General features: G+C 44.3%; 2 protein-coding genes across 2 annotated transcripts in view; both read right to left on the bottom strand.

Annotated features, from left to right (window-relative positions):
* The window catches only part of Ppargc1a (PPARG coactivator 1 alpha), a 621,117-nt gene extending 578,244 nt beyond the window's left edge, over nt 1-42,873 (bottom strand). The window contains exon 1 of the mRNA XM_051174044.1: nt 42,371-42,873. The gene's annotated coding sequence lies outside the window, so the exon portion shown is untranslated. The remainder of the gene's footprint in view (nt 1-42,370) is intronic.
* Nucleotides 42,874-82,877: 40,004 nt separating this feature from the next.
* On the bottom strand, nt 82,878-124,094 carry Dhx15 (DEAH-box helicase 15). Its single transcript, XM_051174094.1, has 14 exons — nt 123,857-124,094; nt 118,138-118,573; nt 114,567-114,760; nt 105,174-105,333; nt 103,859-104,077; nt 100,531-100,698; nt 95,423-95,509; nt 94,524-94,673; nt 94,015-94,123; nt 93,213-93,404; nt 90,387-90,509; nt 87,465-87,655; nt 84,482-84,651; nt 82,878-83,442 (listed from the first exon to the last, which is right to left on the bottom strand). Exons 1-14 carry the CDS (start codon nt 123,925-123,927, stop codon nt 83,325-83,327), a joined length of 2,388 nt encoding a protein of 795 aa, XP_051030051.1. The 5' UTR covers nt 123,928-124,094; the 3' UTR covers nt 82,878-83,324.
* Nucleotides 124,095-144,179: the final 20,085 nt, after the last annotated feature.

Genomic DNA, 144,179 nt, shown 5'->3' with positions numbered 1-144,179 from the left:
GCCTCTGGGGGACTTCTTGGCCTTTTTAAGCCTCTGATGCTAGGAAAGCTGCGAGGACCTTAGTTAATATGCTCTTCACCTTTGGGAAATGATGCATCCATATTCCCATTGTATAGGTCAAACCAGTAAAGCATACACGAGCCAAGCTGCCCGCTAGGAAAGAAGCAAAGCTATGTCACTGAAGTCGACTGTTGGGGGCGGGGGTGTAAGCTCAGAGTCTCGTGTTGTATAAGCTCAGAGTTTCATGACAAGGCAAAGTTTTTCACAAACGATGAATATTTAATAAATATATATTTAATAAATACTGCCACCCTGGCGTGAGCGGGATGGGAAGGAGAGCTGTGACACACTATCTTCTGGACATGACACAGCTCTGGCGTCCGTGAACTCACAGCAGCTGCGGTACCCTGCACAAAATGCTGACACAGACAGGGCAGACGCTCTCCAGGCCTGAGTCCTGACAGAGGAGCTATTGACAGTGGACACACCCTGAGGGAGGGAGAGCCATTCCTGCTGAGGACAAGGTCACCTGTAGGTGTCCATGTCCCATGCATGATGGACCTAGCGGGCCATGAAGGAAGAAAAGACAAGACATGAAGTTGGCAGGGGTTATATTGGATGGGTATGTGGAAAGCAGGAGGAAAATGCCATTGCGTATGATCATATTTTATTTTATGCATCTATGAAATTCTCAAAAATAAGGGGAAAACTTTAGGAAGATGTGGTATGGGAAAGGGAGGTGTGGTAGTTATGCTGAGATGGCCCCCATGGTCTCCGACATAGAAATAGTCTGTCTCCGCTTGCCAGCGCTGTCTGGGAAGGATTGGGTGAGGCCATGTTGGAGGAGAGGTGTCCCTACAGTCCGCTTTGAAATTTGTTGACTCACAATATTCTCAAGCGCACTCTCTGCTTCCTGCTTGCACATCAAGCTGTGAGCTTCCAGCTCACATGCCTGCCCCTTCCCCGAGACAGTGACGGACTCCAGAACCATAGCCCAAAAACCCTCTGTTAGTTTGTCTTGGTCACGGCTTATCACAGCGACAGAAGAGTAACTCATGCGGGGGACTACCTGGAAAGAGGAAAAGGACCAGTGCAGAGATAAAGTGCACGTACTAAAATGCCATAATGAAACTGATTACCCAATGAGCATACTCTAACAAAAATAGGAAAAACATTCTTTTAAAACTTCATATGAAGTTTGCCCCCATGAAGATGCCCAATTTCCATGGGTCAATTAAAAGCATAATTTTAAACTGTTTTCAAATGTATGAAAGAAATGTTGCGTCCATTTTGTCCTTTGAAATTCTGATTTAAAAAAAAGAGAGAGAATTTTTTTTTTTTAGATACAATAGTCTTTACAAGCAGGTCTATGGCCAAAACAGGAAAAAAGGGAGAAAACAAAACAAAACAAAACAAACAACAAAAAAACAAACTACAGTCTAGAAGCGGTACTTGAACACGCAAAGCATGAGAAAGGAAGACTTGCCAGGACTCGGAATAAGACCCCTGATTGGTTCTTGACAAAGCAACAGAGGAAGAATGGAGAAAACTGAGCCCTTCCCAGAAGGTAAATTATATCAGTGAGTTTAAGGATGCTTTGGCTGAGTAAGTCGCAAAAGTAGACCAAGGGTGGCACCAATCCCCGCTATTGATGCCTATGAACTCCTCCCCCAGAAGAACATGCCTGCCCTGACCTTTGTGGGTCGAGCCTAAGCCTCGTTCTCGCCCTTCCACTGTAAGGTTTCATCCCAAAGCTGGCAGCAGCATCCAAACAAACTTGGATCTGTCGTCGCTGGAGATCTCATTTGGTTGTTTAGTTGTAGGTAAGGGAGAAGGTTTTCAAATGGGGGCGGGGCGGGGGTCTGTGTTAGTCGTTTTTCTGTCGCTGTGATAAAACAGCATCATCAAGGCAACTTATAGGAGAAAGGCCTTCTGACATCACAGGGCTAGAGTCCGCAGTGGCAACAGGTCGGCCTAGTGGGCGGAGAAGAAAGTTAAGGAAGAGCTCACCTCTCAAACCACAAGCACAAAGCCGAAAGAGACTGAGCACTGGGACTAGCACCGGGGTTTGGAACCTGACAGCCGGCCCCCAGTGGCATATTTCTTCCAGCACTTCTTAGACCTCCCCCGACACCACCGTCACAGACCAAGTACATGAGCATTTCTCAGGTACACAGGACATTTGTCATTGAAAACACCAAAGGGTCTCCTGTATCTCAGGAGTCTCAAACCCTCTTACGTAGCCAAGAGTAACTGAGTTTATAATCCTCCTGCCTCTAGCTCCCCAGTACTAGGGTTAGAGGTGTATACACACCTGAGAAATTACCAGATTTTCTTAATCAGATTTCTCATTGTCCCTTTGCCTATCGGGGAAATAATGTCACTCACTTGGGTTTTGGTAGGAGCTTTCCTGAAGAAACTAGAAGACCATTGTTTAAATCTGTTGTTTGGGTGACTGCCTACCCAACACCATCAGATCTGCCCCATAGCTGCAGTGTGCTCTGTCTGGAGCACAGATGCCATCATCGGGTGATTTTTGTCTACGGGGGACACCGAGCCATGACGGGAACATTGGAACCAGACAGGAGGGGTTACAAGTATTCAGTGGGAATGCATAGAAGAGCCCCCTGGGACAAGGAGTCATCGGACCCCAAAAGTCAAAAGTGTCCTGGGCCAGTGCTGACAAAATTACCAAGAATGACCCCGCCCCTTCCCTTCTCACGCCCTACTGTCTTCCATGTCTTCCTCTTCCGTGCTCCATTTATTTCCCGCCACCCATCTCGTTCCGCTGTCTAGCCTATCATTTTGCCTTGGATTGCCACATTTGAAGCATGGCCCATGCCAAAACCGTTTGATTCATGTCAACATGATCCTACAAGGACAGTTGTCTATCTTTTACTCTCACAAAGCAAAACCAGAGGTCTTAGATAGAAGTATTTAGTAAAAGCCACCAAGTTCCAAAGTTGAAACTGGGTTTATGCTCCATCCCAAGGCCAAGTGTTCCTTGGCAGTGAAGGGTGTCCATGGATATCATTTGGTCTCCCTGCAAAGAGGTAGCACACGTGTCCTGAAACAAATTCAAAAATATTTATAAACAGTTAAGTTATGCCAGTCATCTGCTGCCCTGTCTTTGCTAGGATGGTTGTGAGTCATACCCATTCAGAAAGTGAAGGAAATAGAGTTGTGTCTCCCTCGTCATTAGGCATACAAATGCCTTATTCCAACAGCCCGGGGCCATGGTATAGTCAATCCCCAGTTTTATGAAGACAAGGACCTAATGTCACCAGCCACTGACCTCTATAAGTGATGAAAGTACCCAAGACAAGGACAGAGACAGATGTCACACTGCTGCTTCGCTGGACAAAATGCCTGCACAATTTCACTGAAGTCCACATCTCATTAGCCTGAGACTGTGCTGAAGTCCAGCCTCCTCACGCTCAGTATCCGCCCTCAGGAACGTGGGGCAAGGCAGTAAATACCACCAGGTACCCGAAGAACACGATGTTAGTGGGGTATGTACATGTTTATCACTGCCATGACAGTGATACACGCCTTCCTATGTCACATACGTTCTTATGTGCACACACACACAGTTTCCAATATTTCCAAAAGTCTGTCTTCCCAAACCCAAAGATACAAAGACAAATTGATATCCCACCCTCTACATGGCCTAATGAGGGAGAGAAGACCCATCAACGTAAATCACTTCTCCAAAAGGCCAACAGAGATGGAAGGTGAGGATGCCTATGCACATACAATAAGGAACAAACAGAAACAGCCCTGCCCAGGGAAGACTAGGGAAAGAACATTGATGCTGAGATGTGGAAAATAAAGAATTTCCCTACGGAAAAAAGAAAAAATCAGGCCAGATGGCAGGAGGGATGAAGTCACAGAGAAGGAGCATCCAGGCATGCTTGGGGACAGGAAGAGTCCATACCCATGTCACCTGAGAAGAGCTTTCTTATAGTAGAGGGTATTTAGAAACCCAATGAGGACAATGGCAGTGCCAGAACTGAGGAGGGTCTTAGATGCCATGTGCAGGGGTCTATCAGAGTCACAGAGCCAGCCCCTGAGGAGCTTTCCAGGTACACAAAACAACCCTTCCCCTTCCTATGTGAAACTCACCTGGGTGGTTTGTAGCTCGCATTTCGGAGTGTTTGCTACAAGTCACAGACTCAGTGTTCCTCCTACAGTTCTTCACGTGATATTATGGGCCATAAAGGGGCGAGGGAGTCTTACAACATGGGCAATGACAGTTCTGAGGAGACACCTGCTTGCCATGCAGATGCGAAGACCCGAATTCAGACCACAGAACTCACACAAACACCGAATAGTGGCACACCTGTGGCTCCAGCCTCAGAAAACGGAGACAGGGGACCCCTAGTGCAAGCTGACTGATGTGGTTAGCCATGTCAGTGAGCTCTGAAGTAAAAGCAATCAAGGGCGATTTCCCATATCGACCTCATGTTTCCACATGTGCTCGCACACGTGCGTCCATACATACACAGAAAGAAAAAAAAAATGGGCAAAGTGGTAAGTCGCAAAACCAGGTGTTGATGGGAGACCTGGTGTGGAGAGAGCCCCATAGTTAGGGAACCAGGTAGAGGGGGCAAGAATCTGTTAAAGGCAGGAATCTAACCTGAGGGAGACAGCCTGGGATTAAAGGAGGAAAAAAGGCCAACACCCTGGGTCTTTAAGATACAAAATCAACTGCCCTTCACAACTGTTACAATAGGGATGAGGGACAAGTTCTAGATCAAGAGACTGCTGTCTGTGACCAGGGCAGATAAAGACTTGCTGATAAAAGGTTGTCACTCTAAACTTGGCAAACTCGAGGACATTCCAATGGAAAGGAAGGGAAAAATCAAGTTTAGAACATGCATCTACAAAGGCAGTATAGATGCATGTGTAGTGAGCAAGCTGCCTTAGAGGGTCTGGGACAAAGAATATAGGAGAACCAGGCGGGAAAATATCCAGAGATATTGTCAAGAAAGACAGGGTTGGCCAGCCATGGGGGGTACTTCTTTGTCACGCCTGTAATTAACACCGCTTTTCTCCTCACTTCTGGAGTAGTCATCACCTGTTTCCTCCACGGGAATAAGTTACACAGCTGTGTCTCCAGAAACTAGGACGTGGCCCCCAGCACTGAGCAGGGGCCAATAAACGGAAAGTAAATGAAGAAACAAAGAAAGGTCAAGGAAGGGAAGGATGTCAAAATAGAGGAGTTGTTTTTAAAGAATCAGGAGAGAGAAGGAAGATTGAAAATAGGTCATTAAATGTGAAAATTGGGTCACCAGTGAGCTTAGCCAGGGTCACTGCAGTATGCTAGTGGGAAAGCCATGTCGCTGAGGCATTGAAGAACGCGGAGGCAGGAGGCTGGATCAAGAGACCAGAAGATTAATTTGGGAGAAGAGATATGGAAGCAACCTGAGATCAAATTGTAGATTTTAGCAAATCAGCCAGAAAATGAACGTTAAGCCATAAGTGAAGTACCAGAATAGGCTGAAAGTTTTCGAGAAATCAAAAAGTTGAACTTTTTTTTTGGGGGGGGCGGTAATGAGATCTGATTTTCAGGAACAAATGTTTGGGTATATAGAAGAAAAATTGACACTGTCCTCAAATGATGGAACCCTAGTTCTCTCTTAAGAAGATGGAGGTGATTGCACCTCTTTTTGGGCGGCTCTAATGAGAATCCAAAGGTGGCCAATCAGAGAGGCAGAGCTGGAAAGCATGCTGTTCCGTGGTATCGGCTGGCACCATCACCCTTTCTCAAAACACAAAGCCTCCCAGAGGAGAGCGTGGCAGTGAACGTTTCTCTGAGAGAGACAGCACAGTATTTTCTGTTTGCTGGTTTGTTGTTTGTCTGTTTGTTTGTTTTCCCTGCTGCTTGGAACGATGAATCTTATTTTATACTCAGGGTGCTGCGGTCTTGAGATTCTGTGACTCTTCCGCACAATTCTTATCTATAATCGTGAATTGTGATGCATCTCTAATTGTGGGTTATGACTCAGTGGTATGGTACTTGCTACACACACACACACACACACACACACACACACACACACACTGTTCTTGTCTCTCTAGTGCAAGCAAGATGGTTATTTTGACAGCTACTACACCCTGCTCATGTTGCTGTTCAGTACCCCCCCCCACACGGCACAGTATCTCCGCCATCTTCCACAATACGGTTCTCTAAAGACACACAGAGCACCCATATGGCATATGCCATCTCATCTCTCCAGCGGCTTCCGGCCCTGGGACTCGCAATTTTGACCTATCAAATAAGGAAATTTTACAGCAACCCTAAACTCGTTCCCTGTCTGTTTAAATTACTTCCCCGTGAAGAGAAGTCCCGCCAACTCGAATGCCTTGGAGATGGGAACTGGAGAGAGAGAAATCTGCTTTTGTTAGCAGACTCCATAATTGCATGGAGATATGTCCACCTGGGTAATAACTAATGGGATTTTTTTAACTTTTTATATAAATATTTCAGTTTCTTAGCTTGCTAGATTGACTTTTCCCTCAATATTAATTGCCTCCATAGTCTTCATCTGTGACAACATTTCTAACCAGTGTCTCTGCACATTTTTATTTCTTTCTCAGGAGCCTGCCCCTGGATGACTTCATTTCAAAACTCTAATACCATGAATAAATATTAACTTACTTTGCTCAGGGGGGACAAGTGACTCTCTGGAGGGTGACTGCCAAGCCTGCAGCCATTTGCTTCTGCATACAGTGGGCCACTGGGTTTTAGTTTGGCCTCTAAGTTCCATAAACTAGAAAGATCAATGTCTCTAACGTCATCATTTAGCATTATCTGCTGAATGTTCGTGAGCCCCCCACCTCCCACGCCCCTTCCTCGAGGCTGTGGGGTTAGCCGTTGAGTTCTCCTGCTCCAAGAAACACTTGTCAGGCTTTTACATCCCAATATGCCCGTTCACAGATCCCAGACCTACTTGGTGACGGATCCTAAACATGGCCATCATTTATCCCCTTTTGTTCCCTGTTCTATTTACCTGCTTGTTTGCTTCACTATTTTTGAGTCAGGATCTCACTCTGCTGCCCTGGCTCGCCAGCAGCTCACGGCAATCCTTCTGCCTCGTCCTCCCAAGTGTTGGAATTACAGGTTTACATAAGCTATACTCTCTCTCTCTCTCTCTCTCTCTCTCTCTCTCTCTCTCTCTCTCTCTCTCTCATTTTTGTTTTCGTTTCCTATCCTTGCAGTAAGAGCTTGGGCTTCCTGGTCTACCTCTCCCCTCACGGGGAAGCTAAGCTGGGATACTAGCCTGAGGCTATGGCTACAGCAGCGTTTGCATCCTTGCAGACTGCACTCGGGTCTCATGGTCTGTCTCTCTACAGATGTAAGTTCTCTTAGCCCTGTGCTCTTCCTCTGACAGAACCTGGTCTGCTGCGTGCGGCACAAGTGAACACACTGAACTACCTCCTGCGCCTCCGCCTCCCTTTTATAGCTGAGCCGCTCCTGAGCGCATATTCTGGTCTGGCCCCCGACACCGCTGCAGAAACTCAAGAAGCTTGAAGTGTCCTCAGCCTGGCAGGGGCCCAGGGCCAGATGGCGCACTCCTGCTCATCATAAAGCCTTGGTTCACAAATGGCTCCAAGCTCACTGGCCTCCAGAATAGCTGCTTTTCCCCATCCTCCAAAGCCGTGGGCGGAAGGACAACTTGTTGATCGCCGCCTCTCTTGCCATCGCTGTCACCACTTTGTGACCTCTGAACGGCACAAAATCTTCACTTGTGTCCCCCCTGATCTCTTGAAGGCTACCGATGAGAATGACTTCCTCTCCTGGGTGAAAAGAAGCTTTGAGAGACACAAAAAACAACAGGCGAAGGCAGGAGCTCTGCGGCGAACCCGCCACCTCTCCGATGGGACTTTTCTCAGCGTGGTGGTGACAAGCCCCCTCAGGAAAGCTGGAACTGTTAATTGCCAGGCTGGCATCATGGGGTTTGGCTGGCGGATTGGCTTTCGGTCCAATGTGGCTTTTATGCTGAGCTGATGGAGCATGCCACACATGGCCCTCGGTGTTACAGCACTCTGGGGTGACTGGAGAGCACAGGGACTTCATAATGGAATATAGGATTTCTCACCTCTCGAGCACTGGCTCGGAAGCGAGAGCGGATACCTTCTGGTAGATTCGATGTAAGTCTCCAGGCTGTGTCGGCTGCACAAATGTCATTTGCATGACCAACATGTGAAGTGCATGCCCCCTGAGGTCACGCCATGAGGCTGGGGGGGAAAGAATCATTGGCCCTTCTCCACCTGTCCCGTGACCTAGGGGGAATGGTTCCGTCAACATTAAATAGGACAGGAATGCAATATTCCTTTTGTTGCATTACGATTACACCTACAGTTCAACTCCTGGCTCTTCATTTTTGTGCACTCCTGAAAGACTGGTGGAAACACATTACCAGTTACCAGCTAAAACCTTTAGGGTAACCCTTAACTCACCTGCCTCGTGGGCAAACTGGTTCTGTCCATGAGAGCTGCCTTACATTCCGTTTGCAAATGTTAACGTTCTGGAGAATTCCCCCCCCCCCCCAGCACTGGATCTCCTTCCACAGTTTGGGTCCTTTTAGTGCAAAACGCCTGAGTTATTTCCAGACAGGCAAGGAACGAGGCAAGCTTCTCATTAATGTCACCACCTCCCAACCCAGATGCTTTAACTCTCCATTTGACTAATAGAGACTTTAGGGCTCCGAGAGGGTACAACCTGGCCTCAGGCTGTGTAGCAAGATGGCAAAAGCAAAACTTGAGCCTGAGCCCTAAGATCCCCAAACCTTGCTTTCCATTGTGTTAAAACCTGCTCCTGGGTCCCAGGATGATTTAAAATATATAATTAAGTAAAATTAGTAGACAGGAGAACGAACGAACGAATGAGTAAATAAATAAATAAGCGTGTTTTGTTCTCAGCCCTCGACTGTACTGTCTGTGTCCAGACCCTGGTAAGTCCTCACAGCCTGATCGATCACCAGAGAGTGAGGTGCTTGCCTTGGATTCTAGCTGTAAAGTCACCAGAATTTCAACAAGCAACAACGCGCTTCAATGCAGTGTTTAAAACTGACATACAGGGCCGAGGAAATGGCTTACCCACTGAACATGCTTGCTGTGTGAACGTGAAGACCAGGGTTTGAATCCCCCAGGACTCACAACAAAAGCTGGGTGCTGTGATCCTAGCACTGAGGAGATGGAGACGGGTGGATTCCTGCCGCTCACCAGGCAGCCAACGTAGCCAAATTGGTTAGCTCCAGATACAGTGAGTGGAAGAGCCTGTCCCAAGAACTAAGGAGTAGAGCAAGGCACCCATTGCTGACTTCTTACTTTTACCTTCACACACACATGAGCTTACACACGTCTATACACATATGTGCATACACATATGTGTATGCACACACACACAAAAAAAAATCTGATATCGGTGGCTAGAGACATAGCCCGGTAGCATAGCACTGATCTATCATTAAAGAGTCAGAGGGAGAGATGCTCAGTGGTTAAGAGTGCTTGGTCCTATTGCAGAGGACACAGCTTTGTTTTCCAAGGCCAACCAATTCAGCAACTCACAAGCATCTGTAACACCATTCCCAGGGTATATCACATTCACTCTTCTGACCTCTGTGGACATCAGGATGCACATGGCGCATAGACATACATGTAGACAAAACACACATATACATAAAATAAATCTTGTTTTTTTTTTTAAGTGAGGAAGAAAGAGAAGGAAAGAGCAAGACAAAAGACAGAGTGGGCAAAAACATCTTTCCGCTGTCCTGGGCTCCAGGTGGCTGAATGAGGTTCTGCTCTGAGATATGCAGCTCTCAGGGGTGAGTAGAGGTGGCAGACAACTTGACATCCATCAGACACCTCAAAGCACAGGCCCCTGGCAGGTTAGGAACATCTGTCTGGCCTGCCCTGGGAAGAACCCAGAGGAGTGTCCAGGGACACGTGAGGATATTGTTTGTCATGAGAGACGATGCCTGTCCTCATTCGAATCGGAGCTGCAAGCCCGAAAGCCACTAAATGATGGAGTGCTACTTCCTGATCTAGTCTCGGGGGCCTCTGGTCCACCCCATGTTCTAGGAGAATGTTGTCCCCTGGAAGCCTAGAGGCCACAACTCTAGGGAGATGGACAGGACTAAAAGCCCCCAGGGCTACTTTGGCTGCCATGAAAAGACAGGAGCTCTTAGGAAATGGGACTAATAGCTGTAGTCTTGAAGGAAGGACATGAGTTGGCTATGGGCTAAGGGGACATGGGCTGGTGTCTAAGCTTCCAAAGTAAAATGGTGACTCAGGACAAAAAGAAAGGTGTGTGGGATGAAACAATCCCAAGGACTTTGAAGAGTAGTTAATGAGACAGAGACGGCCAAGGGCAGGTTGTAACTGAAGAGGGGTTGACCCAGGGACCTCATAGCAGTGATGCTCAGTCTTCTGGCGGTACAGTTGGAGGGGAACACGCAAGCAGGCAGGTAATAGAGAAGTGGGAGGCAACCACTTGGGGCGGAGGCTAACAGATGCGGTAGGGAAGGAATAAGTGAATAGCACAAGCCAGCAACCTCTTCCTCGATGTGGAGAAAGGGAGGGTGACCCTTGGGTCTTGTAACAGGATGGACGGAGTTAGCGAGAGCAAGGGGGTCGTGAGATTCAGGGCAGAGGGAGGGCTTGTCATTTCAGTCTTGGTGACAAATACGATACTGGAGAAGAGGACACACATCTGCTGTGACACCGGCACCACCAGCTGAAAACAATCCCCCAAACCGCAGTCTCTGTCAGCCGCCCCCCCCCCCAGTGTCTTACTCACAGAAACCAAGTTTATTCCCAGTAATACCGCTACAGTTGTTTATTCTTCACCCTCGCGCTTTAGAATTACCATAGCGGTGAAATTTATATTCAATAGCGTTATTACAATTTTCAGCTACTAATGAAATTATTGTTTCTGTCTGGGATGTGTTTGGGAGCCATAATGATAAACATTTCCTTTCAAAAATGCCACTGCAATGTTTATGTCCTCAAAACCTGCCATAGATGACAAATTGCGGAGTGCCCCTAAGCGGTTAGACTCTCTTCTTGGGAGCACTGGGATTCTCACTTCTAGCATGGTGGGAATTAGATCTTGGAGTAGATAGGATTTGCAATACCAAAGGCTGACATTTATAATCCAGGGCTGTATGGTCTCCAGATATTTTTGACACTATAGCTCATCAGCAAAAATAATAATAATAATAATAATAATAAGTTTTGTACATACTCCTAAAGCATGCTGCTCTTAAATTTATAATATAATGTAATGTAATTTATAATGTAATTTAACTATGATTATTTTCTACTGAGCTAATGAATGTATTATGCATATTGTGAGCCAAACACCAAAAAGAACTTGAGGAGATATAAAATAGACTCACACAGCCGGGCTGCTTCCATCCCTTTCCCCGCGGTCAGGGACTCCCTACAGTGTGGAGAGCCCTGGCCAAGAACAGTGTCTCCTCTCATTCTCCATCTTTCTCATCCTGAGAGGAGAGCCGATGTTAATATTGGGTTCCCAAGCCCCAGGGCTAAACACGGCACTCTGAGAAAAGGCTTGGAGGAGAGGGGGGAGCACCATTTTCATCTGTTTTAAATTTGAGGGTTTTGAGTGAGAAACTCAGTTGAGCACAGGGCTTTGTAGTTAATAAGATCAGGTCTAAAAAAACCACATCTCTCCAGAGCAGTGAGGGCTCCTAAGGCATGCTGGGAAGAAGTCGCCTCGCATACTTTGCTGTACTTTACTCCTGTCAGGTCCGAGGCAGTCCCAATGTCTCCTAACAATGCACACCTGGTAGGCTGACACTTACACCCAAGGGCCCCACGGCCACCACCTGGTTCCAACAGCAACTGCTTTTACATTAAAACTATTTTTTTCAGAGAAATTTTTAAAAGTCTATGCCAGCATTAGGTCCCCTCTAACGAACACACACAGGAACCCTGAAGTGATATGGAAGGACTTCTATCATAACTATTCTTATCCCTGGATATTAAAGGTGCACCACCCAGCTCGTAAGATGACCGGTAGACAGTTACACGCACGGTCAGGCCTGGGGCTTGAGTTTCCCTTGCTACCTTCCCTTCCTGTGACCCCTCTGCAAGTTCATCACCTTGGATTCTCTTCTCAAGAGGGAATTTTCCCGTAAGAGAAGCTATCCCCAGCCTCTCTGAACTGCCTCCTCTTTATCCATCCTATCTTGGAGAAGATATCTGCTCCTGTGGTCGATGGAGATACTTCGGCCTACGAAGACCCAAGAGAGGTCTCCCTCCTTCCTCAGAGGTCCTATAGCAGGGTCGTCCATGCTATTCACTTAACACTGAGTCCTGAGAGCCCTGTACCATATCCTGAGCTGTTATTTCAGTTTGATGGTGGGGACATTGGATTCACTCTGAGGTTGACCAGAAGTACCTGCAGAACAGAACCTCTTAAACAATTTCCTGCACACAGTGGCTATCAGAGGACATTTGTTGAATTCGACTACTCTTCCAAGCTCCTTGCTAACTTCTTCCTTTAGCTCCTTTATCCTTGGACTGAGGCTATACCAAGAGAGGAGGGAAATAGACTGTAGGAGACGCTCAATACTGCGTCTTTAAACCAAGTTATAACCTCTGGCCCTAAACACATCCACATACACCCCACCTCAATGTCCTTCCTTATTGGGCAATATTCATGTTTTTATTTAGTTGTCCACATTTAAAACCTAGCAGACCCACAAAACAAACAAACACATGGGTAAACGTGGGACAGTCACTTAGGCTGAACAGGTCAAACCTACAGGGCAATGATTAACTAAGGAAACCTCTCTCCTCCCTAGACTCGGAGTCATTTTAGTTTACAGTGCCCCCATATTGCCAAGAAATTTAGAGCTAAGATTAGAGCTACTGTAGACTCCATGTTCCCTTGAACAGCCATCACGCGCAGGCTAGAGACAACGCGGGATGGTGGCGTGGAAGGCTGCCTGCATGCTCCAGTCGCCCCTCAGCCAGACTCCTGCGGTCCTGGGAGAGCCGCACCTCAGTAGGGGGGTGTTCAAGTTTCCTGGCCCACTTCCCCTACCCTGCCGCTCCTCTCCCTGCTTTGATTTATTTCTGCTATAATTACCTAATTGCGTCTGTGTCCTTTCCCTTCCTTTTCCAATTTGTATTCCCCGGCCCTGTCCCTGCCGTGGGATCCTGCTGGTAGGACATCTGAACCAGACCTTACCTCATTCTCAGAGTCTAGGCTACCGCAGCCTTGCTTCCGAAGCAAGTCAATGAGGAGCAGGGACAGGAGCATGGGCGAGGCCGTGAGCAGGGCCACTCCCGGGGCCAAACTCATTCTTCCGGCTGTCTAGACCTGGCAGAATGAGGCAAGCTCAGTGTCGGGCCCACGGAGGCACAGAAGGTAGGAGGAAAGGCCATTGCCCAGAACGTGCAACTTTCTGGCCCGGTCGAAGGCCAGCCTCACATCTGTCATCCCCACTGACCAGGCCATTTGCCAAGAGAGGGAAGGGAAATACAGAGGGGAGGGGGCGGCGAACGGGGGGGGGGAGGAAAGTGACAAGGAGAGGGGGAAGGGAGGGAGGGGAGAGGAAGCAGAGAGGGCTAGAGAAACCCTGAGCTGTACGGGCTCCTCCTCCTCTCGGCACTGCTGGTTCTTGGCCACGAGCACACAGCACTACCTGATTTCAGCAAAGCAGGGAATGTGAAGAGCAATTTGCCCTTAAAATTCAGCAGCACAAGAATGAAAAGGAAATGCTGCTCCGAGTTGTGACATTTAAGTGGTCATGCATTTTTCAACATATCGGCTATGCAAAGATGTTTATATTCATCTCTCTCTCAGTCGTGTTTCATTTAAATGGGGTGAAAAAATTGTCTTCAGAAAGTTTAATTAAATAAAATAGAAACATGGAATCAAAGTTAACTGCAAAAAAAAAGGCTTTCTTTACAGGTGTTTTTAAAAGGGGGTTAGAAATATAAAGTGCGTAAATAAAAAGGGAAGAAAATAAAAGCTGACAAGTAAACTAAATAAATATTGTTATCTCGACTGCTTGCTGTTTCAACTCCAAGTGTATTTTATCTTGTATTATATTTAAAAAAAATCCAGAAGGAAAAATGTCAGGAGATGACAAAGTAAAAGGTTCATGGATGCTGAGTTAATCTAAAACCTTTAGCAATAAAAAAAAAATCATTTAAAGATGCAGTTTCTTTTTTAAAAAAAACTGTATGGCTGCATGGATAGATTTAATTCATTATTTTGCAAGCATGCACATGAAGTTCACAAAGGTCTCATAGCAGACCCAGCCAGATACTGGCCCATCTATCTAGGCCCTGTGCTCATACATGCCAGTTTTAATATGCACCGTAATGACAGCAACAATAATGACCTTAACTTGGGTAATCCATTTGTTGACAGCAGGTGATAATTCGGCCTTCCTGATAGTAATCTGTTTTTTTGGCAAATGGAGAGAGGGCTATTTGCCATGTACATTTATTTTTATGGGGATGACATGTTTTATAAAGCTGGATACGGCACAGTACAGGTGTGAAATTAATTGTCCAAGTTGCAAAATATGTTCGTGATGGTATGTTAAATCTGCGGTGCACAGTGGCCCTGACATGATTCAACACTCACTTCCATTAAGTAACCACAAGCCTGTCTCTCCAGTTAGGCTGTTGCTTCGTGCGCGTGGGTAGCTTAGGGGCTCCCTTCCGCTGCTAGTTTACGATCCGAGCTCTTTCATTTTCCACATTCAACTCTTAGGGCCACCAAGAGAAACCACCTGACTTTTAAATAATATATTCCCCCTTTTAAATCTCTGCCTCCTGCCATTTCCTAGGAGTCCCATTTCCTGTCACCATAATTACAATAATTTGTATGTAGTTCCTGGGATCACATTCCTAATTGAGTCCTAAATTGGTTAGCCTCATGGAGTTATTAATATGCTTCTTTAACCTGCACAAAATACCTATTTTCTCTGACTGAGCAGTCTCCATTGTTCCATGCATGCTCTACCTCCCTCCCTTCCGTTTTGATGCCACTGTTTCAGTTAAATCATGTTGCTGTTGCTGTTTTTAGACGCATCAGGGCTGGGCAGAGAGACCCATGAGAGCCAACACTCAGTGGCTGTAGGTGCTGTTACCCATCAGCACTGGGAAAGGACTCCTGGTCACTCTGGCGCTAGGGGAGGAGTGTGATGAAGCATCAAAGCAATACCACCAAGCTTACACATGACCTGCTGACCAAGCCACAGTCCAGGCTGGCCTAGAACTTTCTAGAACTGTTCTGGCATGGTCTGTCCTCACGCCTGAGGCCCTGAGTACTGGGATTGCAGATGTGGGATCACGATGTCCACCCTGGGAAAAACGTGTTTTTAAGTGATCGTCACAGCCGGACTTCTGTTTTAGAAACACTGGTTTTAGGCAGTCCAAATTAATAGTCTATAGAATTTGCCCAAGCCAAAAATAAACAAATGCAAACATATAAACTTAAGTTATAGCAAAGGGGGGGAATGGGATTTGAAGCCGGGCAGTGGTGGCACATGACTTTAATCCCAGCACTTAGGAGGCAGAGGCAGGCTAATCTTTGTGAGTTCAAGGCCAGCCTGCTCTACAAAGCGAGTTCCAGGACATCCAGGGCTACACTGAGAAATCCTGTCTCAGGAAAAAAAAAAAATGGAATTTGAGAATGTTTCACCTTCAGGGAAGTTCCTACTCAACTGGAAGGTTAAACTAGTTCAATAAAACAGAACAGCCTGACTGTGGACCAGAACCATGAGCTAGCTTCCTATCTTACCTGGAAATGGTGACGTGAGTGTGTATCTTACGAGCAACTACATCTATCATCTATCTGCCTGGAAGAAAGGAGAACACAGGATGGCTCTTCTGACAAGCTTGCCCCAAACTTGCCAGTGCAGCCAAGCTTCACCCTGCAAGGCCTGAGGTCAGCTCAGGGGATCTTCCACTGAAATTGGGATGCTGAAAAGTCAGGCCTACCCCAAACACGAAGGCACGTTCAATCGCTGCATCAGCCAGAATCGAGACCCTGTGGCCAGTGGCGTCCACAGGTGTGACCCCTGAGTAAGATCTCAAGACTGATTGTCTTGCTCTATTGAAGGCATATAATCCCTCCCTGACTGCTCTTTCACTCAAGGGATTTCTAAAGCGTGTGTCCGGGAGGCTGAGTTGAGACAAAAGTCAATACCCTGACAATTCCTCTTTGTCTCTTCTGATAACACAACACAGGCTCCTTTCAAAGTCCCAGTAATGAGGTTAATCATAATTATACAATAATAATGATTTTACGTGCGGAGGATGGAATGCTTTAGCTCGGGTTTGGGTGTAAAGCATTTCAGGGATCGAGAACACACGATCCTTAACACACTTGAAGTTCCAGGGTCTGAAGGGCAGGAGAGATGTGTGAAAAGAATCTGAAGAATCTCCCCCATTAAGCACTTCTACATTTATTGGGCAAATGCATGCATTCTGAGAATCTCCAGAACATCTCTGGGAAGCGGGTGTTCATTCAAAGCCACTGAAACCCTGATGGGAGAGCATGTCTTTCCCAACAGGCCTCTAATGGCCAACAGCACCTTGCTCAGGAACCCAGGATGCACCAAATCCAGAATGAGCCAGTGGACAATAGTCTTTCTCCAGATCCTCACCGCGGGCGTTGCTTTTGTTTCCCGTATTTATTGTCTTTATATAGTAGCTAACCACACAGACATGTGATAACATCACGTTGTAGTTTGATTGGCATTTCCCTAATATTTAGTGACTGGGCCTCCTTTCAAACCTGTCAGCCACTTCTGTGTCTCTTTTGGTGACAGGTGCATTCAGATCTTTGTCCTACAGTTTTTAAGTTAGGGCTCGGAGCGGTGGGTTTCATCATGGCCCTCTTCGTTTGTGCATCCTTAGACTTCTCCATTTGTTGCCTTCCCGGCTCCCCTCATCAGCAATCCTCTCCCTCAGCTCCCTTTCTCCCCTGGTTAGTCTCCACCCTGCCTCTTCCCATCATAGCAATCCCGGTACTCTTCCTGTTTCACACCTCCCTAAAGATCTCCTGCCTCCTTAGAGCTGAAGACCTGGCTCAGTGGCTAAGGGGACACACTGCTCTCCACAGGAACCAGCTTTGATTCTCAGCACCCGTGCAGAGCAGCTCACAGAGCAGGCCTGTAACTCCAGCTGCAGGGGGATCTGACTCCAGCGCGCTCATAAACCACACATAAGTCCACATAAGTCAAAGTAATAAAGTAACTCTTTTTTAAAAATCTTCTCCACTCCCCTTATGGTCTCTCTTCTAGTTTCATGTTGTACAAATACACACACACATACACACACGCATACATACACATACACACATATATACACACATACATATACATACACATACATACACACACACATGCACATACATACATACACACACACATACACATATACACACACATATACACACATACACACACCACTATTTAGATATTACATATCACAGAAAACATATGGTATTTGTTTTCCTGAGTCTGCCCATTTGGAAACTCTTCACGTATTTTAAGCCATCGAGGAAAGGAAGAGGCAGACTCTGTGCAATGACAACTTGGACAGCACTGACGCAGGTCTGGATCTCACAGTGGAGAATGTGGGGAGCTGAACCTTCTAGAGAACTGTCTCACATCCTTGCCTTTTCTTGCAAAAAGTCTGCAAACTGCAGACACACACGTGTACACACATATGTGTATACACACACGCGCACACACACACACATGAATACACACTCTCTCCTTTCCACTAATGCTCTTTTTTACCCTGCCAGCCTCTCTTATCTGACTTTCCATCTCACCACTGTGCTCCCTTAAAAGACATTCCACAACTCTCCACAGGCACCAGCAGAGCCTTCTCCAAGGACTAGAAATGTTCTCTGTCCTCGCTGTCCTGCATGACGGCTAGGCTTTGGAGAAACCAGACGACGGTTTTTCACCAGACAATAGTGCATATCCAACATCACCTACCCAGTTCTGCTGACATCCTGTCCAACCAGAGGGCCCCAGCCTCCCGCCATTAATGAGGATGAGGCCTGGGACTGCAAAGGCTGACCGCAAAGCACTAAAATGCCCTCGTCAAAACTGGGCCAAGTGCAGTCTGTGGGGCCTCTGGTAGAGGGTCAGTATTTATCCCTAGTGCAGGAATGGACTTTGGGAGCCCATTCCCTATGGAGGGATGCTCCTCAGCCTAGACACATGGGGGAGGGCCTGGACCCTGCTCCAAACGATGTGACAACCTTTGATGATCTGCCATGGAAGGCCTCACCCTTTCTATGGAGCAGAGGGAGATGGGATGGGGGTTGGTGGGGGAGCATGGGAGGATGAGAGGGAGAAGGAACTGGGATTGATATGTAAAATAAGATTGTTTCTAATTTAAATCAAAAAAGGAAAATAAGAAACTGGGCCATGTAAAGAAGAGACAGGCGATGGAATTGGAGCCTACAAGGAGAGGACTCTGATTCTGAGTTGGGGAGAGGAGAGTACGGGATTAGGACATGCCCACAGCCCTTGTGCAGACCTGAGCCAGGTGAGACAGAACAGAAATGGGCTCTAAGAACTGCCTGGCCTCATGTCACAGAAGACAAAGCTTCACTTTTTTCCTGACCATGAATTGCAAAGTATGTCAGAGTCCTCTCGAGGTATTGGCTATGCTATCCAGTCTTCCAAACTAAAACACAAAACAAAACAAAAAAACAAATCAAAGAATAAAGATCAGGTCCCTGGGTTCTCCTGTGTCCCTGGCTTACTCTTCCCTCTCATATACTCAATCTATTCCTGCACATTTAGGTCCCCTCAATATTAGAAAGAAACATTGGCTTGAAACAGTCCCAAGAGACATTCTTTTCTACAGGACAATGTCAGGCAATGCCTTACGTCTTCCAGAAACATTGTCCTGGGCTGAGCCCTTCCAACTGGCCAGCTGGTCTGCTCCCTAACGCACAAAACAGCTGTCTGCTTTCGTAAACATCCAAAATATCCATGTGCTAAAAACTCTGCAGAGTAGGGACTGAAGAGATGGCTCAGTGGTTAAGAGCACTGAGTGCTCTTCCAGAGGACCTGGGTTCAATTCTCAGCAGCTCACAACTGTCTGTGACTCCAGTTCCAGGGGACTCAACACCCATGGCAAAACACCAACACACCTAAAATAAAAACTAACAAATTTTAAAAAAAACAAAAAAAGCTCTGTAGAGTACCTAGACCTATCTCCATCCTCATCAGCCATGGAATCCCAACTCGGAGCAGAGAACCCTTAGTATCTGCCATGCTAAATCCCCCTGCCTCTCCCTCAAACAAGGATGGCTTTCTTCCATAAGTTGGTAGGCCATTCTCAGTCAGTTCACAATAACCTAACTGCCTGTGCCATCAGGGTCAGTATACCTTGGGGCTGGAGGTTTTGTCTGCTGTCCGATGCCTGTGGGACTGACTTCAGATCCCTTTGGTCTTCTTACCAAGCATACCCATGACCCCGGCATGCTGGCAAGCAGAGACAGCTTTGCAAATGCTTTTTGGTTGAAATACGTGTCTCAGCTTTTTCTCCCGTTGTTGTGATTTGGCTCACCATCCCAGGTTACCAGGAAGTCAGCTGGCGGCGGCAGGCCCTTGAGGGGGCCGGTCAGCACACATCAGCAGTTCACAAGCAGAAAGCTGTAAATGCCCAGCTTGTTTCCTCCATTTCTACAGCCCAGGGTCCCAGTCAGGAAATGGTGTCACACACAGTGAGTGGTCCTTCCAACCTCTATTAATGCAATCAAGGTAATCCCACTGGCATGCCCAGAGGTACGGAGCTGACAGATAGCAGCAGCCACCACCGTTAGCAATTCCTGCTTTAATCCCCACCACGGCCACCTGGCACCTGTCTTGCACGAAAGCCTCCAGCTGACCTCATTCTTGTCCTTCTCTGTTAAGACGCCAGACTGATCTTCAGAAAGCATCAATCAGCCCTTGTCCTTCTTCTGCAAAAACGTTCTCAGTGTTTTCAAATGTCACTGAAATCAGCTCTAAATTCCTGATGTGGCCTGCAGTCCAGCAGGACCTGGGCTGTGTGACCCCTGACCTTTTCTCTGGCCACACCCTCTCTGTTCCCCAGACACAGTTTGCTGAGTGAACAGTACTTCCCCTAGGGCCTGCCCTGAGTGAAGGCTCAACCAAGGCCTCCCCAGGAAGCCTTCCCCCCGTGATAACTTTCAACCTGGACACTTCACGGCTCATGTGTGACCCATCCTTGTCACAGGTTACCATCCATTCCGTTCCGTCATGTGGCCGGTTTTCGTTCTCAGAGAGCATCGTGTGTTGATGTCACTCTGTCCGGTGAAGCTAGAGCTGACTATTTTTGCTCTTGCTCCATGCCCAGGTCCTCAAATTGTGCCTGCCAAGCCTCAGGTGCTCCCAAAGGATTATTTGGAAGAACAGCCCCCTAGTTTATGCTCTAAAGAATGGGTATTTTTGAGACACTTTTGTTCATAAGACATCCCCCCATTTCTAAGCCCAGAGTACTAATTTCTACCTTGATATTACTTTTCCCCCAAATAACAGGAATAATAGCCACCATTTGGCTTTGAAATACCATTCTATATTAAATACTTAGACAATCTGCATTTATTATAGGTCAACCAAAAAAGAACTGGATATTACCTGTCTCCTATAATTGGATTGTATTTTCTGAAGAATCATGTTATTCTAAAATTTTGCCTTCTAATTTTCTTTGGTATTATATGTTTTTATTCCTTGCAAATAAATGGGCAAATTGTTCCATTTTTTGCATGCAGAAATCGGAGGGGGGGAATATTAAAATCTTAATCAGACTACAAACCTCCCAAAAATGACCTGACTTGTATATATTTGGGCAGGAGGCTTCTGAAGAAAGCAATAACTGCATGTTCTTGGAAACTACTGGCCTGGTTGTGGTGGCACACACTTTTAATCCTAGTACTCTGGGAGACAGAGGCAGGTGGATCTCTGCCAGCCTGGTCTACAGAGTTACAGATTTAGTTCCAGGACAGCTAGAGCTGCACAGAGAAACCCTGTCTCAAAAAAAAAAAAATAGGAACAAAAAGAAAAGAAAAAAAAAAAAAGAATGGAAACCGCACTATTGAAACTTAACTCACCATCAACATAGTCTCTGGGAATAACTTTAGAATGGGCTGGCTAGACCAAGTAGACTAATGTTTCCCAAAATAGCCTCTTGTATACCTAAGCAACATCATTTAATATATCATCCCTCTGTCTCTTTTGTTCTTAATGTCTTATTATGTATATGAATTACACATAATAATGGTCATTATGACATTTTCACATATGTACACAATGTATTCTATCATATTCCCTCCCTTCGTCCTGCCACTCCCATTAACCTTCGTCTTCCTTACAGATAGTTCCTCTTCTGTTTTCACTCACCTCGTGTGTGTGTGTGTGTGTGTGTGTGTGTGTGAACCCAACTAGGTTCCTTTAGGGTTGTTGGCAGTCATGTGAAAGTTTGCTTCTAGGAGAACATGCACCTTACTGGTGGCTATACCACTGAAGAAAATGTCTCACTGTCCCCCACCAACGGGAAGGGAGGGACCTCAAGGGCTCTTTCTCTCTCCCCCCCACCCGGATCTTACATTCTTTCTGACCCTTCTATAATGCTCTCCAAGCCTTGGGGTATTGGGGATGGTGCAGATGTCCCATTTATATCTGAGCATTGAGCAGTCATTCACTCTCCATCATTTGACCCATCTTCTGTCTCTCAGTATAGCAATGACTACCCCCTGTGTTTTCTCCCTCCGTGCCAAACGCGTCCCTAAGCCCACCATGAGTGTGGCGTCACATCACTCCTAGTATTGGGAAGTAGATGCTGCAGGTCCATTTCACAGAAAACAGGGTTGGTGATGTGCAGAGAAAACTGTCATATTTAGTCACATGCCCTCGGAATTTTCCTGTGGGAGGATTTCACATTGGGAAGGCTACAACGTTAAAGCAATGCAGACCCCTTCTATGATATGAGCCTGCTTGGGAAGACAGAAATGTTTCCAAGAGTCTTTCCCTGGTAAAACTGAAGGCATGACACTCTCTAGCAAAAATGATGGCAGCATTAATAACAGCCTTGTAGAATTTATCACTACAAGTAACCTTTCTCTCTCGCCTTGATTTTATAAACACTGCATATTAAATCTGGGCCAGGTGCCTACAGTCATCTTGGAAGAAAGTATTTCATCATCGGAGTATCTGGCCATTTGAAGAAAATAGCTTGTCCCAAGTTCCTACCTTGACCAGTGTTTTTATGGCCCAGTGAAATGCGATGACCTGCCTCTTCCTGCCTCATGAATGACCACCCACGGATACCACTTCTGTTATGAATGATTTTCTCAGAAACCAAAAACTTTCTAAGAAAACACTGATTTCTTCTCTGAACTCTTCCGAGTCTGCTTAATGGCAGGAAGCACCAAGCATTTGGTGGGAGCCGCAGACGGAGTAGAAGTCGGGGATGACAAGGGAACCCAAGCCCTTGAGTCTGCCTTCCTAATCACATAACTTCCTGATTTTCACCGTTTTACCCATTCCAAGCACAGACCATAAACTTTCATGTTAGCATAAAAATGAACGGTATTTCTATATTTCTCTTATATCTTATTGACCAGAATTTAATTAATCCTCAAATAAGGATATTAAAGTTTTCTTAAACATTCAGGGCTTTTCCTGTCTTCTACTGTAGTTACCCTAAGTCCTGTGGCTATTTCTTTCTGAACGACTGAGTAGGTTTTTAAACCCTGGCTGATATTTAAAACATACAGGATCCTAATGACACTTTCAAGGTCATTCCCTTCTACACATGTATACAGATCAGTGACTAATTTTTTTTATTTTATCTTGCCTACAATATGACCACTACATTCCATGCCATGGGATCACCAAAAATGGACTGTGTCATATAGTATATTGTACATGTTCACACTACTGGCCCACAGTGCCCAACGATTTGACTAATCATTATTCTGGATATTTCTATGGGTGGTGCTTAAATTGGATGATCAACATTGAAATGAGTGGATCTGAGCAAAGCAGACTACCTTCTCTGAGATAGGTAAACCCCATCCAGTCTGATGAAGGCTGAATGACAGTTCCTTGTAATTTAAGCTGTGGCTCTTCCCTGCATCTCAAGTCTGACAACCTACCCTGCACATTTAGAACTTACCAGGTCTCTCAAATTGGGATGAGCCAATTAATTACTAACAGATCTAGAAAAAGATGATAGATAGATAGATAGATAGATAGATAGGATAGAAAGATGGATGGATAAATAGATACATAGATACATAGATGATAGACGATAGATAGATAGATAGATAGATAGATAGATGATAGATAGATAGATAATGATGATAGATAGATAGATAGATAGATAGATGATAGATAGATGATAGATAGATAGATAGATAGATAGATAGATAGATAGATAGATAGATGATGATAGATAGAAGATAGATAGATAGATAGATAGATAGATAGATAGATAGATAGTGAGATAGATAGACAGATGAGAGAGATCTTGTTTCTCTACAACAGCACAGACTGATTCAAACAATTCTAACATCATTGTCATTTGCAAGGTGTCCCATTTCTTTAGCTAACAGAACCTGGGCCAATTGCACAGCACATCTGGGAAGTTCCACTCTGTCAACCTTCTATCCTTGTGTACTGGTTAGAACCCTGCTGCGAATGAGTGGATACCAAAATCTCTTCACATCAGTGTTGATGTTATGCTTAAAAGCATAGAACCTGCATTGGCTGCTCTTCTTTACATTATAAATCTTGAGATCATCACATCTCTAGCAGACCATGTCCTCAGGGTTGCTAATTTTACTTCCTTTTCCATAAGCAGAAAAAAAAATGCAGGCTTTGTTCAAGGTGGTCACTGAGTATCAGGAGATCTGCTGTTCCATGACTTAGAAGACATGAAGGCAAAGGTCCTATCTTCAAAGAGCTCAGAGTCTAGAAAAGCAGATGAAAATTGTGGCAAAAAAAAAAAATAGAGAAACACTTAACACTGATCATTTCATTTCACAAAGGGCATTTCAGCCTCATCGCTAGAAAAACAATGTTTTATGTTTTATGTGTGTGCTCATTCATGTTTGTGTATGTGATTTCAGACACATGCACACCCTGGCATATGTATGAAGGTCAGAAGAAAACCTCAAGTATTAATCCTCATCTTCTAGGTTAGTTAACTATTAGGTATACCAGGACAGCTGGCCCAATAGCTTCTGGGAACTACTGTCTCTGTTCCCATCTCCCTATAGAAGAGCAGAGATTACAAACATATGCTACCATGTCCAGTTTTCTAGTTAGTTAGTTAGTTAGTTATTAAGTTTTGCCTGCATGTAGGTCTGTGTGAGGACACCAGATCCACTGGAACTGGAGTTACAGACAGTTGTGAACTACCATATGGGTGCTGGGAATTGAACCCAGGTCCTTTGGAATAGCAGCCAGGGGACTCTTAACCACTGAGCCATCACTCCAACCCCACCATGTCAAGTTTTATGTTGGTGCCCACTGAGCCAACTCCTCAACGCAGTGAAGTTGAAAATAGCTGATAGAGATCTCTATACTAACAGCATTACTTTAGTTAAGTTCATACTGAAGTCTTTAGAATGTGCTGGGATGTGAAGATATGATATGCACAGGAAAAAATTAATGTGTGCCTAATCCAACATGGCCAGTGTCCTTATAACAAGGGAAACTTGGGGAGAAATGTATAAAAGGGAGTATTCGATGAGACACCGGGCAAAGGTGGCCATCTTCAGGGAAAGGAGAGAACCCTTCCGGGAAGAATCCAAACAGCCAACATCTCAGACCTCTAGCATCCAGTCTCCAGCAAAGTAAATACTAATGGTTTAGGGAACCCAGTTTCTGGCCCCAGAAAACTAATAAGAGTTTGTGTGTGAGAAACATGTTGGGCAACAGTAGACAATGACAAAAATGAGAGAGCCACCGTCAACACAGCGTCACCCTGACTGGATGACGGCCATGACTAAAAGCGGAAATGTGCGGGACACGAGTCAGTTAGGGTTAGGGACTCAGGAAGTTATGAAGTAGCTACTCACTTTGCCACTTACATCTTTAAAGATGATCCCCAAGACAAAGTCCCCATCAAGAATTAGAGAGCCTTCCTCTCCCCAAATCTGAGCCTGAAGCTTGCTCTGTGATTTGCTCTGACCAATAGGATGAACTAGAGGCAATCTCCCACGAGCTCCAATCCAAGCCTCCTGAGACCTTCCTCTTCTTAGAACCCTGTGCTCACTGACCCTGGGTAAGTTAGAGCTGGCTTCTGAATGGTGGATCCTGGACTCAGCTCGGTGAGCCCCACTCACATCAGTAGCCATCTGACTGCTGACTGCAGACACAAGCGAACCAAGAAAATACAGCAGAAGAACCACCCAGCTGACCTCAACCCACACTCTTGATTCACATAATTGTACACTTACACATGGATGCTGTTTTGGACTAAAGTCTTAGGGTGACTTCTAGTATACTGTGAAAAGTAACAGCACTGTAGAATGACTATCGTTGCCTTCTACCTAAATCAGTAATTCAAGAGCAAAGCAATCTGGATGGAAATTCTCTCTTCAACAGACTGTGTTACAACTATCAGTGAGACCGTTGAGTGTCTCGCTGGTTACATAACCCTGAAACACACACAGAAGAGAAGGCTTATCTGAAAGACAAATCTGGAAGACAGTGAGGTTGCTGATTTCCGTGCATGGAGAGGTTCCCATAAACGAGGACGGATAAAATGAGGGGAAATCGGTTCACAGTGAGACCTTGGGATCATCAGCACTTCAGATCAGACAAAGCAAGAAAGTTAAGAAAGGAGAGGAGACATGAAGACAGACAGAGAAGTACTACAGAAAACAGCAGACTATTCTTGTCAGAGTCGAATCATTAATATGTCGAACCCAGCATGGTACCTCTTTTCTTTAATCCCAGCACTATAGAGGCAGAAGCAGGCAGAGCTCTGTAAGTTCTAGGCCAGCCCAGGCTACACAGTGAGACTCTGTCTAAAAAATTAGGGGGGGGGTGGATAAAAGTCCATCATTTGTGGACAAGGAGATGGCTCAAAAGAGATTGTCATCAAAGCCTGATAACCTGATTTGGATCCCTGGATCCTACTTTTTTTTTTTTTTTTGATCCTACATTTTTTTAAAACAAAAACACACCCAGTGTCTGTGTATCTGTCCCTCTAGCTCTCTTACAGTGAGAGGGGATGAGGGCACTGTGCGGCCAGCTGTCCTGGACACACAGTACAGCAACAAACAAAAAGACTCAGCCTCCAACTAAAGTGGAAGACAGAGAACTAACTTCTGAAAGTTGCCCCCTGACCTCCACAAGCATGCTATGGCATGTGCATAACTCCCCTTTCAATCTCTCTCTCCCTCTCTCTCTTACACACACACACACACACACACACACACACACACACACACACACACACCACATCACACAAATACTTAAGAAGAAAAGAATTCCAGCATTTATAAATGAGGACATCTTTGGCAGAAGACCAGCAAAGTTTTGAAGGCCAAATTCGTCTTAGATGTCATTAATCAGTGAATTAAGGGAAGGACTGAAAATCATAAGTGAATATAATTCTCTTGCTGGGTCTAGAAAAATTCACCACTTGGCCTTGCACATTACCTGTCCCTTGCTCCAAGAACCCATGAGCTACAGAACACAATCAACCTTAGGCATACAGATAGGTGTCATTAAAACTTATGATCACCAGTATAAGCCGAACCTTTCATTCCGCGCAGTAAAGGGAAGCAGGAGGAAGACAATCCTTGACTGAATGTGAAAGGCTCACAGAGGACTATCTTTAAAAAAGATTTGGGTGCAGTTTTTCTGACCTTTATTGAATCATGAAGTCATAAGTGATGGATCAAAGTGTAGAAGATGGAAAGAGATTATTAATGTTCACAGCCTTGGTGGGAGGAAAGATAAAGTGTTGATTTTGAGACAAGAGGCCAGAAAAATTTACATCGGATGACCAGGAATCCTCATCTGGGAAGGAGCCCAAGGATGGTCAAGGAAGTTAAGGGTAACAGACAGTGTTTGGAGTCACAGATAAGATGGTGAATGGTCCTGAGGTTGAGGACAATATAATTTCAGTATCACTCTTTGGAATAACTGGTGTTTATCCAACCCCATGGCTTGCACGATGGAGTAAACAAGCCAGTTAATTGGACCGATGGAGGACTGGGATTTTGTGGATAGATGTAGAAGGGTAAGAGGTTGTGGTCTTTGAGGTTTGGATAAGATAGAAGTTTTAGTGATGGATCGAGATTGTTCGCTCTTTAAAGGGGAGTAGGAGCAGGAGGATGGTTGATTTCGATTCAAAAGAAGGAAGAACAGTTCAGAAATTAGAGCGTTTATAAATAAGTTTAAGGACTGTGCGCCTGTCATCAGGTGTGGTTATCCTGGAGCCTGAGGTTCCAGAAGCAGAGGCATCCCCAAGGGTGATGCTACAGGACGCTGTGTGCAGCTGGGCTGCGTGAGCACAGAGTGAAGTGTTACACCTGTGAAGCCATGTCACCAGACAGTCCTCCACCGAGATGGTGGTGGAAGCTGGAGCGATGATGTATTAAAGACAGTCAAGCAGCCCAGCCCCTGGGAATCGGGGGACACTGGGGGGGTCTGAGCAAACAGCTGGGAAGAAAGTAAGGTGTGATTACATACATACATGCATACATACATACATACATACTTACATACACACAGCCAGTCATGATGCTTTTTGTCCTGGGACCTGGTTTCACAGTTCCTCTAGGCCTAGAGGGTGTGGATAAATGAACAGGCCCCGTCCCCCTCAGCCTCTGCATTTCCCTAAGGAAAAACCAGATTGTAGCAAACACAAGAGGGGATGAATGAAGCCCGTGAAGAATAGACAGGATCCAACAAGACTGTGACTGTCAAACTGAGGGGGGGGGGAACAGCCCGCAAAGCAACCGAGGAGACCATCCCTCTGCCATGTGGGCACGTTTTTTACCTCATTTTCATAGAAACGGTTATGGTTTGTCATGGTGGGGCCCAGTCTGCAGACGGAAGTTTCTTGCTTGTACAAATAAAGCCTGTCTGAAGGTCAGAGAGAAGGAGCCAGACACAGCCACACCTTACCTCCTTAGCATCTCAGCAGACAAGAGAGTGAGTCCCTGTCTCTGCTTGCTCATATCCTCTCTCTGCCCAGCCGTCTCTTCCCTGTCTCTCTGTCCAGACCTCCAGGCCTCTATGGTTAGCTAGTGGCAAGCTCCATTCTCTGACCTTCAGACAGGCTTTATTTGTACAAGCAAGACACCACCACACATTCCACACCAGAAACACGATGCATGGTGCAATGTCAGTCTTAGAATTTCCTGGGAATAACTGGAGCCCAGACTGACTTCTTGTCTCAGTGAATAGAAAGATATTTTTCTGTATGTCTCGGGAGAACCCAAGCCGCTAGGTGTGCGCAGCTACCGGGAGAAAAGAGCGTACCTAGCACCTGCCAGAGGACAAGGGTCTAACTCCTCGCCCCAGGTTTGGATCCCATGTCACACACACATTCTGTTCCAGTAGCCAAGGGTTTGCAGACCCTGTGGTGAAGGAAGGCCTTTTCTGCTATCAATGTGACCCTGGTTTAATTTTGAGTTTTCAATAGATAGAGACTATTTCGGGGAAAGAAGATGCATTCTATAACAGCCACCATTGGCTACCCTGGAACACAGCCCTCACTGGTCATGGCAAGACAGAGAGCATAAAGTCTTGAAATTTTGTCTGCTCTTTATCCAAGAATGTCTACTACTGTGCATTGTCCTAAAGAAAGAATATGCACCGTCTTGTATCAGTCCGTGACACTGTATATAGTACAGGAAGATTAAGAGAATGGCACTATAATTACGCAATAGAATATCCAACAGTCATGCAATATGACACAGAGGGGTTTGAAGCAGCATATGAAAACCAAGCTAAAATCAGGTTATAAAAACACTTACAGGAAAACCGGGGTTGATAAGATGGCTTAGTAGGTAAAGGTGCTTGCCACCAAGCCGGATGACCTGAGTTCAATTCCCAGGACCTACATAATGAAAGTAGAAAACCAACTCCCACAAGTTGCCCTCCAACTGCTATATGTACCCCACAGAATGCGCGCGTGCGCGCGCGCACACACACACACACACACACACACACACAATAAATAATTTTAAAAGCTAGAAAGGTAAATATCAAAATGTGATCTCTGATTCTCTCTAAGTGTTTAGATTAAGGATGGTTTTGGCTTTCCTCTTTTTTCTCAAATTTTCTAAGAAAAAATCCAAAATCAAAAAGATTATCATGGAAGGTGTACATCTTATAACAAGAAAAATGTTTTTAATCATTTTAATAGCTATGATTTCCATATCCTAGTTTTCAACAACAGTACCCTAGGAAATAAAGTGTAAATATATTTTCAGTTAGCCAGCAAAATATAGAGACAATATCCCCTATAAATTAGAATGCAGATCAATAGAAAATGTCCTCTTAATTCCAAGAAAAAGACTCCCCTCTTCAAAAAAAAAAAAAATGTCCTTATGGGAGGTGCATAAAATAATGTTCCTAACCCTCTACCTTCTTTTTAATTCATGATTGGATGACTAACAAGATGACTATGTCTCTAAGTTGCTATATTGAGTTCAAGATTACTTCTCTCATGAATGATCAGTAAGGGTACTAGTTAGCGCCTATGCCATACCTTTCATTGTGTTTCAAGTGATATATGATGTCAAAGCAGAGACACACTAAAACACACACACACACACACACACACACACACACACACACACACACACCAATACAAAAAGTTCAAGACATTTAAAAATCAATTGAGGAAAAAATCTATAGCTATTTTTATTCTAAATGCAAATGATATAAAAGAGCTAGGGGAAAAAAAGCCTCACGTTAAAAGGGCTTCATATTTAAACAACAGGGTTTTTCATTTTGGATTTTTGAGACGGGGGTCTCATCCAGAAGCCCTGGTTGGCCTGGAACCGGCTATTAGACCAGGTGAAGACCTTCGAACTTGTGATCATCCTTCTGCCTGGCAGCTCCTGGGATTACAAGTTTGATCCATCACACCTGGCTAGCCACCTTCTTAAATGCGGTCTATTCCTACAAGAGAAAGCACTTCCCCAAAATTCTCTGGGAAGGGAATATTTGAATCTCACACTACAGAACAATCTCTAATTACTTTATTTAAACAACTGATGCTTGGGGAAGACTCGTTAGCCTGGGATGACCTCAGTGAAAGCTTTGGGAAGGGATGCTCAGAGGGCTCTTCTTAACACTGTTGGTTAATGAGGGCCGTGAAGGAATGTACTGCAGTTAGGCGTGACTCCCAGCACCATGGTAAACAAGCGCTCTACAGAACTTCTTAATAAGTAGCCAATGGGGTTCTTTAACATCTATTTCATTCCTGGATCTGTGTTCACGGTTAATGGTCCCTCTTTTCATAGGCAAACTCTTCTATCATGAGAAAGACTACAAGAGAGCCCTTTACGGTTCACATTCCCCAAAACTGCCTTCATATTTCATTATACTGGTGTAGGGAAAGAAAAACAAGGCCAACTCCTTTGAAAAATAAAGAAACATTTATTTAAAATGCATGTCAATAATGAGCTAAACCGTTGTTTCTTAGCAACTCGTTCTTCGGGACCAGATTAATCAGGGGAAATGATTTTTAAATTATTTTTAATGCAACTGTTACTATCAGGGTCAGAAAAATCAATTAGCAATGGAGTCTTACTTCTTAAATCCATAAGGCTTTGACAAGTATTGAAGAGATGGTTCCATTCCCATTTGTGATGTTCTGGTCTCTTTTCTTCAAAGCCCTGTAACCCTTTTAGGTTGACATCATGCAAAGCAAGGCGTCAAGGATTTCATTAGCACGGCTACACAGGCCTCAGAGTGTGTCCCCGACTTCTTACACTATTTCACTCTCTAGGCTGGGGTGACTAATTTTAATCTCAAAAAAAAAAAAAAAAAAAGTTTAGCCATCCATTGAAGTGCTATAAAACCTCAAAATAAAACTTTACATTGACTTACTAATTAAACTGTTCTTTTGACATTGTCAACCAAGCAGATATCAGTGATCTTAAGTTTCCCCCCAAGTTGGAAAGCTTGTTTGCTTGTTGGCTGGTGTGAGATAGGACAATGTGGAAAACTACTGTCCCCAGTCAGGCTCCCAAGACCCCAACGGCCCTGGCCCCTTCATTTCGGTAAGCAGGAGCTCAGCAAGGGAAACTGCTGGTAAGTCAAGTCCCCAAGAAGCCCTTGGGTTCACAGAGACTAGTGCCTCCCTGCCCACTTCACGCAGTTTAAGAGTTCATGGTGACCAGATGAGAAGAATTAGATGGTAGGGACTTACATAGGTAGATATATGATAGCCAGATGACAGATAGGTAGATACATATACATGAATAGATGATAGACAAATACATATGCATATGTTACATCTGGATAGATGTGCCTACATGCTTTATATATAGATAGATTAATGCAGATAGCATCCATCTGCCCATGAGCCTACCTCACACATACATACTATCAAAGTGTGTGTGTGTGTGTGTGTCCTACGAAATTATATGTCCTTGTGAGCAGACATAGCACAAGCACAAGGATACATTGTATCAAATGACAAAGATTATCCAAACAACCTCCACTCTAAGCTGCAACCCTCTTGTGCTTTCTTCTGCCGAGAATGTTCCTTCTTTCCCTGTTTGCACACCTGTTCCCTCTGCCTGTATCCTCTGTTCCTCAGAGCCCAGGGCATGACCTGAAACTGCAGTTCCTCCAACAGGAAGGCGGGTCCTCCTCCACATGGCCACAGAGACAACAACCCTTTCTTGGAGCCTCAGTCGCTTCCGGGTTACTCTGAACGCGGGTGAGGCTATCCATGTTGTAGGCCTTTTTCCTTCATCTTTGATGCCCCTCTGCCCATTTACCCATCCGATCACCTAGCTGATGGTAGCCCGCATTAGAGTTCAAACTTGGACTTTGAAAGCAGGAAGTGGTGTAGATACAAATCACACTCGCTGTGTGATCCTGGTCTCTTGCCTCTCTGTTTCTCAGCTACTTTATTTACAATGTATAACACTGATGACAGAAGCCACCCCCATAGGGCTGTTTCAAAGGGTTAATCGTGGAAATAGCTTTAATGGGTTCTCGGTGTTACAGTAAAAATTCAATGTATGGATCTTACTGTGACAGGCCAAGATAATTTCCTGAGAAGATACTGTGTCCCAGACTCTCCCCTAGTAGGCACCCCATAGAAAGTCTAGCAGCTGAGAAGTCATATCTTAGTCAGGCCCTGTACACTCCACAACACAAGCCTCCCAGGTCCACAGTCTCTCCGAACCCTGGCTAAGGATGAGTGCTGTCTCTTCTGCTCTGCCCCCCATGCAGTGGGGGAACCGCCTCCTCCCAGCATTCACCTCACAAGCCCTCCGACTTCACAGGGAGCATCTTCTCCAGCGTCTGCTCATCCCAACTCCCGTCATTAGATACATTCTTGTGTGTTTATAATGCACCACTGATTTGTTTCAGACTAAATCGTGGGATCTAAAAATAAAGAGATGGTGAACATATTTCTTTGCATATTAACTCTAAAGAAATGGATTAATCTTTTAGAAATAATCAAAAATGAATGATCCAATCAGTGTGCAGCAGTTACCAAAGAGCGTAGAAACGTAATCCCCCGATGATTCTCACCTACCCCCGAACACTTTCTGGGTGTATTAAGCATATACTTTTTCATTTTAAAAATTAAGAGGTTTAAGTGAGCCTATGGTAACCCAACCATGCTCTTCCCTGGAGACACGTTAATGGAAACAGAATTCATTTGTTCTCCAAGTCAGACTCCCATTTTCAAAAAAGAAAAAAAAAAAAAAGACATTACAGAATTGACTTCATCTTCCAAGCAATGGAACACGGAGAGATAAAGTGACACACCTAATGACGGAAAAGTTGTTTTCTGGTATCTGAGCCTCGTGTCCAACACAATCATGCTGTCTGCTGTAGGCTGGGCACGTGAGGTACCGGGAACATAGGGACACTCCTCAGTAAAGCATGCAGTGGCCGGGAAAGAAATTGGGATCAAAGGAGAAGAGGTTACAGGGAGAGAACAGAGACTAAGAAAACCAAATGGAAATACGCCCCACCTGTTTGATAGGTCATGTGAAACGCTCTTCCTTCTGCCTGTGTTCTTACATGCCCATCGTCACTGTGATCACCTCCTCCCCGGCTGGAAACTGGCAATGCCCCCAGTCACCAGCCAGCCCTTGTACAGTGATACGTCACCAAAGCTTGGTGACATAACTCAGCGCTTTCCCGTGATTCAGAAAGGGTTACAAGCAAAAGGAAGTATATATTCAGGGTGCACCATGAACTAACAAGGCAAGGCAGTCATTCCACGCCATTTCATCTCAGAAGAGGGGAGCGCCGCAGCCAACTGGGTGGGAACAATTACCAAATTGTCAACGGAATTCAATAAACGTTGTTTTTTAAAAAAAAAAAAACTAATTATTTGTTACAATAACCAGCTACTCCTGCCACTTTGTATTTGGAGGTTTGTAAACTACTTTCATTTGAAATGTAATTGATTCCATTTTTATCATTTGTTCAAGTTTATGTGGTTGTTCCCCTCCTAAGAGATGATAACATCTATTTTCAGCAAATTATACATTATAATTCCTCATTCAAAAGCTGTAACGGAAAACAAAATGCTAATTTATGCTGTAAACGAAACTACGGAATCATAATCACTCATTGTTAACATTAGGGACACACAGCTACTGGAAATAATAAATTGGAATGAAACGCGGTTAAGGTTGCTGCTGTCCCTCCTTGCTTTCTCCGGCCACTTTGATTTCTAAGACTATTTCCCCCTGAGAGACTTCTTGGGTGTCTTGTCTTCTTCCGGTAGAGAGCAGACATTCCCTTTACCCCTGGCTATTACCTGCAGCTCGATTTCAAATGCACACGAAGCAATCAGAAGCGCGCTCTACAGAGGGAAACGTGTTAGAGCTGCACACCTCCACATTTCATTAAGTCCCTCTGCTACATCTCCCTACACATCAGCCATTTCTTCCTCCACAACAGCAAGTTCCTTCTGTATTAGGGTCCCCCTGCAGCCCCTTGTGGCCAAGGGGAGCCTTCCTTCCCTGCAAGTTCCCCTTCTGCTTAAGTGAATACACCAAGGAAATGAATAAATGCACACAAGCCCAGCTACTTTCCATAAATCAGGTCGATTCTTCTTGAAAAAAAAAGTGGGGGGGGGGCAGTGACAGATCTGGCACTGTATTTCAGAAAAGCACCAGACTTTAAGTATCTTTGGGAGAAATATCAGGTAATGGCATTTTCCTCTTCTCTTCCTTTCTAAAACATAATAGTCCAGAATAAAAAAACAAATAAATAAAAGATTTAAATACAAGTATTATATCAAAAATGTGAATTCTTTGAAGGAACCAAAAAGTCACACTGCCTCGGAGAGTGAGTCACGTTACTGCTGCCCTTTGATTTAATGCCATCTGCTGCACACATTTACGCCTTTGCCGGCAAGGTGTGACCATCGATTTCCTATGGTCTCTCTGGAAGGAAGTTCTGCTTCCTTGATGATGACTACAAAGGGGAAGTGACCCCACTCTCGTCCCAATGCAAACCGGCACTTCTACATTTCCACTAGGGCCCTCTTGGTACACTGCCTCGCTGCTGACAGCAATGTCTTCCTGCTCCTTCCCACAACCGCACCGTGGAAGAACGTGACAAAAAAGCCCAGTCACGAAAAGGCATTGGCTATGATGGACAGAACGGCTACGTGTCCGTCCGATTCCTTACAGAAGACTCCTATAAAAAACACGAGGGAGATGAGAAACGCAAGTCACGGTCTGAATTGAAACATAAATAATACTGCAAGCCCAAACTGACATGAGCTCCTGTGTAAAGGGAACTTGAATACATGCATAAATGTGTGTGTGTGTGTGTGTGTGTGTGAGTGAGCGAGACAGAGAGAAAGAGAGAGAGAGTATCTGAGTAATTGTAGCATTATCCCTTTCATTTGAAAAGCTGATCCATCCAAGGACTCCTCCGTCTATCTGGCTGGATCAACTATCGAATCAAAGAATGTGAGAAACTCAAGTACCTAGCAAGGCCCATCACCAAGGGGGGGAAGCATCAGTGGTTATGGTTGGCCCCACCAAAACAGGCAACTTCACCCAAGGGAATTCTATCTGGTGATATGAAAGAAGGAAAAGGAAGGCTGGAGAGACAGACCAATCAGGAAACTCAGAGACAAAGAGCTGCTCGAGCACTATCCCCAGCATTCACATAATTAATAAATAAATAAATAAATAAATAAATCCAAAACCTGGGAGGCAGAGACAGGAAGGTCATTGGTGCTCTCGGCCAGGCAGTATAGCTGAATTGGTGGGCCCCAAGTTCAGTGAGCGACCCTGCCTCAAAAGACTCAGATGATTACAGCTTGGGAAAAGACTTGTCGTCAACCTCTGGCCTCCCCACACGCACACACACACACACACACACACTCACACACACACTCACACACACACTCACACACACACACACTCACACATACACACACTCACACACACTCACACACACAGACACACACTCACAGACACACACTTACACACACTCACACACATACACATACACACACTCACACACAGACACACACTTACACACACACACATACACACACTCACAGACACTCACACTCACAGACACTCACACACATACACACACACTCACACACTTACACACACACAGACACACACCCACACACACATACACACACTCACACACACTCACACATACACACACTCACACACAGACACACACACATACACACACACTCACACACTTATACATACACACTCACACACACAGACACACACCCACACACACTTACACATACACACACACTTACACATACACACACATACACACACTCACACACACTCACACATACACACACTCACACACAGACACACACACATACACACACTCACACACTTACACACTCACACACACACAGACACACACACCCACACACACTTACACATACACACTCACACACACTTACACATACACACACTCACACACACACTTACACACACACACTCACACACATACACACTCACACATACACACACATACACACACTCACACACAGACACACACTCACACACTTACACATACACACTCACACACACACTTACACATACACACACATACACACTCACACACTTACATTACACATACACACTCACACACACTCACACACACTTACACATGCACACACACACTTACACATACACACAGACACACACACACATACACACACTCACACACTTACATTACACATACACACACTCACACACACACTCACACACACACTTACACATGCACACACACTTACACATACACACAGACACACACACATACACACACTCACACACTTACATTACACATACACACACTCTCACACACTCACACACACTCACACACACTCACACACACACACACTTACACATACACACAGACACACACACACATACACACACTCACACACACACTTACACACACACACACACGAACATGTACATATACTATACACAAACACAAAGTGAAAAGGAAAAGAGACAGAGAAGTCAGACGATTTGGGCAAGCAAAGGAGATGTCCACTGTTTGTAAAGGCAACTAAATGACATCGTCAGAGACGTGGCTAGAAATGGATGTGTAGCCTCACAGCGTCTGCATGATGTAGAGAAGACTGAACAAAGTGTGGAGAACAAGAGAAGGTTGACCTCAGGCTGCCTAATCAGCCCCCACCCCACCCCAGCTTGTCCCTAACTAGCACTTAACTCTGTCTGGTTTGCACTCTCTGTACAATGGAAATAGCAAGACAAGGCCCTACTTCCGTGTTGTTATGGAGACTAAAAGAGTCACGTACATGTAAAGTGTTGGGAACAGCATGAAAAAGATAGTAGCCACCATCAATATCCCTTGATCCCAGGTTTATAGAAATTTACAGAAGGTGCAGAATATTTTCAAGCCACTACCCGAAGAAAGCTCCCCTTACAGGAAGACCCACAACAAACCTAAGTCATGACAAGTCATTCTTTCCATTAATGTGTGCTGTGGCATGTGCGTGTGAGCCTCTCGTGTGGATGAGTGTGCACGTGTGTACATGAGACCACCTCGGGTACCACTGTCCATCTCCTTTGAGACACTGGTCTGCAGTCCACCAACCATGATGGGCTGCAGTCTAGTGAGTGCCAGGCCTCCCCAGCACGTCACCGTGACTGGATTTTCACGTGGGTGCTGGAGAGGAAAGTAGATTCCTCCACTTGCAAGTCTTGGTTCAACCTTATCGATCTAAACACTGTTTAGAGTTTTGGAATCGCCGGGAAGAAAACAGACATGCATTTGGTTCTACCTAGTGCTCCCTGCTTTGACTAACCCTAAACCTGGAAACATCAAGCTTCCCCTACTCCTCCTACCAAAAGGCAGACAGGAGGAGTGCTCAGCAACTTACCTACACCCTGTAATGAATCTGCATTAACACTTCTACCCTGCTAGACAAGATAGAGTACAAACAGCCACACGCCCTGAGTAGCAAAAGTATGGAGCCGAATTCATCAGGAAGACTGCCTGCTCTGCAGAGATACGGCACGGCTGTTCTTCCGTGGAGGCCATTTTATAGAGTTTGATGATGCAGGAGGCAAAGGAGAGTTAAAATGCATAGTCACACCAGATAGTGACGTCTCTTTCACAAAGTGGATGGCGTGAAATGACCAGGTAACCAAAGGACTGGCCAAACAGGTGAGGGAAGTCAGATGTCTGGCCTCTGGGACACCCAAGCAGTCAGCTAATTGGCTCCATTTTTCACTTTCAGGTGATTGATTCTGTATCGTACAGACCAGGCCGGCTTCGATCTGGGCTTGCATAGTGACAACTAATAAGGTGACCTAGGTCCAAAAAGCAAGCAGGTAATAGCCACTGCAGAAGACTGGGGCTGGGCGGCTGGAGAGCTTAACCAACTGCAGGGGAGAAGTCCAGGCTGAAAGGCTGGACATGGAAAGAGAAAGCTCCCAGTGCTGGGAGCTTGCTTTCCTGCCATCCCTAGGCGCGAAACTGTAAATTAAAGAACGGGCTGCCGTCTGCTGAGCTGAGCCAAAGCAGAGCCATCTCACAGATCCACTCTAATTGGGGGTTTCACTCTAACTGAAGCAGACTCCACCTCAGCAGATGCTCCCCCCCCACACACCATTCCTGCCCACACACACTTGTGGTTTGTTCTGCACACTGGGAAGTCCGTGCAAAAAAAAAAAAAAAAAAAAAAAACCCTCCAGCTTGGCCTCCCAAAAACAGGATGGAATCTCCCAGCTTTCAAATGGTAACAGATGTAGTTTGGGCTCTAATACACATTAGACTCTTTCTCTCAAGAAGTGTGGTGTGTGTGTGTGTGTGTGTGTGTGTGTGTGTGTGTCACCACCACCCCAGCTACAATAAGTGTCATAGAATAACTAAAATCCTTCCCTTTGTCGATGATCTGGAGCTGGAGTATTTTTAATGTCTGTTTATTTGCTTGTTTTTGTTTTAGAAGTGAATAAATGACTCGCTCCAGCTTCCCAGCTCTATATATCGACAGCCTCCATGTTCATCCTATTTTTCACTCTTGTTTATAATGAGCGGTGTCATAATCATGTTTCTCGTGAAAACGAAAGAAATCAAACCGCCTCGTGATTCCAGGAAAGGGGGTTCTTAGTAGACATGACTGCCTGCTATCGATGTGGTAAAAAGGTTCCTTTTACATGGTATTAAGATGTTGAGAGCACATCATATTGATCTAGAAATAAAAAGCTTGATTTTTTTTAGTACAGCCAACCCTTACCTTCATAAGCACTTTATAACACCAAGAAGAGGCATTATTTTTAATTGAGGTAAACAAATTATACCTGAAGAACGTTGCTATTTTTAGGGAATGAAGGGTTTGTGAGCTTTTTTTTTTTTTTTTTTTTTGGCAGCAATTCAGGTAAAATCATGAATAAGTCTCACTCTTTCAAATTTGGCCCAGGCCTCTCCCCATGTCGGCTCTGCCTGAATCCTGTGATAGGATTTGAAACTATTGCCTTGGTTTTCTCCTTGTTCTTGGCAGGAGCAGTTGAGAGCAGTTTCCATAGTCGTTTGCCCATGCCCAGATGCTGAAAGGACAAACTGGAGACCAGGCAAGGCCTAATGCATGGGCGGTACAGTCAGTCTCCTCCCGGGAAAATGGTGATGGTGCCTGAGCTGGGAAGGGCAAGTCCTGGTAACTCACTGTGCTCGCCAGGACTTCCCACCGGACAATATGGTGGTGGCTGCCCTTCCCCTAATGAAACATGCCTTTTCTTGCTTCTGCACTTTATCTTAAAGTTCGTACTGTACCACTGGAGGAGGACATCTGCTTTCCCTGCTCGCCCGGCGTCCAATTCCTCTGCATTCAGGGTAGCTCGCTCTCCGAGAGCTAATCACCTGCCATGGCAGCCCCAGCTGCTTTATCAGAAATTCTTTACATTTTCTTAGCAACATGCGTGGCCCTGTCTAGGGGAGATGCTTTTCTTAATCAAGTTAAACTAACTTTATCCAGAAAGACAATACGTGGCCTCTACAACGACCCCTCTGCAACCACCCATGACCTGTCCCCTACGAACCTGCCCCACACTCCCGCCGTCCCTGCCGCCCACCACTTCGGGTTTCCAAGGAGTTCGCACGTGATTGCCTATCGTGAGAAATAGGGGCCCTGCCCTCCGCTTTCCTACGCTCTCCGACTCGCTTGCTATCTCCTTAAAGATGCTGCGAAGCCTCCTCCTCGCGTGGCTCTAGAGCGGTGTAGCCGTGTGCCTGGCGACACCCACAGGGTCTCCCTTCTCTCTTCCTCCCGAGGAATAGCAAACAGCCCAGTTTTTGCTCCCTGCGTTGCTGGTCTGAGCCACTGGCCCGGAAACTTAGCCTAAAGCATTCAGGTCCAGGAATGCGAGGCGCGGCGCTGCCGAGGAATCCCCCGCAGCCCCCAGGGCTGGAGGCAGGTGTGCGCTTCAAGCCTTAGGTCCGCGCCTCGGTCCTTAAGGGCGAGCTGGGGTTGGTTTGTGACTCATCGACAGGCACACGCGCGTCACACACACACGCGCGCGCGCGCGAACACACACACACACACACACACACACACACACACACACACACGCCAGGCGCGCGCACTGGAGTTGGCCAAACCCGAGGGGGTCGGCGACTCTCCCCGAGCTGCCTCGGGCAGGCGTAGAGAGAGCAAGCTTTGCGGGGCGGGGTGGCTAGGAGAAAAAGCCTCTGGAAGCTAGCAACCTGCAGCCAGGGCGCCCCCTTGATCCTATTCCGGGTCTCTCCAGGGTCCCCAACTCCACCGCCAGCGCGACCACCTCGGCAGCTCCTGCAAGTTTTCGGCTAGCTGCCGGGCCTGCCTTCTCCCGCCGCCCTGCGCCCCGCGACCGGCCGGCTGATCTGGGGGTGGCCCGGCGCCCCATCGCGGCGACGGCCGGCGGGCCGGCGGGAGCTCGGGGCCCCGCTCCGGAGCGATGAGGCGGCGGGAGCCTTTCGGATCTCCCAAGCGGCTTATGTATTATTCAGTCCCACGGCCGCGGCGGGATCCGGGATCCGGAGAGCCCTCGCCGGGGAGGCGAGGTCTCCACCTGGCCACTACTACTTCAGCTATTTGTGTCTGGGAGACGTGGGGGGGGGGGGGTGAAGGGGGCAGCGGAGCACATTTTTCGGTTTTTGGTTTGGGGGCTTTGGCTTTCTATTGATTTATTTATTTTTAATTTTTTTTACCCCCCCCCATCCGCGAGCTCGCCGGAGCGCGCTGAGATCTGGGCCCCGGAGGGAGCGCGCCAGCGCGGGCAAGCGCTGCGAGCAGCCCCGAAAGCGGCTGGAGGCCGGCGGACCGGCTCAGGGACAGAGACGCCGCCGCCGCAGCCCGGAGAGTCGTGCCGGACCGAGCAGTCCCCTTCGGCACCCTCGGGCTCGCGGGCCCGCGCCCTCGGGTGCGCGCTCCACGGGGCCCAGGAACTCCCCGAGCCCTGGCCGGCCCACCGAGTTGGTGCTGCCTTCGTCGCTGCTCTTCTACCTAGCTTCTGGCCCCAACTTTCCCAAGCACGCGCGCGCGCACACACACACAGACAGACAGACAGACACACACACACACACACACACACACACACACACACACACACGCCTCCTCTCCCTGGACCCCAGCTCCACTTCCCGGTGTAGTTTGGAGATGACAGATGCCTGTAGACTTTCACCAAACAAGCAGTGGGGGCAGCAGACTACAACAGTTATTTAATTAAAAGGCATTTTTTTTTTCCTCCCTCTAATTCTCGCTCTGGCTCCCGGAATAGCTTGGGCACCCCTCTCAGACCCTGAACACATGCCTGTCTCTCTCCAGGTAATCAGTGGCCGGCGGACACCGGTCTCCTTCCACGCCCCCACTTCCCTCGTCCTCCTCCAGCTTCCAGGGGCCCCCTAGCCACACCGATCCACACACCTACAGGCCGGCAGCAGGGAGCGGGCAGGACACGATGCAGCCGGACTGCATTGCACAGTCATCAAAGTTAAGTGTGTGTTTGTGGGGTGCTCGTGCGCGCCCGGGGAGGTACGGGGTCGGGAGGGGTAGAGCCTCCACTCTGCTTACCACCCCCCTCCCATCCCCGCGGGTCAGGGGACGCATCCACTTGAGATTGCAGCCATTTTAGGGAAAGAGGTGGCTCCGGGCCCGGAGGGAGTGGAGGGAGGGAGGGACAACACGTCGCAGGGGGTCTCACAGCTAGGCAGCCCCAGGGCTCAACTGGAGGGCGAGCGGCGGGCGCACAGGGGCGCGGCGCCCGCGGCTACTTGGTGAAGGTTGCGCTCGAGTTCCCTGCTTTTGCCTGGAGTTGTTCGGGGTAACGCGCCAGCTCCTGTCTCTTTCTCGGGTTCCCGTTGGGCTGGGAGGTTTGGGGATAGATAGGTGTCCGTGGCAGAATGGGCACCGGAGGGACGCGACAGCCCCTGGAGCTGGCGCTATGTGTGGGGGGTATAGAGAAGGAGGGACACCTCTGTCGCCGGTTGGCGCTGACCCAGACAGTGCGACCCACTTGGCCCCCCATCCTCCCCACCCCCCTCCCGAGCCTCTGTCTACCCGCCTGGTGCCAAGTGAGTGGGGGGGGGGGGTACAGGGAGATGCCGCCCGGCACTGAGCCACCCCTTACCTGGTTGGAAGGGGTTTCCCAGGAGGAGCCGTAGTTGTAAAAGAAGGAGGAGAGGAAGGTGTCTTCCGACAGCCCGCAGCCCGCCATGCTCTGGATGCAAATAAAACGAGGAAAGAAAAAAAAAAGGACACACACACACAAAAGCAACCAAAAATGTTTCCAAATCAAACGAAATCAATAAGGCAGCTGAAATTCTCTCGCAAATAAAGAAAAGGAGGGGGGAAGGGAATGGCCGAGGGGACGGGAACTCTCGCACTGCTCCCTCTCCGGCTGAGCAGGGATGCTCGGGCTGCCGCCTTCGCCGCCGTTGCTGCCGCCTTCTCAAGACCGTACCTAGAGAGGTTCGTCCTGACTCCGGCAGCCGCCGCCGACGCCGACGCCGCCGCCGCCGCCTGTGCCGGCTGCGTGTATGCGCGCGTGTGTGTGTGTGCGTGTGCGTGTGTGCGGTGTGTGCGCGCAGAGAGAGAGACCGCAGGGGAGGCGAGAGGGCGAGAGAATGAGCCAGCCGGGATGCAGGGCGCAGAGGCAGAGCGGGCGGGCGGGCGGGCGGGCGTGTGCGCGCGCCAGACTGGGTGCGTGCGTGCGTGTGTGAGTGCGTGTGTGTGTGCGTGTGTGTGTGAGTGTATGTGTGAGTGTGTGCGCGCGCGCTCGCGTGTGCGCGCGCGCCTGGGTGTGCGTCTGTTTGGGGAGCTCACCGGAGAGCCGGGGCCATCACGTGGGCTCCCCGACTCCGCCGGCTGCCGGGGACAGCCTGTACTACAGCCCTGGCCACTAAATCAGCCCGCGCCACCAGACCTTTGCAGCCCCTGCCACCGGTCGGACCTCCAGGTCCTCCCCTCCTGGCTGTGTGAGTCCCGGGACAGCAGGGGGCGCAGGTGCTGCGGCGGGCAGGTGGGTGGATGAGGAGGGGGCGCCCCAAGCCAATCCAGAGGAGAGGATGCCTAGGAGATACACAGCACTCCGTTACAACTCGAGCCTTCCCCGAGCCTTCTTCCTACTCCGCTGAAAGATCTTTTGAATTTTAATTCCTAAAATTGCCTTTCCGGGCAGGGATCCTTCTTCCAGCAACAAAAATATTGTGTTCACACAGTTGCTACGTCTCGATTTTCTTCCTGTCCGGTGCCACTAGACCTCCCCAGCTTTAGCGGCGCGCGCGCGCGCACGAGCGCGCGCCCGCATAAACACAGACAGACAGACAGGCAGGCAGGCACAGACAGACAGACAGACACAGACAGACACACACACACACACACACACACACACACACACACACACACACACACACACGCTGGTGGCTGCCTCCTCAACCATTCCAAATGCAAACCCACTTACTTCGCCGGTTGCTGTAGTAGGCGAAGTAAATGCTACATCAAACTGGGCTAGGCTGAGAAGACTGGAAAGTGGATTTAGGGGACAATACTGCCCCAGCAGGAAGAAAGGCTCTGGTCTGGTGTTGTGTTTATTTAACAGTTCAAAACGAAAAACGATTTTGTAGCTTCTGCACTAAGAGGCAAGCCCCTTGAGTCACAATTCTTTAAAGAACGATATCCTCTTAAGCCCATTATATGTCATAAAATGTAAAAGGATACAATTTCCTCCCCTCCCCTAGCCAAGGTATTTCAAGACCAAACCTTTGGGTCTCAATAATTGAGCAGCTGAATGTTTTTTCCCCATTGCAAGATATTCTTTCCTTACTTCTCCTGACTCTTTATATAGATATTTATAGAAAGTAAAATTCCAATAAAAAAAAAGGGCATATCTGTGTTCTTCCGAGGACTTGATTCCTCCCAGGGAAACTTGCAACAACCTCTTAGCAGTTCATATTGCTTTCTTTCTGATTCTCCTCTTTCTGAAACCAATTGTGTTTTTCTGAGAGTTCGCACTTCCTCTTCTAAATTCCCCACTTGAGGTCCAACTCCTCTGTGGAATAAACATTTCCACAGCAACCCAGTGATGTCACAATCCTTGGGCTCATGATTGCAGTAGGGGAATAAATGCAAGAAGAGAGGATGGCTCCAAGACAACTCCCTTTCTTCCCCCCCCCCTTTTTTTTTAACAGAATGACTCTCTATTTTCTGGGTTTACACTACATTTCTGGCTAAATGCCTGTTTTCTTCCTTCTTCTCCTCCTCCTTCTTCTTTTGAGATTGACTTATTATGAGATTGACTGTCTATATCTAATGACCTTTAAAAAAAAAATAGGTCAACATCTTGTCTTCCGGGTCCATGAAGAATGACATTTCAAATCACTTGTTCCTAGATGTACTGACCATTTAGACTTTTAATAAGAAGGAGAAGGATTGTTCTTTAAAAACAAACAAAAAGAGATATTGGAAAGAACATTAAGAGGTGAGATTTAATGTAGTTACTTCAGAACCAAGTAATGCTAACTGACGGAGCTTCAAAATGCAGTTATATTTTTTTAAGTTATTAGACCCGCAGGAATTGTATTCAGTTATCCATGACTGATCTCACCAGTGTTGACTAGAGAGCTTTCTCCTCTGCTGGTCCTTCTCTTGTCCTCTGGGTATTCTGGCTTCGATGAAGAAGGGACTCTTCTTCCTGCCCCCATTTCAAACTCTATGATGAGGTGACGCCCTACACACATTAAATACAAAGGGCCTAGAGAATATAGCCGGGCACAAAGCCTGGGGTTAATATTGGGCCATACTTCCTATTCCCTTTCCAGGCCAATGGAAACTAGCTACTTCAGTCTCTGCTGCCAGGTCCCCTGCTTGTTGAATGGATGGGTGCATACATCACCACAAAAGCTCTGGAAGGGTTTATCTCCATTCCCAGATGGAGAGATGGGTTCAGAGATGTCCTGGGTTATGCAACAAGGAATGAAACGCAAGACTTGTCAGCTCAGTTGTTGCCCCCACTCGGGGGCCCTTGGCAATTTCACACATGTGCACTCACAAATGGAGATGGTAAGCCCAGCCTTACCATTGCCTCCAGTTGGTAACAGGTGAACATTTGTCCTGGGCCCTGTTTGACAGCTATTGTGGTGGGGGGAGGGTGCTTGGCTTTCACTTTATAATGCAGATCCTTACTCTGTATCCCCCAAGAGGACCTGGAACTCCCTATGTAGACTGGGCAACTCACAGAAATCCTCCTGCCTCAGGCCCGAGTGCTGCAATTACATATGTGTTCACCACACCTGGATTTAATTCTGTTCTGTAGATGAGTGTAACGAGTCTCAGTGGGAAACTTTTGCCTTCCACTCCTACCTATACAACTGGGCCTTGAAAGAAGACTTCTCAATACTTCTCTTTCTCTGAAAGTCGATCTCTCCCATTACCAAACACATAGGGTACACATACACCAATCTACCAAACAGGCCCAGGGCCTGCAGAGGCATCGGCAGAGAAGACAAGAAATTCCCTGGCAACCTTTGGCTCCTCTGAAATCTCTAGCGCTGGACCCAAAAGAAGGCCACCAGAGTCAAGTTCTGGTAAACTACCTCCATTCTCCAGCCTGTATGGCCCTCTCCTGGGGCAGCCTTGCCACCCCCGAAGAATTCCACCTTCCTCCATAGGTTTGCTCAACAGGCCCAAGCACCTTAATGCAGAGGTTGGTTGCTACTTCTCAGCAACATGAAAACAAACCACCCCCACCTCCAGCCCCTGGGGAGCAGAACAGATGGAGCCAGGCCCCTTGGGAAGCCCTGGGAGCAGCAAACTCATTGAGAAACGATAGTTCCAGTCACCTTGCCAGCCCCTGGCTGTGCAGGAGGCAGATGTCTGAAGATGGAAACCCACAACAGCGAGCGTCTGGTTTCCGGGGCCCATGGTGGCCCAGTCTTTCAGTGTGCATTCCTTTATCACACTGCCAAGTCACAACTTGTCACGATAACAAATGCATGACGCACTGACTCGCTGTGGTCCCGCTAATGAACCCGGCACCCTTATTCAGACGTTTCCCCTCAGACGTAAGTTTAGCAGTAATCTCACTTGGGAAATAATAGTCCCGATGATGTCTGGGTGCTTTCCTTGTTTATAAATGAGCTGCATTAACACTCTCATGCTGCCAGGGTGTCATTTAGTGACCGGCTGCCGTGCTCTGCAAATGCAAGAGGCCAAATTCTTATGGATATGGATGTAAAGGGGGAGAGGGTTAATTTTTGACCAAATCTGCAGAGGGGAAGCTGATGTTGTGAACAGAGGAAGTGGGTTCCACTCAGTCACCGTCCCTTATTGTAATCAAGTCTGCTGGATTGTCTTCTCCTCTTCCTCTTCCTCTTCCTCCTCCTCCCTTCTCCCTCCTCCTCCTCCTCCCTTTAAAGCAGCCAGAACACAACTTTAAGTAGCGCAGCTGGGTCTGAATCAAAGAGTCCTAGCTTGCGATGGCAACTCCTGACAAAATGAAAGCCAATGTTGTCTCCTTATCGCCAGGAAGTTCAAAGTGTCAACAAAAGTCTGGACTACTGACTGCTTGTTTGGAGGGGGAGGGGCTGCCATTGCCCAATTTTGTTTCTAACGGTTTAAGTACAGCTATGGTCTCGCCAAATTGTAATGACTCCGGGGAAAGATTCAAACTAAGGCATAGTAAGGTGTGGAAATGGGCAGGACAGAAGGGTGAGTGTAACAAAGGAGGAAGACGCTCTTTACGGGACACAGGACAAAGGAAGCAGGATTTAACCCTGAGAGAAAGCAGAGCAGAAATAAACTCAAAAGCACCTTGGCAGTAATGGCATTTATTAAATTCTTGTGGTGTGTGCCTTGGCAAATAGACACCAGTAAACTACCCAACTTATCCAGGTACAAATATTTTTTGACTCCTTTTGGAATAAAATCCCCACGGCGAGGCATTTAAGAGAGTGGAAAGTGTTTGTGGTGATTAAGGGTAAGTTGAGAGATCAGGAGTAGTCAAAGCCACCACCACCACCGAGTACCGGAGGAGACTGTACAGGAAGAGGAAGAGAGGCCAGGAGAAATACACTGTCACAGGTTCCCTCCCCGCCTCTCATCTCCAAAACCACAAGCTAAAATAAGCCTCTTCGCGAAAGCGTACCCATCGCGTCATCAGCCACATAGAAACACGCTGGTGTACTACAGCAGGCAATCTGGGCTTCCTAAGAGAGAAACAGGCATGCTGCTGATTGGGGGAAGTAAAGGAAACTGGTACAGAAACAGTAGCTATACCGTAGCTGAAGGCCCGGAGCCTTCAGTCCCATTTGGACCCACTAGGGGCAGTGTGGTACGCGTCTCACCGGGAGAGGTGGCTAGGGCACTGCTGCCCAGTTCCGTGGTGGAAAGCTACTGCCAGGTGTCCTTACCTCCCTGGCACATCCTGCCTGTGGCAAGGACAGTAGTGGGGTCTGGCAGCAGAAAGAATGTCCTCAGCGCATCAGCTGCAGCTGCTAGTTTTGAGGGCATGTAACAACATCTGGCCCCAAGCATTAAGTTATGTTTCCTTACAAGCCTGATGAATTGGGAGGGGTCACATCTCCATGATCAGGGCTAATGACCTCCCTTCGTGGGTATGCTGGGAATCAAATCCAATGCCAGGAGAGCAGAGGGGGCTGGAGCTCCTCTAGGCTGCATTAGTTACTCGCAAGAGAACAGATATCTGCCAGAGTTTAAGGAAGTTGATCCAGCCCAACCCGAGGCTGGACAGTCCCCTGGACTTTCCAGGTGCATAAGTCAAAAACAATTTTTTTTCTAAGTCAACTTAAGGCCATATAATCCATAGAATTAAGCAATTTGGCCAATATCACATATTTAGAGAGAGTGATGCAATCAATGTTCAAACCCACATAATCTAGCTTCCGTGTCGGCCAGAATCCAAGTTCTTAACCACTGAGTCTATGGTGGCAATTTGCATACAAGACAGCCAAGAGCCACACCTCACTTCTTGTGGTCTAACCCTCACTTGAAGCCTCTTCCCTCTCAAAAGTAATTACCTCTTAGCTTTATCTGAGCTGTTCCTTCTATCACATCATCAAACTTGTAGCTAAATCTTAATCCCCTGGAGGAGGGCTAGTGTATAGGCTTAAACATAGAGAACTAAGTAGACCTTTGGTTCTTCTTTTTGTATATATAATCATTTTTATTTAAATTTGAAACAAGCTTGTTTTACATGTCAAGCCCAGTTCCCGCACCTTCCTGTCCTCCCCTGTTCCCCCCACCAACTCCCATCCCATCCCCTTTCTGCTCTCCAGGGAGGGTGAGGCCTTCCATGGGGATCTTCAAAGTCTGTCATATCATTTGGAGCAGGGCCCAGGCCCTCCCCCATGTGTCTAGGCTGAGAGAGCATCCCTCTGTGTGGAACACAAAATCCATTGTATACTAGGAATAAATACTGACCCACTACCAGAGGCCCCATAGACTGCCCAGTCCTCCTAACATCCATGTTCATGGGGTCTGGGTGGGTCCTATGCTGGTTTCCCAGCTCTCAAACTGGAGTTCATGAGCTCGCCCTCGTTCAGGTCAGCAGTATCTGTGGGTTTCTCCAGCCTGGTCATGGCCCCTTTGCTCATCACTCCTCCCTCTCTGCAACTGGATTCCAGGAGTTTGGCTCAGTGTTTAGCTGCTTCTGCTTCCATCAGCTAGGGGATGAAGGCTCTAGGATGGCATATAAGGTATTCATAAGTATCATTATTGGGGAAGGACATTTAAGGTAGCCTCTCCACCATTGCTTAGATTATTAGTTGTGGTCATCCTCATAGATCTCTGGACATTTCCCTAGTGCCAGATTTCTCTTTAAACCTATAATGGCTGCCTCTATTATGGTATGTCAGTATGTCTTTTCTTGCTCTCCTCTATTCTTTCCCTGACTCAATCTTCCTGCTCCTCTCCCCTTCTCTTTCTCCTGACTCTCTCTCCCCTCCCCCCATGCTCCCAATTTTCTGGGAAGATCTTGTCCCTTTCCCCTCCTCCAGGGAACCATGTATGTCTCTCTTAGGGTTCTCCTTGTTTCCTAGCTTTTCTGGTGGTGTGGATTGTAGGGTGGCGATCCTTTGCTCTATGTCTAGAAACCATATATGAGTGTTTGTCAAGGGATATTTATGGACAGTTTGTGTATTAATCAGGACGCTTTGCTACAAGTGATTAAAAAAAAACAACACCAAAGCTACAGCAATGAATATGCAAGTAAATAAACAGCAAAGTTGGCTCTCCTAGCTGAAGAAGCTAGGGACTATGCTGTTCCCAGACGAGACACTGGTCTATACCAATTTCAGCTAGTGTTGACAACACAATTTCTCAACATTTTTTATTTTTTTATTTTATATTTATTTATTTTGCATTTGGCAGGCAAGCACCAACAATGCCTGGTTCACCTCCTCTTTTCCATCAGTGGTCCCCAACGGTACCTTTCTCTTCCCTCCATCCTCCTTCCCCTCTTCTCTCCTCCTTACTTATTCAGGCACAAACCCTGAAGCTTCAAGTGTTTTTCAATGGTATACATCTCTACACAGTCTCGGACTGGCCAGGCTGTGTCCCATTGGGGTATATGAGTAGGGTCACCAAATCAAATGACTGAGCCTGGAGAAGATGTGGGATCCCCCAGAAGAAAACTAGGAGAGACATGTTCGTCTCAATCCATCAGAAAGATGAATAGATACATACAGGCAAAAAATGGCAGCAACTGAGCTACGGCAAGAGGTCACGGGAGCTACTGAGATGCCTCAGCAGACAGGTACGCTTGTGACCAAGCCCAGTGGCATGAGTTTCATCCTGAGAACACACACGGTGGCATGCCCCTGTAATCTCAGCTCTGGCGAGGTAAAGATAGGAGGTAACCCTGCGGCTTACTAATCAACCAGCCTACACAAAGTAGTGGATTTCAGGCCAACAAGAGACTTTGTCTCAAACAAGGTAGACAGCTCATGAGGAATGATATTAGCGGTTGCCTACACACACACACACACACACACACACACACACACACTTGAATGCAAGCATGCGCTTCTACACACATGTGCACCCTTAAACACAAAGAGCAGCCATCCACAGGATATCCATTATTCATTCACACAGTGCTTGAGATTACCACAGGCATACGACCCCTTTCCTGACTTTAAGAAGCTCAGGCTATGTTTAGAGAAAAGTATCACTGCATGTGCAAACAAAAGAATTGTGTAATAATGAAGAATGGAGCTACGACTTGAGTATAAATTAGCAGGCAACAGATTCGCTTTGAATACATTAAGCAGGAAGTCTTGGAGAAGCTGTGCAATTTCTGAAAGGACCAGATAAATGGATGGGACAAATAAAAAAAAAAAATGTTTCGAGAGACAAAATCTGTGTGACGCAGGATCGGACAGCAGCACCTCTACCATCCTCTGCCCTGGAAGGGAGGGAACCCGACCATTTTGTCTACCAGAAGCTTAGCTCTTTCTGAACTCAGCAGCCTATGTCTTCTGCCTGTGTCTCTACAGACAGTAGGTTTTCTTGGAGGTACCTTGATGCCATAATTGGATTTGACTCTTAACTAACACATCCCAGAGTCACCTTTTTGACACATCCTATGGTCCTCTGAGAAAGGAGTTTCAGCTGAAGGCATGCCCTGATCTGGTTAGCCTGTGTCTGTGTATGTAACTGTGTCTGTGGGGAGTTGCCTTGATGTAGGAAGGTCTTGCTCCCTGGACAGCTAGTCTTGAGTTATGTAAGAAGGCTAATTAAGCATGGGCCTATGAGCCAGCCAGCTAGCAACTAGCATCCAGGTAGCAACCAGCATCATACATGGCTCCTCCTGTACCTTAGTTGTGAGTGAATTCTCTCAATGGAGATGGTGCTGGATGGACTGATAAGCTGTCCTACCTTAGGGCCCTGGCCTTGACTTCCTTCAGTGATGGTCTATGATTTGAGAGTATAAGATGAAATAAACCCTTTCCTCCCCTTAAGCTGCTATTGATAGTGGTATTTGTCACGGCAACAGAATGCAACTAAAATGCTTAGTCACATAATCTACCCTGCAAAGGCATCTGGGAAGTGGAATTTTATCTTCCTGGCCTCTGTGTGCCTTGGAGTTAAGTGGGAGAGTGCGGAGTGGGGAGGGGTATATTAATTTGCACTGTGTTATTGTAGAGCATCCACTGACGGGAAGAGGATGGTGGGGCCCAACATCCAATCCTCTGTCACACTGATAGCCTGACTTCCTGCCAACATTGGCTATGTGAGAGGACCTAGCTGACAGAGGCATGGCATGGTCATAGAAGCCACCCTGAGCCAAACCTGGAAGTCCTAGAGGCGGTATGAAGAGACCAAGTTGTAGGGGAGTCTTGCCTCCTCAATATCTATATCCAAGGTCCCCCCCACTACTCAGCCACAGAGAGCAGAGCAGGGCCCCTTTCCCTCTCACCCTGGACTTGCAAGGGTAGCAAGTCCTTCCCGTGCGTACTTGCCTTCTGCTTTTGCATCCTCACGATGCGAAGAGAGCCATCTTCCCCAGGCACACATGGAGCCACAGCGTCCCTTCAAAAACTTTCATTGATCTTTGGGTCGAATTTTTTTATCTGATAAATGACACCAATTCCTTCCGTTTGGCTACCTGTGCCCTGCCTCAGAACAGCTATGGTTTCCCATAATCCTACACAGCCCTAAAGAAATGCAAGGCCCTAGGATAGGATCCCGGCCACCTGCCTATCCAATCTCAACAACTCTTCCCCGTTCCCCGTATCTCCCAAGCCCCGGGCGGCCTGAGGACAGCCAGCCAGTAAATGAAATTCTCCGTGACGATGTCCTCCTACGGTACAACTCCATACCTGTATTTGCTCTGTCAGAAGCATCCTTCCCACCCTGCCCCGACAGCCTGGCAAGCCCCTCCGCAGGCTCCAGCTCTGAAGCCATCGTCACGGGGACAGACCTTCATACCGGCCCCGAGGCCATCCCTCGTCTCGTCTCCCCTTTCTGCAAGCTGAGCCCCACACCTTGGGCTGCTGTGTTTAGCTCAGGACCTGCTCAATACAAGTTGACTGGAAAAGACTGTATAACCCTTTAAAAGGAACACGAAGGGGGGGAAAGCAATCCCCTGCACAGAGAGCAGCAATAAAGAAAATGGGCTCTACCACCACCTCGGGAGCTCAATTAATGCGCTTTCCTCCTCGTGAGTCCTTGCTTCAAACAAACAGAACCTGACAGGCAGAATTAAATCATTTATCTTTCTAGTTCTCCGCGTTGGGCTCTAGCACTAGTGTAAAAGCCGTGATATTTCATGAGAAAGTGGTAAAAACAAGAGCTCAGGCCTGGGACCCTGCCTTTCATCTTGCTGTGTGGTCTATAAATACTGACAATGCGGGATAAAGTGTTTCCAATGCAACTGTTAACCCCGGGCAGAATTAAATACCAAGTTACCATGGATGATGGTGGTGGTGTGTGTGTGTGTGTGTGCGCGCGCGCGTGTGCGTGCAAATACTGGCCGGAAGAGGCCAACCTGCAGTGTCAGCCCTCAGGAGAGGGCCACCTGTTCAAAGACAAGGAGGCACAAGGTTCTGGAATCACCAAGTAGGCTAAGCTCACTGCCCAGCAAGCTCCAGGAGCCTCCCGTCTCTGCTTCAACACTAGAACTGCAAGTGTGCGCCACTACTCCCCGCTTTCGTCTCCACAGGGTCTGGGGCTGGAACTCGGGCCCTTGTGCTTGCAAGGCAAGCACTTTACCAGTGAACTATCTCCCCAGTTCTCATATGTGATCTCTGAGTCTCTCCTAAGTACCCAATGAAATGTGTTCGTGCGTATGCGTATGCTTGTATATGTGTCTATGTACGTGTGTGTGCATCTGTGTGTATGTGTCCATATGTGTTCATCGATCTGTGTGTGCGTGTGTATACACATGTATACACGGAGTATGTTAACCAATTCTACTTTTCTTCTGTGGATTACAACTCCAAGAGCCCTAGCAACAACAACACCAGAAACACAACAAACTTCTGCCAACTGTTCTGACCCACTCCCCTCTTACACGGTTTAATGCCTTTCCTGCACGGTGACCTATGGGTTTCCAGGCTTGAGCCACCAAGCAAACAGCCCATTGGCTCCCATCCCTGTATAGATGAAGCCTTCTCCTGTTTTGCTTTCTGAGCCAAACATGGTTTGTTTGCATTCCATCCCTGTGTATGAATAATTGGAGCCGGAGGGTTTACCTGTGCTCCCTGTCACTAGACCTTTAAATCAGGGCCCCCTGAACTGCTCTGGAACAGACAGATCACAGAGGCTTCTGGTTTGGAAGCCCGCAGTATTTGCTTTTCTTTAAATAACAAAAATATCCTATTTACTGCACACTATTTGGAAAGGGATAACAGGGATATAGCCACTCTACAGATAATCCTGTTTGGGTCTATGGATTCAAACATCTTTCTTTTTTTCAGTCAAACCTTTGTCTGGAAGGTTTGCACACATATCTACAATGACCAGTCCAGTTGTTGCAACTCAACTTTGGTGACATCTTGAGACTGAGACCTCAGAGAGATGATGTCAGGATCACCCAGAGAGAAGGCAGGCAGCGGGGAAATCCTAGGATGGGATGGAGATTTGTCTCTGCGGAAAGAGCGAGGGAGATACCACAGGCAGGTGACAGGAACCAGGCTCTAGTGGACACACATATGCCAAGGGATCTCCCAGAGTCAGATGGTGGTGTGGCTGGGCTGGTATGAGGCTTCTGAGGCTTCATTTTCTAGAAAGTTCCTGGTGTCGCTTGCCCTGCCTTGGCCTGAACCTGAATCACACAGGAGAGGCTGTGAGTCACTGACTCAGAAGCTGTGCTCTCCCAACCAAGTTACCCGGTGCTCCTCATCTGGGGACTTCATTGTGCTGTGATGATTGTAACTGTGACACAGGTCTGCCCCTCGAACTGTGACACAAGTCTGCCCCGCGGGTTAGGTTGAGCTGTGTCTGTGAGGGGTCTAGCGTAGCATGTGCCACATCACAAAGGCACTCAATGAGTGTGTGACTTCATGCAATATGGTTCCAACGTCTCCCATACTGAGGAACGTCCACCACGACAGGATGGAGGCCAGAGCATCCTCCTGGCTCCCTGGAAATGGCAGCTTGCTCAGTTCACTGTTTTATTGTTTCCAAAATTTAGACTATGCCCTGTCTTTTTTTTTTCTCATTAAATAGTCATTCACATTAATGAAAAAGAAAGACAGCACAGTTGTTAGACGGGTAAAGGCACAGGAGACAAGGGGCTAGCATGGTGGTGTGCACGTTTGAGAAGCAGAAGCAGAAGCAGCAGCAGCAGGGAGCATCCCACGGTCCAGGCCAGTCTGTCTCTCAAAGAAAAGAAATGGAGAACAGGAAAGAAAAAGCAAGCAAAAAAATTGATCTTATTTTTGCTATATTTATGTTTATTTTCTATGTGTATGTGCACGCCACGGCTCATATGTGGGAGTCAGAGGACAACTTACAGACATGGGTTCTTGCTACCACGTGGGCTCCTGGGTTGGTAGCAATCACATTTGCCAAATGAGCCATCTTGCTGAACCAGATAAAACATTTCTGCATGGAGAAAAAGCACCAAATATGCCAAATATATACACATATACTTCTACTTTGATACATATACTTCTACTGCACACAGTATTTTGTAATTTTTTTCATTGCCTCTGGCTGCATCCCAGCAATAGTAGCAGTTGGAATGACCACCACAGTAGTTGGTCTTACCAGGCTCTTACAATGTGCCAATGCGCCTTCACAGTCAATGGAATGCCTCTGACACAAAGACATCCTCGTCTTACAAATGAGAAAAGCGACACACAGAAACTAAGACATGGAGGGGGTCTAAAGCTGGGAAGCACTCAGCTTGGGGTACCACTCTCTCTTAAGCTCCATGTTCTGTGTCCTTTCCTTTTTGTTTTTATTTTTTGGCACATTTATATTTATTTTTGTGAGTGTGTATGCGTAGGCTTTCATCCCCATACCCTGCCTTCTACTTGCAGCAGTGTGAACACCCAACCATACTCTTCCACACATCTGAGTGGTACATAATATTCTTGCCTGCTATTTTATAAATAAGAAAAGCATGGCTTCACTATGCAAAGTCATCGGCAGAGAGTAGGAGGGAAATGATCACAGCCTGTCTAGGAACCCAGGTGCTGTCACGCAAGAATGCTTGCTTATAAACAGCACCAAGCACCTACTGTGCACAGGACACCTGTTGGTCTCAGTGAAGCCCGGAAGGCAGACATAGTTCTCTTGTTGTAGAACTTGGGGCTCAACTGATGGGAGGTGCCATCCTGTAAATATGTTTCTAATATTGGTTAATGAATAAAGTACTGTTGGCCAATAGGAAGGCAAGATAGGCGGAACTAGGAGAGGTGGAGGATTCTGGGGAAATGTGACCTCAGGAAGAGAGGACAACGGTAATATAAGACCATATAGAAATACATATATTACAGTGTCTCTCTCTGTTATTTGGGGCTGACGTGGCTGTGGGACCAGGCTGCTGGGAAAGTGCTTGTAACACTCAATGGGTTGAGAGACACACAAATAAGGAGAGCAACAAACAAGGTATTTGAGATGTAGATACAAGCTAGAGAAGTCCTTGAGACATGATGGATGCGAGAGAAACATCTCAAAAGAGGGTGGATGGGGGTAAGCTCCAAGGGCTATGCAAATGTCAGGGAGGAAGGAGGTGGCGACACAGTAATCTAGAGACACATTTATTTAGATCACCACATAAAGCAAGCACTTCACATAGCCGCTCCAGGGAATGGTGATCAGAAGCACAGCCTGCGAAAGACAGGGCAGAGAGCAAGCAGCCAGGACCCGGGGTCAGAGGCTGGTGTGGTGACCCATGACTGTGTCACGTGACTCCACGCTGGCAGCCTTTAACGGGATCGGCGACCTCCTACGCAAGATGGGCTGTGACACCTGCCAGCAGGACATGAAATCAACACAGGAGGCGCCCAACCCACTGAGGACTGTTGTGAACACGGAGTGCTAGGTTTACACACGTTTGAGCGTGTCCCCCAGTGAACCGTGTAACGGAGGTCTGGCCTCGAGGTGGCAGCGTAAGATGTGATGGGATCTTTAGGAAAGATCTAATGAAAAGTGGTTAGGTGATTGCAGGTATGCCCTCTGAAGGGGCTGATGGAACTCAAGGACTCAGGAGACCTTGGTTAGATAATGCGTGAATGTGAGCTTGAATGTAACTCCGCCGTAGAGCCTCCAAACACGTGCCCACAGGCCCTGAAAATACTTTTTTAAAGTAAACCAGGCTGAGTTTTGACTCTCTGGCATCTTGTCGCGTGTGATCATTTACTCCCACTCATGTCCCCACCATTGAGGACATCGCCACAAAGCTCTGACCTAAGCACAGCAGAAGCCAGCATAAAACCTCCAGAACTAGGAGCTCAACACACATGTTTTCTTCGTAAAATGTCCAGCCTTGGATATTTTATTATAGATACAGAAAACTGTCCACTGTACTTACGTGCTGTCATTTAGAGGGTCAAATTTTAGACACTAAGACACCAGACTTAATCAGTAATAGAATAGGAAGATTGCTGAGACCTCACAACAGCATCGAATCATATTTAAGATCAACTATTTGCTAAGCTTCCCCGCACTGAAGCAGCTTGGAAAATTCAAGTTAAGTTCCTTCCGTTTGTCATTTAATCTGTTTACCATGGTGAACTGATAGTCCTAGCGCCTATGACGGGCCACCTTTGATCTTCTGAGTTCTCTGGTGGCATCACTGTTGAGGAAGAGGCCTTGGGGAAATTTTCTAAGTCTTCACCTTTGCGGCAATAAATAAAACTAAGAGTGGCCCAGAGTCCATGGCAGGCACTGAGCTAAGCAAGCACTTTTTCTCATGACAGACGACGGACCTTCATCCCCCACATCTGTTCTACAGCTGTGGAAGTTGTCTGGGAGATCACACTGCATGGGAGCAGCCAGCTCTGGGCTGGGTCCCTTCTGTGACTCAGGCCCTGTCCTCACACTGGCACATAAAAGCCTTTGTGCTGCAGTAGCTGCCCTCGCTGTTTCTCCCTGGTAAGCTGTGACCTTGTCTTCGGAACTGTTTGCATCACTTCCTCGGTGGAACGCCCAGGCTCCACATCTTCTCCCTCCATCCCGTTGATCATCGTTACACTCGTGGAGTTACCCCGCTAGGTCCACATGTCCAGCAGAGTTCAGAGGTCCAGATGCCAGATGCTGCGTCTGGGAGTGAACCCCACCCCACTTCAGGTAACATGGGTTTGGGAGCAAACACCGTCTCTCTTAATCTGAGTGACTTAGAACCAAGAATTTAGCTCCTTCCCATCTCAGCTTCCCAGGCTGTAAAATGGTAATCATAGGCCTGACTATATCACAGGATGGCTGCAACGATGAAACAAATCATGTGACCAAAGGCCTAGGGTAAGTGTCCCATGGTGTGTGCGTGAGGAACGGGCTTTCTCCCCAGGCTGTGTGAAATCCTGCACTCGGCAGAGGAGACAATGCACAAACATCATGGCCATTCTTATTCAGAAAGCAAGGCTGAGTCACTGGTCCAAAGTTCCCAGCTGGTTCAGAGGCTGTGACTGAGGCCTCTGAGCATGCGCAATGAGCTCTGCAGCAGCCATGGGATCTTCCCCACAGGCAAAGAGGGGGAAGCTAAGTAGAAGCTACAGCAGTGCGGGGGTGTTGTCCTGGGGACCATGAGTGCTGCCCGCCATGTTGAAGGTTTGGTCCTAGCCTAATCCCGTCTGAATGTCTATGGAAGGTATGGAACCTTTGGAGGGCATCATACAAGGTCTTGCCGTTACTGGGACATGTGATTTAAATCGATGTGGGAGTCTCATTTCCCAAGGGGCCTCCCATCCTATGCTAGGTCCATGATTGCTTGTGAGTGTTCTATGGGGGTGTTCCCTGTGTCTTCAGAGGAGAATTAATCTAGCCAGACCGTCTCCAGCCTCCTTCCTCTACCATGTCGAGCCAAACCAACCTGATATATTTTGCCCTCTTGGATTTAAGAGCCTTGCAGACACAAGGATCTTTTTAGCTTTTAACATATTTAATAATTTATTATTTATCTGGTATTTTTGTAAATGCATTCCTCAGATCATGCCTGTGCTTCTGCAGTTTCCAATTTGCACCAATCTGACATCATTTATCTTAGGATCCCTTGATGCTCTGTAGGGTGGGCTTCCTCTTAACACTTCCTTAGAGCCCTAATGAACTTCCACGCTTCAGTTACTTGGGGAGATGGCAGGCACACACCACACACACACACACACACACACACACACACACACCCTTTTGCATTTTTCTGCTCACAGGCATACAAATCATACGTGCCACTAATACAGTGTTGATTTCTCCCTAGGTTGCTTTTTTAAAAGATGTTTGCCCTTCAGCCTGCTATTAGCCAGTTTCTTCCTACTTTGAAAAACTCACTTTTTTAAATTTCATCATACAGTATTTCCTGGGGGATCTTACCGTTTATTAAGAAGTCAAAACCAATTTTGGAGCAATCATATATACCAAATAGTCTCATGAATCTTTTGTATTCCCCACAGTTCCAGCGCATAGGTGGGCACCCTGCAGAAACATCAGATCCTCATTGGCTAATCCGTGTGGCCAAAAGGTAGCTTCCTGTGAGGCAGACTGAAACGCTGCTTAAGCACAGGAGTGTAAAATCAGGCCATGGGGGTTTCAGCTCCCGGCAGCCTCTCCTCATGTTAGCAGTGTGACCTTAAGCAACTGACTCAAATGCTCTGTGTTTTAACTCCTGCTTCAAAAGGAGAATTCCTTTCTCCCATCTGGGAGCGTGGATTAAGTATCTGAAGCACGTAAACCTGGCGAAGCAAGTTCTCCATAACCAGCAACCTTTGTTCTGGGGATGTAGCTCGGTTGTAGAGCCCTTTGTCTAGCATGTACGAGGCTCTGGGTTCAAAACCCAGCATAATAATAAGAACTCGGGTTCTTTGAGTAGTTTTTGGAAGGAATCTAAATATGAGATATGCCCTTGACATACAAAAGCAGTTCTCCTATTCCCTCACAGCTAAGAACTACACACGAAGGTAATAAAATCTTGGCTCTAGCCAAGCGTACGGCATCCAGGCGTACGGAAATGACCCACCCATCCATCCCAATGCCATCATGTCACTTTTGTGTGACCTCAAGGTCACTATCCGTAAAATGGGGGTTGAGTCAACAATCCCTACCCTCAAATCCATCGCCTTCGTGGAAAAAAATAAATAAATAAAAGATCTTGCCCTTTTAGTCTAAGATAACAGTCTATACACCTGTTGGGAACAAGCAATCGAGCTCGCTCGGGTGGCAGCGGCAAAAGTGCCCACTAGGGGGCGCATGCGCTCTTGCCAGGCCCCGTGCTGGGGAGGGAGGGAGACGTGGGAGCCTTTGGGGCCCATCCGTGTGCACCACCACAGTGGCTCCACTCAGCTCAAGGCCGGATTTTCTACATACTAAACCTAGTAAATCTGAGGCTATCGGGATTAGTTAACTCACCCAGGATCTCGGAGCCAAGAGGAGCAATGGTGATGGAAAGTGAGCCTCTCCTGCTCCGCCAAGGACCCAGGAAAGAGCAGCCCAGGGCTTTTGCCTGCAAGAAGGGAAGTAGTGTGGGCACCCCAAACAGGCACGGGTGTGGGCCCGTTATCCGGTGTAACCCTGAGTACATGGACGTTAGAGGAGCTCTGTGAAAAGCGTCTCGGGTCTTAGAAGTTGGTGAGGTGTGGCAGTGGTAACCCTCACCAAAACACAAAGTATACAGTCCTGAGAAGCCTGTGTGTGTGCGCAACCGCACTGTAGCTGCCCCGCTGGGTACCCTGATAAGACACATGAGAGGTGTAAATGGTCGGAATGAGGACCCGTGGCTTGGCAAAGTAAGGAATATGCTTGAGTGTGGCTGTGGATCAGTGTGTATTTGAATGACGGCTGGGCTTTGCTGTCTCCGGAACACAGGAAAAAGAACCCAACCAAGACGATCCTGGAAAATCTGGGTTGTAAAACAAACTCGGACCCAGAATCATAAAGTCTTTAAGGCAAGAAGACTCATTTCAGTGCTGGGGAGGTGGGGGGGTGGGGAGGTGGGGGGTGGGGAGGGGCTCTTGAAATGAACCCTGAAAACAAACACATCGCGACAAGGTGTGTCACATGATAGGCACACAAGCTACGTTTGGTGACCTTTTGATCTTGGAAATATGCTCAGAGCCAGATCTCAGCTTGGGTCACAAGGTTTTGCTATGGTCATGGACATCAAGGTTTTACTATGCATGCACGGAATGATGTAGAATGTGTGCGCGGTCCACACGCCGCAGCCACTCCCGAAGGCTCATCTTCGGTTCTGCAGAGGCCATGGGACAAGCAGGGAGCCAGCGCTGGCCCACAGCGGCTGCAGCAGCTGCAAGGCATGACCTTATCTCCAGGAGCCCCCTTGCCAGCCCAGGAGCCCCCATCAGCACAGGAGCCTGCAGATTACACGACCTCGCCTCACGATGACCCTTCTCTCAGGAGGTGGGGTCTGACTCCTCTTAGGAATCCCAGCTGGTGGCAATAGCTAGCATAACTAAGAAAGGACAATCATGGGGCTGTCAGAGGCTAGCTCATGAGAAGTGTTGCAGCTTCTTTCCATCTCCAAGAACCCCGAGTCTCAGAACCCAGCCTGTGAGAAGGATCAAGGAGCCAGGTGAGGCCACAAGCCGCAGGGGCTGGGCTGTAGTGGGTACCACTAAGCAGCCATCTCCCCCAGTCTTCTTGGAAGTAGCCTGCCCAGCCAGGCCATCGAGCCACACCCCACCTCACCAACCCAGCCCCAGCGCTCACTCATTTTTCTCTGTTTTTGTTTTACTTGGTTTGGGGCTTTGAGACGGAGTTTCGCTCTAGCCCTGGCTAGCCTGGAACTCGCTATGTAGCCCAAGGTGGCCTCAGACTTGCAGTGATCCTCCTGCCTCTAGCACCCAAGGGCTAAGATTACGGTCTGTGGCACCACACCGGGTTGAAATGGTTGTTTTACGCTGCTGTATCTGAAGTGATTTATTAAACATCAGAGATAACTTCAGTGTTTAGCTGTGCTGTTACTATGTGGAAGACACCAAGGTACATCTCCCCAGTCTGCCCCCCATCCCAGTTTTGAGGTCGGGGTCTCTCACATCTTAGGCTGCTTTCAAACTTACTGTGTGGTCGAGCGTGACCTTGAAATCCTGATGCAGCGCCGAGCCTGGTGCTCAAACAGTGCTGTCTCCAGCGCAATCTTTAGTCCCACCTTCATTGAGAATGACGACTCAAGTCAACGGTGGAGACAGTGGGAATGTACTCGAGGGCCCTAGAGGGATGGCTCAGCGGTGTAGAGGGCTTGCTGCTCTTACAGAGGACCTGAGTTCAGTTCCCAGCACCCACTGCTTCTAACTCCGGCTCCAGGGGGATCTGCCACCCTCCTCTGGCCTCTGTGGGCACTGCGTGTACATACGCAGACATACACCCATACATTTGAAATAAAAATAACTCATAAAACATTTAAAGCCACACAAGGACGTAGTTAAGAAAGTCCTCTGGAATAACCAGGTTCTTGTTTGTGAATTATCAGTTTTTTTGAGTAGGGATCATGTTAGCTATTTCCATAAAATTGTGGAGATTGAAATAATGTGTGTTTGTAACAGTGGCTAATACCCCTTCAACCCTGAAAAGTGGTAACCACAAAGAGTAAGAGAAGGATGCTGAAAGAAGGGAACTGGGAGAGGAGAGGAACAGGGCGCAGGGGACATCAGATGGGTAGGAATGCAGGTCCCGCATGCACTGAAATGTCTGGGGGTCCAAAGGCTTGGTTAAGGAGGAAATAAAGACGGCCAAGTCTAGCCGGCCTTTAGCATCGAATACCTTGGCAGAAGCTAAGGTACCGAGGCTCCCAGGTGGAGGTGGACAGGTAGGGTTGGACCTGCTGGGCAGCACTGACGAGGGAAGCCAACAACAAATGAGCATGTGTGAAGGTTCAGGGAGGGACGCTCCAGAATCCAGCATCCCGGCTCAGAGAACCCACAAGGAGAGCAGGAAAGACCCGCCTCGAGCCTCACATACAGGCCACGGAGGCCTCCAACAGGCACTGATGTTCTCGTGAGTGAGACGGGCATGGGAACGTGTCTGTGGGGCTGTGACAGGTTTCCTTGTCTTCAGTGTGAAGGGTCCACTCATCACTATCAGTCACTACTATGTGCCCAGTGCTCTGGGAGGCATCTCGTACTTCCTCCTCCACCGTTGACCCTAGCCTCACCTGGTGCACCCCATTGGCCCATTTCACGGGTGGGAAAGCAGTACTGAGTCAAGAGAGAATCATTCAAGTCCAAGATGTGGGACAGACCTGAACCCCACTTTGCTCAACACACTGCCATGCCACCGATGTCACAGCCAGCGACTCAGTCCCTAGTCACGTCAACCTCCTCCCCGGGCGAAAGGCACCTCCCTAGCCTCTCTTGCAGCTACACACAGGCATGTGGCCAAGGCTACACCAATCAGGAAACGCAGGCTTTGATCTTGCAGAAACGGGTGTCTGAGGGCGGTAGTGCCACACAGACAACTGGGAAGTGTGTCTCTGGTTAAATCAGGATTCGAACAAGAAAGGAAACTCCCAGCTCAGAGGCTGCGCAGCAATGATACTGGTGGCATTTTCACACTCAGACCAAATCCACGCTTTCAAATGCGCCTCCTGCACATGGGGTCCCACCTCCCCGGGACCCTACGTACAGACGTTTCCAACACACACCTCCTCCCCACATCCACTAGACTGGGGTCCATTTCCACTATGCACCTCCCACAATGCTGACCCATTCGAGGACTCCCAGAGGGAACTTCAATATCAGCGGTGGAATGAACACTGAAGCCCGTGCAATGCTGGGTCCTGAGCTTAGAGAATGCCAATTAGCGGTAAAGGGGGTGTCCAAAACGACCTGGGTACCCCGGGAAGCGAGAAGGCAATCGGCCTCCGTGTGCGAGTCTGAGGGCGAGAAAGACCAGTCACTGAAGTCTACAGTGTGAATCCGGCGGCTAGAGAGCCAGGAAATGTGTTCTTCCGGCAGCACAAACTCTCTTTTTCAGGAAAGCTTTCAGCTGAGAATCAGCTTCCGTTCAGTCATATGAACCGAACATCAAATCTACTGCGGCACAGCCTCCAGTTGTTGGACCTACCTGGGTCCTGTGGTCTGGCCAAATTCACGCATGAAACTCACCTTGTAAGACTCTGCCCGCCATGCCGCCTGCGAAAAGAGGGACTGGTCAAAAGCAGAGGTGAAGATCCCTGGGGACACGGAGACACTGACCTTCTCTCGGGAGAATGCTAGCGGCTCTGCAGTGTTTAGGAAACCATGCGCAGGGTCCAGAGGACTCTTTGTGTTCCACAGTGTCTGTTTTGAGAGGCTTTTGGTCGGTTTGAAGTCGTTTACTTTTGAGAAATGTGAGAAGACTTTTTTTTTTTTTTTTTTTTTTTTTTTAACAGACCCAGAATGGAGCCATCGCAGCCGAAGGGCAGCACAGTAAAGCTGGCCACTTGGCCATTGTCCCACCACCCAGATCTGAAAACGATGCAGGGGTCTTCTTCACAAAGGCTGGAGAAAGCTGGGGCAGGAGCCTGGGATTTTCCAAACCACACAGAAAATGTGAGCTTGGGGTGCGCATCAGGAGCTGATAGCTTGAAAGCTCACACTCAGCTGAGGGAACAGCACACGCAAACCCTGTCTCGAAGACACCGCTGGCTGCCTTCGATTGTTCTTGCTGGTTTTACTAACTCTGAGGGGAAAGTCAGGGGAGTGGAGTTTACCCTAGATGTGTAAAGACTGAGCTCAGCGGGCTTATGTAAGGAATTAGCTCAGCATCCTCAGGATACGGATCCAGAAAAAAGGGAGGTGGAGGAGGACCTGATGGGAAGTGATGACTTGGAGCCCAAGTGGGTGGCGGGACGGAAACCTCAGCACTGACCTCTTGAGGGAGCCCAGGCTTCAAGTCCCAACTCACACCTCTGCAGTGGCTGGGTACCGCCAGTGATGGGAATGTAGCCCAGGACCTCTGATAAGGAAGCAACTAGGCCACACCCCTGCATGTCATTCAGTGGCTCCCACCTTGCAGCTCTGACCTGGGATGCAGTATGTAGACCAAGCTGGCCCCGAACTCTCAGGTGCATCTGCTGGAATTAAAGGTGTGCACCACCATGCTCAGCTATTACTGTATTTTTTAATCATTGTTTTCCTCTACCTCGGTGAATGAGTTGCCCGTAAAGGGGTGCACTTCATACTCAGAACTGACTTTCCTCCATAGCCTTTGTGGGGCAAGAATGAGCTGCCAGGCACTGGACAGACGGGCAATCATCTGGCCTACAAGGAACCTCTGTCTAGAGCTGCGTTTGCCACGTGACCATGGTAAGGCGGTTCCTTACTAACCCTGCACGCTCATCTACTGGAACACATATGCCATCTCTCATATTGTCGCTTCCTGCCCTCTCGTAAAGGCACGCCCCTGGCTGACAGGAAAAACAAGGCAGCCGACTCTTCCCCGCTTCCCCTTCCTCTGCACACACAATGCGGTAGTTCTCTCAACGGAGCAGCTCATTTATCACACCTGGGCCACTCGATGACACCAGTTCTGGAAACACGTGGGACAAGACGGGGGACACCCGTCACCGGGAAGCACTGTTCCGTTTCTTGGCTTCCGCACTCGCTTTGCATATTATGACCCCTGTTTAAAAGCAAACGTGAGAAGAAGTCCACATTCCTATAAAAACCGAGTGAACGTCCTGGCTTAGCTGGAGAGGTATAAGTTGTTTACAAGAACATGCTGTAGGCTTGGGCACAGGCCAAGAAAAACCATGAAAGTGTTGGAGGTTGAAGTAAGATTCTCAGATCAGTTCCTCGAGTGTGTTCTGGCTCCTCTTAGAGACCACAGTCATGCAGTACTTGAGGGTGTGGCTTACACACGGCACACCGAGATGCCCAAGAGGCGCTTGGGCCATCGGGGAGCCTGGTGCGCATTTTCGGGAGGCCCTTGTTTTCAGGAGCAGCCACTGACCAGCACACCCTTCCAGTCTATTCCAATGAATGCCCGGCTGCTTGTTTCACCCAGATCCAGGCCTGCCCTGCCATCTCCAGATACGTGTATGCTTTAGGTCACATCATTAACCAGCTAGCTTCTACGGTGTGCAGTGTTTCCTGGGCTTTACTATAGCAAATGTTTACTGAGTGGGTCCCTTGGGCAAGACGGTGTTCCTAGTGCACCACTGACTGACTGTAGGCGCTGTGGCCTGACCGTGGCCTCTCACCAAATCCTCGTGTTGATGGTGTCAGAAGGCATAGAGCCTGCGCTTCGTGACCCAGGTGGAGCTCTCGCACACTCAAGAGGAGCAGTGCCCAAAGAGACTAGAAAACTTGCTTAGCCTTTCTATCGCTTGAAGTCACAGCATCTCAACAAGATGCCATCTGTGAACTAGAGAACAGCCCCCACCAGAGTCTACCAGTGCCTTGATCTTGGGCATCCTTTCTACCTCTGGAACTGTGAGAAATACACTGCCGTTTATAGACTCCCCAAGTTGTGGAATGTCATTAGAGAAGCCTCATGGGTCTACGACACAGCACGGATCTGTGGTGTACTGCAGTTTCCTTCCCGGTGAGCAAACAGGCACTGTGAGACACCTGGAAGCCAATAGAGGGCTTCACTAACCAGGGTTCCAGCCTGTTGGGGACACTGGGTAACTCAGCTGAAGGAATCCTACTCCATGTACTTCCTCCCACACTGGCTGGAGGAGGCTGTTCCAGGGACCGTCAGGTTCAGGCAACCATGACTGTCCAGGAAAAGCCTAGAGCAGAGATTGCATTACCAGGTCTAAAAGGTCAGGAGGTCAGCAGTCAGCTGCCAGACTTTGCACTGAGCCCGGACAGCCGGGATTTCTATCCCAACCACACCTGTCAGGACCGTAGCAAAAGCCTGGAAAGCCAGAGTTCCCCAGAGAACAGATGTCCAGGGGCTGGCAGCAGTTACCATCGAGACTGGTTTTGGTGTACACTGGCAAGGTGCTGAATTAGGATCCAACCTAACAGGCATCATGGCTCAGGGAAGCCCAGGTGAGCCCAGCAGGGACCGCTCACTGCTCCTCTGCTCTTGGCCTGGCACGGCAGCTTAAATCCCTGTAATTGTGGTTTTAAACACCTGCTGGCCGCAGTCCAGCCACTCATTTCCGTCATATGTTGTGTCAAATCTACGTGAACTCGGATGTCTTGCTGACAACCTGCAGAGTTTGAAGAATCCCACAACTGAAGCAGCGTCCTCGTTTTAGCGGGAGATCTTGGGAAAAGCTATAGGAACTATGCTGAGACACTGGTGAAGTGGAAATGTCGCGTAGGAAGCCCTTAAGTGAGAGGGTACTTAGGAAGCGAGCTCCTTCCTTCCTTCCCTATTTCAACAATGACTTAATGGCCCCCACTCTGGTAGGGAAATGTGAGCTCTGCTAAACCCCAGCTCTCACACAGAAATAAAAATAGAAGCTTCTGGGGCTGGCAAGATGGCTCAGCACATAAAGGCACTTGCCACCAAGCCTGGTGACCCGAATTCAGGCCAGCAACCCACATGGCAGAAGGAAGGGAAGCTCTTCCATAGGTTATCCTGACTCACACACGCACGCGCACACACACACACACACACACACACACACACACGACGTTAAAAAGGTAAGTGTAAAAGGGACACTGTTGTAGTGAAGTCAGGTTATAGTGAACGACACACAACAAAGGTAAAGATAAGCTGAGTCTCGTCGTGGGGCGTGATCTGAAGCGGACCTCTGCGCAGGCGCACTCCAGGCTTGAGGAAGGAGCGAGGGTAGGAAGGAGGCAACATGGCTGTGTGAAGTTGGCATTTCCGGGAGGGGAACCAGAAGGGCTGCACAGTGGCCAGGAGCTTCCACACAAGTGTCGCCTCCTGTTGCTGGGACAGCGCACAAGCTTACTGCAGGTCCTGGCAGGCTGTCAGCACACCCGCATCCCCCCACGAAGCGAGCTTCCAGACCTCAGTTCCCCTGCCCTCTCTGGCACAGGGCTCCAGGCATGCCTCCCTCCTCACACTCTGCCCGTGCATCTCTTCCATCACTGTGACCCTTCTGCTCCCTCCACCAGGGACGCTTGTGATTACTTTGGGTCCAGCTGAGCATCCAGACTAATGTATCACATTTGAAGATCCTGAGTCACGCCTGCACAGTCCCTTTTGGAAGGGATGGTAACCAACTCAAGAACTCAGGGATTTCGGTGCTGGCAATTTAGAGCCCTCCATCATTCATCTACCATTGAGTTCACTGCAGCCTCTGACCGGTCAGAATGCTAGGACCTCAGTCCCCACACCCTGTAAGTGGTATTTGTACACTGTGTGGAAATGTATTTCTGTGAATGCTGTAATAAAAGGCTGAATGGCCAACAGGTGGGCAGGACGAATAGACCGGACTTCCAGGCAGAGAGAGGAAATAGGAGGAGATAATCTAGGTGAGCAAGAGAAGCCAAGGAGAGCAACATGGAGGGGGTCAGACGTACAAGGTTAAAGAGCCACGGAGCAAAACAGATTAATATAAACAGGTTAATTTAAACTGTAAGAGCTAGTATGACAAGCCTAAACTACGGCCCAGCTTTCATAATTAATAAGTCTCTGGGTCATTACTGAGAGCCGGCTGGTGGGAGAAAAAAGGGCTTGTTACACCTTGCTGGCCTGGTCGGAAGACTACACACACGCACACACAACCACACACACAACCACACACACAACCACACACACACACACACACACACAGAAGAAACTGTAAGCCAAGTCTTCAGCACTGACAGACCTAAACATTCCTGTCTTTCCAGCTGGAAAACAAGCTATGATGCACTTCCGAGGCAACACACCGATGCCATGGTCAGAGGCTACTGTTGGGGTAACACAGCAGGAATGTACCCTCCCACAACTGACTTGTGCCCAGTTCCCACTTTCCATGCTAAGACAGACACCAGAAGGCAAGCTGTGGACCAAACATGCCAGGACCAAGCTGGAAAGGCCACAGAACACCAGCTGATATGGAAAAAGGTTTTCACAAAGGGATCTGTGCTACAGGCCTAACTTTGTGGCTCCTGTCTGTCAGCTCACAAGACAAGCAGTTTGAGTGTAACGTCATTTCAGATGGATGGGAAGCCGTTGAAGTCCTATACGGTATGGGAAGCCGTTGAAGTCCTATACGGTATGAAGCTTAGCTACTGTCATTGAGGCGCCAACTTTGGCCAAACACATGCTCGATGTAAATGCTTCTAAATCAGAACACGGGCCTTGCACATTAACGCTATTATTTTACCACCCCGTTTGTGACTAATAATAAGGTATCTCTTAGGCCGTACAACTGGGCAACAACCAATCAGTATATCCATCCTTACCATGAAAGATAGACAGCATCATCATTAGCCAGATGTGCAAAAGGATACGCAAACAGACTCTCAGATCTGAACTGGCTTCACCTGGGCACATGGAGCCATGGCCTGTGCTAGGTACTGCCATCTGATGCCTACCTTACCAAGACTGCAGACCGGCACTCGGACGCCAGCGGGCGGAACCGCATGGAGAGAAGATCTTTGCTCAGCTGAGTGTAACCAGCTAGCAGCCACGTAGCAGGGAAACGCAGACCAGAAGCAGCTGGAGCCCTGGCTGTGCAGGCTCTCAGGCAGCTGTGTTAGTTCATGCTTACGCTCTCTCCAAGGAGGGCCAGGTCTTTCCTGTTAGCCATTAAGAAGCCCCTGGTGTCACTTGGAAGCTGAAATTTAAAGACATTTTGGAAAGATGTCCAGGAAATCCAGATTCGAGAAAAGGAAAGACTTCAGTATAGACATGAGAACCCAGGCAAACCATCTCAAACCTCGCCACTCAAACAGACGTTGGCCCAGGATACAGATAAGGGACAGACTGCTTGCCTAGCATGTTCAAAGCCCCATGTTCGATACCCAAGCACAGCACCAAAAGCAAAGCAAAGGAGAGAGAACAAGAGCAAGATGGGAGATTCGGGGCGTTCCTTCCTGCTCTTACTTATTTAGAGCAAGCCACTCAAACTTACTGAACCCTGATGGGTCTAGGGGTTATGCTCCTAAATACTTCCCTGCGTAATACAAACCTGAGAACTACACACCCACTCAAAAGTACAGGTCTACAAGCTGTCAAGGGATCTCCCCAGCGGGTCCATCATTTGAGTGAGTAACTTCACACCATGGTTCTCAGCTTTTAGGCATGCCAAGCTTTGGCCACAAACTTCTCAAGTGAGAACCAGTTTGAACCGCACTGTGAAGTAGCTCCTAAAACACTAACAAATCTCTTACTTCCCACTCATACACAGAAATTCGTCAAGGTAAATACAGATAAATAATGAATGGAGGACTCATAGTCCATAATAAATGATACCCCATAACAGTTTTGAATGCTGCTCTCATATATACGTGTGTGTGTGTGTGTGTGTGTATTCAGAGCTATAGTAACAAAAATAGCTTGGTACTGACATGAAAACAGACTGTGGAACAGGCCCAGAACTAGAACCAACAAAGCCGTGTATGGCCATCTAACTCCTGACAACGGCAACAAAATACAAGCAGAAAAACGTCAGCCTGGTCAACAGGGAGAGCTGGCAAAACTGACTATCCACCTGCAGGAAACAAACACAGCAGAGACAGGTAGACCTGTGTTCAAGGCCAGCCTGGTCTACATACTAAGATCCAGAATAGCCTGGGCTATGTAGAGCCCCTATCTCAAAAAACCAAATAAACTAACGAAAACTCCACAATGGACAGCTTCACCCTCACCATACACCTCTTTGTAAGACCTGTGTGGAAAATGCGGCCCTCGCGGCCCACTAAGTTACAAGGTCACAACAAACAGCCCTCAGATCTCCACTGTTCCCACCAGCTCAGCCATTTGATGCTCACCTTCACCTTGGGTCAGCCGGCAGTTCCGCTCTCTGGTGCCTTTTCCGAAACACTGCCGTTGTGGAGGATATGGATCGTCCTTCTAGGCGTCTGTCTAGGTAAGTTCTCAGGTCAGTCTGCTTAGGGAGAACTAGTCTTTACACCAGAATACCTGGAGAAGAGCAAAGCCTACCAGAGGGGGCTTCACACAACATCCATCACACAATAATCCTCACAGTACCAGGCTAGAAATGAATTCATAACTGGATTCGGTGTCAGTACACATAGGTGGATTCAGCCAGAAAACCCAACGGAACAGTTCTGAGTAATTCTGCCCACTATGAGCACCCAGCCCAAGGCTGCCCAGCACGCTCTTTTCAACCCTGGCCTGGACTAGTTTTTGACAGGTTTCTTTTATATGCACACACCTGAACAAAAGACAAGCACATCATTTCTTAGCTCAAAAGCTGTTCTGTGAATGGCAGGAGGGAAAGGTGACCATTTCAAAAATATTCCTCAAAAAATATCTGGTGTGTATCTCCCCTGCTTCTCCAGTGGGGCCAAGTCTGGATTCGATGCCTGGCAGTAATCCATGCCCTGGGCTGTAGGCGCTGGCTCAAGCGCAACCAAGCCTACCACACCCTCCCCAGCTGGCCCTCGGCCCAGTGATTCAGCCCTTCTTCAGTGGAGACTGAAATGGGCTCTTCTGATCGGAAAGCCTGACCACTGGGTGTCAGTCACCGGGGGAAGGACAATAAAGAGGTGGCTATCACCCCACTTAACCATGCCCACAGATCTCGCGTGAGTTTGCCAAAGGACTGAAAATCTATCTGCCCAAATATGTCAGGGGAAGCTTTCTAAACTTTCACTCATCTGGACACATCAATATTTATCTGTCCTAATCTGTACACATAATTCATTAGACAGCAGAATGCTGTGACCCCAATCCTGTCTTGTGATTTAAAGATGAAGAATGGCCAGTGACTGTCACCAACTTAGAAGACGACCTGAAAAGGCTCGCCGCGCCTTAACACCCGAAGTGCAGGGTGGCGCTGGCTGGTGACTGAAACTCCAACAGTAAGGGTGGGACGGGGTATCCTTGACATCTTCCAGCAGGCAGGCAGAGACAAGAGGAAGGGGAGAAGGTGTAAAAACGCAGTGCAAAAATGCGGTGCAACGGCACAGGCTTACAACTCTGACGCCTGTCTACGCTGGTGGGGGCAGCCACGGGGCAGCATGGTGTACAGATCAAGTTGGTAGTATTGTAAACCCTAGGGTGCTCCCAAGAGCTGTGACTGAGCACCTACCGCACAGGCTGGCCCTCAGAGTTCTCTTGTCTTGTCTGGGCTATGATCAACAGCAAGTGCTAAGTGTTTAGCAGAGCATCCACACCACACTTCGTGTTCAAACACAAGGGAAACAACCAAACTGGAAACTTATTATCTCCCGGAGACCAGACTTTCCCTTAAGATAATCACTATACGGTTATGGTATTACCTACCTGAAAATTAAAGAAAAATACATGAATTTTGTCTCAAGTTGTAAAGAACCAAGATGTTATGGCCTTATCAGAAGCTAATCTCGTAATTAGAAAGTGATAATGTACAATTACCAAAGGCTTATACTGCCACCAGTTAAATCATTAAAATGGTACCATACTTTACATCTTTTACCTTCAGAGGATCAGGTTGACCTTTAACCCAGAGAGACACAGGCTTCTGCTGGGATTAAAGACTTGCACAAGCACACCCAGCTCAAGAACAATTTTTACGGGCTGGAGAGATTAGCTCAACAGCAATGAGCACTTGCTGGGTCTTGTAGAGGACCTGAGTTCGATTCCCAACACCCACATAGTGGTTCCCTGTATCTCTAGTTCCAGGGGATTCAATGCCCTCTTCCAGCCTCTTCAGGTACCAAGCATGCACTCCGATGCACATGGAAGTAAAATACACATAATATATACATATATATATTATATACATTACATACGCATACATATACATACATATATACATACATATATACACACACACACACACACGCGCGCGCGCGCGCACACACACACACACACACACACACACATATATATATTGGGGAGATCATATAGGATTTAAAAGTAAAAAGGTTCCAGGAATGTGCTATGTACAGAGAGGCTCTCTCCTTTGGAATGAAGAGAAAAATAACAATCTGAATGACCTTGAGTGAACACAACTTTTATCTCTAGGACTTGCTTTTTAAGAGGAAAACGAAGGTTTGAAGTCAATGACTCTTGAGCAATTCTAGGGCAGTTAATCTTAATTGCAAAGGCATTCCCCACTAATGTGGCCCTTCCACTCCACAAAAAGAAAACACACATATCTTCTTCAAAGTCAGGGAGACAGTCTTGTGTTGTATGTCTACAGAAGTTAAAGCCTTCTCTTTTTAAACAGCAGAAAGGTGGACTCAGGGGATAAAACTCACCACCAGTAAACCCATTTTTAACCTAGTAGAAAGACTGAGTTTAGAAACCATGCAAAATTTAGCACAAATGGCTGCAGCCCTTTCTGAGTATCTCAGAAAATGCCTAGGGGCGTTGACTATTTATTGTTTATACCACAGAAGCAATAAGACTGGAAATGTAAGTATGATATGCTTAGAAACTGAATCTTCAATCACTAGGGCATGTCTTCAAGAAGTAACAGATTAAAAACCCTACAGCCTCTTAATTGTGAATTGTCTGGCTGTTTTAACAGTATTAGGAATCATATCAGAGTAAAGCACCGACTGTATTTTCACATCCCCAACTTTTACAGTCACTGCATTTCCCAACAATTCTAAGTTTAAGTTTCCCAGAAATGGATACAATGAGACATTTTCCAAGAAACTTCTCATGTACAGTGGAACTTATGGGGGAATTAAATCTTAAATAAAAATGCTCTAACTGTAGCACTCACACATCTGGCTGTGCGTCCCAAGGGCTTATGTGAAGAGAACCCAGGCAATTAAACTGCCTTCGCTCAAATGGTGTCAGAAGGCAACCACCGTATTTACCACCCACTGTTAAGTTATGACAACACCATTTCGGAGCCTATCATCCTATTTCCTTTAACCCCCACCAGAAAGCCTAGCCTTTCCTCCATAAATGTCACAAACGCTTCAGTGTGCCAGCGGTGACGATGCTGCAGCCGGAAACCGGGCGGTTCCTCGGGCAACAAAGGAACTCGAGTGACGAAGGGGATTTTCCTAAAGAACAGCCAGCCACAAAGCAGTTAACCACAAAAAGAAACGGGACAGACCTGGATTCTACAGGAACCCCGGCGCCTTTGAGATTTCAGAGCACTAGTGGTCAGAAATAAGTCGGCAATGAGCATAGGCCTGGCCCCTCTCCCGATTACTAAGTAGATAAAATCTGGCCAGAGACACACGCCACAGCTCCCTCCCTCCAGAAAAGCTGTTTTAGCTAGCTAGTTAGTTAGTTTCTAACAGGAAGTGAAGCAGGCTAAGTACCTCACGCGTGACTTGGGCTATGTATTTAACCCTCTTGCCCTTTTGGAAGCGGGGACTGGGGTGGGGATGTGGAATGCTACTAAATGCTGTATCTCAGAAGGCTCGTGTCTTCTGTCTGTGCAGGGTCTAATCCAAACCCTGTCAGGAGTTTCTTTTTGGGCATGCGTGCGCGCACACGCACCACACACACACACACACACACACACACACACACACACTTGGGCTCACTGGAACAAAACCTATGACAAGCGTTATCATAAACACTACAAGAGTCAATAAAAGACATGTGGCTTCTCCATGTGAGTGGCGGTCCTCACACTCATTGGAAGCCTCCAGTCACAAGGTGATACATCTACTGTAGAAAGCTTCACTAAGAACTGGGGCTTACTGTGACTCTGACACAACACAAAACCGCTTCCAAGCCTAGGCTTCACTCACGCACACTGCACAAGTATTGCATCTGTAGCTCTATCTGCAATGGTGAAGGAAACTGTCAGGGTAACCCTCCCCTGCCCATAGATGTTGGTCAGATGCCCCCAGTAGCCAGTCCTTCCCCTTGTACATGAGGAAACAGTTCTAGAAAGTCCCAAGACCATCCATGGGTGAGATCACTGTCAAAAGAGCTTGGGGCGAATTTCAACCTAACTCTGTCTATTTGGGATGTTTGATCTCTTCAGATTACCGCCCTCAGTGTTCAGCAGCCCAATTTCTAGCTTATAGGATGAAAGTGGATGTAGAAGGCAGAGTTACATCATCGCAAAAGGAAAAGAGAACCAGTCACAAAACAAAGTTACAGCAGTGTTACGAGCATGTTTTCCCGCCTATCTGGTCCCAGGGCTGAATCAGCCCCAAATAACACAGAGACATGGTATTAGATATAAAGCTGTTAGCCTGCCTCTAGTGTTTCTTATTGGCTAGCTCTCTCTGAAATAATAACCCATTTCTATTAATCTAAGTGTTTCCATGTGCTTTTCTTACCAGAGAGAGGATCCGGAGTTCTACCCTGTTGGTCCTGCATCTTGAAACTCCTCCTACCTCCTCCTTGTCTCCTAGTCCCGCCTATCTTGCTTTCCTATTGGTCAACAGTGCTTTACTCATTAACCAATAAGAGAAACATATTTACAGAATGACATCTCCCAGTTTCATTTAATAGACCTACGGGAGGGGGGGGTACCCCCAGAGGGCATTGGGGAAAAGCAAATAAATTAGAATAACAATTTTTAAAAAGCCACAATGAAGATCTGCCAGATAGTAGTGTGGGTTCAAGCTCTCCAGCAAAGACAACCTGATCCTGATCTCTAAGACCCACACAGTAGAACTGTGCCACTGGAATGGATGCACACACAAAATGAATTTTTTAACGCTATGTAGCCCCTATCTGTATGTGTTCATCCTAAACATAAATTTAAAAGAAGTAAAACGTTTGCTGAAAAGTTATGGCACACTGCGTTCGGCGCTACACTAGGGACATACTTGAAATATGGCTCTCACGGGCACGGCTCCCGGTTTCAACGCAAGCCAGTTTGGTGTGAGCAAGCAGACGTTAAGTTCACCATGCAAGGTTTCTAACCAACAACTTGGGAGTAAGCATGCTCAGATGCACAAAACACTGCTCTACCAGCACCACCAAGAGTGTCCGTACTGAAACCTACTACGGTAAAGAGGGCAGCCACTGGCTTTACACAGCCCACCGTGGGGCTGGAAAGATAGCTCATCTGTTAAGAGCACAGGCTGCTCTTCCTGAGGACCTACGCTCGGTTCCCAGCACGTAAGTGGTAGCTCGAAACCATCCCTGACTCTTGAGAGTAGCAGACGCAGTGCACAGGTGCAAACACCCTGAAAAACTTGAAATCTCACAACAAAAGCCCTGCTTCACCCAACCTTCTCAGTGAAGGGCCCAGGGCCTGTTCTTGCATGCTCACGTCCTGTGTCTACTATGGCAGAGTGGAAAAGCAGACTGGGGAGATGGGCAAGTGGGGGCAAGCTATGATCCCAGTAGCACAGAGTACTGACAAATTAGGGACCAGCTGCGGTTACTAGCCAAGCCTCCAGAACTGCCCCCACACTAGACCCACCTGCTCTATCTGGGGCTACAGGGCAAAATTACAGCAAGCACCACAACCCAGAAGCCGGCAGCTCAAGACCTGGTACTCTGTAACTCAGGTCAACAGCGCCAAGTTGTACAGAACAGGCACGGTTGAGCACTGATGATCTTAGTTCACTTCTTCCAAATCAGGTAAAAAAAAAAAAGTCATCTGCCGTGGGCGATGTGAGCACTCGTTGTGATCTGAAATGCTGAGTCCTGGCAACAATCATCACGACTTGATTGCTTTCCTACTATGCTACTTTCTCTACAACCTGCAATCCTGTACGCTGACAAAATCTGCTACTCAAGAGCAACCTGTACTGTACTCTACCAAAACATACCCACCTGCCAGCACATCTCTGTTTAGAAGACAACCGTGTGGGAAGTTGGATTCCAAAGACTAACCCCTCCCCATCAAACTAACTTTTACCAAATCCACTAGAGACACTGGTACAGCAGCCAGCTTTTTTGTAGAAACTCCCAATACACTAAGAAAATAAAATTGCTCTAGGAAGGTACAGGTGACCCATTTAAAGCTTAGTGAGTACCTTCAAAGTCAGCTCCTTATAGGTGTTAAAAAAAAAAAAAAAGGGAAAAAATTGAATTGTAAACCAGTCTCAAGTACAGTTTCATAAGAATATAATTAAGTTTAGGAACTAAGTTACATAAAACACCAAAATATAATTTTAAGGATTTTATTTTGTCCAAGTAATCTTCAGTGTGTGTGTTTAGATTATACATGGAAAAGAATACTAAAAGTAACTGTATCCTCACTAACAAGAATTAAACGTTAAAAAAACCTAACCATTCTCTAAAAGTAACTGCGCAAAAATGAATGTGTTTCTAAGAATGTGTTTTTTCTAAAGCACTGGTCAGTTGTCCCCCGGATGAAATACAAGATTCCTTGTTAAGGCACTAAACAGTGAGATCCAAAGACCTAAGAGATTTTCTGGTGTCTTGCCTTGGCAACAATTGTGCAATCTAAACTGACATGCTGCTAATAGTAAGCGTTATACTACCATTCACTGGCATTCCCTAAAGCAGCCGTGTCTTAATTCACTATGCTCTTCTCGGATTTGGGTGAACCAAAATTTCTCCTTTAAGATGCCCAATTCTTTCTGCAGGCAGCGAACCCACGACTCGAGTATCACCAATACTAACCCGAATGAATCCACAAGAGACACACAAAATCTATGTACTGTACGTAGAAGCCACGCACGTCAGAGCACAATGAATGCATCATTAAACTCTAAACTCAGCTCACGTGGGGCGGCCTTCGCATCCTGGGCTGCACAGCTCACTCACAGGTATGCACGCTTCCTCCCTGGCACGGTCAGAGAGGCCACTGTAGGCTCTCTCTCAGCCTTCCGTCTGTATCTGCCATGATCTCAGTGTGGCCGTACAAGACCATCAGGGTTGGTCTCGGCTCTACTTCTCCCAAGTGTGATTTCAACAGAGTGCTTTCCAGAAACTTCAGTAATTTTTTTTTTTTTTTTTTTTTTTTTTTTTTTATCCTCAGAAAAGTGTTAGCATCTTGGTCTCAATGCTAACTCTTCTAGCTCTTTTAAAGCCTACTGGGAGCCAGAGATGGATAGTAGTTAAGAACCCATACTGTTTTTGCAGAGGACATGAGTTTGGTTCCCAGCACCCTTGATGGGTGGTTTAAAACCGACCATAAAGCCAGCCCTAGGGAACCTGAAACACATACACATACCCAAACATATATATACAATTTTCAACATTTAAAGTTTGCAGGTTTTAAGAAACCTCTTATCTTACAAACCCAACAGGTCAGATAATTGATGACAGTATGCAAGGAATACTAGCAAATCGAAAAATGAGCTATCACACTGGATAAGGTCAGGCATGGGCCCAAACTTACATGCTGGACTTCACAGAGATCAAATCATAAACATGTGCATGTTTAGAAAAGCATGAGCTCCCTGCTGGATGTTAAAATGACTGTCTAAACATACCTCATGAGGGTCACCAATATACATGGCCATCTCTGTCTGACCCCACTGGCTACCTAAAAACCAAATACATTGCCATTACTTCAAACCTAAATTGGCTGGCTAGCTAAAAAACAAATATTCAAGTCCAAAGCCCTTCTAATTCACAGCCTTAACCATGGTAGTTGGCACCGTGATGGGCATTTGCTAAAATGTTTTCCTTTTTGTTTTCACACACTCAAATTTGGGAAAAACGTGTAATTATGAAATGTGACAAACCTGTAGCAATAGAGTAACATCTGAAAATAGCAGTTTTCAAAGTTACACATGACTTATTTTATAACCCAACAACCTAAATTTAAGTCAAGAGGAATGAAGACGACGTGTACACATTGACCCATGAATACTTAGAAACCCAAACAGACCCGACTTCCAACTAGTAAATATATAAATATGGTATGTAGCAATAACACTGATACACACATTTTGAGTTTTTATAAGACATAAAACAGTGTAGCTCCACTTATGATCCTATCAAAGTGCAAAACTAAAAACAGAAAAGTACAATGGTTGATGGGCATGATGGGATCAGAGACAACAATTTGGATGGGTAATGAGAAATTGCTGTGTGTTATATAATCAATACTGTGTATTTCCTTAACTTTATCAAACTATGAAGGGCAGTTTCCTGTATTTAAATTATATTTCAATAAAGCAGAACTTTAAAAACCATGTTAGCCAGAACGCTACTAATCGTCTAGGAACGTAAAACATATTAACAATTCCTTCCGTAGGGGAGACCTTATGAAAAGAGGTGGCTGACCTCAATGGCTCATATGTAATATTTAACTTACTCTGCTGTTTACTAACTTCACTTTAATACTTGTCTTTTTTTTTTAACGTTTTTTATTTTATACTTTTTCACAATCCAATCTTGGTACCCTCCCTCCTCCCCTCCTCTGCCCCCATGCAGTGTTCTGCCTGCATATATGCCTGCTTGCCAGAAGGGGGCACCAGATGTCATTACACATAGTTGTGAGCCACCTTGTGGTTGCTGGGGATTGAACTCCGGACCTCTAAAGGAACAGCCATTGTTCTTAGCCTCTGAGCCACCTCTCCAGCCCACCTGTCTAATCTCCACTGATCCTGCCTTGGGTATCCATTTCTTAACAAGCTCCTTGTATTTGGCATCACATTATATTAAGATGGCCCGTACAATACCAGCCTATTAGAGACAACGCCTCCCGGAGCTAACAATGAGACAGAGCTCTTACCAAAGGAATTCCACTACTCAGTAAAGTGCCTGCCAATCAACAATAAAGACCTGAGTTCATATGCTCAAAGTCACATAAAACAGACCATTGTGGCACTCATCTTTGCCACGTAAGGGCGAAGAAAGAAGATGGGCTGACAAATGGATATCCACAGCTCACTGACCAGAAAGTCCAGGCAATCAGTGGACTCCCCAGCGAGACCGTTTCAAAACATAAGGCAGACAGTAGAGGACGATCTGACACTGGCATCTGGCCAATACATTCACATTTTCCTCATTCCCCTTTCCTCTCTCTCACAAATCTAAAGACTTTCGGTCTGGTATGAAACTTGATTCAGTCCACAATACTCCACCAACATCGTGATAACACCTATTAATTCTAAGTAAGATTTTTTTTTTATTTAAATTTGAAGCAAGCTTGTTTTACATGCCAATCCCAGTTCTCACCCTCCCCTGCTCCCTGTCCCCCTCCCAATCCCCACCCCATCCTTTTTCTGCTCTCCAGGGAGGGTGAGGCCTTCCATGGGGATCTTCAAGTCTGTCATATCATTTGAGGCAGGGCTTAGGCCCTCCCCCATGTGTCTAGGCTGAGAGAGTATCCCTCTATGTGGAATGGGCTCCTAAAGTCCATTCATATACTAGGGATGAATACTGATCCAGTACCAGAGGCCCCATGACTGCTTCGACCCTCCTGACACCCATGTTCAGGTGATCTGGGTCAGTCCTATGCTGGTTTCCCAGCTTTCATACTGGGATCCATGAGTTCCCCCTTGGTCAGGTCAGCTGTCTCTTGTGGGTTTCTCCAGCCTGGTCTTGACACCTTTGCTCATCACTCCTCCCTCTCTGAAAATGGCTTCCAGGAGTTCCCCTCAGTGTTTAGCTGTGGGTGTCTGCTTCTGCTTCCATCAGCTACTAGATGAAGGCTCTAGGATGGCATATAAGGTAGTCATCAATCTCATTATCAGGAAGGGCATTTAAGGTAGCCTCTCCACTATTGCTTAGATTGTTAGTTGTGGTCATCCTTGTAGATCTCTGGCATTTCCCTAGCGCCAGATTTCTCCTAGAACCTATAATGGCCTCCTTTATTATGGTATCTCTTTTCTTGCTCTTCTCTCCTCTTCCCCTGACTCAATCCCTTCTCTTTCTAACTTCTTCTCCCCTCACTCACAATTTGCTCAGGAGATCTTGTCCCTTTCTTCTGGGGACCATGTGTGTCTCTCTTAGGGGCCTCTTTGTTTCCTAGCTTTTGTGGTGGTGTGGAATGTAGGCTGGTGATCCTTTGCTCTGTCTAAAATCCATGAGTGAGTACATACCGTGTTTCCTTTTGTGACTGGGTTACCTCACTCAGGATGGTTTCTTCTAGTTCCATCCATTTGACTGTGAATTTCAAGATCCCCCCCCCCTTTTTTTTTCTTTTTCTGCTAAGTAGTACTCCATTGTGTAAATGTACATTTTCTCCATCAGTTGAGGGGCATTTAGGTTGCTTCCAGGTTCTGGCTATTGCAAATAATGCTGCTGTGAACATAGTTTAACAGATGCCTTGTTGTATGAATGTGCATCTTTTGGGTATATGCCTAAGAGTGGAATTACTGGATCTTGAGGTAGACCGATTCCCAATTTCCTGAGGAACTGCCATACTGATTCCCAAAGGGGGCTGTAGGAGTTTGCACTCCTACCAGCAGTGGAGGAGTGTTCCCCTTTCTCCACATGTTCTCAAGCATAAACTGTCATTGGTGTTTTTGATTTTAGCCATTCTGACAGGAGTAAGATGATGTCTCAGAGTTGTTCTGATATTATTTCCCTGATGACTAAGGATGTTGAGCACTTTAAGTGTTTTTCAGCCATTTTAGATTCCTCTATTGAGAATTCTCTATTTAGTTCTGTATCCCACTTTTTTAATTAGATTATTTGGTGTTTTGGTGACTAGTTAAGAGAATTCTTTGTATATTTTGAAAATTGGCCCTCTGTCAGGATATGGGGTTGGTAAATATCTTTTCCCAGTCTGTGGGCTACAGTTTTGTCTTGCTGACTGTGCCCTTTGCCTTACAGAAGCTTCTCAGTTTCAGGATGTCCCATTTGTTAATTGTTAATCTCAGTGCCTGTGCTACTAGTGTTCAGGAAGTGGTCTCCTGTACCAATTTGTTCAAGTGTACCTCCCACTTTCTTTCTAAGAGGTTCAGTGTGGCTGGATTTATGTTGAGGTCTTTATTCCATTTGGACTTAAGTTTTGTGTGTGGCGACAGATATGGATCTATCAAGTCAGAATTTTGAAGAGAGAAAAAAAAGTTATTTGAAAACAAAGTGTAGGTCACTTGCCTAACACCCAGGTTTAAGCTTACCTTATCAAATAAAAATGAGACCAGCAAGGAATTCTTTTGCTAGGATGAATTCAAATGCCCTGAGACAATTCACAGTAGGCAAAACTCAAGTTTCCATAACTGCAATTAATGCTTGTCTTACTGGTGACAAGGCTAAATACTTAGCCTTGTGCAATGGCTGCCTGTGGAGCGTCATACTCATAGGTCTTAATTCCCAAGTTTGTGGGGGAACCACCAGCAGCAGCAACAATTATCTGAAAAAGCGACTCCCTTTCCAGTTCCTCTAATATGTATTATATGCAAAACATAATCAACAAGTCTCTATTGAGCTTGCTGGTTTCACATTTCATATGATTGAATGTTATTCTACACTAGTGAAATGTCTTACCAGGCAGACACTTGCCAACAAAGCTAACAATCTGAGATCAGTCCCCAGGATCCACATGATACAAAAGCTGATAATCATGAGCACAGAAGCCAGAATCAAAAGGGATTCTAACCAGCTCCTCTATGAAGTGAGTGAGTCAGTCTGAAAATTCTAGTGATGTAGGTACACCTGAGTACCTCCTTTTAGGTTCTGCTAGAAATGCTGGGTTAAGAGTTTCTAATACTGTTCTGTTGTTCTCTTAAGAAATGACTGCAAGGAGGTAACTCTTACTACCTTACTGTTGAGGCCAATGAGCCACTTTTCTCTCATGTGGTCTCTAGACACCCTGAGTCACGGGGAATAATTTGTAAGAGGCACACTAGAAAGTATCAAATCACCTGAAACTGGCACACCAACACAACACCACTACACATTTGTCTTCCACACATAACACAGTGGGGCAGAGGCAGGACCACTGTGGTTTCTGAGGCCAGCCCGGGCTACACAATGAGTTCCAGCCAGGAATCCACAGTGAGACCCTGTCTCAAACCAAAACAAAACGAGAAAAGGACATCCAGTCGTAATAGTAACAGTAATATTTACACTCTGTAAGTGAAAAAATTTATTGTGGTACTTTTGACTGACCACATCAAACATCTCATTTTTTGTTTCTAAAAGTCTGTCTGCGCCTGATAATAGGAGGTCTGCTTTAACACACTATACAAGCTGCAGTACAGAAAGCTGCCAACATTAGTATTTAGTAAACTAATGGTGATCCACAACATTGTTCCTTTTTATCCAATACAAATAAACATGTGTTAGGAGTTGGAGTGCTTACACTGTCCATTTGAGTATAATAAGATGGGACAAAAATGCATTAAACAAGGAAATAAATGAGCAGCCTTATGAAATGAACTTTAAGAAGAATGAGAAGAAAGCCATTCTTCCATTATTCTGTCTCTGGGGATCCAATTTCAAAAACTATTACACACTGTCCCCCATTAGACCACACAGCGATTAACCTGACAAAGCGCTACACTATGCGCCTGAGAACCTGGCTTAATGACTACCGCACCTAAGGAACGCTCCTTTCCAAAATGCTAAACATGTGGTAACAGTGTAATTACTGAAAAGAAAAGCCCCAACCCTTGGGAAAGCAGCTGCTATACTTAGAGACTAGAATAAAAGATACCAAAAGACTTGGGCCAAGATTAGTATAAATAGACTTTATTGAAGTCAGTGCCTCTGTACGGAGACAGAAGATTGTGTCTACATAAGCACAAGTTGTAACATTTCACAACTTCTAAAAGGAATGTCAACAATTACAACGATCATGCATACCATGGTCGATAATCACATTTTAGAAGCATTTTCAACCATTTCTAAAGAAATGCTTGTAACATTGTTATATATAGAACTACTTTCAATAAACTGCAAAACATTGATCGACTTTTCCAGTATGAGCTACAGTGTCAACACAAAAGGGAGCCATAAATGTTTAATTTATGAAATCAGAATGGAATATTTACTGTAAAGAAAAATTAAAAAGCTTTCAAATAAAGGCCATTATTGAACCAACATGAAGAGCACAACTTGAACTTGACTTCATTCATCTTTTAAAGCTGTCCTCTGAATAACTTCAGTTCTAAGCATTGAATTCAGTACTGTGAATATTCCTTGGATTGAAGCTTGGCAATAATGCGGTCCAACTGTCTCTTTGCCTCACACTGTGGGAAATTGCTCATGTCATAATATTGAGGGGCAATTTTCACCAACCTGTCCAGAAGGGGGGAGGGAAAAGTTGTGAAATCAAGACTTCAAGTGAGTACAAGAGTTGCTAATAAGTTAGGAATTAATTGTATAACTGCTGAATAAAGGCTTATGTTCATAAACAAGTCAAGGGTAAGAATATAAACTCACATTATTATAAACTTTTAGAAACGTCAGCTTAGTAAAAATACAAATTTTCTGTTGAATTTATCAACTTGAAAAAGTATCAGAATTTTCAAAATATTTATTTATTTATATAGTTGCATACTATGAAAATAATACAAAGCTCTGAAATGTTTCATTGGGACACACTACTTTGACCCATATTTTAAGTTTTAGAAATGTGACATGTTCCACAAACTATTTTGATAGTCAAAGACTTCATCTTCTCATTCTCAATGTTTTAAAAAGAACAATAAAGACTGACTATACATTTCCCCCTCAACAAAACACAAAACCTAGAAAATACTAATTTTCTACATATTTTAAGTGAGCACACATAACACAAATGGCTTCCAGTCAACTCTGGGCTGACATCACCATAACTTATAAAATGCTGAGTGGATGGGAGGGTGGGGGAGGAATCACAAGGTGACATTTTGCTAAAAAATGAAGTCAGTTGTATTATAACTTTTAGAAGCTAGTACACTAAGATACAACTTGATGTAATTTTTATCTTCGCATAAGTCCAAAAATGCCAACATTTAATAAATAACTAAGGCCAAATAAAATACTTAAAATAGTAAAACAAGACAAACATCTATAACCAGAGACTATACAAAATGGCACCAGAATCACGCCCACGTCTCTGCCCACACCAAAAATCCCTTCCCTCTCAGCCCCCCAAAAGACTAAAACCCCATCATACTATGTACAAATCCGTCATATTACGTAGATCCCAGAAGTCTACGTAGGAATGTACACACCTAGCTGAGAGAACCAAGCTATGCAATAAGCAGAGAAGGCTGTATCTACTCCCAATCAGAGTCACATTCAATCCACAGCAAAGTCCTGAAACTGAAATTGGAAACCAAAGCATGCTCACCATTCGGGCTTGATGTCTGTACACGTCCGGATGTAATTCTTTGTCGTCAGCACAAACTCATTATAGAGCACCCATTCGGGCTTGTGGTCAAGCACAGTGGAGGGATGCAACTGGACCACCTGGTTATCTTTCACAGTTAGGTAATGCCCTGTTCGTTCTAAATGCGCAACCTGAAAGCAAAACAGTAACCGTAACAGTGCTTCTAGTGAGACAGTTACAAAACAGTGTGATACTTAAAGAAAATAGGTAGACTCAGGCTTTTTTTTTTTTTTTTTAAAGGTTTTGCACACACATGCAGGTTCTGTCGGCATGCCTGTGTTATCACATGTGTGGCTGCTTAAGGTCAGAAGAGGATGCTGGATCCCCTTGGAACTGGAGTAACAGACTGCTTTTAGCTGTTACGCTGTTACGTGTGTACTAAGACTTGAACTGGGTCCTCAGTACTCTTAACCACTAAGCCATCTTCCTTTATTCAAAGGTCATTTACAAAAAGGTGTTTTGTAAAGCAAAGACAAGTCCCACACAAGTCAATGTTCAGTACTCCTAAGTCTTACTAACACAGGCATATCCATTTATGGCTGTTACCATGTCGCCAGGGCAAGAACTAGGAGGCCCTGACAGATCTGATGAGCACACACAGCCTATTATCTACTACATGTCCCTTCCTATCTCAGACATATCTGGACAGGGCTCTTTAACATCACAACCAGCTAAGAGTAGGCAAGTATCACCATTCATAACTAAGGTGAAGAAACCCAAGTGAACAGAAAACAGCAAACTCAAAGGAAACAACAAGAAAAAAAGCATGGAAACAGAGGTCACATAATTATTCCCCATATTTCTTTTGCTAATAATATACTTATACTGGTGCCATGTTAACGTCTACCAAATAACAGATGTCAAGAATGTTTGCCTTTCCAATTCTATGTCAATCATTAATGGCATTCAGTAAATATTTATACTGAATACATACTACTATGTGCCAGGTAACCTTTGTTGGTGCTTCCTAGAATAGGAGCTGAAATACTACAGTTCCTTTTTTCCATAGATGATAGACTAGATAGACTGATAGACTAATTGAAAGAGACAGATACACACACACACACACACACACACACACACACACACACACACACACGAGTACTTTGTCTCCATGTATGCCTTTATGCCAGAAGAGGGCATCAAATCCATCTATAGATGGTTATGAACCACCATATGGTTGCTGAGAATTGAACTTAGGACCTCTGGAAGAGCAAACCATTGCTCTTCTGAGCCATCTCTCCAGCCTGATACTATAGTTCTAAAGCACAGCTTTGTGTGTGTGTGTGTGTGTGTGTGTGTGTGTGTGTGTGTGTGTGTGTGTGGAGAGAGGGAGGGGGGAGAGAGAAAGAGAAAAGCAAATTTAAGAAATATAAAAGAAAAGCTAGTTATAAATTAAGTATTGAGAATATAATTATGTCTGGAGAAAAAGCATTAATTCTTGACTGTATTATATACTGCAATAAGCATTCTTCCAAGCTAGAAACCACACACATGTGCAATCCTAGCACCTGGATGGTAAAGGCAAAGGGTCCACTAGTGTTCAATATCACCCTTTTGTAAGACCCTTTCTAACAAAATCACAAGCCTACTTTTCTTGACACTTTGGATAGATACTTCACAGAATCTCCTTTGGTCTTAGATCACAAAACCAAATGCATCTTGATTACTTCTAGCTACTGAACAGATGGCTTTGAGGCCACTTCACTTAGTTTAAGAAATATTCAAAAAAAAAAAAAAAAAAAAAAAAAAAAAAAAAAGAAACCAAACATGTGCTAGATCAATGTATTTTGAACTTACAAGTATCATTTTGATTTACCTGACCCTTAAAATAAAATTTCAGGAGCTGGAGAGGTGGCTTAGCAGTGAAGAGTACTGGCTACTCTTCCAAACGACTTGGGTCTAATTCGCAGCACCCACATGGCGGTCCACAACTCACTAAGCTAACGATCTGATACCTTCATCTGCACCAGGCGTGCAGGTGGTCCAGACACACATGCAGATAAAACACCCATACATAATAAAACTAAATGTTACAAAGTGTTCAGGATATTCATCTGGGTTATTTTTTTTAATCCCACTTCCAAAAACTTTTAAAATACAGTATATGAGAAGGAAAAATTACAAATGGCTTAAATCAAAAGATACTTGGATTTTGCAGTGTCCAAGTTTGTTATAAATAACAATGGACACTGTGTAGAAATACAAAATAAACGTAGTTATTTAGTTGGGGAGACACAGGGGCTGGTGAGATGACTAGAAAACTAGCTTCCAGAGGACCTGAGCTCGATTCCCAGCACCTACATGATATGCATATATTTAAATACACATATACATGTATGTATACATATATACAGGTACATATATATATAAAACATTAAATGTGGATACTTATGGATTCATGCATTTAATGATTTAATTTTGATGGTCATATGATAATACATTTCCAAGACTTTGAGAAACCTTAAAACATTCATCCAAAGTCAAGGGTTGAAACTCTTATTTATACATGAAAATGGCCAACATATCCATTTGTTATAACAAAGACTCAAGTAACAAAAGCAAATATTTCTAAAATTATATCCAGACAAATAACTTGTAACTTTGCTAGCTTATTAGTATTCAAGGAACTAACTTATTACTCATTAAACACAATTCTACACACACTAACTCCTTCAATGAAACTAGATAACATTTAGAAACTTTTTTTTTCTTCTTCTTTCTTTGAGACAGGGTTTCTCCTAGAACTCGTTTTGTAGACCAGGCTGTCCTCAAATTCAGAGTCTCTGCCTCCCAAGTGCTAGGATTAAAGGCATGAGTCACCAATGCCTGGCTTAGAACCAATTTGTATACATATTCTTCAATTCAAACCAAACTAGTAAGCTTAGTAAAAAGCAAATAATACATGAATGCTTAATTATGGAATCTTGATCTAGCTACTTACCTGCATAAAATACCCAGTAACCAACGCTTTCCTTATATTAATATAATAGTCCCTGCTTGTAAAATCAGTACTTCGACGAGGCAAATTAAATCTGTCCATAATTCTTGATAGCTGCTGGCGTACATTGTCTGCAGACATCAGGGACCGGTAGTTAATGAAGTTGTCATAACACCACTGAACAGATTCATGATCTAAAAATTGAGGGGAAAGAAAAAGAGAGAACCATGAATCATCCACACAGCAGAAAATTCTGGAATGCAACTACATATACATATACATATACATATACATATACATACATACATACATACATACATACATACATATATATATATATATATGGCTACAGGGCTAGAGAGATAGCTAAGTGGTTAAGAGTGTGGACTGCCTTAACAGAGGACAAGATGTTGGTTCCTAGTATCCACATTGGGACACCTTTAGCTCCAGCTCCAGGGGATCTGAAGCCTCTGATCTCCTAGGGTACTTGCATCCACAGACAGAGACAGACAGACAGACAGACAGACAATACTTAATAAGAAAAAAGCATTAAACAACCTAAGAGAAAAAATTCTATATATCATTTTCTCTAAATAAGTTGGGTATTACCAACTTTTCTTAAAAACAAACAATAAGCCTAATTAAAATGAATTCAAAGAAACAGTATTAAGGTTTCTGAGTAATAGATGGCAAAGCGACTTTGAATCAATGGTTCTTAGCAAATTGAATTATTTACCTATTAACAACCACCTGGCTGTTTCCAACAAGGGATTATTAGACACTGGTAGACTCAGAGAACTTGGTAAAATGCCAGGTTTTGCTCATTTTCAAAGAAATCACAACCTTAACTAAAGAAAACCAAATACAACATTAAGTAATGAAGTGAACTTCAAACAACTAGCATGATGTCTTCTAACTGTGCCTGAACTGAGATGCTAAGCTGACTGTGACACACATGGCACAGCAATTTACAAGCAAGCTTTTGTCATGTGTCCTCCAAGGCCTATGAATAAGTATGTCAAGTATGAATAATTTAGCCACATGTATGATTAAGAAAAATAAGGTATTTCTGTACTAATGATTTCTTGAAAAACTTTCAACCAACCCAGTATTAATCATCTCAAAGCTCAAAAGGTAGTAACTGTATAAAAGGAAAAGGATCCTTTCGGAGTGAGACCTGCTTTTAATGGCAGTCATGAAAGAATCACCATCTGATTCACAGATCCTTTGACATTGATAAATAAGACGAAAAGGGTTGTAAAGTGGGAAAAGTGTGAAGGAAAACAAGCACTAAAAACTTCCTCAGCTACTATGACATCTGTGGTATATTGTTTTGTCCTTGGTGCTGGAATTCAAGCAACTATAATGTGCAACTCTGTCTTCAACACAAATAAGCAGACAGGTTCTTTATTATAGAACACATTGCCATTGCAGAATAAAGAGTAAGCAAGAGAATGAAATACAACTTCATATTAAAAGTATGACCAAAAGTTGGGCAATGAACATCTCTAAATTAAGCTATTGTTGATTTGCACACCCTAAGAATGTTGTAGCTCCCACCTCCCCCAAGTTTCTCATTTAGAAGTCAAACATCAAAGACTAACAGGACCTGGGTTGTAGAGGTGCTCACTAAGGGAGTCAAAGACTAACAGGACCTGGGTGTGGTTAAACAGGCCTGCTGTCTCGGTACTCACTAAGGGAGTGTTACCTAAATTCAATACTACTTACGAGCCAACTCACCAACCAGATAAGTTTGTTAAGATAAGTGTCACCATGTTTCTAAATTGATAATAACTAATGAGACAATGCAAATCTAAAAGTAATGCTGCCTACTTCTTATAATGTTAAGAGCTATTCTCATACTCAAAGGCAAGCCAACTATATATTAGATTGAAGCCTCCCACACACAAAGGTGTTACAACATTTAATTGTCTGTAGATACTGTACAGATATTAAAATGTTATTAACAAGACACCTTAAGATTTCCCATATTATCCATAGTCCACAATGAAAAATACCTTGGCTAGTATTTAAAGCACAATTTAAGTCCAATGAACTCAATGTTTTAATTAACAAAATAAAAATCTGAGACTCAATAAACAGGGTATGAAATAAACAAGTAGTGGTACGGTGATCTGGAAAAACATTTTCAAGTTTGTATTTTAAAAGGCAGCAGTCACTGAATAAAGGTTAGCTATCCTACTTTTGAAAATGTCTGTTATCAAATATATGTGCTGCAATACAAAGACACAGAGTATTAAAACAGGCCTGAATAACAACTGAGGCTTACCACTCCTTTTCTGGTAGCTACTTAGTGGGCAGGTTTTTTATTTGTTTGTTTGGTTGGTTTGGTTTCTGAGACAGAGTTTCTCTGTGTGGCCCAGGTTGTCCTCAACTCTTAAAGAACCACCTGTCTCTGCCTCCCGAAAGCTGGGATGAAAGGCTTATGCCAACCAATAGCCTAATGCTTTCCAGTTTCAGTGAGAAACAATACAGATGAGCTTTCCCCTTCACGTTTACAGTCCACTTACAGTTTGACTGAAAACAGTAACTCAAACCTATTGTCCATTCAATTTGTTGGTTTTATTATGAAACTGCTAGTAATTATTGTGTAATAAAAAATTATAGAAAGATATACAATACATAGAAATAAAACACAAAACATAACAATTTTTCTGTTAGCACTCAATTTATACAGGTCCCAGTTTCATTACTGTATTTCTCAACTTTTCTGTGATTGCTCATCTTTCCCTTTTATTAGGTAATCAATTTTAGAAAAGATTGGCAACTCTATTTCAAATGCTAGTCAGGAGTTTTTCTAACAGACCTACCTCTGGGTTTCTAATGTAAAGTTGTCACAGATAATAAATTAGAGAGAGATGAAGCACCTAGACAAAAGGGTGCCTTCAATCTCATCTTACTTACTTTGTTTAAAAGCATGGTAGACATTCAGCAGTGTCAGATGATCTCCATCTATGTGGGCAAATCTCATCTTGGCCTCATCTGCAGCTTTCTTGGCCTCCGTGGGGCGAACAAAACACTGTGGGACTAAACAAGGTTGGTATGGGCCCAACACAAACGCCCATATCGATGAGTCACGCATTCACAGATAGAGGAACAAGGCCTAGCTAGGTCAGTTCACAGAGCATAGGGCAGGGCAGGATGGCCTCCAACTGCATCTTGGACTGTTTACTACCTTGATTTGGTACATCACCTAACCACATCTGTAAGACAAGAGGGTTTCAAAGCTACAGAGTACCTGATTATTTTATCTAGATCTAAAAGTAGGCATCAAAACAGCTATTCTGAAGGCCATCAGTTACTTCAAAGCTCAACTTATTTCAAAAACCAGTGCTGATAGCTCTACCAATAACCAGAAATATGGTGTCAATAGCCTTTTAGTTAACTAATTTTTCAAAAGGCCATCCATTCAACCCACTGAGCGGCTGTAGATAGGACGCTGTGCGTGCCCACCGAATGACTGAAACAACTTTGCACTCTACTGCCACATTTCTATCAGAATTGTTTTCCTAAATCTGTGGCTATTACCAACTGGTGGGTATCACTATTAGCACCGGTGAGCAAAGCATATGTAAACATAAAAAGAGGGAAAAAAGAAAAGATTCAAGAAATCTTGGGTTTGATAGCATTAGTGGTGGAAGGTTAAACCACCTTAAGAATTTTCAAGGCTGGGATAAATAATTTAACGTAGCAGCATTTTTATTTTTAAAAAAAATCAGTAAATAGCCCCAAGTTAAAAAAAAAATGAAGTCAAACCCTCAATATAAAAGTAAATTCAATATTAAAGAGTTGACAATTGTCTGAAACAGTCAATACTTCAAGGGTCATCAAAATATTGAACTACAGTAGTTGTTTAGCACCTCAAGATTAATTCACAAGCTTTTAAGTTGTTAAAAGTATGCACTACATTTTTTGAAATACAAGCTTCCTTAATTCACTTTAGCAATTCCATAGTTATAAAAAGCAGTATCAAAATAAATTAACAAGCTTGGGACTTTTCAACATATTTTGAAGCTTTTATAACCTTACCAATAAAAATGAGTTATCAGACCAGATAGACGATAATGGGAATAATCAACAATGAGATCAAATACAGTATCAAATTACTCTTTCCCATACCGTTTTCCCCTTTAAAGATGCCAAGTAGCCAAATAAAGACATCAATGCAATCATGCTTAATATAATTGAAGCAAGGTAACTCCTAAGTACAGAAGCATCTCACAGCTCTAAACACTAACATGAAATAGCCACCAGAGTTGAATGGGGAAACGCAGAGCCCCATAAGCCTCTGGTTTCTAACTCAGAACCTCAAACCGACTGACAAAGCTTCACAAGCTCTAACTGCTTTTTAGCATGACTTCTCCCTCACGGAAATTTTAACACTATCCAGACATGGCCTGTTTAAAAACCACTGTACCATCAACCTCTTGATACTCAAAAGACAACCACCAGTAAACTATTACCCTTAATTCCTACTTCACATAAACACTAAGGTCTAGCTGACTGAGTTCACTCTCACAATGACCAACTAATATTCTAAATAAAACAGGACTGTTTACTATGCCTGATATGAGAACCTACAGAAAAGAAAAAAATACTGTCAGATAATAGACAAGCACACTAGTAATTCTTGTCCCAACTTTCCTCTAAAACCTAAACTCACGGGAGATATACAACTGGGAGAATATAACGAAACCTAAGCAAGGCAGACAACAGCCTACCACCACCTCTGTAAGTGAGACAATTTATTTAAAGCATTGGTACTGCCCTGCCCATCTGCTCTGAGTCTGATCAGTCATAACTCTGCAAGAAAACATTTAGCTACTTCTTAAATAAAAGTCACACCTTTAGAATTTACCATACATCTGAACTACACCATAACTTTATATTTAGAAAGCTTAATTATTCTTTAATTCCATAGGTTTTGAATTTATGGCATTAAGAGTAATCAGGGCCAATAAACCACTCTACAATTAGAAGTCAGGTCTCTCCAGTACTAATACTAGTAGTATACAGTGTTTTGATTATTAGTATTTTTATTTTCTATTTTTAGCTTTTAAAGAAAAATCATTTTTTTCAATATTTCTTCTCCTTTCTGGAAATCTAATTTCCAAATCAGATTAAGTTTCATTGACACTAAGAAATAGCACTATTTTCTCAATGTAGTATCTACTTTTTTTTAAAATTATCAAGCGTATCAAGAAGTTGTATTTCTTTAACCAAGTGTTTTTCTGCCATTGTAGGAGTATCAAAATCAGATTTTGATTTTTAAGCCCCAAATTATACATTACTACTTCTATGTGATACTAAATCAGAAACTCATATTTGTCACCAAGTACACATACATATTAAGGAAAGGCTCAATTTAAATGTAACACAGGCTCACTGAACTAACCAAGTTTTTGTACTTTCAAGAAACCTTTAAAATAGCACTAAAGAATCTACAGAAAACTGCAGTTACAATTGCATTCAAATGTATTCTTATTGCAATTTCTATTTGTACTCAATAGAGCCAATGTTTTATTATATTTTGAACAAAAACTTTTACTTTTGTAACGATTTTTATAAAGCTATTTACAAGGTATTTTAGGAAACAAACTAAAGTTCCTTAAAACCAGCTATGAAATCTACTAGCATGCTGAATAATGGTGCTAATCATAGTAAAAGCAGCAAAGGGCTAGTGCACCCAAACCCCGAAGAGCTGGGTGTTGGCCCATCCCCCCCTATTACCTGACAACATAGCAGTAATAGACAGAACCTCATTAGAACAGTTGTAGTCACAACTTGCAATAACCATTTTAGCGAGCTGTGGGTCTAGAGGGAACTCTGCCATCATGGATCCCAATTCAGTCAGGTCTCCATCATCATTTAAAGCAGCCAAATAATTCAAAAGTTCTAGGGCTCTCATCAGAGTTTCGGGAGCTAAGGGAAAAGGCAATTTATTAGACAAGTTGTCTTAAGTAAGCAAAAATATGACAAAGTGCAAACTATTATAAGCGATCTCATTTTTCACTCTATATTAAACCCAATTCAGAACTCATATTGTCAAATTCAGTAATATAGATATAGCAAACAACATGATACTAAAATGACTTTTAAGCCAGATATGGAGACAAATACCTGCAACTCCTGCATTTAGAAGCCAGGAGAAATCAGTTGAAGGATGTCTTTAGTAAGACTGAGGCCAGCAGAAAATTACTTTTTCATAAGCAATTAGAAATATTACTGTTTTTACATTTGCATGCCCCAGCAGTAATTCTGCTAACCTAATTCCCAGACTAACATCTAGAGGGGCTTATCCAGTCACATGACTGCCACCTTTTTAAAAGTTCTAATACTGTTCCGTAAGCCCAATCTTAATGCACGATGGAAGCAAAAAGTAAACTGTATTTTATTTGTATGTATGTGTGTGTGTGTGTGTGTACACACACACACACACATACACAAAAATATGCTCTACAGGATACAGAAAAACATCTGGTTAATAGAACTGATAAAGGTCCTTTTTTTTTTTTTTTGTTTAAAGACATACCTGGTGGGTCCATAAAATCAAAATGTACCAAATCATCAATACCAAGCTTCTTCAATTGCAATACAACTGATCCTAAATTAGAGCGTAAAATCTCAGGATAGGTATTATCCTAATAAAAGAAAAATAGGTGTTATTGTAATAATTTAATACCCTTGGTCCCTGCCTACTTAACCTCTTGCTTTGGCATTAAGCTTGTATCTAACTATCTCATGGGGAAAAACTACTTGAGAATTATAATAAATAAATAAATAAATAAATAAATAAATAAATAAATAATAAAACAGGCCGCTCCTTACAATTCCTTCTATGTGTTTATTTTAGAACTAGCTACTTAAATTGGAAATGGTAAAATTAAAGCAGATATATCATGAAGTTATACCATCAACTCATTTGGGGTAAAGATAAGGAGCTTAGGCTCTAAAATTGTTAGCAGAAATAAAGTTCCTCTCCTTCAACTAGAACATTACATTTATTCTTCTAAACACACAAGGTATGGCACTACTCCTTACCTGCATCTCTGTTTTATAAGCTTTCTCTGTGTAAAGCCGGAAGCATTTCCCAGGTCTGGTACGTCCAGCTCGACCGGCTCTTTGCTGAGCTGAGGCTTTACTAATTGCTGTCACCAAAAGAGACTCAACTCTGATTCTAGGATTATATACCTATTGGAATGGGAACAATTAATGATTCTTCAGGAAAAGACAAAGCTGAACCCAATACAATCACTCACAGGCCACAATTAATGCCAAAATAAAAGTTCTGCTGACCATGATGTGTTCCCACAATGAAAACTGCTCATCTCATGACCTACCTTTCTTTCAGGCATTATGGCTACCATTCCAAAAGACTGAAGCTAAAACATCTCTAACGTACAGATGGCAAGCATCTGTTTCCCTTAACTTAAACTTAGCCATATTCTTTAATCAAGAATTTTGCCTGTTCCCTACCCCAAGAAAGGACACATAGCAATTTAACATCTGTTGTTAAGAATGGGCAGTAAGTAACTTAGTTAAGTTACATGCATTCACTTTAATGAGAAAGTTTTCTGTTAATAATATGCCTACCAATAACATTATGTTAACTTATTTAAAATATATGACAAAATACAGAACACTTTAACAACTATTGACTGACAAGTGGTAGTATTCTTCGTCTTTACCACCACTGTCCTCCTTCCGTGAGAGCGAGCCTAAGCAGCCTTCTACTGGGACATGATGGGGACAGAGGTGTCCTACATTTATTATTGACCACACTTTTAATTCCCAAAAGCCAGACAGAAGGGTAATGTTAGAAATTTGATACTGAATTCCAAAATGTGGGAAGTAATCCTAAATATCATTTTAACCACAAGATGAGCAATCATTTAGCACCCCAACCTCACACTGTATGGAGTAAGCTCCAGGGCAGTTACCTTTTGCTTTGCAAATCCAGGGTCAATCACAAACACCACACCATCTATTGTCAAAGAGGTCTCTGCAATGTTAGTTGATACAACCACCTATTTAGGAAGCAAGCAAAATTACCATGACTTAAAGCTAAGACAAGTATTCCTTTTCAATGACTAAGACCTTTAAAGAGAAACTAAAAGTGCAATTTCAGCTTATCCCACAAAGCAATTTTATCAACAACTCGATTATCAATCACATTAATTATCCAAATAGAAATGTATCATCAAAAGGAAATAAAAAATAAGCAGTTTAACACATAGATTTTTTTTTTTAAATGGGATAGGAAAGTTACAATGCCATAAAATAACCGACATGTTCTCACAATGAAATGTGAAAGTTTTACAAAATAAGAGTGTGTTGTCTACTTCATACAAAGCACTGCTTGGTAATTCTAAAAAAATTCTAACAGTAAATAGTTACTCATGCATTCACATGCTCTTAAGAGAGTCTTTTCCCATGTTTGCGTGTTTTTCCTAGATTTTACAATGTCTTCAGAGATTAGTTCCAGTTTGTTCATTCATCTCAGTACTTGACTAGTACTTGAACCACGTTTAGTCAAAGAGAAAAAAAGAGAGCAACTGGTTTACTTGAGAAATGGTGTTAAATTTTTTCTACAAAAACAAAAGTGGATGTTTCCTGCTGATTACCGTAATATTGGCATTTGAAGACATGTATGCAAGTAGCTGATACACATACATCAAAGTATGTTCCTATAGGCTTATAATTTGGAAGATGAGATGAGATTATAGATATAGAAGGTACAAATGACAAAGAAATGACTTGAGATTAAAAGGGAATTATCTTCTACCTGAAGATAAAATAGCTTTATACCATAGGACTTGAAAGTTAACACAAAATTTCTCAGAAGAGTGGAGCCAGCCACAAAAAAGGTCAGCTTAGGTATGGGTTTTCTTTTCTGAGACCGGTTTCTCTTTGTAGCTTTGGAGGCTATCCTGGAACTCGCTTTGCAGACCAAGCTGGCCTAGACCTCAGAGATCCACCTGCCTCTGTCAAAATATTAATATCCCTAAGTGTGAAATTGCTTTTAGAACTCTACATATTAGACTAGTACACAGAGTTGTGGGGAACAAAATTAGAGATCTAATGTTTTAAATGCCACATAAACTACCAAAAATCAAATGTACTCTTGACTTCATCAAAAGATCATAGTTCTCAATACATTTGAGACAATCCCAAGAAAAAAAGTTATTTTGTGTTATATTAAGTGTATTTCACTGAGCCGGATGTTGGTGTGACATGCCTTTAATCCCAGCACTCGGGAGACAGGAGGAGGCAGATCTCTGTGAGTTTGAGGCCAGGGCAGGTTCCAAAGCTACTCAGAGAAACTGTCTCGGAAAAGACAAAAAACAAACAAACAAAAAAAAAAAACTAAAAAAAAAAAAAAAAAAAAGGTGCCTTTCACATTATAAAATACAATGTGCAAATTTTTCTTGATGTGATCAATTCTAAGAATTCTAGGTATTAAAATATCTATATTAGAAAATATAGCACTGTTTATCACCTGATAGTCAACATTCAAGTAGCATATGCCCTCTGGATATGATGAATCAACAGACGAAGGCAGATGAAGGTTCACATTATGAGCAAAAGGGAACTGGGTGTGGGACTGTCACCATGCTGCTGGACTGCGATGGCTGGAAGGAAAATGGCCCTCAGGCTCAGAGTAGAGTGGCACAGTCAGGAGGTGTGGCCCACTCGAAAGGGTGTGGCTTTGGTGGACGAAGTGCATCACTCGAGGGTGGGCTTTGAGGTCTCAGAAGCTCAAGCCTTCCGCTACCTCCCCAACACATGTCTGCCTGTGTGCTACTATTCTGTAGGCCATGTTAATCCACTAAACCTCTGAATTGTAAACCAGCCCCAACTAAATATATTTCTATATAAAAGTGGCTGAAATAACTAAGAATCTAAGACATGTGCATTATATTTTTTTCCTAAAATTTCCATTATTTAAAGTTTACTATGTCCACAAGTAAATAACACAGGAAAGCAAGACTGTGGAGATGGATGGGTTCCTTGCTTCGATTATATTGCATTTGGCTCACTTCTTGCAATATGCAGAAAATTGAATCTGCCCTTTCCTGTTAGAGCTCATCACATTGGCTGAAAAGATATTTGGGGGGAGAGCTGGGCAGTGGTAGTGTATTTGTTAAATCCCAGCATTCAGGAGGCAGAGGCAGATCTGTGAGTTCAAGGTCAACCAGTCTGTTCTACAGAACTAGTTCCAAGAAACCAAAGGCTACAAAAAACCCTGTCTTGAAACACACACACACACACACACACACACACACACACATTTTCTCTGTGGAAAAAAAAAACAAAAACAAAAAAACGTATATATACACATGACCCTCCAAGTGTTTAAGAAAAAGAGGAGTTATGGTAACCCAGTAAATTTCATGTCACTACTTGTTAAGTGTCTGCTGCTAGGCAAAAACCAAATCACATAATGTGTTCACTGAGTCCTTCAAGTCTGGAGGCTTTTCATTTGTTAGTCACTGAGGTCTCTACCAGCAAAGGAAAGCATTTAAAAACCATGAGAGGTAGCTTTAGAAACAAAAATTCACAACAATTATTAGAGTTAAAAGATTTCTTCTGTAGACTTGACCACTAAATCTGAAAATGCCAGATGCAGCTAAATAACACAACACATACAAGCATTGAATGACTGAATTAAATAAATGAATGAATGAATGAATGTGAGATATAGCTTATAGGGCTGGTCTACACCCCCCCCAGGTAAGGTAAATAGTAAATCTGATGTAGATTAATAGTTGACCATCCAATTAGGCACTAGTCAACAAACAAACTGATGTTGAATCAGCATGGGACCACTGGGACTATAACTTTGTGATAAGTGTTCAAACCTAGACCTGAAAGGTATTAAAAGCTCAGGACTAAGAAACTATATTAGGTAAATTACCCACAATACAGAGTAAGTCCTCAGCTGGCACCAGCACTAAAATTTTTAAGTTACCCCCAACAACTAGCCTCTAAATTAGTTCACTAACGCTCTTCAAATAGAACCCAGGTTGCTTGGACTTCCCTGCTTGAATACTGTTTGGTCACTATAGTCTATTTAAATTAAGCTAATTTGCATTTTAAGCCACCAGAACATGAGGGGTGTTCCACTCCAATTCAAAGTCATTTATTAGCTAGTGCAGTTCACTATCTTCAAACAATGGATCAATAACCATCCCTTCAAAACCATGGAATCATCTCAAGGGCCACCCTTTTTACTTGAACAATCCGTATTTTGAGGCTCTGTAATCAGTAAGCTACAGGTTAAGCAACGGAAAAGAACAGAGCTAATTAACAAGCTTGATATTCCAACACAAAGAGATACAAGCAGACTAGCTACGGAGATCTCTCTCCTTAACCCTGCTACATTTTGAGCTTAGTGACATGCTTCTATCAGTATTTTAAAACTATAGGCATCAAAATACAAATATTCTCACCACAAATTAGTCTTTTGGCTCTTCCCGGACAGCATACTAGCTAACTACCACAGAAATGCTTTATCATGTCCTAGGGAATGCATTAGCATCTTCTAACAAGAGAACTTCAACCCAATGAAGCATGTTAGGTCAGAAATTAGCAGAACTATTTTTCAACAATGCAGTCTATTTTCAAGACCATTAATGCCCAAACCTTGCTGAACTGTAGTGGCACACGCCTTTAATCCCAGCATTCGGGAGGCAGGGGCAAGTGCCCCTCTGTGACTTTGAAGCCAACTTGGTCTACAGACTGAGTTCCAGGACAACCAGGGCAATTACAAAGAGAAACCCTGTCTCCAAACAGCCACTCCCCTTCTACCTCACCCCACCCCACCCCCAAAAAAGTATCTTAACATCTTAGCTTATTCTGAAACTCGTACTGAGCACAGTGCCTTAGAGGAGTACACTTGTTCCTTCCTATACGTAGGCCAATTACATGTCCCTCTACCAAACGAATATTAATCCGGTTCCTGCCTTCAAAGAATCTATTATTTATTCAGTGTGATTAATGCTTGCAAGTCTGTGTCAACATGTAACACTTATTAACTTAAAATTCCATTTTCTTACAAGAAGTTCTAGGAAGGGGCCAAAGCACTGAAATGAAAAAGTATTAGTGTATTAGTGTTGTACATCTAACAGGACAACAATAGTACTTGGCCATCACCCCCTCTTTCCTGTTAAGTACTCTTCCATCTGCTAAGAACACACTGCCTCTGAGAGAAAGCAATTTGTTTTCTTTGTGTAACAGCCCTGGCTATACTGGACTCATTTGGGAGACTAGGCTGGTCTCCATCCGACAGAGATCCACCTGCCTGTTTTCTGAGTTGGGATACTAAAGGTGTGCACTACCACCACCCTCATTTCACAGAAACATCCCCGTACCCCTAACACATGTTAAATGGAGATTATTTTATTGTGTGCAATCACTCATCCATAACTTAGTGTGTGATGGTTGTTTTTCTTCTGGAGAGAGGGTCTCACTATGTAGACTAAGCAAGACTGGCCTTTTCCTGGACGTTTTATTCATAATCCAGGCTGATTTTAAATTCATTATCCTGCCTCCTCTGCAAGAGGATTACACACACCATGACACCCAACCAATGGGTATGTTCTTCTGTGTGCTGTGAGTACACGTTTTTCCTATTGGTTGATGAGTAAATGCTGGGTAAGCCCAGGAAGTATAGGCGGGGCCAGCAGACTAGGAATTCTGGGAAGGGAGAGGCAGCGAACAGTTGCCAGACAGACGCCATGTAGCTAGCTGGGAGGTAAGACACTGCCCGAGCACTCTCCAGTAAGATAAGGACATGTGGGAATACACAGATTAATAGTTATGTGTTAATAATTAAGAGAGAGACACAAGCCTGAGCCATCTACCAAGCATTTTATAATTAACATAAGCCTTTGTTTGTTTGTTTGTTTTGGACTGAAGGGCAGAGGAACCAACCGGGCTGGACAGAAACTTCTGTCACCACTCAACTTAATCATCTTTAGTTGTTCTTATGTGGTATCTCCTAACTTTTATATCATCAAAGACTATAAGGAATATTTAATATTACCTTTCTTCCAATTGCTCCATTTTGTTTTTTTGGAGGTGGTGGCTCAAAAATGCGTTGCTGCTGCTGGGGTGGAAGTGTAGAGTACAATGGAATGATTTTAATATCTCCAACTTCAGGGCCCAAGTCATCAACCTCACGCTTTATTCTCTTACAGGCCTCATCAATTTCCTACAAAACGAAACCACAGAGGGTGAAAACAAAATTGTGGAATATAAAGTATTCATAACCCTTATTGCATGTATTTCATTTGACAGGTCAATAATCCGCCTTCATTTTCACACTGATATTCCAAGCCTATCATTTAATGGATAATCTATTTTAAATTTGGTAACCAAAATAAAGAAATTTCAGGGTGATTTTGAAACAACCAACAAAATTTTGACCTCTGCATTGAGCCAAATATATAACTTGTATTTGCATTCCATGCCCCTTTTCTTGGAGACTCAGATGTCCTAATTAATTCTCAACAAATTGTATCAAAATTGAAATTTCTCACCCAGGAACATTTAACTGCACTCATAACCTTTTCAATTTTCACAATCTAAAAGAAACTGATGTGTTAGATATTTAAAATAAGCCAATTAGGCTTTAATGTCACATATCACTAATGTAATTATATGAAGAAATGCTTCACCATACCTAATGAGAACAAGCACCTTTACAGTATCATCATAGATATTTCAAAAGAGGACTGATGCGCAAATGCCTTAGAGCTGCTTCAGAATTCTCCTCACCAGGGCAAGCTAGTGCACTTGTATTCAGACAGAGATAAATGCATTTGGGAGTGGAACACTAACTCTGGAGTGGCAAGTGGCTTACAAAAGTTTCCCTGAAGCAATTAAAGTTGGAAGTATTAATTTATTAAACAGTCTGTCATGTATTTAACAAAGCAGTCAGCTATTCTAACTAATAAACTGTTATTTAAAGAATATCATTAATAGAAAAAAGAAATTTCAAGTAAACTGGGCTTGTATCAAACTAGGCTTCCCGAAAATGGTTTTAAACCAACTTGTAATTGTTTCTAAATTAAAGAATATAAAATTTGGGGCTAGCTTAGAGGCTAAGGACACCACTGGCTGTTTATCCAAAGGACTTTAATTTGGTCCTGAGCACCCATATATAGGTTCACAACTATGTAACTCCCTGTGTATTTGGGGGCTCTGTTCTGGCCTCCTGAGCACAATACACAACACATACAGGCAAACATGCATACACACAAAGTTAAAATAGATCTTAAAAATATACAATCTTTAGAGATAATAAACCAAAATCTGCCTACTACAAAATACCAATTTTCTTAAATTATCTTAAGGTTGTTTGACACAAAAAAAATTACTATTAAAAATTCATTATTTCAAGCCAATCGGTGGTGGTGCACACCTTTAATCCCAGCACTAGGGAGGCAGAAACATGTGGATCTCTGTTGGTTGGTCTACAAAGTGAGTCCCAGGACAGCCCAGGCTACACAGAGAAACCCTGTACCTGGAAAAAACAAAACAAAACAAAAAAAAAAAAAAACAAAAAACAAACAAACAAAAAGAATCCAATGTTTCTTGAAACTACCTTAAGTTTCTAGAAAATGAAAAAGTAACTTCTATTTAAACAAACAAACAAAAAAACAAACAAACAAACAAACAAAAAAAAAAAAAAAAAAACCAAAAGAACAAAACAGGCTTTTAAATACTCTATCTAGATCAGAATAGATCAGAATGACCCCTGCTTGCATGTAAATATGGAATAAGGCCCCTATCAATGTGGAAGACTTTAAATAAATTATACTCTCAATATTTCAGATTTGTTAATGTCAGCATCTCCTAACGTCTACCCTTCATCTATTAAAAGACATGGCTAAACTCAATAAATGAAACCTGTGTAATACATACCAGCCAAAAGTCTTCAAAATATCAAGAGTTTCAAAGCTACAATTTCACTTCCTTTCAAAACCCCTGAAAACAAACAAGGCTTACTGCTTCCCTTTCCCCAGGAATGAAATAAAGTGCACTAAGCTGGCTCAGAGAAAGATCCTTCTAGTTCCCCCCATTCTGGTTCTTTCCACCAGAAACTTCCAATCCTATTCAACATGCCTAATTGCGGGAGCAGATTTAAGCCGAGAGGAAGTGAGAAACTGTGGACACAATTTTACACTTTCTCAAGGGGGCAAAGTGAGCACGCCAACAGCAACAACCGCTGTTTAGGCACCACTTGAAAGGCAGTAAGTCTTATCTTGCAGAGGCTTTATGGAAATTTAACTGCGTAAAAAGCCTGAGTAGAAGAGTAGAACCAAAAGGGGGAAACTTAACCCAGAAAGCTGCACTTTCAACACAACTTGGCTCACAAAAGAACTAGGGGTGACTCTCTCTCTCCAGGGAAAGAATTTACAATCCCCTTCCCCCAGGACATTTGGCCACATCTACATATGTCTTTGCTGGCTACCCCTCATGAAGTATTGCTGCATAGATCTAATAAGGAAAGGCTAAGATGCTGATAAATGTCCTACAATGCACAGGCATCTGACAACACAAATTTTCTAACTCATATAAATAGTATTTTGGACGAAAAGCCATACTCTACAAGGAAACCATGTCCAAAGACATAAATCATACAGACAATTCCAGGATTAAAAATGATCAAACTTTACAACTCTCAACTGAAAGGCATTTGCTAAAATATCATCTGGCTAATAGTTCTATAAGAGCTGGACACAATAAAAACATTTGGTGCAGTGTAAGAATAGAGCAATTTTCCACAAGGCTGTTTAGGTGCCCTTGTGCATCACAGCAGGGATCTTTTGGAACTATAAGCACTCCTGTGAAATGACCTCAGAAGCTTGCAAGGCAATGTAGACTCTTGTATTTCCTCCTCTAACTTCACTTACTTCAAAAAACACTGAACAGAAACAAGAACTTACTTTAACAAATTCTCTTCCTCCAGACCAGAAATCTATTGATCATACTTGAGAAAGACATTCTAAGAACAGGACTCAGACCTTCAGTTGTAAAAGGCACACAAACATTTATAGGAATACAACTACCTACCATTTCAAATTGTATACTTTTCTTCAATAAGCACCCTTTTAAATACAAGTATATATATATATATACGCATATATATATACGTATACACACACACACACACACACACACACACACACACACACACACACATATATATATATATATAGGTGGTTACACACTGTATACACTCAATTACGATGAAGGAAAAATTTGAATGACTAAGGTGAGAAAAACATGCCCAGTCTTTGTCATATAACTTTAGAGTTGCTGGCTAATAAAACTTCTGAATGAAAACTACATAAAGCAAATGATACCTCTTGGCCAGTCAAAAAAAGGAGAAGGTCTCCCTCTTCCTCTTCACACATATGTATCTGGATCACAGTTCGAATTGCTGCTTCAAGATAATCTCTCTCTGGTTCTGGAGTATAAAAAATCTCAACAGGGTGTGTCCGGCCAGGGATAGTTAAGAGAGGACAGTTATCAAAGTAAATCTGGAATTTCCCAGCGTCTAGGGTAGCACTCATGACTATAACCTGCAGGAAGAAAACAGCAAATGACTTCTGAAGTTTTATCTTTAAAGGTTCTTACATAATCTCAAAGGGAAAAATCATTACTGTCCTAATTAAGCATATTATCAGCTATAAAGACAGCCACCTTAATGCTGGGTGCAACATAAGCAGGCTCATCTACGAAGTCTGTGAAGTTGAGGCCAACCTGGTCTACATAGTCAATGCCAGACAGCCAACAATACATAGTAAGACCCTGTTTATACCTCCCTACCCAAACCCCCAAAAAAGACATTAAGATAAAGAAAAACATTTAAAATAGAATAGAGGCCAGTGTAGTGGCACACATCTTAAATCCTAACACTCAAGACATAGAAGCAGGTAGATCACTGAGTGGGTTCAAGGACAGCCAGGGGTTATATAGTGAAACTTTGCTTTTAAAAACAAAAATAAGCTAAGCAGTAGAGGTGTATGCCTTTACTCCCAGGACTTGGGAGGCAGAGGCAGGCAGATCTCTGTGAGTTCAAGGCCAGTCTGGTCTACATATAAAGCAAGTTCTAGGACAACACAGGGAAACAAAGCAAAGCTGTCTCTCAAAACCAACAACAAAAACGATGGGTGGATGGATGGATGGATGGATGGATGGATGGATGGATGGATGGATGATAAAATACAGAAAGGAATAAACTGTAGCTATTTATATTTTAACATATAAGACTATCTGATAAGTAAACGGTATCTTCTCATAAGTCCTATGTAAGGAGGGAGACACACCCAAAACCCAGTAAGACCAGATAGAATTTTGCTTATTTCTCCTACATTATCTTTAATGAGCACAGCCTATTTTGAAAACCTAAAGTATATGAGGGTCTTCAGGCTGGCTGGCCACCAAGGCCCAGGGATCGTCCCATAGCCCCCTTTGACCTGGGGATAATAAGAAGACATCCTAACACTCAACATGAAGACTCCTAGTGTCTGGCAGGCCCTGTAGTTACTCCCACCCTGCTCTGGTAGGGAATCCTATACCTTTGGCCTCTGCTGGCAACTGCAATTGTGTGCACCTCCTACATGCATGCAGGCACACATACACATACCAAAAAAATAAAATAAAACACTTCTTCACCTTTAAATCTGATCTCTGTCTTACAACTTCCTTCAAAACACCCATGAGAATATCTGTAGCCAATGTTCTTTCATGAGCCTCATCAAGAATTATCACACCATAACGTTCCAGGAGGGGATCGTTCATAGCTTCTCGCAGTAGCATACCATCAGTCATATACCTATAATGATAAAGACAACATTGGTCAAGATTCAGCTATGTGATTTCAAGTAAACAACTGCAAAAATTAAACTTCAAGAATAGTTAAGAGTACATGAAACTTAATTATCATAAAATCTTACCAAATACTGTAATATACTGAGAAACATGATACAACTGATTGTAGCATGCAATGATCCACACAAATGCTAAAACCTGTCACTTAAGTTGAAGAAAAAAATTTCCATACAAGTCAATAAACAAACCATTTTAAAAAATGAAACCCTAGTGTTAACAATAGCTGACAGCACAGACGTTTACTGCAACCCCATTCCACCAATGAAATGATCTAAAGGACAAAATGGGTTCATTCATAATTAAGCATTAAGAATGCTGACCCTTAAATGTAAACTAGAAAGCAAATGACATCAGACTGAATGGCAAATCAAAAACAAGAAGCCAGGCTTAAAACTGGCTTCAGAGGAGGCAGTTAACATGGACTCAAGGGTGGTTTGTAGAACCCTGATTGCATCGGTCAGCCATCTCCTGTCCATCCCACTCTGGCCAGCGCTGTCACGAATATATAACAACTATCCTTCCGTTTGGCACCTGAACAAAAACACAGTGTGCCTTTAAATGCTAAAGTCACGGCTCATGGTTAGTTAAGTAAAAGCCATTATTTTATTTAGAAATTTAAATGGCATAACAAAATCTGACACCCTCATCTAAGACTTCACTTTGGCTCTCTCTGTCCTATGTCTAGACACACCTAACCTTCCATGAACTAACTTGACTTCAGCTCATACCATCTTACTGAAGCAGTAAATTCAGCAATGACACCATACAAAATAGTGAACCCCTCTCTTTATATCATCTAAGAGTAATTCTAAATGTATTAAAATATTCGGCAAAGAAAGCTGGTTCCAGACAGTCTCCAAAGCCACTGAGAAACCCTTTCTCAAAAAACCAAAACCAAAAAAATTAAATATTCAGCAAAGTAGCACACATTTACTACATACATGTGAGTCAAATTTCATACAAGGACTTGTTATGTAGCACTGGCTGGCCTGGGCCTCTTGAGTGCTGGCAAGAGTCAGCATACCTGGTCCCTGTTTATATAGTTTGTGTTTCTTTAATGTTCTTTTAAAAATAAACCACCACCAGTTGAGGAATCAACTCCGTAAGAGAAAAATCACTGTCAAAGGATGTCATAACAACATAGCACAGCACCTAATGAGCCACAATGGTTCCTAGACACCCTGACATCACACGGGTTCCTAGACACCCTGACATTTTTCATCTTTTGAAGGCATTTGGCAATTGCGGCTTTCAGACTACTGACATGAACTAGGCCATTCAGTGACCAAGTAACTGTGGTTAATTAAGTACCTTAGCTGCAATAAAATTCCTGTTTCAACTTTTAGGGGAAAATTAAAGAACTAGATCTTGTTTCAACAATCTTTGCTCAAATACCTACTTAAATACCTCAGTGCTGCTTCTACATCTTTCTGGACTGTCAGCTGCTAGTCTTTAAATAGAAAACCCTGCATTTCTGAAAACAGTTTACTTATTTGATTAAGTCTGTTATTTCCAAAAATTCACAGTATATTTGAAATTACAATATACAAAACTAGATCAGTATCAAATATTCAGGAAATGACAACCTCTAAACTACCAATTCCAAGACTTCAACTGATACTAAAATGTACCTCAATTTGTAAGAAAGTTACAAAACTGGCATATTAAGTTTCTAACTTGTACAGGCTTCCAAATTATTTAAACTAAATTATTTAAATTAAAATCAAAACCAAGTAAAATAAGTCAGTGCCAAGGAATACTACTAACCTGGCTCAAGTAGTTTCCTACTAATATATACAAACAGCATAAGAGAATGACCACGAAATAATTACCCTGAACTAAGGAATGCCAATGAAATCAACTTCTGTGTGTTTCTGGAAACTTTACAGTGAGGGGGAAGACCCGCTCTTCTGTCTGTGGGTACCACTACGCCACAGGTTCAGGTCTGGGGTTAGAAACCGACTGAGCTTTGCTTTACTCCTTCACCCAGACAGAAGTACCTCACTTCTGACCACCATATACACTTCATGGCGTCCCCATCCCTTCTTAAAAGGTAAGCCACAGCAGGCTGTCTGGTATGTGGTCACAGCAAAGACAAAGAATACACCCAAATCAATATGCCTACTTAAATAAGCCTGTGGAAAGCAATTTCTTTAAAGTTATAAAGAATCAACATTTCTGACAGGCATCATCTTTTGAATACGGTAACCTTGGAAGATTGGTTTTAGAACACTAAGCAGATACCAAAATCTATGTGGATTTTGAAGTCTTCTACAAATTAGCCTAGTATTTATATATAACCTCTGAATGTTTTCTTTTATTTTCTAGATGTGTAACACATAACAGAATGCAAATGTTACATAAAGTTGTATTCTTTAAGAAATGACAGCAAGTGTACAACTTTAACACGGATAGTGATTTTTTTTTTTCCTTCTGGACTATTTTCTATTTTCACAAATGCAAAACTGCATCAATTCCATTTACTATTATATTCCTTACCATACCACCTTTAGCTATAGAATTTCTAGATGACAACAGTAACACAGAGAAAAAAACAAAAATGGCTTCAACAACAGAAAATAGTTCCAGAATAGACTGTCCCCAAACAGAGATAATTCAACTTTAAGATTATCTGTATTAAAAACAGACTTCTGATGTGCTAACTCAAGCACTTACACCATTAAATATAAACTTCAAACAAACAGCCAATATGAATAAACAATACAAAAAGGTTAAGACTGTTGTCTAATATTAAGATCTCTTTACAGACAGCCTACTTATAACCCTGGATATGTTATAGGCATTCCAACAAGCTGAGTTTGGATAGGTAATAATCTCAATGTCTGCATATATATATTCACAGCCAACAAATTAAACAACTACTTCTGTTATGAACAGGTCACCCAAAATGATTTTAAAATTATGAAAATCTCCTAAATAACTTAAGCTATGGAAGCATGTTTAACATTACTAATAATTTAAGATAGCTCAGGATATCAACAAATATTTCTTGATAATTTTCACACACTCAAAATCAATCTGAAATGGCTAAGTACAACAGTACATCATGTACTGGCTACAGCAGTAGTTTTCAATCTTCCTTATGCTACAATCCTTTACTGTAGCCATAAAATTATTTTTGAGGCTATTTCATAACTTTAACTTTGCTACTGTTATGGAGATTACTAGTTGAGAATCACTGGGCTACATTGAGAACTACTAGATGTATAAAAAAGAAATTTGTTTTAAATACTTTAATGTTCTAATAAAGCAAACAAAGCAATAACATGGAAATATCAAACCCCCTTTCTGATACATATTCATTCTTAGCTGAAATACTTAGCCTAGACACCTCAACAGACTGAATACACAGCTTTGCTATGGAACATAGACTTAGTATATTTAGTCTTTTTCAGAATTAAGACACCTACAAGAAAAACCCTAATGTTAACAACTGAAAACAAAACAATCAAACCGTTTTTAAATATGCTCCCAATTCCTACAACTCAATTCTTTTAGCCCAAAAGAGCATGAGAGAAAGCTGCAGTTGTTGTAACTTCTATGCAGTATTTTCTAAAACATTGGTAATGTGTAAACAAAGTGATCCTTTCTACAATCAAGCTTTAAAAATATATAAATAATAGTAGAAATATAATTAGAAAATCAAATTAGTTTACACTGATAAAAGTCAATAGTATTCTATTTTCAGGGGGCAAAAAGCATTTCCCTTGTAACCAAGGACCTGTGTTCAGTATAATGATTAGAAAAACCAATCTCAAACCTCCACAAGTGTGAAGCACAAGTTTCCTAAACATACACACATACACACACACACACACACACACACACACACACACACACACACCTTTAAAATAAAATAAAGAATTTGCTGGGCAATGCTGGTTCACAGCGTTAATCCCAGCATTTGGGAGGCAGAGGCAAGTAGATCTCTGTGAGCTCAAGTCTACAAAACTAGTCTCAGGACACTCAGGGCTACACAGAAATGCTGTCTCAGGGAAAAAAAAAAAAAAAAGATGCTTAAAGTGCTTAAAGAGTCAACTAACCATTTATTCTCCAAGGCCACTATAATAAACCATTTAGCCTAAATATTACTCAGTCTACTACTATAAGTTACTTTTAAATTGTACAACTGTGGCCTTCAAATAGCAAACCTGTTGTTACCTCTTACCTCATGCCCTAAAGCTATTTGCCTACTTTCACTCTATAACAGCACATTTTAATTCATGTTAAGTTCCCTCAACTGTAATTCAATTATTGTGCTATATAGAACTTTACTATGTTGTGTTCTTAAGCCCCATTTTAATTAGTTTAGCTGGTATCTTAGTTACTTTTCTATTATTGCTGAGGCAACACCAAGTCAAGGCAACTTCTTTCTTCAGTTTTTTGGAGAAGGCCGGTTTTCAGTTTCAGAGTCTGAATCTGGCCATTATGGCAGGGAGTATGGGAGCAAAGCTCAAGGCACTGGAGCAGTAACTCAGAGCTTACATATTACAGAGAGCTGGAGGGAGATGACAAACTGTGACCTACCCCTAGTGACACACGCTTCCTCAAAGCAGGCCATGCCTTCTCCACAAACAAAGCTACACGTCCTTAGGAGTCCTTCCCAAACAGTACAGCTGGAACCAAAGACTCCCATATTTGAGTCCATCAAGGCTATTCTCTCTCAAACCACACTTAGTAAGACTCAACTCATCAAGACAGTAATTATCGTCTACACTACCATCAGCAGCAATGGCAGGCCATGTTGACCTCACACTGCTAATCTGGGTGTCAATAATTACTTGGGGTTGTACACAGACCAATACTCTTAGAATAATTCTTGAGGCTTCTTCATCTTCTCAAGCTCTATCCTGAAAACTTGCAACTAATTATCACACTTTAAATATCAGGGTTAGTACCAACCCGAGACCCTAGGACAGAGGAAGTTATCATCTTGGCTCTCAAATTCCCCAATCTGCTAGGTCACTATGCCCAGCTGGCCTGCACTCCAGACTCTCAATTCTTCAGTACTAAATTTGCCACTAAGAGCTCATAAGCCAATGAGTGGGAGCCTTAAATATTTTGTACCAAGATCCTTACTGACAAGGGTTTGTATTTTGCTTGGTAGGACCTTTTGGTTTCTTTCATCTTCTCGCCTACTTTGAGATTAAAACAGGTATACAAATTTTATCATCTAGATTGTATAAAATACTTGTGCTAAAAATGTATTTCTTCAAACTTTACATGGGGCCATAATGAAACCCAAAATGGCATTCATTTCTCCCTCTCACACATTCCAACCTCATCCTCTTGACTTTCACCTCTCCTTGGCTTCCTGGTGCCTTACCCTCAAATTATACACTAGAAAAAATTCTCAGTAGACTATCAGAATAATCAATTAAAAAAAAAAAAAACAAAAAAACTCATGCCCTCCAAAAATTATACTTTGTTTTATATCCTGTCTCCAGACTGAATCTCCTTTAAAATTCCAAAACCAGTTACTCAAGTAACCAAAACATATTCAGATCTCTCGAACATCTCCTACTTGAGCAACATAATCCTTAAGGAAGTCAGGGGATTTTAGTGAAATCTGCCTTCTTTCCTAATTTTGCTAAATATTCATCAAGATCCTTTACAGTTACAAGTTTCAGTTTCCTTTACTGGCTACTCCACCTCCCCAGACTAAGTGGAGAAGGCAAGGAGAACTCACAAAAGTTCCATGTAAGGCAAGTATAGGAAACAGAAACATAAATCCTATCCTGAAGATGATATGGCTCAACTAGGCAAAAACAAATTAAAAATGCTATCCAAGATCTTATACTGTGTTCATAATAACCTAGTTCTTTAATATCTTAAAAGCAATCTGGCATAAATATATATATATATACACAAATCTGTTCAATGCATTACTATTTTTAATTATAAAGTAACTGTAGTATTTTCCAGAGCAAAAAAGTTAAGTGTTCCACATGGTAGTACATGCCTTTAAACCAACACTCAGGAAGCAGAGGCAGGCAGAACTCAGTTCTAGGCCATCCTGACATATATAGCTACCAGACACCCTGCCAGTGACAGCACAGCAAGATGGCTCAGCAGGTAAGCACTTCTACACCTGGCAATAGGAGTCTGGTCTGCTGGAGTCCATGGCAGAGAGAACCACAGATGCTGTTATATACTCACACATGCGCCATGATGGAGCGTGCTCAAATAAATCTACACACAAACTTTATAGATTTAAAGATTTAAAAATAACCTTTCCCTTAAGGGAACAAAAGGAAAAAGATTCTCTCCCTAGTCCTAAAACCTTCTATTAGCTTCAACTGGGTCTTAGACTTTAAACAGTAATCTTCCTAACTGAGATACAGTTCACTGGAAAAGCACTTCCCTAGTGAGCACAAGAGCCTGGGTTAGACTCCACACCAACATGAAAACAACCCAATATCTCATCTAAATGAAATCCTCAAGTTACCCTTCCATATAAACACCAGGTTCTGCTTCAGATATATGAAACCTTGTTTTTTGCATTTGCTTCTCATAGACACAGACCAGAGTAATGTCTTACTATTATTACACTAACATATAAAGTACTGTTAAGTAGCTAAATTGTTAAGTATTTCTTGGTAAATCCTGGGTTCCCTCAATTTCAAGCTTCTTCTAATTATGTAGCTGAAAAAAAAAAAAAAGACTTTTCTCACCTTACCTACCTTAGCCACAAAGTCAACTCCAAAATATTTCTCTAAAGAAAAGTGTATCAAACTGTTCCCTTTCACAAGTTATCTGCGCCCTGCAAATAACATAAACTTCCTCTCTCTGTTACATTTCATACTATAAAGCTCTTCAACACTGCAAAGGCATTAAGTCTTCTTCCACACGTCATCAGGATGAGTAACACTCTCACTGGCAATCATCCCTAACCCACTAGTTTTCACAGACTGGACTGTTTATTTAGCTCCCTTGAAGCTATGTCCAGTTTTACGGTCTTTGGTTTTTTTGTTTTTTTTTTATAATTTCCATCCCAAGACAACAGAGAAATATGTTTGAGGTCCCAAGACACCTAACAATCATCTAACTAAATACAAAAACCTTGTCCTGGTAGCCATTTAAGCCTATGACAACTAACTTGTCCTAGATCAAATACTCTAGATCAAATAGCAGTGTCCTAGATAGATAGAACTTAATGCACCTGAAAATTTTAAAATATCATGGGTAATATATAGGACCGATTTTAAATATAAATATAGGACCGATTTTAAAATAAAGCCTCAATCTGTCTAAATTCTGAGACATTCAAGAACAATCTTTTTTCCCCCTTTTCTTTTCTGAGACAGGGTTTCTCTGTGCAGTCCTAGCTGTCTTGAAACTTGCTCTGTAGTCCTGGCTGGCCTCAAACTCAGAGATCTGCCTACCTCTGCCTCCCAAGTGCTGGCATTAAAGGTATATGTCACCATCACGACCTCACCGCTAAATCTTCAAAAGTCAGTCTTCTTTACTATTCTTTTGTATGAAAAGTTCACTTGACTATTTGATGAATATGTGAGGACTTTAATCTCTAGATAGGAAAATAGCTGCAGTGTGAGGAGCTGCCCTATGCAAGCACTCTTCCTACTCAGTCACTTATGCAGCTGACCTCCAGTTTACTGAAGCACTAGCTATTTCTAACATATAGTTTTCAGTGAGTTAACACACTGTTATAGCAAACATATCTAGGTACTGTCACAACAATGCTCAGTGAAGTAGCCCTGTCAATTAAAACTACCACTAGCAATATTCCCATTAAATAATAGTTACAATTACAATTCTTCTTTCCTTGAAGGTAATGAAAAAAATATAGCCATTTCCAAGATGGTTAACAATACCAAGTTGCTTTAACTACTGAACAGATTGTAAAACACCAATAAGCTCATCTTATTGGAATAAGTTTTTCTAAAGCTCAATTACAATTCCTGGGATAATAAGATAATATGATGATACCAAAAAGTGCTTTGACTTTGAACTATTGCTCCTGTCTATTACTCTCAACTGACACAGTCTTTCACAAAGACTCATCTTCTGAAAGTCTACCCTTCCTCTACTTTCCACCACACACTATCAATATGGCTTCTAACTTCCTCAAATTCCAAACTGTCTTTTCCCCTTAGCTGTATATAATCAAATATTGGAAAAAATATTTCTTTTAGAGTTAAGGAAAATCTGTCAATAAATTATGAAGTTCTAATGAAATGAAACACATCCAAGAACTAGAAAAAAAATAAAATATTAGTTAAAAAAATAACTGGATATTCTAAATAAAAAATCTTTTAAGTTATATATTTTAAGGAACATACTAAATATTTAATAACAATATGTAATGTTTAAGATCTGATTTTAGTAAGAGTGAAAATTCTCAAATATGGATGAAACAAAAGACTAAATAAAGATGGTGAATATACAGAACCTCATATTCTACTTGTGCACATTTGAAATTTTATACACTATACAATTTTCCCTAATACAATCAAATAAGTTTCATTTATCTCATTACAAGGTATATTCACTCCACAGGTTCCTGTCATTGACCAATGACCATATGTTCCAAGTTATGTTTGCAATGCAACTGACAACCATACCATAACCAAGTTATTTCTGAAACTAGATAACTATCCTGTAAATGCAGATAAACAACAGCAACAGGAGAGAGTATGATTTGTTGGACAATACATATCACTACTTATGCAGAACACAACTATAAGACACAGAAAACAACTAGGCAAGTCTAAGTTATAAGGCTCAGTATGATTATGAGCATACCAGCTATGAGGAAGCAGGATGTTGTTAAGGAGGTATCAGAAACACATTACCAAGTTTCCCTTACCAAAAATAAATCATATCCCACCCATATCATTTGCTCTAAAAGTAACTTTTTTTCTAAAGACATTTTTAGTCTTTATCATATTTAACTGAATAATCTACTAAAACCTCTCATTTTATGCTATCAGTAACATTTCAGATGTAGCACCATGTAACTAAAATCTGACCTTTGAAACAGAACATCTACTGAAATTGATTTAAAAACCTAACGAATCATTTGCCAGTCTACTTCATACTATTCTAAAACTGGTAACTCCATTATTAAGCTCTCTAACTAGTGGTAGAAAACTACAATTAGAGAAGCATCCATTTTAGAGACAGAGTACTTACTTAAGAATGGTTTTTGCACTACTGCAGTCTTCAAATCGAATGGAGTATCCAACTTCCTGGCCTAACATTACATCCATCTCATCAGCGACTCTCTGAGCCACACTCATTGCAGCCACTCTTCTGGGCTGTGTACAGGCAACTCCTCTTTTGGGTCCAGGCAATGATCGCATATACTCCACACACCACTGTGGTATCTATGGAATAATTTCACATTTACATTTTTATACTTTGCCTGAATGCAAACTATATGCATCATCAAGTACTTTATTTCATTCTAATAATTTAAAACAAAATCCAATTATGCAAACAAGCTACTTATGACACAGGTAAAATAACATATGCTCTCTAAACCATAAGGGTTCGTAAGTAACACTGATGTAATATAATTATACTTCTGAGTGGGCAAAGGGCCACTCAGACTCTACTCAATATACTCAACAGTACAGCTGGACCACCACTATTTTTCAAACAATGGAAAAACACACCCAATTTAAATTGTGCCCTTTAAAAGATTCTAAGTCTCAAAAGCAAAATAACATAGTTCTGAAAATTACATTTTTAATTACAAAGCAATCCATCAAAAGATCAACGTAACACTCTCCCTCATCCTCCAGGAATGGTACACACAATGTCAGTACCAGCTTTGAAGTTATTAAAATCGACCCCTTCACGTACAACAGGACTGAGAGCAGCAGCCAAGGAAAAGGGGGAAAAGAATGCTCCAAGCTCCAGTAGTCATCATTGTGGTGAGCTTACATTATGTAGACAACGGGTTCTCTCGTTGTTTGGTTCTCTAGTTATTTAACTGGGAAGAATTGGACAATGCAGATAGATGTTCACCACTTCAGTAACAAAGAACCTTCGCCACAAACTACCTGCATCTGTCTCCACCAAAGCTTCTGAAACCGCCACAGGTTCTAATGCTACAGAATGCAGAAGGTTTGGATCTAAGATTTTCTTGTTTTGTTTTTTTTTTTTTTTTTGGTTTTGTTTTTGGGGGGAGGGGTGGAGACAGGGTTTCTATGTGTATGTCTATTCTTTGGAGCCTATCCTAGAACTCGCTCGTACAACAGGCTGCCTCTGCCTGGCAAGCAGGGGAACTAAAGGTGTGCTCACCACCGCCCATCAGTATTTTCATGACTGCCATATGATGAAAAAATGTTAGTTGGCATACTGTTATATAATTTCGATACTTTAGTCATTAGGCTAACTACTGTACAAGAATAACTCAAGGGGAGGCAATCATGCTGTTTCTCCAAAGAAAACAGTATGTACCTTTTAAGGGCTTAAATAAAGAAAACTACAAACTGAAATAACACAACTCCCTAGTTCTGTAAACCAGCAGACCCATGGTTGGGTGCTTTTCTAGGAAAGCTTTATTCATGTACCTTCATTTCACCAACCCTCCTCCAAAAGTAAAATGTGACCAAGCAACATGAAATTCAAAGCACTGACTAGCAGATCAAAGAACAATCCTTAATTCTTAAAAATGTTCTGATTAAAAAAAAAAATCCAATAAAACGAATGACTGAACCTCATTTTAGAAATAAGAGTTTGGTTGATTTGGCAGATCTTAATCTATTAGGAGTTCTTTGTACTCTTAATTGATAACAGTAATAAACTTACTCATGAATTCTTAATAAAAAATCATCTTCTATAAACCTGCATTTTTTTCTACAAAACATAATTTTTCAAACAGCTGTTCTAGTAGGATACATATTTTCACATTCCCAATCATAATGTCTGTCCTGAGACAGCACTTGGTTGTTTGTATATGCATAATGCAACTTCAAGGCAGAGCTATAAAAAAAAAAAAAAAACTTAAAATGGATAAAGTATGAAAAATACATAGTGCTTGATTGTCCAAAAGTGCTAATTTAACAAACACTGATAATGGTATGTAAACATATTGATAAGACATCCGAAATAACCTCAAATTTGATGACAATAATCTTTTTTAAAGATTTCAACACATTAAAGTCTGAGGGCTTTTTTTTTTTGAGAAAGGGCCTCTTTCTGTAGATGAGACTGCCCTTATACTCTGCCTTCATGCCTCACTCCCAAGTGCTGAAATTAAAGATGTCACCACACACATCTACAAGTTTGAGTTCTTAACATCAAATTGCCCCTCAATTAAGTCTTTTTTAAAATAGTATCAAAATGCCTCCATGAAATACTCAAATTGACTTGTAGCACACAATTTTTAAAAATTTGGAAAAATAGATTCTAAGCCAGACACAATATTCCATGTCTGTAACCACGGGTTTAGGCAGGAGGAAAACTAGAGGCAAGCAAAAAAAAAAAAAAAAAAAAAAAAAAACCAACAGGGGGAAGCGCATCTAGATCAATGGTAGAGCACTTGCGTAGCATGCTTAATTATGTTTACCTATATTCATAAAAATGAAGAAAGAATCCAGTAAAATCATATTATCTTTGTAAATTAAAATGAGAAATTATTAAGTTCATTCCAGTATTTTCCTGGATTTTACAAATTTTCTATCATGTCCAGTGACTTTTTAACTGATAGCTTTCAGTTTAGAACACATGAAAAGCAGTGAACTTCACTCAACCCAGATAGGAAATGCATGCATATTAATCCCTACAAGTACTACTACTTTTCACCTATCAGATTAACAGATTTTAAATTCGGGGATTTTATGGATACCTGTGAGAGGGTAACTTGACATCCTCCCTAAGGAAGGGCAGTTTAAAAATCTATAAACATGCTTGCCCCCACAGCCAGCAAACAAAGCCTATGGCCAGCAAGTAAGCTCACTGAGTAAAGGCATTTGCCATTAAGCCTGACAACTTGAGTTCGATCCTAAGTACCTGTACCATGAAAGAAGATTCGCCCAAGTGAGCCTGACTGTGAGCACCCACCCATGTGTCGGGGCACCCATGTGCCGGGGCTACAGTATCTATCAGCAGGGTCTAGTAACTCACGGCTCGTTCATGTTTAACGCTGCAGGCACCTAGTGAGACGCCTATGTCTGACTGGGTAGCACTCTATGGGTGAGGAAGCCAGCTGGCTACAGGTCAGACACAGACTGCACCTTTCTAGCATTTCACCACTTTCTTATTGTAAGACGGGAACTCACACAGACAAGGGGGGCCTTGAATTCAGATACCTGTCTACCTCTGATTCCTAAATGCTGCAATTAAAAGGTATGTGTTAGCATTACTGGAAACTTCAATTTGTGACACTATTCTCCTATTTCAAATATTCTAACAAAGAAACAACTACCCCAGTGTTTCAGATCTCCCCACTCCAGCACTAGAAAACAATGTTTGCACTCCTAACTCTACTGTCCCAGGTTCTCTTGCTATACTAGAGTAACGAGGGAAGGCATCAGTTATTTTCCAATATAGACTGAGAAATCAACCACCTCTACTAGAATAACACCCTCAAAGTCACTAAAAAGTGTTCACCAAAGCACTCTTCTTCAGGGTACTCTACAGGACGGACAACTGAAAATGAATCGACAAACAGAAAATGGCTACCGTGACCAAACCACATTTAGTTAAGTTTAAACACAACATAAGGTATGTACCACAGTATTTCACAACTCACCTGTGTTGTCTTGCCAGACCCAGTCTCACCAACCAGTACAAATGACTGATGTCTCACAAGAATATCTGTAAACCTATCCTTGTATTCCCAAACAGGGAGCTGAAGCCGTTTCTTTAGAATATCGTAATACCGAGGCGTATGGGGCAGGTTGGTGAACGGATTGATGCACTGTGGAAGTGACGTGTGTCCTGCATGCCCGGTGTGTGTTGAATGGGCAGAGTGTGCAGAATGTGTTGAATGAGCCGAGTGGGTTGAGTGAGCTGAATGAGAAGCTTTTAGAGGTGGCAATCCAGCACTGATGAGCATAGCGTTGGTGGACGCTCTCAATTCCTTTTCCTTTTCTTTCTCCCTCTCCCGTTCTCTATCTCCTCTATCACGTTCTCGGTCACGATCTTTAGATCGGTCTTCTCTGTCCCGGTCTCTATCCCGGTCTTTCCTGGAAATATAAAAATTTAAAAATCAGAGTGATTATATATAAAACCCTCAATTATTAGAAATAATCAGTTTTTCATGCACCATCATAAACATCCTTTACTAGACAAGGTCTCTATTTTCATCCTTCTAAAACCTTAAAGAACTGATCTATGGGCCATCAGTATGGTTCAACAGATAAAGGTTGGAACCTAAGCTTGACAGTATGAATTCAATTCCCAGAACCCACATGGTGGTAGGAGAGAACCTTCTCAGCTCTCCTCAACACAAGACGTAATATTGTAAAACTTAAGACAAAAAACAGAACACAACAAGAAACCTGAAGCTGGACATGGTTACACAAACCTTTAATCCCAGCACGTGGGAGGCAGAGGTAGGTGGATCTATGAGTTCTTTGTAAACCTATATACCTTGAATGGATCAAAATGAAATATAGTCAAATTAAAAACAAAGTTCACAGAATACAGAACTGTTGCAGAAATTACTGAAATTACTTTACTGAACTAAGGATAATTTTAATTAGTCATTTCTGGTATCTATACCAGACAATCCTAATGGAGTAAATTCAACTCATATACCACGAAATGCCACAATGTTTTGGGACCTAGACTAAAACTATGAGGCAATGTAGAGACATGCCACTACTCTGTACTTAAACACACACGGTGCATTTCCTGTGACACAAATGTCTGTATAGCACAGCAGGAAAGGGCATTCACTCCCACAGTCTTGTAGGGAGCAACAGTAAATACCTTCAGCAGAACACAGTCAAGTGCTTACTAAATAAACAGCACTGTATGAGGATCATTCAGCCACAGCACTGGTAAGATGGTAACTGAATCTGAGTCTGCTGATAAAATCTGGGACTCTATAGCATACAAACTTGCAGTGAAGAAAAAAGCCCTATTTGCATGGGACTTCTCCCATCCTAACGTCTCCCCATTACAGAATTATAAAAAATACAACATAAAACTGAAATAAATCTTCACATGCCACCCAAAACCCAAAGACATCAAAAGTATATAGATAAAAGATTACTTAAGAAACACAAATAAATAAAATGAGATCAGGTCACAATGGTACATGCCTTTAATCCCTTTGGGAGGCAGAGGAAATCACATGTCTGAATTCAAGGCCAGCCTAACCTACAAAGAGAATTCGTGGACAGCTTCACGGTTACAGATAAGCCTGCCTAGAAACTGACCCCCCCCCCAAAGAGGGAGGGAAAGAGGGAGGGAGGGGAAAAGAAATGTAAGCCTCAAATTTTCAAGTTTGAACCTTCACTTATCTTTGAAACATATCACCATCACATTTGTCGCTACTTTTGCTTCTCATTTGGGTGATCTTTAACTGGCCATGTATATCGCCTCAAAACCTAAGTTTTTAAAGCAAAGGAAGAAGCATACACTCAAATAGCTCAAGGACTGGATACTTTTGCAGGCCTGGTGGTTCAGTGGGTGAAAGCAAGAAACCCTGACTTCAAATCTGTAAGTCAGGCATGGCCTTGTGGTGCCTATAACCTCAGCATTGGAGAGGGCGAATCTTGACAGTTCGAAGGCCAGCCTAGCTGAAAACACAGTCAGCTTCAGAAAAAAGTCAGCTTCACAATCAGCAAGACACTGTCTCAACCAACTGGGCAAGTATCCCACATGGGAGGGAGTGGGTGCATGCTCTCACACAGAAAAATTTAAAGACGGGTTTGTATTTGTAGACAACACTTCATTATGAAGGACAAAAACTGAATAATCCATATCTAAGAGTATGGAATCAATTAAGATACAAACCTAACCTTTGCAAAACAACAAAACCTGGGAAAAGATACTAGACAAAGCAATCCATGTAATGCTGTGTGATAACATAACACCTTTTCCAACACACATTTCACCTACAGCTTCACTACAATAGCAGAGAAAGAAATACAATACAAAACACAAGAATCCGATGATCAATAATGTGAGAATTTAACATCACCCCCAAAAAAGAGGGACAAGGAAACCAGCTGAAAAACCACAGGAAAGGCCTAAAACGCACTTATCTACTCGGCAAAGTGAAAAACATTAGCAAACATCAAGAAAACATTTGGGATGCAGAAAACTACTTCAATGGTCTAGAAATCCTGTTTCAATTCACACTGGCTACTCTGAATGACAAAGGTTAAAAAAAGTTTTTAAGTCTCTCTCCATGCAAAGGTAGACTTGTCCATATGCCGTTTCTTGTTTACAAAAAGTTTTGCTCATAAGAATTTGCTAGTTAAGAACAACTATTTTTATTTTAAAGAAAATAAAGCACCTTTAATCGCAGCATTCAAGAGGCAGAGACCGGTGGATCTCTGTGAGTTTGAGGCCAGCCTGGTCTACAAGAGCTAGTTCCAGGACAGCCTCCAAAGCCACAGAGAAACCCTGTCTAGAAAAACCAAAAATGAAAGGAAGGAAGGAAGGAAGGAAGGAAGGAAGGAAGGAAGGAAGGAAGGAAGGGAGAGGGGGGGAGGGAAAGGGAGAGGAGGAGAGAGAACAATCCTGGTGAGAACCTACCAGAACCTACAGAAACACTGTCTCAGAAGACAAAGGAGCTGTAAGTAGTTCTTTAGTCAACACTCTGACATTTATCAACAACAGTCCCTGTTTCCTTGCTCACATGCAAGTTTTGTCTATTGAAACAGAACTAATAACATTAAGTAAGCTAATGTGGTGATAATGTTCTCTGGCATATCTGAAATGTACTAACAAATACTGGTAACTAGTGATGGCTCAGTTTTAAATTGTACATGGAACATAACAGGCACAAATATATTGCTAATAAGGATGGAAACTAGTCATCTACATCAGAATATTTTATATAAACACTGCTTTTTCTGACAATCTCACTTTCAGAACTTCTAGGCATGTGCATATAGATAGATAGATAGATAGATAGATAGATGCTAATGTTTTTCATCTACAAAATAACAAAAACCTGGGAAATTACTTAACATTACTGAGCAAGACAGGAGCTGCACCTTACAAGTGGAGTACTATGCAACCAATGGGAAGGCTATCAGTGTGGTTATGAGTGAAGAAAAAAAAAATCAAAGTATATATCCACACAAATCCTGACAGCTCACTGGTATTACAGTTCACATTTATGAATAAGCTCTCCAAAGACAGAAATAAAGATTTGGAGGAATGTCCTGCTTTTTTCCCTTTATACCTTTACATAAGGTCCACTGCATCTAATTATTTAATCTTAAGTACTTACTACACGGGATTGCACCAAAACACACTTCTACATACAAAGCACCTAAACAGTAACAGGTACTCTTCTGTAATTAAAAGTTCTGACCAGAAATACTAAAAAACCGTCAGAATGAAAATGTCCTTATCTTCTGATTCTTCCAGAGCTGGTGAGATGCTCAGACAGTAAAGGCACTTGTCACCAAGAGTGAAACTGAGTTTACCCCTGAGGCCCATTTGGTGGAAGGTTAGCTGACTACATGTTTTCTTCTAAAGGCCACACACAAGCAGAGCAGAGCCATGGACCCCCACACACAAAGGTGTGCTGGAAAAACAAGACAGTAGGGTCTGGTGACAGCTGGGTTCACAGAATGAAAAAGCCTATGATGACAAATACACTAACCAAGAATAGAGGGGGGAGGGGAAAGGGACAAGGGACCCCTGGCTGTCAAAGGTGCACTAAACTAAGTGAGGGGGTGGGAAAAGGGTCACCAAGCACAAATGCTGTATAACTGCATTCAGAAAAGGTACTCAAAAAAAAAACTCAGAAAACAGTGTAAAAACTGCCCTCCAGAATCTCTAGAAATTAAAGTTACTGTACAAACGAACTCTTGTACACTGACAAATACGTAATATTCAGAGGAAATATGAAGCCACCATGATACACCCAAAAGTCCATTTTACCAAGGTTATGTTTTGCAAGAAAAAGGAATCACCATATACACTTTTAACACGGAAGCTCTAACCCTAATAAAAGCTTTTTGAATGGGGAACATACACACAAAAAAGTGAATGAACTATTTCCTGGTGTGTATTCCAATGTAAGCTCTGACAGTGAAATTAGCCAAATGTGACATTCATTTTAACTTCACAGCAGTTCAGAACCAAACGTCATCCCCACCTTTACCAACCCAAAAGAAATGTCACTATGCCAGGTGGTGATGTCTAACTATATTCCTAAGTTTCATGTTGAGAAAAGTATGGAAAAGCATGGAAAAAGCTCACTGTAGCTCTGCTCTCACTTGGAGAATATACCGTGTATCTTTCTAATTTCCGCTTGAGGACAGCCTAAGAAGCTGTCTTTTGATGCTGTGCTACCACAAAATTTACAAAAAATAAAAAAATAAAGAAATTTTTAAATCTGCACAATCAAAATGTGACAGTGTGCATAAAGGGCTAAATATTTCCGTACCAGAACACATGGTAGGTATCCTGACCTGTATGTCACACTGATGCAAATCAAACCCAAAGGGCTGACCGTGAATAAAAACTGTGAATTTTGTTTTTTTCTTTTGCTTTGTTTTGTTTTAATTAACCAAACAGTTCTCTGTACCGCCCAAGTGAGCGCGCACAGCGGCCTAAAGTAGGGAGCAGGAATATACAAACCAAAGTGCATTTCAAGTGGGAAAGGGAAGAGTGGGAAATGGCTAACTTTAACACAACCGCTTCAGGTGCTAATAAATGCCTCTTCCCTTTGCGAAAAGTCCTAGGAAGAGGAACCAAGCGGCCAGATCCAGGGTCAAGTGTCCGCCTTTCCCAAGGTGCACGTGGGTGGTCGGCTCACAGACGCCTAACAACACTTGGAAAAGTGAGTCCCGCGTGGGGGATCCGGGTCGGGGGCAGAAAGTAACTTCTGCGTGGAGGAGGAGGAGGGCTAACAAATGCGTCCGTGCACGCTCCTGCCCCGTGATGCTCGGGCAGGGCCGACTTGTAAGCAAAGCAGGAAATAAAAGGGAGATGGCGGGAGGGCGGAAGTCGGCAACGGCCTCCCGCGAAGCGCCTCGACGCCAGCAGGCCCGTCGTTCTCCCGCCAGGCCGCGTCGCCTCCCTCCACCGCCCGGGGCCCGGCGCCCTCGGCCGCCGCGTCGCGGCCGCTCCGCCCGGCTGCGGGCCTCACGCGAGCGCCGGGGCCTCGCGGCCCGCGCGCGGCCTCGTGGCCGCCCCGCCGCGCCGCGCAGGCCTCGCTGTCGCCCCCGCCGCCCCGGCGCTCCACAAAGACTCGGCCGCCGGGCCCGCCGCCCGCAGGCCCGCCCGCCGCAGGCCGCGCCAACAAAGCCCGGCCGGCCGGCCCGCCTTACCCATCGGTCCCCGCACGCTTCTTGCCGGAGGGGTAATCCTCGCCCAGGTCCAACCGATGCCGCTTGGACATCCTGGAACTCCGCGGGCGGACGCTTGGGAGGACGGACGGACGGACGGACGCGAGGAGGCAGCCTCCAGCAGCCCGACCCACACGGACGAGGCCCGCTGCTCACGACGCGCGGGGACGCCCACCCCTCCCGCCACCACAGCCCGCTCCGTGCGGCCCGAACCAGGAGCTAAAATGGCGGCCGCGACGAGGGCTGGGCCTGCGCGCGCGCCCCCGCGGCCCCAGACCTCCCTCCTCCCCCCCCCTCTCATCGCCCGCGGGCGCGCCGGCGTGCGGTGCGCGCGCGCGCCCGCCCGCCCCCGCAGCCTGCCGATTGGCTGGGAGGCGCCGCGCCACGCCATTGCGCGCGGCGCCTCGCCGCGCCACGCCCCGCCCCGCCCCTGGCGATTGGCTGGGAGGCGCCGCGCCACGCCCCCACCGGCGCGGGGCCCCGCCCTCTGCCTCCCAGCGGCCCGCCCCGCTGAGCCGCTGAAGCCGCGGCTGGGAGGGGCAGGCGGGCGCCCGCCCCAGCCCCCACCCCGAGCCCTGTGCGCCCCGGAAGTTGGGAAAGCCGAGACCCGTCCGCCTGTGCCTTTGCTCTTGCTTTGCTCAGCGAGCTTAGTGAGGAAAACAATGGCGATCACCACGCGGCCGATGAGTGGCAACTAGTAGACTACTACTGGTCTGCAACTCGGGAACCCGAGCTTGCCTGCCGCTGTGAACGCCCCATGCCCAACAGGGTGGGAAACATCCTCAGTTTACCGCTCGCTGCTCGTCTTGCCCATTTGCCCCCCCCCCAGAACAGACAGACAAACATCTGTTTATTCAGGCTGTAGGTGTTTTGGGTGGGGTGCAAAAAATTGGCGGTGATCTTGCTGTGCACCTTGTTTTTACCCCCAGTCCTCGCTGCCCTACCCGTCCTCTGTGTGCGTTTGAGCTCGCATTAAGTGTGCGGCCGGTAGAGACCCGGCTTCCTTTGGTTTGGTTGGGCTTGGCTTGGGTTTCTCTTTGTAGCCCAGGCTGTCCTGAAACTCGGCAGGAGGCTAGCCTCAGCCAGTAAGGCTCCAAGGTAGCCGGGCGGTGGGTGGTGCACACCTTTAATCCCAGCATTCCGGAGGCAGAGGCAGGCGGATCTCTGTGAGTTCGAGGCCAGCCTGCTCTACAGACCGAATTCCATCCAGGACCACTAAGGCTGCACAGAAAAACAAACAAACGAAAGAGACTTTACTGTAATGGCAAGGTGATGAGGCAAGGTAACCCTTAAGAGTTTTGTAGATCTTTCTGTCAGCGGGATGCTGAGGTATGGAGCCAGGTAAGACTTACTGAGGATTGAAAACTATAAGATACACTCAACGACACAGAACACAGCTCAGCTGAGACAACCCCGTCCTGCGGTTCCACCCGAGGATGATGAAACCAGATTCCTCTGCTGCGCACTCTTGGTCCTACCCAAGAGAGCATGGGATCCTTCCCCCACTGTTTTTAAGATGTCACAGATATCAAAGAAAATCACGCCCATAAGGCCAAAACAAACAAACAAACCAAAAATCCACGGCCCATCCAATGGAAGAAAGGTCTAAAGATCAGCCCAAACTCTAGCTATCACCTCATGTCAAGGCTCTTGGCTGCCCCTAGGCTCTAGTTCCTTGCAAATTCTCAGAACTACAACTTAATAATCACAGATGGCAACTTCTATTTCTGTAACAAATAGTCAACACAAAGAAAATGAGTCTCTTTTTTCTTTTGTTCTTCTAGACAGGGTGTCTGTGTTCTCTCTGGGGCCCATATGCATCTCTAAAGTTTTAGGACTTCTGTTTGAGATGCTTTCCTCCCTGTCCTGTCTGCTATTTAAGAGTGATAAATAGTTGCAGTATGTTGTGGATGCTGTGACTTGCCACTTCCAGAGAGAGACATTCCTCAACAATCTAGTGCTGCCAGCAGACAGCCCTTCAACCTCCAGCTGTCTCAGGAACTTGCTTGGCTAAGGAGAGCTGCAGTGATCAGGGGTAGTCAGAATATACTCCAGCCGTAGAAGGACTAAGGCTGTCTCTCCAACCCAGGAGAGCTGCGAGCTACAAAACATCTGAACCCCTTGAGTTCTCTGATGGCATCACTGACCTTGCAATGTCCTCCGCTGACTCATGCTTCCAATGTTGGGTTCCCAGATGGGATCCCAAATTCGGAAGGCCCCATTACTGTGACAGAACACAGCGACCAAGACAACTTACAGAAGAAAGGGTTTATTTTGACTCACAGCTCCAGAGGGCGAGTCCGCAACAGCAGGGTGAGCATGAGAGCAAACGGCGAGCATGGGAGCATGGGGGCACGAGCTGAAAACTGAAAGTTCACATCTTGAATTGCAAGCACAGAACAGAGAGGGCCAACTGGAGGCAGAGGACGCGCTTCAATCTCAAAAGGGCTACTCGCGACCTCCCCAAACAGCACTACCAACTGAGGACCAAATATTTAAATGCCCAAGACTATGGATGACATTTCACACCCAAACCAGCACACTCTCCTTCCTGACATACTGTAGGGTGAGCTACTCCACCACGCCTCCCCTGCCACAATGGAGTGAACACTCTGAAAACAAGAATCCAAAAGCTGCCCGTGCTGGGTAATTCAACCGCAGCAAAGGAGAAGCAACCAATGCAGACGGCAATCTCTGGACCACAGTGCAATGGGGTCATCAGCCACATGATGTTACCTCAGACCCGAAAGCTTGAGACCAACGTCCCTAATAAAACTGAAGATGCAGGGCTGGAAAGATGATGGCACAGTGGTTCAAAGCACCCGTTGCTCTTACAGGGGAGCTGAGTTCAGGTCCTGGCGTCTACATGGCAGATCGCAACAATCTGAAGCTCCAGTTCCTAGGGATCCAACACCTTCTTCTGACCTGCACAGGCTCTAGGCACATATATGGCCCACAGATGGTAAATACACACACACACATACACACACACACACACACACACAGTGAAATACACAAACCTAACAAGCAAACAAAAAAACACGGAAGATGTCCTCTCCTTAGGTACCACCCATAAACTCACTCGGCTGTCCTTAGACTGCCTGGGCCTCTGTCCAACCAGCTACAAGTTCCAGTTTAACAATTTGTTAGAATGACTTGCAGAACTCAAGGATGCAATATGCTCATGGTTGTGGCTTCTTCATAAGGGATACGCTCAGAAGCCCTGGCCTTTCCTCATAGGTTCAGGATATGCGCCCCTGCTGTACAAAACCGTCCCCATAATCCAGGAAGCTTTGTTGAGCTTCAGTATGTGAATGTTTTTCCTGCCATACTGGAGCTTTGCTCACACTAAATAAGTACTATAGTGCCATTGGCTTGAGTGTGTGTGTGTGTGTGTGTGTGTGTGTGTGTGTGTGTGTGTATTGAGATGGGGTCTTTCTACACAGCCCTGGCTGTCCTGGATCTCACTGTGTAGACCGGGCTGGCTTTGATTCACCTGCCTCTGCCCCCGCCTCTGCCCTTTAGTACTGGGATTAAATAAAGGCAGGCACCACCTTGCTCAGCAGCTTTCATTCCTTCCTTCTTTGACAGTCCTAAGTGTGCACTTTTATTTATAAACTTCCTGATTATTCATCTTTGGTTTAGAGTGCACATTTCATGGAACCCAACCCCAAGTATCTGAGCCCAGGAACGATCCAAGAAAGCACAGTATTGTAATTGGGTTTACTGTCATCCAGTAAAACATACCCAGCACAAGGAATAAGGTCAACCACTGAATCTTTCACCTGCACTGTATTGAGGAATAGAACTTAGGAAATATCTCTCTGGAAAGATCCTATGGTGTCCAGCAAAAGAAAATGCACACTCTTCAAATATGGGAGAAACACTGATGACAAGAATTTAGGAAGAACAACTACTCTAAATTTTATATATTTATTATGCTTTAATTTTAATTTTGAGATAAGGACCCATCGAGCTTAGGCTTAGCCCCGACCTACTCGTCAAGGAAGACCTTGAAAGCTTGATTTTTCTGGCCCCCCACATGTGGACTACTGAGATCACAGGCATATGCCAGGATGCCTTGTCAATATACAATTTGTAGTATGCCCAAGGCGCTGGGCCCCATCCCCAGCATATCAAAAAAATAAACAAATAAAATAACAGAACAAAATCCCCTTCAGTTGGAATTGGAGCAAGTGCAAAGACCAGAGAATCCTATTCTGAGGAGCTGAGGGAAGGCAGAGAAAGCTGGGCACGAGGTGCCAGGACTTAAGCATGACATAAGAAGGCCAACAGAGAGCCTCCAGGGAGATGAAGCCCTCTCCTTAAGCCGTGATATTAAAGCTGAGGGAAAACCTAAAGCTCCAGCTTCACTTGCCTTGATGTTGGCTTTACAGGTCAGAATCGTGCTGGCCATACTTCTACTAGGCTGTAAGCGGCCTCTACTTAGCATGGCTGTAGGCAACACCTTTGAAAAGTGTTCTGCTGACAGTTGCCTAGTTTACCTTTAACATCTTGGTTCTGAGTACTGACTCTTTGAGCTTGCACAGCTGTCCAGGGCGTGAGCTCTTGGATGTCTGGAGGCCAAGATCATACCCTCAGACAATGCTAACACCACCATTTGGGGGAAGGAGTATCCATAAGTGAACCATGAGAATGCACGGACAGACACTGACTCCATATCCAACCACACTCTCCTGTGACTGTCACCTGCTTCCTTACCTGCTAAGTACCTATTACTGTGATGGAACACCGCGACCAAGACAACTTACAGAAGAAAGGGTTTATTTTGACTCACAGCTCCAGAGGGCGAGTCCATAACAGCAGGTTGAGCATGAGAGCATGGGGGCACGAGCTGAAAACTGAAAGTTCACATCTTGAATTGCAAGCACAGAGCAGAGAGGGCCAACTGGAGGCAGGGGGCGCGCTTCAATCTCAAAACGGCTCCTAAACTCTATCCTTAAGGAGGCAAGCCTGAGCCTTGCGCCTCTGTTCCCCTCATGCATGAGCACTTAGGAGGCCATGAACTCTGAACTCAATCGAGTTCAGAGCCAGCCTGGGCTATATAGTGACCCCCTCTTCGTGGAAAAAAAAAAAAAAACTTCACTGGAAAAAAATTTAAAATAAAAATGAAAAAGGCACTGGAGTTTCCATGAAATATTCATACACCTAAAATAAGGACAAATAGTTGGGCAGTGGTGGTGTGTGTCTCTGAGTTTGAGGCCACCCTGCTCTACAGAGTAAGTTCCAGGACAGCCAGGGCTATGCAGAGATACCATGTATTGAAAGACCAAAAATAAATAAATAAATAAATTATAAAAACAAACAAATGACACCTCTCCTGCCCCGACACCCCACCCACCCCACCCCACACATGCACAGAGTGCTCTTAGAGCTAGGTACCCAGAGTTTCCATCACAAGAGAACACTACGGATGGACTGCTGGGAATAATTTCTTATTCCCAGACTACCTGTTAGGAAAATAGCACATTAGAGGTGCTCTGAAGGGTGGCGTGCCACCTTTGTAATGTTTCCCTCCAGCTGGTCCCTCTTGGTACTGCAGAATGTTTCTTATATGAACAGCAGCCCTTAGGTGCTTCCTGACACCATAGCACAGGGAACCTTACAGTAGTGATGGGTGCTGGCTGATGTGAATTGGATTGCATATGGCGCTTTCTAATAGGTATGAAGGTGGGAAACAAAGATCTTACACTGCACACTTCCCCATGTTACCTTTATGGTGGGCCTGTGGATGCCATCCTGGTAGTATCCAACCGTAATGGAAGGCAAACGTTTGCTTTCCAATGTTCCCACTCCTCTGTTACTATCCGGGTACCACGTGGCTCCGAAAGCTTCATTTTCAAGGTACAAAATTCTCTTTTTGCTCATACGGCTTTGATCCGGTATGTACACGATGACTCTCCCATTGGAGTTTGCCATAAAATCTACACATCTTTTTCCCCATGCAAGACACCCGTTTGCCTTGAAGCCTTGCCCCCCCCCCGTGTGTGTGTGTGTGTGTGTGTGTGTGTGTGTGTGTGTGTGTGTATGCACGCACAATATACTGTCTCCGGGTCCTGAAGAAAGTTCTCTTGACAATCACCGCATTCCGGTGGAAAGAGCTCCAAGGCAGGCCGGTGACTTCTCTACTTTGCAGATACCCCAGTCTGCCCCAGGTCACCAGAGTCTAACAAATTATCTACACATTTTGCAGATACATCTTCCTCTTGAGGAGGTCCCAGGAAGAACCATCATTCAGCATCCCAGGACGAGCCTGACGCCATTGGTCCACACTTTCCCCTTGAGTGGGATTGATGAGGCACTGTGTGGCGTTGCCTATTGGTTTTTGTCGCTGTCTGTGAGTCACCAAAGATGGTGACTCACATTGTCTTTCTCCCTCTTCTTCCCAGGACATGCTTGGAAAGCACAGTGTTTGCCCTCTGCATGCCTGGCCATTCTACTTAATAGCTTTATAGACTTCAGTACATATGTGTACAACTCTTTAATCAGTTATATACATATACATTGCAAAATAAAGCCAATTAGTATATGAATCAGTTCACATAGTTCTTTTATTTTCCTTTTTAAAAAGTTGATTTTGTTGTTGCTTTGTTTTGGTTTCTCTTTTTATTTAAATTAGTAACAAGCTTATTTTCCATGTCAATCCCAGTTTCCTCACCTCCTCCCCTGTCCCCCACCAACCCCCATCTCATCCGCTTTCTGCTCCCCAGGGAGGGTGAGGCCTTCCATGGGGAGTCTTCAAAGTCTGTCATATCATTTGGAGCAGGGCCCAGGCCCTCCCCCCGTGTGTCTAGACTGAGAGAGTATCTCTCTATGTGGAATGGGCTCCCAAAGTCCATTCTTATACTATGGATAAATACTGATCCCCCATGGGCAGTCCCCTGGACTCAGGAGGCTCCAAGCAGGGCCTCAGAAGGTGAGCCTTGTTTTGTTTTTAACATTTATTTATCATGTGTGATGGGCACATGCTTCGTGGAACATGGGAAGAGGTCAGAGGCCAGCTTTCGAGACTCTGTTCTCTCTTTTCATTTTGTAGTTTCAGGGATGGAATGCAAGCCTTCAGGCTTGGCAGCCATTCATTACGTTTATCAACTGAGCCATCTTGGTACTTAGGGGTCACATTTTGTTCCCCAAGATGTCAAGTTCTGCCACCCACGCAAACCAGTAAAACAGCAAAGTTACCAGTAAAGAGCAGGAAGATGAGATGTATTCAATGTGGCCTCACTGGGGACCCACCCACTCCCACCACGCCATCTTTGGGTTCCCGGATTGAAATTAAAGTTTAAATAGAGGCTCAGAAGACACACAACAAAGCAATGCAGTCGCGGGGTGTTCTCACCCACCTCTGACACTTTACTGTAGTGGCCTTTTTCTGGAGGCAAGTTACCACCTCTGAAATCATCTCCCAGCATGAGATTCCCCAGGACGTTCTTATTTCTTTAGAATGGGAAAGACAAGTGTCTTTTCAGAATATCTCAGTTTCTGTCAGGTCTGTTACAAGTTTCTCAGATTTTGTGGTGGGGAGGATTGAACCCAGGACCCCTACGTGCTAGACAAGCACTCTGCCATTATGCTTTATCCCCTGACCTCACATAGCTTTGACATCTTTTGCTTTTTTGGGTTTTTTTGTTTCAAGTTTGTGTAGCCCCGGCTGTTCCAGAACTCACTCTGTAAGCAGGCTGGCCTTGAACTCACAAAGATCCACCTGCCTCTCCCTCCCGAGTGCTGGCGTTAGAGGTGTGGGCCACCACAGCCCAGGATGTTTGGTTTGGTTAGTGTTGGTGTCAAGGGAGCTTAAGAACATTAAATATCTACCGTCCTAGAGAAGAAAAGAATAGCTTTTCGCTTTGTTGTATTGTTTGTTTTGGGGTTTCTGAGACAACTTCTCAAAATGTATCTCAGCCTGGCATTGAACTTGCGGTCCTCCTGGGACAGCTTCTCTCGCACTAGGATTGCAGGCATGCACCACCTTGTCTGGTATATTAGAGGATTTAATTTGCCAGCATACTTTGTAAGTGGTTTTTTCCCTTTCATATACTCTCACGTTGCTAATTATCATCCTTTCATCTCCACCTGAAGATTCCTCACAATTCTTGTAGAACAGGTTTGGTGCTAAGGCACTCCCTCAGTTTTTATTTGAGAACATCTTATCTATCGGTCCTGGAATGGGCTAAGTAATCTTCACTGGCAGTTTTTTTTAGCACTTTGAACATGCCTGACTTACAAGCATTCTGCCGAGAAACCTGCAGCCAATTTAAGGGGAGAGGGGGTGTTGCACTCGTGTGTGTTTGTGTGTGTTTGTGTGTGTGTGTGTGTGTGTGTGTGTGTATGTGTGTGTGACTAGTCTGTTCTCCTGTGTTGCTTTCAAAATCTGTCTTCAATTTTTGTGTGCTTGTTTTTGTTTGTTTTTGAGGCAGGGTTTCTCTGTGTAGTCCTGCCTGTCCCAGAACTCATTCTGTAGACCACACTGGCCTTGAACTCAGACATTTGCATGCTTCTGCCTCGAAAGTTTTAGAATTAAAGGCATGCCTGGAGCTCAGAGATCTGTCTGCCTCCATCTCTGAGTGTCAGGATTAAAGGCATGCACCACCACCGCCAAGCAATTACATATATATATATGTGTGTGTGTGTGTGTGTGTGTGTGTATGTGTGTATATATGTGTGTGTATGTGTGTGTATGTGTGTGTGTGTATATGTGTGTGTATGTGTGTATATATGTGTGTGTGTATGTGTGTGTGTATGTGTGTGTGTTGTGTGTATGTGTATATATGTACATGTATATATAATGTGTATGTATATGTATATGCAGTAATGTCCCTCCTGTGAACGTGTATGCTCACTACATGCATGCCTATTGGATCCCCTGGGACCAGAGTTATGTGTGGTACCATGTGGGTGCTGAAAATTGAACTCAGGTCCTCTGCAAGAGCAACAAGTACTCTCAAACACGAGCCATCTCTCCATTCTCAATTTTCGTCAGTTTGATTATAATGTGTCTTTAGGTTAAATATATTTGGCCCATATTTTAGAAGGTTTCAGTTTTTTTTTTTTTTTTAGATTTTATTATTTTTTAGGCAAGAGTACTTTGCCTGCATGTATGTATGTATGTATGTATGTATGTATGTATGTGCGTGCATCACATGCATGCCTGGTGCTCATAGAGGCCGGAAGAAAAGAGAGCATCAGATTCTCTTATGCCCAAGTCACGAGCCCCATCCTCTTGTTCCCCCAGCCCCAGACCACCAAGAGTCCCAGTTCTTTTTATTTATTTTTTTAACTTTTTAAAGTTAATTAATTTATTTCTTGCATTCCAATCCCAGTTCCCCCTCCCTCCTCTCCTCCTGCCTCCTCCCCCCACCTCCCATCTGCTTCTCAGAGAGGGTAAGGCCTCCCCTAGGAAGTCTGCTAAGTCTGTCCCATCCTCTTGTTGAGGTGGGACCTAGGGCATCGCCCCGCAGTTCTTATGCAAAAGCAAAGAGCCTTTATTGCAAGTTCGAGGCTGGACTCTCAGTCTGCTCCCACACAGAGGCCGGGTCAGGGTGAGCACTGAGCTCAGCTGTGGCAGGGTTTTAAGGAGCAAAGGATGGGATGCTGGGTGGGGAGCATTAGGGGGACTGGGGGGTGGAATTCCAGGTTCAGATGGGGGTTGAACTCCTGATTGGGCTGGACTGGGACATCAGGAGTCTTGTCAGACTGGGATTGGTGCTGGTGTTGCTGCAAGGAAATTGGCAACCTATACACAAGTTATGTCAGCTATCTTTAATGTTCCGGAACATCTGGTACTTGTTTGTGTCGATTCTGATTGATCCCTGGATGAGGCCTAATTCCTGTACTGCTGCCTGGAGCCTGTCATGGCTGTACTTTGAGTCAGGCCTCCTCCGCTTGAAATGGACTCACAGACATTTGTGAATGGCCATGTGCATGCTGGGAATGAACCAGGGTTCTCAGAAAGAGCAACAAATACTCTTTTTTCTTTCTCTCTCTCTTTTTTTTATTTTACATATGGATCTCAGTTCTCCCTCCCTCCCATTCTCCCATGCCCCGACCCCCTCTCCCATCCCACCCTCACCCCTCCACTCCACAGGGAGGGTGAGGCCTTCCATGAGGGTCAACAAAATCTGTCAAGTCATTTGGAGTAGGGTCTAGGCCCTCCCTCCTGCCTCTAGGTTAGAGGAGTATCTCTCCATGGGGAAAGTGCTCCCAAAGTCCTTTCTGTGCACCACGGATACATCCTGGTTCCACTGTCAGAGGTCCCTTAGACTGCCCAGGCCTTCTAGCTGAGACCCATGTTCCGGGGGTCTGGTTCTGTCCTGCTGGTTTCCCAGCTATCAGTCTGGGGTCCATGAGCTCCCCCTTGTTCAGGGCAGCTGTCTCTGTGGGTTTCTCCAGCCTGGTCTTGACCCCTTTGCTCATCACTCCTCCCTCTCTGCAGCTGGATTCTAGGAGTTCAGCTCAGTGTTTAGCTGTGGATGTCTGCTTCTGTTTCTATACTCTTAAGCACAGTTATTACTTCCTTAAATAAGCTCCGCCTCCCGCACTTTTCTTAGGAGGCTCCTTAAAACCTGTATCAGCAGTTTCACAATGATGTCCCGCAAGTCACCCCAGGACAGTCTTTTATTCTTTCTTTTTTCACTTATTTATCGGTCTTTCTTCTAAGCTGGAGAATTTCAAATCAACCGCGTCCACTGCCACCCAGTCCACAGGCTCCCTTTTGTCCTTCTTAATCAGGTTGACATCACTCACTGCCTTTTCCTCTGGCCCCTGCACTCTGGCTCCAGACTTTCCATTCACTCGCTCAGTTCACACTCCCGCCTCCAGGTTAGGCCGCCTGTTTAGGTCCCACGTTGCTAACTCATTTGCTTGAGCCACAGATGTATCTATCTTCCAGCCTTGCTTTTGTGGTGCTACAGGACTGACCCCAGAATCTCAGGCAACCACTTGTTGACACCACGTAACTGTGGTCCAAAACCGAAGATTTAGGCAACGCCGAATTTCATGTTCCAGCGTGGGAACAGTTTCATGACGCTTGATCGCTTTACAGAGCAGAGACTGTCATAAATCCAATTTAAAACACACTGGGGTACACCTTAGGCAGTTACAGCAACTCTCGTTAGAGGTGTGGCTCCACCCATCTCTGACCCTTCGGGTTTTTTTTTGTCCTGTAAGATGGTCTGACATTGTTGGAACTGTGTGAAAACTCTTTTCCAGGGACCAGTTCCCTCTCTGGCTATTGACTTTTCCTTTCTCCCAGCATGAGATTCCTGAAGAAACTGCCTTTTCTTTGGGGTTCATTGTTTGAATACCCTGATAGCTTGAGAGACACCAGGGTCCCTTCATTCTGCTAGGCCTTTTACACTCTGATTAACTTTAAAAAGAAAACCTTCACCATTCAAACTTGCCTAGAGATCCCAAGACTCTTTTACTCCTCTTCATTTCCTTCCTTCCGTCCATCCATCTTTCTCTCTTTTTTTTTTTTTTTTTTTTTTTTTCCATTTCGTTCTTCCTTCCCCGAACTCTCTTCCCTCCCTTTTTTTTTTTTTTTTTTTTTTTTTTTTTTGAGACAGTCCCTCTCTGCAATCCTGGCTGTCCTGTCAATTGCTATGTAGACCAGGAGATCCTTCGATTCACAGAGATCCCCTGCCTCTGCCTCCTGAGTGCTGGGATTAAAAGTGTGCATCACTATGCCTGCCTGTATCTTTTCTGTGGACACAATGGCTCTACAGATTGTGTTACCTACCACAGGGTGTGTGTACAGACATTTTATTTTCTTCCTTGACCCTGCAAATGGAGGTCATGGGCTAAAAGCTTCCCTTTTGTTTGCCCTAAAGTGGCTTCCTGGAATCTTCTACTTAGAGGATTCTTAAAATTTTTCATTCTCAATTCCTTTTTTGTCCAAGAATTTTTCATGTTTTTCATGCAACACTGAGTATATGGGTATAGAAAGTAGGCATACAAATCAAACATTTACTGATAATAAAGGGATATTTATTAAAGTAATTCCTTGGCATACATGTAAGTTTACCATGTATTAAAAATGAAAGCAAATTTACATATAAGGAGGTAGATGTGCTTATTTATTTTTACATAGAGAATTAAACAGCCAAGTGTAGTGGTGCATGACTTTAATCCCAGCAATTTGGAGGTAGAGGCAGGTAGATCTCTGTGAGTTTGAGGCCAGCCTGGTCTACATAAGGAGTTCCAGGACAGTCAGAGCTACATAATGAGACCCTGTCTTGAGGAAGAAAAAACAAAGGAATTAAATATATCTGGTAGGAAGATATCCACTGTCATAATAGTTGCATGAATGTTAAAGGGGTAACCTACAACTTTCTGATTGGGTTTGAAGCCTGCTCCACAATAGGAAATTCATGCTTGTCAAAGTCAATTGCTTCAGGAGGTCATAGGACCCACAGGCAAAATCAGATACTGTGATTTTACTAAACAGATGCGTTATCAGACTATCTTCTAAATATTTACATCTCTACCTGTAGATTTGTGCCCTTAATCTCAGTCAGAGAAACTTCTTTTTGCTGTGGGTGGTGATTAATGTAGACTCATGGCTGATAAAACTGCTGAAAATATGTGGCCTGGTTAATGTTCAGTCCTAAAAAAGACGTCTTTATCAGCTAGCTATCCCTAAGGCTCAAGGAACATCTCAAAGAGAGAGCAGAAAAACTAACAGTCTCTGAGCATAGAATGGAGTGCTGTGGAATCTGTCTTCTGGACGTGGAATTCTGCTGTACTTATGAGTTATGGTTTCCTGCATAAGACCTACACAATGACCAAACCAATCAACATAACAGCATCAGTGAGCAAGAAGCTCACAAGGCCTTACCATTAGCTGAGGCGCTATTGGTACTTTGAGGGAGGAAAATAATTTTTCTTCCGGAGTGTGGCCACTGGAACAATGTCCACACCCCAGGGGACGGTCCTATGCTCATTTACACCCCACAAAGGCTGATGTGTTCGACCCACATTCTTCAGCAAGGCCACCTTATAAAGGCTCCAAAACCTTTTGAAACAGCACCACCATCAAGGGACAAGTGTTCAAACACATGCCTGTTGGAGATATTTCCCATCCAAACCACAACACACATCCATGTAATTAATATGCAAATTTGATTCATCCTCTAATGAATGTTAAAATTATTTTCATACCAGGTGTCTTAGGTAGAGTTACTATTGCTGTGATGAAACACGGCGACCAAAGCAAGTAGAGGAGGAAAGGGTTTATTTGCTTACACTTCAGTCACCATTCATCATCACAGGTAGTCAGGGCAGGAACTCAAGCAGGGCAGGAACCTGGAGGCAGGAGCTGATGCAGAAGCCATGGACGGGTCCTGCTTTCTGGATTGTTCCCCAGGGCTTGTTAAGCCCGCCTTCTTATAGAACCTAGAACCAGTAGCAGGTGGCCCCCACCCACACCAATCACCAATGGGGAAAATGCTCTACAGGCTTGCCTATAGTTCAATCATACAGAAGCATTCTCTCAACTGGGGTTCTATCCTCTTAAATGACTCTAGCCTGTGTCAAAATAACATAGAATTTAGCCAGCATACCAGGTCCATGAGCTGGCTCAGTGGGTAGAGGTGCTTGTTGCCAAGCCTGATGACCTGAGTTTGGTCCTCAGGGTCGACATGGTAAAAAGAATCAGTCCCACCAGTTGCTCTTCGACCTCCACACATGCTGTGTGGCTTGTGTATGCAGACACACACACACACACACACCACAAATGTGTTAAAAATTGTCATCTCAGCATTGGTGGTGCATGCCACCCTGGAAGCTGAAGCAGGTGGATGTCTGAGTTTGAGGCCAGCACGATCTACAGAGCAAATTCCAAGACAGCTAGGGCTACAGAGATAAACCCTATTTCAAAAAAAAAAAAAAAAAAAAAAAAGTCTTAAAATATCTCCAAACCAAATAACTTTTTAAAGTAAATTTCTTTATGACTTATTACAAGCAAAGTTTTTTTTTTTTTTTTTTTTTTTTTTTTTTTTGTTGTGTGTGTGTGTGTGTGTGTATCTGTCTTACACACACACATTTCTGAGGCAGGGGCTGAGGTTGTGGCTCAGTGGTAGAGTACTTGCAAACGTAAGGGGGTTTGATCATCAGCATTGGAAAAATCTTAAGTGAAAATGGGTTGCAAATGGTAAATGTTTAAGAAGTCCTGGCCTGAATTCAGCAGAAGTTCTGTTGGGATTACCAACAACTGCAGACCTTTGGCATGGGGGAAAGCACGGGGGAACCCTGTAACTGAATCTGAACCGTTACTCTAAACTCAAAACAAACAGCATCTTCTACTCTGCCCCCCGCCCCCCATAAGATAAAGCTTTAAGGTAATGACTTAGCAAATACCAGCAAGTCCATAGACAGGGCTTCCAGACACAGTTAGTTCGCCCTGTGAGACAACAGGACCCCCTGGGTGGCAGCCTGGAGGGGTCCAGGCTGGAAATGCATCTGACCTAAGCGTTTGATTTTTCTCTTCTTCCCCCATCCCCTTTGGTATCCAAATTGGTATCCAAGGACTCAAGAGCCACTGAATAGTGAAATGAAATAACACTAACAATTATGCTGTGTTGAAACCTTGTCTACACACTATGCTTGTGTTTGGCGGTTTGGAAGGAAATAAAAGGAAACAGTCCTTAGTGGCTTGAGGGAACCAAATCCTCTAGAACAGTCCTGTTTTTGCCTCCATTCCCAGGCACTAGGTGGCTGGGGAAGATGCTGGTTTTTGCAGAAGGGACTTGTACAATTAACGATGACGAAGCTGGAGGACCGTTTTCAGCATTGTGGAGCCCCTAAGAGATCAATGGATGCAGCTCTGACTGCAGCAACAATTAGGCCTTCCTGGCTATCTTCTAGATGAATGCTTGCCAGAAATTTGATCAAACCTATAATCTAACCAATAAAGCATGGGGACAGAGGACTATATTAGATGATGGTGCAGGTACCCACACTCATGGCTATGGAAATGCTCTTAGGAAACAGTCTCTTTCTTTAGGAAAGGATGGGGGGGGAGGGGAAAGGTTCTGTGGATTAAAACTACATAAAACACTTAACCTCCGTCCACCCCAATGGCAGCCTTAGCTACCTTAGTAAAATAAGCCATGAGAAAACTGGGGGATTAGAACAGTGACCAGACATGTCCTCATGTCAGGAGCCAGGAGTCACTTAACTTTAAATATGTGACAAGGGGCCGGAGAGGTGACTCAGTGCTTAAGAGAGCTTGCTGCTCTTGTTGAGGATCAGGGTTTAGTTCCCAGCACCTGCATGGTAGATCACAACTGCCTTTACCTCAAATTTTGGGGATCCAATGCCACTGCATGCATGTGGAGCCCATACATATCACACAGGCAAAATACTCGTAACCATAAAATAAAAATGCATTGATTAAAAAAAAAGGTACTGAACTTTTCATGTCCTTTGATGCACAGCGACACTCTTCTTAAGCTACCGGTAGAATCCGAGTTGCCGCCTGGGTTCTCCCTTTTACAAGGGAGAGTAAGTTCGACAGGGTCATTTAAAATTCCTCTCACAAATATATGATGCCTGAATTGCAAAGAAAAAGGTATGTAGAAGATAAATAATGAGAGGCCTGTCTGCAACTGAAAGCTGCACTCATAAAAACTGAGGTAACACAATCAACATGGTATCGGCATCAAGGCAGACAAATCAGGGGAACCAAAAACTGAATCCAAAAATAGACCTCAGCATAGATCATAATTTAATATATGACAAAGGCAGTATTTCAATTCTGTGGGGAAGGATGGTTTATGTAATAAATAGCGCCGGTGTAACTGGTTATTCATCTAGAACAAAATGAACTTGGGTCTCCATTTCACAAGTCTAAAAATGAATTCTGAATGAATTAAAAACTTAAAGTGTAAGCAATAAGCCTTAGAAAAACATTTAGGTAGCTACATGGACTGTAGGGGACAAAGAGCACATTCTAGAAATCGCAACCAGAAACTTAGGAAATGTGAAATGTATGATAACAAAATTTACAATGTTTAAATGGCAAAAGATACCAAAACAAAATCATGTCAAAACTTGTTTAGGAAAGCATGTGCAACACAGATAACACGCAACAGGTAAATATTTCTCTCACACAGAGAATTCATAGAAACTGATAAGGGAAAGATAAAGCTTTCCATTTTTTAAAGGGGAAAATGTACTGACAGGGAATTCACAGACTAACAAGTCCAAAGCATGTTAAAGGTTTTTAAACTCACCAGCATTGTAGGTCTTGCAAATTAGGGTATAACGAGGCGTCTAGCCAGGTGTGGTGGCATAGGCCTAGAATCTCGCACTCAGAAGGCAGGAAGAAGGCCATTCTCAACAACTATATAGTGAGTTCACGGTCTTTCTGCGTTACACAGACCCTCCCTTCCTAAAAACACCAACTAAAAATACCCTCGCCAATTATGCTGCATTGCTTTTCATCCACAAGGCTGAAAACATTCAAAAGACCACTACTATTGAAATCTCACTCAGTGTTTGTGAAACTGTGCACTGTTACTGCCTTTCAAGAGAAAATCGTCTATTAATGACTATTAAAATAAAGAATCCGTATAACCTTTGCCTTGGTGATTCAACCCCTGTGCGTGCAGAAATAATTAACAACAAACCAATATGGAAGGCTGAAGCAAAATTATAGTGGCAAACAATTCAAAGCCAAGTGGACACATCCATGAGGGAAGGGCTTAATAAACCCCTTTATTGCTGAATTTCTAAGCTGGCTGAATGGTATCCCTGCTTCACGAAAATCTAGGCTTTGACTTTCAAGGGGACTTAGAACTTCTTGTGAACTAGAGTTCTCACAAATGTCGAGGGAGAAGGGCAATTTGCATTCTCACGGTGCTTGGAGGTACACTGATGTACACTCGTGTGTGTGTGTGTGTGTGTGTGTGTGTGTGTGTGTGTGTGTGCGCGCGCGCGCGCACTCATGTGAGGCACAGACCCACACTGGGGTTAACGGCAGCTCTGCTGAGATCTGGTAGATGCTAAAATAAGGATGGTGGGGGGGATAAAAAATCACCGATGGAATATTTGCCAAGAATTTCAGATTAAAAAAAAAAACTAGCGTGATATGGATTGGTGGATCTGTATCTTGATGTGTTTATTATTCACTTTTCCTGTTTCTGTGAGCAAAAGTACCTGACAAGAAACAACTTTAGGAAGGATTTGTTTAGACTCACACTTTGGGGGGAGGGGACAGGGCAGAAGCAGCTTTCAGCTGGGATGACCAGAGCTCGAAGCTGCTAGTTCACAGGTGGGTGGAGCACAAAGCATAGAGGAGACGGGAGTGGGCTGGACTGCACTCTCTGAGAGGTCCACTTCCTTCTCAAATGGTCCGTCACTTCCATGAATAGTACCAAATACTAGCCAGACACCAAACGCTCAAACACTGTGGGAGAGACTTTGCATCCAGACGACAATGATATGTTTTAAATTATTATTGTTTAATATTTTTCCTTTTTATACATATCAATCTCAGTTCCCTCTCTCTCCCATCCTCCCATGCCGCCCACCGACCCCCCCCCATCCCATCCCCCATCCACTCCCCAGGGAGGGTGAGGCCTTCCATGAGGGATCATCAAAATCTGTCAAGTGAATTGGGGTGGGGCCTAGGCTCCCACATACACCCTCGAGTCTCTAGGCTAAGGGAGTACCCCTCCAGGGAGAACTAACAGACTGGGGGCCATGAGCTCCCCCTTGCTCAGGTCAGCTGTTTCCGTGGGTTTTCCCAGCCTGGCCTTGACCCCTTTGCTCATCACTCCTCTCTCTCTGAAAATGGCTTCCAGGAGTTTGGCTCAGTGTTTAGCTGTGAGTGTCTGCTTCTGTTTCCATCAGCTACTGGATGAAGGCTCTAGGATGGCATATAAGGTAGTCATCAATCTCATTATCATGGAAGGGCATTTAAGGTGGCCTCTCCACTATTGCTTAGATTGTTAGTTGGGGTCATCCATGTAGGTCTCTGGGTATTTCCCTAGCGCCAGATTTCTCTTTACACCTATAATGGCTTCCTCTATTGATGTGTCTCTTGTCTTGCTCTCCTCTATTCATCTTCCCACTCAATCTTCCTGATCCCTTGTGTCCTCCTCCCCCTCCTTTTCCTCCTCCCTCCCTCCCCTCCTCCTCCCCCCCCTCCATGCTCCTAATTTGCTCAGGGGCTCTTGTCCCCTTCTCCAGGGAACCATGTATGTCTCCCTTAGGGTCCTCCTTGTTTCCCAGCTTCTCTGGAAGTGTGGATTGTATTCTGGTAATCCTTTGCTCTATGTCTAATATTCATATATGAGTCAGTACATACCATGTTTGTCTTTTGTGACTGGGTTACGTCACTTAGGATGGTTTCTTCTAGTTCCATCCACTTGCCTGCAAATTTCAAGATTCCATTGTTGTTTTTTTCCGCTGAATAGTACTCCGTTGTGTAAATGTACCACATTTTCTGTATCCATTCTTTGGATGAGGGGCATCTAGGTTGCTTTCAGGTTCTGGCTATTGCAAATAATGCTGCTATGAACATAGTTGAGCAGATGTCCTTGTTGTACGCATGTGCATCCTTTGGGTATATGCCTAAGAGCAGAATTTCTCAGTAATATATTTAAACATTGTGTGTGTGCATATACTTCATGTGCACGTACACAGTATAATATACATTATATCAAAAGAACAAGGTGGCGTTAATTATACCTAAGTATTTTGAGGGATGTGATTGATACACTATTAAAATTTAAAATATGTGATGATTGTTTCCTGTCAAAGTAAAGTAGATGCAAGAAGGTCTATGGAGCTGACCTATATGAATGCTTACACTGCTGAGCCATGCAAGATAGGAAGGGACAAATGCCAGGTCGTTACCATGGTACCCCAAAGGGAGTGGAGACAGGCTGTTTTGAGATTTCTTCTGCCAATGGAATTAATTCAAAAATTCTTCACTTAGCCTCAGGCAGACTCTTCAGACAAGGACAAAAGGCAGCTCCTTCCTTCACCAAAACATCACAAGAATGATTTCTAGGCAACATACTAAAATTCTTCTCTGAAACCTCTTGAGCCAGCTCCTGACATTTCAAACCATTATCAGCACAGTCGTCTTCCCTGCTCTTACTAGTGTGGCCCATTAAGCAATGCTTACGGCAGTCCACTGCTTTCCTAACCCAATGTACCAACGTCCGTGTTACTGCAAACAAGCATGGCCAGGCCTATCACAGCAGCACCCCAGACCCAATGTCTGTCCTAGTTAGGGTGTCTGTTGCTGTGAACAGACACCGTGACCACAGCAGCTCCTGTAAAGAACTGGGTGGCCTGCTTATGTAAGGATGGAAAAATTTAGCCTAACTCTCCACTGACCCCAGGAAGCTAGATGTTTAAATCCCAGACCCTGTACCCTAGCAGTGAGTAGGCAAAAGGTCACATTCTTGACTGTTTACCACAGGGCTGTTTGTGACAGACCTGTGAGTGAGTGAACACAGGAAATGAGCCTTGTCACCCCACCCAGAAGCCCTAGCGAAAGCAGACTTCCTGGGCTAAGTGCGGGCTTGGATAGTTCAAATTGATTGGATGCTATGAGATGCTATGAGATGATTGGTTTGTGATGCTCGGGCTTTGTTGTAACCCTATAAAAGCTGTCTGAACCCTGTACCCAGGGTTCCCAGTCCTCTACCCCACATGGAGTATGGCTGCGGACCCCAATGCACGGGAATATAACAGACCTCATGCTTTTGCATCAAGACCGCTTCTCGTGAGTGATGGGGGGGGGGCGCCTTTCCTGAGTCGCGGAGTGAGTGTCCACGTGCTCTGCAGTGTCGAGCGCTATCGCCTTGCCTGCAAGAACGACGCTCAACAACAGGATTCTTCTGCAGCTATGTTTATTGCGCGGCTCATTACAGCAAGTTGAGGGAAGACCCCGAGGAGGAAAACGGGCTCTGCTTATATATGCTCAGAGGAGTCGTGTCCATTACTGACAGGTGCAGCCTGCGACGCTTGTAATGGTTACCCCATGACGTGGATCGCCGCGCCTTGCTGGCTTATGGACAGGAAACCGGCGCCATCTTCGGGAATGGCACCGGTGGCTCTCTACACTGCGGGTCTTTCACTTACAGTTTCAGAGAGAGGCTCATTCAGTCCGTTATCGTCTTGAAAGGGAGCATGGGGGCATCCAGCCGGACACAGTGCTGGAGCTGAGCGTGCTACACCTCGATCAGAAGGCACCAGGAAGCTATCACATGGAGTTGTGAGGGAAAAATTAATAACTACAAGATACGGACTCATGGCAAGAAGGAAC

Source organism: Phodopus roborovskii, unplaced genomic scaffold (assembly GCF_943737965.1).
Source record: "Phodopus roborovskii unplaced genomic scaffold, PHOROB, whole genome shotgun sequence".
In the NCBI taxonomy this organism is placed as follows: Eukaryota; Metazoa; Chordata; class Mammalia; order Rodentia; family Cricetidae; genus Phodopus; species Phodopus roborovskii.
The sequence above is the reverse complement of the archived record's forward strand: the minus strand, read 5'-3'. Positions and strand labels throughout refer to the sequence as shown.

Coding starts and splice junctions, on each gene's coding strand:
- Dhx15 (XM_051174094.1), bottom strand. CDS start 123,927: ATGTCCAAGCGGCATCGGTTGGACCTGGGCGAGGATTACCCCTCCGGC. Junction 114,761..118,137: donor GGTCTGGCAAGACAACACAG/GTGAGTTGTGAA, acceptor ATTATTCCATAG/ATACCACAGTGGTGTGTGGA. Junction 87,656..90,386: donor CTACCATGCTTTTAAACAAA/GTAAGTAAGATG, acceptor CTCAATTTTTAG/ATCATGAATCTGTTCAGTGG.